General features: G+C 42.6%; 1 protein-coding gene across 2 annotated transcripts; it reads left to right on the top strand.

Annotated features, from left to right (window-relative positions):
* The first annotated feature begins 40,455 nt into the window (after positions 1-40,455).
* On the top strand, positions 40,456-141,927 carry UBE2H (ubiquitin conjugating enzyme E2 H). Of its 2 annotated transcripts, none has more exons than XM_026511057.4 (7): positions 40,456-40,959; positions 98,429-98,505; positions 99,146-99,220; positions 116,732-116,771; positions 118,188-118,240; positions 132,490-132,618; positions 137,596-141,927. In XM_026511057.4, the coding sequence occupies exons 1-7, from the start codon at positions 40,907-40,909 to the stop codon at positions 137,718-137,720; spliced, it is 552 nt and encodes a 183-aa protein (XP_026366842.1). In that variant the 5' UTR covers positions 40,456-40,906; the 3' UTR covers positions 137,721-141,927. The 2 variants fall into 2 exon arrangements, with proteins under 2 accessions (XP_026366842.1, XP_044244188.1); XM_044388253.3 differs by lacking the exon at positions 40,456-40,959 and adding an exon at positions 57,727-65,108.
* Positions 141,928-144,179: the final 2,252 nt, after the last annotated feature.

Below are 144,179 nucleotides of genomic sequence, written 5' to 3'. Positions count from 1 at the left end.
GGGGCCTGGAAGACATGCTTTGTCCCCCCTCCCCTTGATGAGAAGAGGGCAGACCAGGTAGGAGGTGGAGGGGGAAATTAGCCAAGGGCGGGAAAGGGGAAATGTGGGGCCATGTTTAGGCTGAGAAATGAAGAGGGGCCAAGTGCCCCTGCAGGTGTGTGGCCTGACTTTCGGAGCGTTAGGAAGCTTGTAACATAAGACACACCCCTGTAGCTCCTCTCTAGCAATTTCGACGTTCTCAGCATGGGGCAGGGACAGGAGAGAGCTTCTGTACAAGGACTTGGGTTTAGCTTTTGTTGTTGTTTTTTTTTAAGATTTTTTTAACGTAATAACTACACCCAACGTGGGGCTCAGACTCACAACCCTGAGATCAAGAGTCACGTGCTCCACTGCCTGAGCCCGCCGGGTGCCGCGTTTAGTTTTTATTAAACGAAGGGCTGTATCATTCGGAAATCTCTCAGAAGTGCGTCGTCTGGCCTGAGCCTACAACAACTCCACAGAATTAGGTAAACAGACATTAGTCTCAACTTCCTCTTACAGAAGAGGAAAGCGAGAATCGCGGAGTCAGTAAATGGAGTAAGGACCAGGGCCTCTAACTCGGGACCCTGGACTCTTTCTACTATAGTTTACTTTTTATTAATTGCATCACTACTATTAAAACACTGCAACAGGAAATTAAAGAAAAAGGTAGTTTTGAAAGCACCTTATAAAACGTAAAGCTTTATGTCTACATAAAAAAATTTTTTCTAATTGTGATACAGCCTACGGTCAGGGTTACTGTGGGCCCACCCCTATGAAGTTTTTCTAGCAAAGCATGGGCTGCTAGCATGGTGAACAACCTGCCCAACTGTACATGGTGAATCTATGAGGTATGGGGCAAGGTAACAACAGATTTGAGGTCACAAAACCTGGCGTTTAGTTCCAGTTCTGCCCCTATTAGCTTTGCAGCATTAAGCACGTGATTTCACCTCTCTGAACTTCAATCTCTGCGTCTATGAAACTTAAACATTAATTATGCTATTACCTTTATCACAACAATAAGAGGTTTAGGTGAGGTGAGATACTATGTTATTTTACAGATGAGGAAAGCCTTGTATGTGTATATACGTATGTATGTGTGTGTGTGTGTGTGTGTGTGTCGTGATTTATAAACTATAAATGGTTTCTGCCTTTTGTTCTTATTTTCTTTTGTGGGGGATATTAGCAAGGGCACATTTCCCTTAGTTTTTTAGTATAGTCAACCCGTCATCACTCACCCAGCACCCATTTCGCTTCTTCCTTTTCCTTACCGAAGGACCCAGCTTTTCTTGGGCCCAGGGGGTAGGCTTGTGGATCTATCTCCCAGCACTGGAAGGTAAGGGCGCTATAGCCTCATATCGATCGAGGGTGTCTATTTACCCTGTGAACAGAAATGAAGGGGCAGCGCTAACCAGCTTCCGGATTGCGATTTCGCAGGGTAGATAACAGAGGATCTGCGTAGTCTGGGCCGTGCTTGCCCTCCATTCAACAAAGAATGACAATCAGGTTTGGGTGTGAACTCATAGAAAGGAAAAGACCAAGAAAGGAGCATATTTGAGGGGGTGTCAAGAGTTTTAATCTGGCTACAGTTAACTTTGAGATACTCGTTTGAAATCCATGGCAAGACGTCTTGAAAGCAGTTAAGACCATGGAGTTTATCTTCTGCTCTCTTTATTTTCTACAGAGTTGAATTTTTCCATAATAAAAAGAAAAAAGAGAGAAAGAAAGAAAGGAAAAGAAGAGAAAAGAAAAGGAAAGAAAAGAATTACGGTGTATGAGCCTGGAACCCCAGGAAGAGGCTGGGTTAGAGGTGTAAACTTGGAGGTGGTCTGAATACACCTGGTGTTAAACTCATGGGCCTGGAGGAAGTCCTCTGGGAGAATCAAGGAACCAAGCTCTGGGAACCCTGGTATTTAAAAGCCAAGAAGGTAAGAGGCGGAGGGACATAAGAGATGAAAGGATGTGTCCTGAAAGACAGGTGATGAGGCCATTTTAAGGAGGGGATGATGATCGATCGAGGGTGTCCTTTGACTAAGATGAGGGCTGGGGATTGACTGTGACCTTGGTAAGCTGGAGGTCGTGGTTTCAGTGCAGTGGTGGGGGCAAAGAGACCAATGGGTGTGTGTGTGTGTGTGTGTGTGTGTGTGTGTGTGTAATGAAGACAGATACTCATAACACCATTGATGGGCTTTTGCTCTAAGAGGATGGGAGTGGTAGGTAGAAGAGCACTTTGCGTGATTGTGTTGCAAGAGAGAAGATATTACTGAGTGTCTTTATGCTGATGGGAATGATGGGGGGGCAAACATGATGAACAGCGCCAATACGAGAGAGAGAGAGAGAGAGAGAGAGAGAGAGTTAACTGCAGGAGCAACGTGTTTGAGTAGAAAGTAGGGAAGAGTATCCAGGCAGAAAAGAGTCACAGAGGGAGACAGTCTCTCTCCATCGCACAGCTTGTGTCTGTGTATGAGCCTGGGACCGCCAGGGCCCTGCGGCCAGCCTGGCCATGAAGTCTGTGCTCAACATGGTGGAATGGAGAGAGAGAGAAAGAACCTAAGTTCTCTGACATTGTGGGGTCACCTGACCACTAACCTACTGTAACCCGTCTGCTCCTGGACTTGCTCTTACAGGAGATAATAATGCCTCACTGTGTAAGCCTGCTCAGGTCAGGGGCTGGTGGTTGCTTTTAACTTAATCTTTAAATAATTTTACTTTCAGGAAAGTTGCAAGAATAGTAAAGGAAACACTCGTAAACTTTACCTAGCGTCCCCAACTTCTAACACTTTGCCATGTTTGTTTTCTTTTAAGATTTATTTATTTATTTGAGAGAGAGGAAGAGAGAGCACGAGTGGGAAGGCAGGGGGAGAGGGAGAGAGAACCTCAAGCAGACCCGCTGCTGAACATGGAACCCAAGACGGGGCTCAATCTCATGACCGGAGCTGAAACCAAGGGTGGGACGCTTAACCGACTGAGCCACCCAGGCGCCCCTGCCAGGTTTGTATTCTAATCTTCCCTTTATACACACACAATCTTTTTTTTTCCTGATCCGCTGAGAGTGGACTACATAACTTATGTCCCTTTATTATCTACACTCCTTCTTCAGTGTATTTCCTAAGAACAAGGGTAGCCTCTTACACAATCACAGTCCAGTTATCCAATCCAGGAGAGTATACTGATACAATCATTTTATTTACTCCACAGTCCATATTCTAATTTTGTCGACAGTCTCAGTGTTGTCTTGTAAAGTATTTGTTCTCCCCAGCACAGGATCGAATTCAGGATGACGTATTACATTTCATTGTCATCACTGTTCAGTCTCCTTTAATCTGTAACCATTTCTCAGCCTTTTGGTATTTTTTGTTTGTTTGTTTGTTTGTTTGATTTTGGTCTTTCATGATCTCATGACCCTTTTTAACAGGCCGGTTATTCAGTTATTTTACTTTATAAAATCTTCCCCAACTTGGTTTGTTTGATGTTTCCTCATTATTAGTTTCAGGTTATATATTTTTTTTCTCAAACTAGATTTGGGGGGGGGGGTTATTTATTTATTTATTTTTAAGTAATCTCTACACCCAGTATGGGGCTCAAACTTACAACCCCGAGATCAAGAGTCACATACTCTTCTGTCCGAGGCAGGCAGGGCCCCGCAGGTGACACATTTTTGACCTGAATATTGCATAAGTGACATGTTGTCCTTCTCAAGGTGCCACAACCGGAGATACATGGTATCTTTTCACCTCACAGTGAAATGTTAGTTTGATCCCTTGGTGGGGATTTCTGTACCATATGGTTATTATTAATCCTTTTGTAATGAATAAGTAATCTGTGGGGATGTGGTTTGAGACTGCATAAACACCTGTCCCTCACGAAGCCCCCTCCCCTATTTCGCTTCCACCGATCACTCTTGTCTGAACCAATTTTATTGTGATGGAGGGTATTTTAGTTTCTTGTGGCCCAAAACCTTCAACTAACAGATCTTAGAAAATGTTTGGCATGAAAAATGCAACTTTGTCCTTTTGAAGTAAAGAGAAAGGACATGTTTGCACCCTAAGTCGGGCTGAGGGGGCCAGCCCTCCACGTAGGTGGCCGCAGGAGGGTGTCAGTTCCTCGGCAGGCCTGGGACCCTCTGGCGGATAGGGGCCAGAGAGCACCAGGGCTGCAAGAGGGGCTCTGGGCGGGGTGGGGGGGTGCTCCCCTTTACAAGCTCTTCATTTTCTTCATGATTTCTTGCAATTTTTCGTTCTCTGGCCCAGATTTTTTGCCCGGCTCTTTGTCTACGTTTCTAACAACCTCCTGGATGTTTCCATTTAGATACCCTGTTGTCACCTCAAGTTCAATGTGACAAAAAGTCCCTTCCTGCCTTCCATCACTGTCATCATAATTATCCCAGTCGCCTGGGCGGGAGCCTCAGAGTCATCGTTGGTGTTTGATGTGTCCCTAGATACCGTCTCTCTGTCTGTCAGTCTCCTCCCTGTTGCCTGGTCCCTCCTGCATCTCTTGTAGCCTCGTGCATCTCCTTCCCACCTGTACTGCCCTCCCTTGGCCCACACCCTCTTGGTACCCCGTCTAAATTGCTGTCCAGGGGCGCCTGGGTGGCTCAGTCCTTAAGCATCTGCCTTCGGCTCAGGGTGTGATCCCGGAGTCCTGGGATCGAGCCTCACATCAGGCTCCTCCTCTGGGAGCCTGCTGCTTCCTCTCCCACTCCCCCTGCTTATATTCCCTCTCTCGCTGGCTGTCTCTCTCTGTCAAATAAATAAATAAAATCTTTAAAATAAATAAATAAATAAATAAATCGCTGTCCAGATTGGCTCTGCCTCCAGACCTTGCCTGGTCTAACCCATCCCGCACACGCTCCTGCCAGATGAATCACTCCAAAATGAGCTTTCACCCAGCCCCCAACATTCTTGAAATCTTTCAACGACTCCCCATTACCTATGGAGCTGGAGCTCTCCCAGTCTGATTCAACAACCTTTGTAAATTTAAATTCCACAAGAAGAGTCTGCCTCGCCAGGCTAGTCTACGTATCAACTTCCTGAACAAACCACAATGAGGCCGCTGCCATGCCCTTCCTCTCTCCCTACTTAGACTGTATCCAACCTTTCAGATTCAGCTTTAATCCTTAGGGGTGCCTGGCTGGCTCAGTTGGTAGAGTCTGCAACTCTTGATTATGGTTTCAAGCCCCATGGTGTAGAGCCTACTTAAAATTGGAAAGAAAAAAAAAAGAGGCAGCTCTAATCCCAACTTCACCTTAGCTCCCATGATTCTGAACTCCTGTAGTATCCGTTGCTTGTAACACCCACATTTATTTCTTGCTTGCTTGTTAACTTGCCATGTCCTTGCTCGACCATGGTGATTAAAACGTGAGCTCCAGGAACGCCTGGGTGGCTCAGCCGGTTAAGCATCTGCCTTTGGCTCAGGTCGTGATGCCAGGGTCCTGGGATCGAGCCCCACATTGGGCTCCCTGCTCAGTGGAGAGCCTGCTTCTCCCTCTCCCTCTGCTGCTCCCCCTGCTTGTGCTCTCTCTGTCAAATAAATAAATAAAATCTTTAAAAAAAAAAAAAAGGTTTGAGGTGATGATTAAATGACTAATTACACAAAAATAGTTATAAACATAGAATTACCATATGATCCAGCAATTCTACTGCTAAGGAAATACCCCAAAGAATTAAAAGCAGGGATTCAAACAGATACTTGCTCATTGATGTCCATAGCGACACTAGCCACGATGATCAAAAGGTGGGAACAACCCAAAATGTCCATCAACAGATGAATGGATAAGCCAAAGGTGATGTTACACACAGGGGAACGCTATTCAGCCTTTAAAAGGCCCAGAATTCTGACACCTGCTATAGCACGGATGAACCTTGAAAACTACGCTCAATGAACGAAGCCAGGCGTAAAAGCACAGGTATTGTACGATTCCTCTCATACAAGGTACCTAGAATAGGCCAGTTCATAGAGACAGAGAGTAGAATGGAGATTACAGGGGGCTGGGGGAAGGAGAAATAGGCAGTTACTGGGTACGAGTTTCTGTTTGGAATGATTAAAAAAAAAAAACTTTGGGAAATGAATGGTGGTGATAGCTGCAGAATATTGCGAATGTGCTGCATGCCATTAATTGCACACTTAAAAATGGTTAAAATGGTACATTTTACGTTATGTGTATTTTACCACGATTTAAACCCCCCTCCTCCCAGAAAAGTGCTTAGAACAATACTCAGCATACAGTATGTGCTCAATAGTTGCTGCTATTGTTATCTCTCTCAAATTACTGTCTTCGCTAAAGCTTAGCAGATGTTGAAGGCAGAAGGGAGCAGTAATTTGGGGATCACTGTGGCTCTAGGCTGGACCGCAGAGATCCGGAGTATGATTTGTCCGTGCATCTGGAGTTCTCCAGGCTCGAGAATCCACTCATATTGACTCATGTGAGTTAAATTCCCTGGAATTTGAACAACCAGGGCTCCAAACACCCATTCTCAGAAAGCCTCCTGGAAAACAGACTGTTGTCGAAAGATTCCTTAGAGTGTGGAATCAGAGGCCAGGGGTCGGGGGATTTCAGCCACCGGTGGCGCTGGGGACTGGCCATCCAGGTTTCCCTCACCTCTGCGGGGATGGCTTTTGCTGCCTGGCATACTGCTCAGGGCACCCTCTCCCTGGAATCTGTCACTGGAGGTTACACCGTCTAGTGTTTGCTCTTCAACCTGCTGGTTTCCAAACTGCAGGTGGATTTCTCCATGGCCACACTCAAATAGAACATTCTGTCCTTAGCCAGCTTACAAAACCATTAATTCACTGATCCTCCCGTTTAGTTCTAGATCTGACTGTACACCGGTCTTCAATGGCAGCATAGCCACAAACCTACTTCAAGGGGGAATACTTTTTCCTCTGGCTGAATGGGTTGATTTCCGTTTCCCCGGGAAGGTAACCATGTCTAAGGTCCGAGGATCCACCACGGGTTGCCTACCATCTTCCTTTACTGGTCGTGGCTCCTACTATTACTTGGTGTATCATTTCATTCGTTCATTCACTCAACAAGCTTTACTGAGCACTGCTGTGGGTCAGGCATTATGCTAGTGCTAGGGATACGACAGTGGACAAAATGAACATCTGCGCTCCAGAGTGTACAACCTAGTGGACAGAAAATGACCACGAGGCAGTGACATTGTTTTTGTTTTGAGATCGGTATTTGTGACAAACAGGCAGAATTGAGATGTCTAAATGAGAATGAGTCCTGTCCTTTAAAAGTCACTGCAGGAGATGAGCCTGGGTGGCTCACCCCCTGCCTTTCTAACAAGGCTGCCACTGACCAGAAGGTTTTGTTTGGGGCACGTGGATGGCTCAGTCGGTTAAGCAGCTGACTCTTGGTTTGGGCTCAGGTCACGATCTCAGGGTCCTAGAATCAAGCCCCGTGTAGGGCTCGGTGCTCTGCAAAGTGTCTGCTTGAGATTCTCTCTCTCTCCCTCTGCCCCTACCCCTGCTCAATCTCTCTCTCTCTCTCTCTCAAATAAATAAGTCTTTTTTTTTTTTTAAGGAAGTTTTGTTTGGTTCAGCTTGGTTTTTTAGCTTTTTGTAAGGAATAGCTTTAAGAGCCTTCAGAACATTCTTTGAATAACCTCAGTGGTGGCAAGGCCGTGAGTGATGTGCCACAGATCAGACTTTCAGAAATAGTTAGCAGACATTCAGTGTGAAATCTGGCAGATAACTAGTGTGATAGAGCTTCGTAATCACACCGTGGGTAGAAAAATTAAAAAAAAAATAAATGAGACTCTGTGGAGACTGATTCTTGCCATGCTCAAAAGAGGTCTCTGGAAGCAACTCCCAAACGGGAAAGCCAAGAACGTTTGGAACCACAACAGCATCACTGTGTGGCCTTCAAAGGTGAAAAGGGCAACTTTCGCTCAGATGTGAAGTTGCAGAGAACAGCTGGGTTATTAGACTCCACAACCTTTTTATTCCTTGGGAACTGGAGAACCTCTGGTTTTATTTCTGTATAAAGTGCAATCTTATTACTTCGTAGTTATGAACTCCCAGGAGGAGGAAGGGCCCTGAGGCAACATCTTCCCAACCCCCAGTCTGCATGTCATGATCTCGGGGTCATGAGATCGAATCCCGTGTTGGGCTCTGAGCTCAGCACGGAGTCTGCTTGAGATTCTCTCTCTCCCTCTCCCTCTGCCCCTCCCCCTGCTCTCCCCCCCAACCCCCAGTCTGCACCAACCACACCGAGGACAGTTTAGCCCCAGGATGATGGCCCAGCCTCGGGTACACGTGTCTGGATTCGAACCCCAGCTCTGTCCCTCACTAGCTATGACCTAGGTCTCTCTCTGCCTCAGTGTCTTCATCTTTAAAACGGGAATAATAATTGTGACTACCTTGTAACTGCTGCAAAGGATAGTTGTGAAAAGCAAATGAGTTAGGGCATCGGAAGTTCTAGAGATGGTGCCCGGCACACGGTCAAGCCCAGTGAGTGAGTGAGTGACCTTCCCAGGACACTGCTGGTTCTTCCGGAGCAGAGACCAGAGCTGCTCTTTTGTGTTTCATGGTTCCTAGCGTGGATCTATCAACATGGACATCCTCGATAAAACAATTTATTTTATTTAAGAAGTGTGTTAAAAGTTGTTCTTCGGGGCACCTGGGTGGCACAGCGGTTGAGCGTCTGCCTTTGGCTCAGGGCGTGATCCCGGCGTTATGGGATCGAGCCCCACGTCAGGCTCCTCCGCTATGAGTCTGCTTCTTCCTCTCCCACTCCCCCTGCTTGTGTTCCCTCTCTCGCTGGCTGTCTCTATCTCTGTTGAATAAATAAATAAAATCTTTAAAAAAAAAAGTTGTTTTTCGTCTGTATTGTTATATATCTAAGATGTTATTGATGTGAAAATCAAACTCTGCTTAATAAAAATCTCTCTGGATTTAAAAACCATTTTTAAATTCTAGGGTAAAGCATGTACACATACAGCTCTGAGAGCTCCGTGCCCCAACACACAGACCTGCTTCAACGGATCCCAGCCCCTTGCCCACTCCCTTCCTCTTGGGTACTTTCATCGTGGTAATGTCTCCCCTTCCACCTTGGTTCCCACTGGTATGAACCAGTGAAGACTCAGAGATGGTTCTCTGCTCTCTGGGAGGCAGGGTGAGCCAGGGCTAGAGTGGGAGCAGGGAACAGAGGGCCCTCGATTTTAAGTACTTGCTTCGGCCCTTCCACGGGGACCATCCTGCCGCAATTTAAAATAGAGCCCCTCCTTGGGATGCCTGGGTGGCTCAGTCGGTTAAGGGTCCAACTCTTGATTTCAGCTCAGGTCTTGTTCTCAGGGTCATGAGTTCAAGCCCCACATTGGGCTCCATGCTGGGCGTGGAGCCTACTTATAAGTAGGTGAATAAATAAGGATGAAATATTTAATAGAATGACGTAGAGTCCTCCTGGTGGCCGGGGCAGGCTCAAAGGCCCACTGGGACCCAACTGACCCAACACGGCAGTGGAGCTGAACCTGCAGCCTGCCCACTCCAGAAAAGAGTGGCTTTGTTTTGGGGTCCAGGGGTAGCTACCTGACCCAGTGGCTGCTGCTGGGGGCCGTGCTGAAAAGAAGATTACGGCTTCCAGAGGGCTGCAATGCCTCAGAGGCCTCTCCATCACCCAGGAAGGCCTCAGGATCCCTAACCAGCTGCTGCTTGCTGGCTTGCTTCTATTTTTAGACACCTGTGGCAGGATGCATTATCTCCAGTCCTTGAAAACTCCCAAGCCACCAGCAGCATTTTCAGCAACTCAGGCCAGCTCTGTCCCCTCCTTAGAACGGACCAGAAAGCAGAAAATGTGAAGGTCAGAGTAAAGGGTAGAAGGTCAAAGGTCCAGCTGCCTGTTGGAGGGACTAGGTCTGGGCCTGCGGTGATCACCTGCTCTTCACGCTCGATGTGGTCCGAATACCTCCAGGCTCGACTGTACCTAAACAGAAAGGCGGCCACAGTCTCGAAGCTTCTGCCCCTCACAGGCCTGGCTCCAGCTTCCCTCATAGCCTGAGGCCTCGGGGCAGCTGAATCCCCTCCCTTCCCAGCCGAGCTGGGCTCAGACGCCTCCTTCCTGGTCAGGCAGGTCTCAGAACGCAGGTGGCTTGTTAAAATCACCTGGATGGCTTGTTAAAAATACAGATGCCTGGGCCCCCCTTTAAACTCATTAAATCAGAGTCCATGTGGCGGAGCCAGGCGTCTGAATTATTTAAACAAGTTTCCAGGTGATTCTGATTCACGCCAACCTCAGAGTCAAGGCCCTCACCAGTCATGTTCTCTTTGAAGCTCGCTTCCTTGTTGGAGAGAAACTGGAAATCCCCAAAGCTCAGATTGGAGCCAGACGTCATTTCTGGCCCTCTAAAAAGCAAAGCTTCTATTGAAATTATGCAGACATCAGATCTCCAAAGTAAAGAATTTCCTATTTGCCTAGCAAAGCATGACCCAAGCCGACGTCAGACGCATAACCGACTGAGCCGCCCAGGCGTTCCCTGTAAGTCAGCTCTTGAAGTTCCGGGCATCCCACTCAGGACAAAATTCCCTGGAAGGAAAGAGGGACTGTTTCATGCCATGTTTCTACTTTTCAGAAAATAAAAGAGGATTTCCCAGGAGCTCCCCCCGCAATAGATTTCCCTCATATTTCGTCGGTCAGGATGTCATTCCATACCCAACCCCAACCTGAGCACTGGCCAAGAGACTGGGAGCATCATAATTGGCTTAGACTAAGAAGGATTCACTCCTGACATGAGAGGGGGTGGAAACAGTCACCCGAACAAAATCAGAGTTCTGACAGCAAGGCGGAAGGGGAATGGCCTTTGGGGAGGCAGGCAACAGTGTCTGCTATGAAGTGCCTGGCAGAAAATAAAAGCATGTGGTAAAGAGTGATGGAGGGACGGGTGAAGGCACCCATGTTAGACAAGGAGGTTGGGAAGGCCTCTTTGAGAAGGTGACATGTCAGCCAGTCCCTGATTGGCAGAAGGAGACAGGGAGCAAAACCAGGCACAAAGCATTCCAGGTGGTGGCGCTGCAAAGGCCCTGGGGGCGGGAGCAAGTTGTCTGTATTCCAGCGTCGGGAAGGTCTAGAAGCGCACTACCTCTAGCAAAACCTACCCTTAGCCCCTCTTTTTTCTTCTTTCTTCCTCCCCTCCCTCTCTGCCTCTGTCTACCTACCTGAAAAATAAGGCTCAATGACAACTCAGTCACCCCCATGGGCCTGAGTCATCACCAGGAGTGGCCACAAGGAGGTGAAAAGAGCAGGAATCCCCGGAACAATCATACACCTGAGGCATATGCCTTCTTTGTAGCCTCCTCTTCTTCGGGCTGTAAATTCTTCCCCGATAGGAAAGCGCAAAGCTCCATGGTCCTTGTTCATCCAGACATGTGGATGGGCTTCCTTCTGGAATTTTCCCAACCCTCTGGGTACTTTGAGAAACATGTGCCTGGTCCTCCGGGGAAGGTAAGTTCCACCTGCCAGCTGTCCACACCTCTCTCCACCTCCTTCCCATCATCTCTGTCTGGGCAGGGAGGCAGGGAGGCAGGGAGCAGAACCCCGGTCTCCCAGGAGAACTCAGGAGTATGTGTCCCGCATCAAGGAAGAGGCATGGCCTCACTGAATGTCAGGCTGGAAGGTCGTCTGTCCTGCTGCTTCATCGATCATTTTTCTTTTTTCACTTAAAAACACTTCTTTATAACCTCCTTATTAAAACGTGAGCAGAAAGCCGTCATCAGCAGAGCTGAAGAGGGGAAGTCCCATTGGTCACGTGGGTACAGCCACTCTGGAAGGTAACCGTAGGCCTCAAGCTGAACACGTCCATAGCCCACGGCGGGCAGTCCCACTCCAAGGTGTGCATCCAGAGAAAGTTGTACACACTCGCACCAGAAGATACAGGCACGAGTACTCATGGCGGCACCGTTCCAGAAGCATGAAACTGGCCACCACGCGAACACCATGAAACACAGAGTACCTATGTGAATTGTAGCATATTCATACAACGGATTCCTACTCGGCAAAGAAGAAACGAATGATAGCCCCACTCACCAGCACTGATGAGCCTTATGATACGCTACTGAGTAGGCAGGCTGGCCGGAGAATACAGCACGATCCCAATTGTAGAGGGTTTAAGGGCACCTGGGGGGCTCAGTTGGTTAAGCATCTGCGTTCGGCTCAGGTCATGACCCCAGGGTCCTGGAATCGAGTCCCAGGTCATCTGGCTCCCTGCTCAGCAGCAGGGCGGGGGGGGGGGCTGCTTTTCCCTCTCCCCCATCCCTCCCCCTTCTCGTGCGCTCTCTCTCCCTTTCTCTCAAAATATAAATAAATAAATAAAATCTTTTAAAAATTATATAAGGTTTAAAAAATAATCACACGTCATTTAAGCATATATGCATGTGTAGGAAACTAAAAGAAAGTGGAGGGAAGATGCCAGGCTGCTCTTTCTTGCCCCACTCAGCCCTGTGCCCCCCACCTTTGCATGGTCCCATCTTGAACACGAGCCCCATGGCTCCCGCGGTCCAGGGCTGCTCTGCACGATGGCTGCCCTTGAGGCGGTCTCTCAGCTTCTGTCCCTATTGCCAACTGGCTCAGTCTCTCAATTTTCTCATTTCGACTTCCCAACAAGGATATCTGATTGCCTGGGTTTATCTTCTGGTGGTGGCTCCAAGTCACAGGCTGGCGGGCAGCGTGCGGATTGCCGTTCTTGGTCAGGACCCAGCTCTGGCCCAATTCGTTATGGACACAGGTAGCAGAGTCTTGTCTGACATGTGGCTCGTTCAGTGCCTGTGAAAGCAGGCATTGTTCCAAAACGGGACACAGGAGAGTGTGTCCCGAAAATAGACCAACTTCAGACGTAAACAAGCTAATACATAAACTATGGCAGACATGTTTGGTGCCAAACAATGAGTCAAGGTCTAGGTGGGTCCAGCTCTGGGGCTAGGGGAAGCTTCACAGAGGAAAAGGTCATTTGAAGGAGAAGCAGGTGTTTGCCCAGGAAATACTGAAAGGAGGGCATTCCAGGGGGAGGAACATATGGGCAAATGGATGTAGAAAGTCATGGGCTGTTCAGAGCACAGAGAGAAGTTCAGGGAGGCTGGAGGGAGACTGTTTGGGTGGCAGAGAGGGGAAGGAATCAGGGAAGAGAAAGTGAGATCAGATTGCAAAGACTTTGTATACTGAGCAAGAGACTTGGGGTTTTATCCCATAGGCAGTGGGGGCCAGCCTATGTTATTCTAGAATCAGCCTCCACATTGCGCATAGAATCATCACTCCCTGCCACGGCGGGGCTCTGCCACCGTATCAGCGCTACCACACTGAGCTTTCTATCCTATCAGGGACCAGTCTTTCTTTGGGGATGGGGGCCTCCCTCCCCCCAAGCCCATCAGAAATGCCTACCCATGTCTTCCATTGTGATGAGGTTCTGGCAGATACCCAGAAGGAGAGTTTCACAGGACTTTAGACCCAAGGGCTAGGCGCCCACGTTTAGAAAGCCAGCGAGCTTGGCAGCCGTGCAAAGGGAGTGTGGAAGAGGGGTCAGGCAATTACTCTAATGGGTGAGATCTGGGCAGGAGGTAAAGACCTGACTCAGGCCAGCAGGAGAGAGGGCTAGAAGACCTTCTCCAGGTGGAATCCATGGCACTGGATAATGGGTGGGGTGAAGGTGAGGCAGGGGGAAGAAGCATCTAAGCTGAGGGAGTGGGAAGGTAAGAGCGCTGTGAATACACGTTGGGGACACTAGAGAAGGAGCAGGTTGAGAGAAAGACAGTGGCTGGGGTATTGAGCATGTCGTTTGGAGATTTCCAAGAGGCAATTGAAAATGTGCAGGTGGGGCTCGCGAGAGAAGCCTCCTCTTTCACCCCCATTTCACTCTACATGGTCAGCAAACATGTACCATTCATTTGCTGTGTGTAAAACCGGGGCTAGCCACCTCAGTGCCTTCCAGACTTTGACTTTGCTTCAGTTCGTTCACGCAAGCTGATGTCTGGTCCTGCAACTGTGGTCTCTGCCCAGGCTGGTGGTGATTCTGTATTTTTTTTTAAGATTTTTAAATTTGGGGTGCATGGATGGCTCAGATGATTAAGCATCTGCCTTCCACTCGGGTTATGATCTCTGGGTCCTGAGATCCAGCCCTGCGTTGGCCTCCCTGCTCAGTGGGGCATCTGCGGCTCCCTCTCCCGCTGACCCTTCACTCACTCATGCTCTCTCTCTCAAATGAATAAATAAAATCTTAAAAAAAAAAAGATTTTAAAATTTTATTTATTTATTTATTTGAGGTGGGTGGAGGGGCAGAGGGAGAGACAAAGCATCCCGAGCAGGCTCCGCATCGGGCACGGAAGCCAATGTGAGGCTCGATCCCACTAGCCTGAGGTCACACTGAGCCAAAACCAAGAGCCGAATGCTCAACCAAATGAGCCCCCCAGGCGCCCCTGTGGTTCTGTATCTTATCTTTCAAAATCTACCCCCACTTTTGAGTCCTTCCTGTTCAATCAACTCACAGCACTTGCACATGTCCTCCCAAATTGCCCGAGTGACTCTCCTTTCTGTGCCCCTCTTCTTTGGTAATGGTCCTGTAGCCTAAGTGAGGAGCTCTTCCTTTTGCCAAAAAGATGAGTCTTTCTCAGCCTTGGGAAGCAAGGAAAGGAAGGAGCAGGTGTGGAGCATGGGCGCGGGAATGGCTGGGGCTCTCACTTACTCTTCCTCTAGCTGGTCTGGAAACCTGCTGGTGGATCCCTTCACTTTCCCGAAGTCCATGATGGAGGTGTCTCTGACGGGCAGAAGTCTGCCTTGAAAGCCTCTACTCTATGACCTCCCCTGTCCCCAGGAAATTCACACACACACACACACACACACACACACACACACACACACCTGGGACCTAGAAGGAGGTTACAGTAGCTCTTACACCAGGTCCTTTTTTTTTTTTTTTTAAAGATTTTATTTATTTATTCGACAGAGATAGAGACAGCCAGCGAGAGAGGGAACACAAGCAGGGGGAGTGGGAGAGGAAAAAGCAGGCTCATAGCGGAGGAGCCTGATGTGGGGCTCGATCCCACAACGCCGGGATCACGCCCTGAGCCGAAGGCAGACGCTTAACCGCTGTGCCACCCAGGCACCCCTTATACCAGGTTCTTTAGTCGAGATTGGGAGATGGAAATAAGCATTGCTCTAACCCTCCACCACGGGTACCTATGAAGTCTCTGTGCCTCTGTTGTTTCTACCGTCATGCTTCCCCGTGGTAGAGATCTTGCCCCTGACCTCCCTCTCCTACCCCTTCTCCATGCCTTCTCGAAACTTCGTCCAGCCCTAGAGCTTCACCCCACACAAGTGATTCTGACGAGGCTCAGTGTCTTAGCTTGGGCTACTGAAACAAAATACCGTAGACTGGGTGGCTTAAACAACTTTATTTCTCACAACCGGGGAAGCTGGGAGGTCTAAGATCAAGGTGCCGGCGGACTCCGTGTCTGGAAAGGCCCCTCTTCCTGGTTTGCAGATGGCTGCCTTTTTGCTATCTCCTCATATGCTGGAGAGAGAGCACTCTGGTCTTTTCCTTTTACGAGGACACTCATCCCATCAGAGGGGGCCATGCTCATGACTTCATCCAAATCAAATTACCTTCCAGAGGTCCCATATGGATTTGGGGTGAATGCAAACATTTAGTCCATAGCACTCAGGTTCTTGGGTTGAACATGGTTACAAATACTTGTGCTCTAATACTTTTGACCTTGTCACATTCTATTTCAGAATTTCCTTATCTCTGCCTATGTCTAAAACCATATATTGACTAGCTTTTGTTTTTTTCATTACTAGATTGAAGAGTCCTTGAGCACAGGTCATATATCTAAATTAAATACATTTGAAGAGCCTGGCACGCAGTCATCTCTCTAGGGGAATCTCGACATCTAAGTGGATCGAGATCTGGGCCGTGACCTCACTTGCCCTTGCAGAACCAGGGGTGGCCTAGAGTGAGGAGATCAAGGCTCAGGCCCGGAGCAGCATTGCCACTCACAGGATGTGGTGGGCAATCCAATGTCTCTCCTCATCTAAAAAATTAGGATAAATAACACCTGTTCGGCCTTTTTCACAGGATTCCTGTGAAAATTAAATGTGGAAACATTTGTAAAAAACCCTTTGTAAAGTGTGTAAAATTATATACAACGTGAGACATCGCAGTCATTACCTGGGACACCAGCCCTGGAAGGTAAGGGTTCTACAGTCTCTTATCTGTTTAGGATCGTGTGCCCACCCTGTGTGACTTAGCTCCTGAGTATGTCCAGAGTGTCCATTTTCTCAGCTTGCTAATGAGCCAAAGCCCTACCAGCTGGAGCCTGAGAGAGAGAGAGACAGAGAAAATGAGAGACGGAAACAAAGATAAAAGGACAGACTTCACGTCACTTCATGGCTGAGATTTTGCAGGGTGGGTATCAGCACACTCTGGGACTTGCTTACTCCTTGTTCAACAAACACCAACTGTCATGGTTTGGGTCTGAGCTCATAGAGAGAGCACGAAGTTAACTCTAAGATACTCATTAGAAATCCATGGCAAGATATCATAAAAGCACTTAGGACCGTGGGGTTCATCATTCTATTCTATTGATTTTCTATAGATTTGAAAGGAAGGAAAGAAGGAAGGAGGGAGGGAGGGAGAGAGGGAGGGGGAATGAATTACGGTGTATGAGCCTGGAACCCCAGGAAGAGGCTGGGTTAGAGGTGTAAACTTGGAGGTGGTCTGGATACACCTGGTGTTAAACTCATGGGCCTGGAGGAAGTCCCCTGGGAGAATCAAGGAACCAAGCTCTGGGAACCCTGGTATTTAAAAGCCAAGAAGGTAAGAGGCAGAGGGACATAGGAGATGAAAGGATGTGTCCTGAAAGACAGGTGATGAGGCCGTTTTAAGGAGGGGATGATGATCGATCGAGGGTGTCCTTTGACTAAGATGAGGGCTGGGGATTGACTGTGACCTTGGTAAGCTGGAGGTCGTGGTTTCAGTGCAGTGGTGGGGGCAAAGTCTGGATCAGATGGGGGTAAAGAGACCAGTGAGTGAATGAGTGTGTGTGTGTGTGTGTGTGTGTGTGTGTGTGTGTGTGTGTAATGAAGACAGATACTCATAACACCATTGATGGGCTTTTGCTCTAAGAGGATGGGAGTGGTAGGTAGAAGAGCACTTTGCGTGATTGTGTTGCAAGAGAGAAGATATTACTGAGTGTCTTTATGCTGATGGGAATGATGGGGGGGCAAACATGATGAACAGCGCCGATACGAGAGAGGGGGGTTAGCTGCAGGAACAACGTGTTTGAATAGAAGAAGAGGGAATGACATCAAGGGCAAGGATGGTGGAGATGGTCCTAGAAACGAGGGTGATTCATCCTTCGCTCAGGAGAGAAGACAGAGTACGTCTATCAGTCAGGGTTTAGTTTCAGGAAACACAAGTCACTACAGCAGTTCTCAGCAGAAATGATTTAGCGTGGAGACCTGAAGGCTTATAAACTCATTGACACGTTTCTGAACAGCTTGCAGGTAGCTAGCAAAGAACGGGTCTGCCAGGGCAGCTGCGGCCTCTGCTGTGATAGGGGTAAGTAGGAAACATGTGAGTTCGAGAATATGCCATGTAGTTGGGCAAAGATGTCCTACATATTAAGCCAAAAGCACAATCCATAGAAGAACAAATGAATAACCCCATCCAGAAGCCATGTGCAGGCACTCTGGTGGCAGTCCTCATCTCTGAGTCCTTGTCATCCTAGCCCTGGCTCAGACATGCAAGGCAAGGGGCGGATTCCAGCCTCTAGTCAGTTGTCAATTCACTCCTAGCCTGTGGGTCTTTCTAGCTCAGTGTCCAGACATCATGGAGCAGAGACAGGCATCCTCACCTGGCCTGAACTCCTGACCCACTGAGTCCATCCACACAAGAAAATGTTGGAAGGAAAGAAGGAAATTAGTTCAGTATATGAGTCTCTACGTCCAGGAAGGAAGAGGTTGGGTCAGAGATACGAACTTGACGGTGGTCTGAATACATTGGGTGGTTGTAAACCACTAAATGTTAGGGTGATTAGTTATGCGGGAAGAGTGACCACGACAGAGAACGTGATCGATGTTCTTGGACAGAGTGGGAGGGTAAACATGCCGCCTGGGGAATGCTGATGGCACCCTGAAATTGTCCAAAATTTAAAGTGAATCTAATCAGCATGATTTTGTGTTTTGCTTCGATGACACTAGACTGAGCAAACGCAGGGTCACTGGACAGTTGGTGTGCTCATTTCCTGGAACCGCTATAACAAGTTATCGCACACCAAGTGGCTTAAAATAACAGGAATGTCCTCCCTCACAGTGCTAGAAGCTAGAAGTCTGGAAAGGTGTAAGGGGGGCTCTGCTCTCGAAGGCTCCAGGGAAGGATCCTTCCTTGCCTCTCCCTAGCTTCTGGCGGTGGTTGGCCATCCTTGGCATTGCTGGGCCGGGAGCCACAGCACTCCAGTCTCTGTCTCTGTGGTCACGTGCCATTCTCCCCTCCTGTGACTGTGTCCAAATTTCCCTGTTTTTATCAGGATATCGGTCATTGGATTAAGACCCGTACTAATCTAGCATTACTTTTTCTTAACTTGAATACTCCTACAAAGACCCTATTTCCAAATAAGGTCCCATCCATGTATTCACTTCAATATATCTTTTAGTGGGACACAGCTAGCCCGTGGCAGTCGGATTCGAACCAGAGTTGGGTTTGCCAGGTGAACACCATGGTGGAAGAGACGGCAAGGCTGTGCGTCGTGTGGTACACGATAGAGTCCCTATAGTGGTTGCTGTGGGCTGAATTATGTTCCCCAAATCCATATTTTTTTAAAAAAAATATCTATTTAAGTAATCTCTACACCCAATATAGGGCTGGGACTCAGAACCCTGAGATCAAGTCGCACGCTTTTTCGACTGAGCTGGCCGGGCACCGCCCCCCACCAAATCCATAGTTTGAAGTCCCAATCCCCGGTCCCTCAAAATGTAACTGTATTTAGGGCTAACGTCTTTAAAAGAGGTGATTAAGTTAAAATGAGACCATTAGGATAGAGCCCTAATCCAATCCCACTGGTGTTTGTATAAGAGGAAAGACACACAAGGGCCACAGTGAGATGACCGTGTGAAGAAGCAGCAAGAGGGCTGAGGAGAGAGGCCTCAGATGAAACCAACCATGCTGACACCTTGATCTTGGCCTTCTAGCCTCCAGAACCGTGAGAAAATAAACGTGTGTTGTTTAAGCTACCCAGTCTATGATATTTCGTTACGGCCGCCCTAGCAAGCAAATACAGTGATGGACCATGGAATCTAAGTGGATGAGAAGACGGAAGGACCCGAAGAGGGTGTGGACGGTGACACTTGGTAGTATTGTTCTGATGAGGTTGAATAGTCAGTGGAGTGGAAGGTCCCAGAGCGAGTGAGCTAGCAAAGTAGAAGTGATGGTCAGAGTGACCGATTCTTGGGTCCTCAATGTGTCAGGCCACCTCTTGGCTGGCTTCTCAAAGGGCCCCAAAGATGGTTGACCCAGCTCCAGAGTCACATGCAGACCCGCCAACATTTCACAAAAGAGGAGGCACTATTTCTTCCACTGTGTATTAGGAACAAAGAAATCTTTCCTAGAAGGCCTGAACTTGTCTCCCTTTATTTCTCAGAGGCCAGAAATTGTAGCACATTCCATTCTGAGATCTCTAGCACGGGAAGATGATTCTTATTGGTTTAGCAAAGTACGTATCTGTGTGAAGGAAGATGGATTCCCCAAACAAAACTGGAGTTATCCTAGCTAGAAGGAAAGGGAGACTGTGTGCTCAGTACTTTCTGCTACCAAGGGATGGCAGCTGTCATAGGCTAATGGCTTATGCTTTGAGGAGATGGGGGTTCTGAGCAAGGAGAGAGAAGTGGTTTGGGAGCAATCCTGAAGTTACCTGACCTACCTCTAGACCCTGTGGTATAGAGAATATGTAACCTCTTCTCTCTCTCCTCCGTCCCTGTACTCCAGCCACCCTGAACCATAGGATCCCATCTAACATGTTGTGCCGTGTTCTAAGTACACCCTTGTCTGCCTTCATGCCCTTTAATTGTGCTGCTTCTTCTTCCCTAAATACCTCTTTTTCCCCTACCCCAAATCTCTCCTTAGCCTAGCTCATTTAGATGGTCTAGCTTGCAGCTGAAAGATCACCTCCTCCAGGAAGCCCTCCCTGAATTCCTCACTTTAGGCTACATGTCCAGCCTGAGCATCCCACACATGTAGCAGATATGAACTGCTCAACAATAGTGAGGATGTCAGTTACGTTATTTTTTTTTTAAAGATTTTATTTATTTATTTGATAGAGAGAGAGAGAGACAGTGAGAGAGGGAACACAAGCAGCCGGGGTGGGAGAGGGAGAAGCAGGCTTCCCGCTGATCAGGGAGCCCAATGCGGGGCTCGATCCCAGGACCCTGGGATCACGACCTGAGCCGAAGGCAGACGCTTAATGACTGAGCCACCCAGGCACCCCAGTTATGTTATTTTTTAAAAAATGTTTTCGGTATTAATTAGAACTACCCCAAGGCCACCCACTTGGATTGGGGAGAAATCAGATCTATCAATTGTTCCAGAGACAGGTTCCACTGTTTTGGATCATCACCCGACCCTGGAGTACTTAGAAGGGATCCCCCAGACTCCTGGAGAAAGAGGCCCTGGTGTTTCTGCTGAGGTACTCTGCTATTTCTTTTTCTTTTCTTTTTTTTTTTTTAAGATTTTATTTATTTATTTGACAGAGATAGAGACAGCCAGTGAGAGAGGGAACACAAGCAGGGGGAGTGGGAGAGGAAGAAGCAGGCTCCTAACGGAGGAGCCCGATGTGGGGCTCGATCCCAGAACACCGGGATCACGCCCTGAGCCGAAGGCAGACGCTTAACGACTGAGCCACCCAGGCGCCCCTACTCTGCTATTTCTGTTCTCTCTTGTCATTGACCTTCCATGGGATCCTGCTGCCTCCTGGCTCAGCTCTGTGCTCAGAATACAAGCACCTCCGCCCTCCTCCAGGCCGCACAACCTTAAACAACCTAATTCTTCATCCCAGTCCTTGAGACTCTCCTGGAATCTAGCTTCAGCCCGTTTCCAACTCCCTGAAGATCCCACCCCTTTCTTAGACAATGAAATCTAATCTCACTGATAGGAGATTACACCACCTCCCATTATCACTTCCTGAAGGTAAAGATTTCCCAGAAATCGCAGTAGAGGCCTGCTTTACCAGACCGGGAGGGGAAAATGCCTTTCGTTCCCTCCAAGGCTCCCACAGTAGCAAGGGAAACACAAGTTGATTCGTAGTAGGAACTCTCCTACATGTATCATACATTTACCTCTCTTACTAACCAAAAAAAAAGGGGGGGAAAAAAAAGAAAAAGAAGATTTACCTGTACTATAATTATGTCTGTTTCAGTTGCCCTGATGGCCTTAGAAATATCTTGAGGACAGATATCTCTTATTACAAATCTTCGAACTCCCCAAATGAGTGCTTGATAAATGTCGGATGAATGAATACTTTGCCCGTGGAATTCAGAACTCTCAGGACAATATTGTACTTACTGGCCTTGTTGCAAGGTATAAATACCAAGGTCTCCGTCTGGCATTCTCTTCTACCAACAGAGAGCTCCTGATTTTTGCAGTGCGAGAGCAGCTTGTCTTTCTAGACTGGGGACAGGTTTGCATAAGGCTGCAATTTTGTACTGAAATTTTCTATTATATCTGGCCAAATCTTTGCCAGCCTGTAAAGATCAGTTCCGTGTTTTTTAAAATATTTATTTATTTATTAAGATTTTATTTATTTATTCGACAGAGATAGAGACAGCCAGCGAGAGAGGGAACACGAGCAGGGGGAGTGGGAGAGGAAGAAGCTGGCTCCCAGAGGAGGAGCCTGATGTGGGGCTCGATCCTGGCACTCCGGGATCATGCCCTGAGCTGAAGGCAGATGCTTAACGACTGCGCTACCCAGGCGCCCCTGATCAGCTCCATGTTTAGCCAGTGGACTTGAGGTTCCTGATTTCAGACAGTTAATAGTCATTGTGTTAATAATTTAGCAAATACAGTCTCATTTGAGGAAATTTTCACCCAAGGAAAACACTGGAAGACCATTTATGTGATCAGACAGGTTTTTGTTTGCTTGCTTGTTTCCTTGTGTATATGGAGAATAATTGTTTTGGTTTTGTTTGGGGCTTACTCCATCAACACCTTGGCTTCGAGGTATTAATAATACTGACCAGATAATAAACAACTGAATGAGCACTGCCCCAGAAACCAAGATACCATGGGATGAAGTGTTTTCACCCGTGCTGAAATGAACATTATTAGCACAACTGACCACTGCAAGTAGGGTTATTTTATTCTAGAAGGCAGGCAGCCAAAGGAGGGCTCCTTGGCATAATCTTCCGACTCAATATCTCCTTCCTTTCCCCCAGAAACAGAGGAGGGCTTGGAAATGCACTCAGTTATCTCCAGAGCAGACACATTGTTATCCCTCAGTGAGAGAAATTTAATTCCAGAGATCTGTGTGTGGGAGCTCAAGGGACACCAATCAAAACCCAGCAGGGTTTGAGAGAAAGGTATCTAATAACCAACAACCTTTATTTCTCCAAAACAAGTCGTACCAAACACATTTATGGATCCTTTTCTATTCTCTCCCTGACTTAGTTACTGCTCTGGTAGATAGCTGGAACGCGGTGGGAGGCAAACTCCAACACTGTTGCTCTCCTCCCCACGACGGCTCGCTCACGCTCAGGTTAGACGTGAGGTCGTCCTACTTGGGTGACAAGGGAGGGTGAGCACTGCTGGGCCTGGCAGCAGAGGCCCCCTCGTGGAAGGTGTGATGTGACAAATCAGTGCCCGGTGGGGACGCTGTGTGTCTGGCACAGACAGAATGCAGCGGTGAGGGAACGGAGCAGAATAGGGAAAGGAAAAAGGATGGGAACTAATATTGTTGGATCGAACGCCACCGTGCCACGGGAATTCTCAGGGCTCCTTCCTAAGATGGCAAGGAAGGCTGGTAGAGAAATTCTCCACAGAAATGGGCCACGGCCACCTAAGATAGAAATCTAGAAAGGGGCTTTAGTGAAATGAAAAAGGAGGTGAGGAACTCCATCTAAGTGTTTAGGTAATAATCGGTAGTGAGCGCTTGACTATGTATACCAGTTGACTCTGCTGGGCGCTGGGTACCTGTCCTAAGAGAGGCTGGTTTTTACCCTCGAGGAGCTTCTAGTACTGTGAGAGAAATGGATAGGACCAATCGGGTCCACAAAAACAATCATGAATACTGACATTCCACAAATATTCTAGTCTCCTGTACTGGCCAGGGCCCTGCCCCAGGCCACACAGAGTGTGGCCTCCACGTGGCCAAAGACTAATTCAGCTCTGGCACAACATTCTGAAGATCTCAGAGGACACCTCCTTTTCTCCCTCAGCATCCCAGAAAGGCAAACTTGTGAAGGAACCCAGTTAAGTTGGGGGGCACCTGGGTGGCTCAGTCGGCTAAGCTTCTTCCCTCAGCTCTGGTCGTGGTCCTGGAGTCCTGGGATCGAGTCCCACGTTGGGCTCCCTGCTCAATGCGGAGCCTGCTTCTCTCTCACCCTCTCCCTCTGTCACTCCCCCTGCTTGTGCTCTGTGTGTGTGTGTCAAATAAATAAATAAAATCTTAAAAAAAACCAACCACCACCAAGTTAAGTTCATCTGGGGGAAGGGGGTGTCCGTGATTTACTGCTGATGTTGGCTGTACACAGTCTGAAAAATCCAGAGGAACTCCTTTTGCCCAGGAGTTCCACTTTATTTGGAATCTATCCTACGAAATTTTTAAAAATGAGAATGTGATATACAAGCCCGCAGTGTTAATTATAACAACAAAAAAGGGGAGGCAGCAAATATCCATAAATCGATCAACGGTTAAGTACATGATGGTGCGTCTACACGATGGAATAATTTGTAACAGCTAAGCACAATGATAGGAGCAATTGCACATGATTTAGTAAGTGAGAAAAATTGATACAAACTCATATATACAGTATACTTCAATTACGTAAAACCGTGGAAACCTAAAAATGAAAATATGCCAAATATCAAGGCATTTTTTCTGTGGGACGTGGAATTATGGATGACTGTTGTTTTCTTTCCATGTTCTAAGTTTTCCCCCCTGAGAAGATATTACATCTATCTATCTATCTATCTATCTATCTATCATCTATCAACCTTATCTATTTGTAAAGTAATCGCTACATCTAGAGATTGGGGCTAGAATATTTAGTCGGGCTAGAACTCATGACCCCAAGATCAAGAGTCACATGCCCTCCCCACTGAGCCAGCCAGGCACCCCAGAAGATACTACTTTTAAAATCAGAACAGGATTATTACAAATGGATTTTTCAGACTGTGTACAGCCAACAATAATTTCAAGTGTCTGAGTAGCTATGGCTGAGTTTTGAATTCTAAATTTTTCTTCCACTTTCCTGCCCAGTTCCCTTTTCTCTTTGTTCCCATTTGAGGAACTGTGGGCCTGCAAGGTAGGGGTGGGTATTTGGCTAACGAAGCTTTGACGGGCCTCCTGGGCACCCGTTGAAAATAACTGCTCCCCTCGCCTGGGTCTCCCTCGCCCTCCCTCCGAGGGAGTGTGGGAGCCAGCAGGCACCAGGTGAACCCGCACCACGTGGGCCTAGCAGGAGGCCTAGTTTAGGGCCTCAGGAGGAAGCCAATAGCTCTGAGACGAGTTGGGAAGTGGGGGAGGGAGGCTGCGCTGGGGGAGTGAAGAGTCTGGGGCCAGAGCAAGCAAAGAGGCCCCTGGGGCCTTTGTCTGGCAACTTCCCTGTGCTAAAGACGGGCATTCCCAGCAGCTGCTGCACACCTTTCCTCCTTTTCCAGGTGAGGAAGGAATATTTGAGATATTTGAGATAACCTCGATGTCAGGAGTGTAAAAAAGGAATGAGGATGATAGGCTAGTCCTGGCTGGATCTGGACTGGGCAACGGGTTGTACCCCACTGGTCACCCATCTTGTTTGTCGGAAGAGGCCCGGCCCGCGGGTCTGAGCCCCTTCGTGTGCTTCAGAAGCTCGGGGGTAGAGGATGTTAGCAGTTTAGCCCCTCTCTGTGCATTGGTCAAAAATCCTGGGCAAGGAGATTAGTTTAGACAATGTATCACATACTGGGATGCTTGCTGGGCAGCAAGAGTGTTTCCTGTCTTTATTCAGGGACAATGAATACCAAAAAGAGCTTCCTTTTCAGGAGTTCTGAAGTCAAGCAGCCCTGAGGGGAACACAGCAGCAAGGGGGCACAGGCCTGTGAGCTTCCACTGTTTGAGAGGAGGGGGAGGGGAGTGGGGGGGGGAGGCTCCTGGGGAAATCAGGGTAATCTATTTAGAGGTGGGAGGAGAGGGACAATGGCCTCACGGGACCAGAAAGTCTACCACGACCTTCAGAAGAGGCCGAGCCAGAGCCTACGTGTTACTTCTGGGGCTGGAGATACAAATAATGGAGGAAAGGAGGAAAGGTCTTCTAGGGACTGGGGTGGGAAGGTCTGAGGGAAGAACTCAGGACATTCAGTTGTCCTTCCTCTGGCGTGTCCTCTCATTCTCCCTTGTGGCCCTGTTCCAGATGTTCTCTCTACTCAGATAAATCAGATTGATTTCCCACCTCTTTCTCCACTAAGAGAGCACAGGTTGTCTTCAGTTCATTTCACTGCTGCACTATTCCTTCAGCAAATACTCCTCCGACCTGCTTCTTCCATCAGTAATTCCCAAACATTTTCGATTAGTGGGCCACCTCAGGGGGAGCAAAATATCCCTTATTAAAAGCATGATTTAGGGACGCCTGGGTGGCTTAGTCGGTTAAGCGGCTGCCTTTGGCTCAGGTCATGATCACGGGGTCTTGGGATCAAGTCCCACATCCAGCTCCTTGCTCAGCGGGGAGCCTGCTTCTCCCTCTGCCTGCGGCTGCCCCTGCCTGTGCTCTCTCTCCCTCTCTCTCTCTCTGACGAATAAATAAATAAAATTTGAAGAAAGCATGACTTACTTCATGCTTCTCAGACTTTTTCATGTCATGGCACACGTCACAGCTCATGTCATGGTAGATTTACCATAGGTAATATTTATATGACACAAAGGAGAAACTGATTTTGTAAGGCTGGATGCAATCACCAGGAGCCAGCTACCCCGGGGCTGTGGGGGGCCATCTTTCCTCCACACACCTGTAACCCACAGCTTGGCACACCATTGGGAATCTCCAATCTGCCACTTGGAGCCTAGCTACTAAAAAAATTACAATAATAATAATAAAAAAATCCCTAGAACTAATCAATGGAAGGCATGCCTGTCAAGTGACACAATGATGACCTAAACCATGTATCTTAAATACTGGGAACACATTTTAAATTTAAGCCCCAAACAAAATATGGACATTTTATTTTAAAGATTTTACTTACTTATTTGAGAGAGGGAGCACAAGCAGGGGGAGGGGCAGAGGGAGAAGCAGACTTCTCACTGAGCAGGGAGCCCGATGTGGGACTTGATTCCAGGACCCTGGGATCGTGACCTGAGCCGAAGGCAGACACTTAACCAACTGAGCCATCCAGGCGCCCCAAATATGGACATTTTAATATGACACTGTCATTCTGTTACCAGCGTCATTCCTATGAAGTCCCTGCTTGCTACAACTAGACTACCCTGGGAGAGCTAATGGCTAGAGGCAGCTCGCTTGGGGGCCACAGAAGACTTGGTGTTCTTTAGATATCCATTCTAGCCAGTGAGGGGTATGAGGGCTCTTTGTAATACTCATAACAATAGCCTCCCAGCTACTACAGCTTCTGAACCAAATGAGAACAGGGCATGGGAATCAGATACATTGAGATGAAAATATAGCTTTAGGGACACCTGGTTGGCTCCCTCCATTGAGTGATGGACCCTTGATCAGCTCAGGTCTCGATCTCAGGGTCGTGAGTTCAAGCCCTAGGTTGGGCTCCATAATGGGCATGGAGCCTACTTAAAAAAAAAAGAAAAAGAAAAGAAAAAGAACTGGATTGGAAGAAATGTAGCTGGTACCTACATCCAAACGGGCTTCCTATTTTTAATTCCCTGAACTAAGGGGACAGAGTCTTTCGCAAAGCAGCTGGATAACTACAGGGCACAGACCCCTATCCTTCCTGCCAAGGACTGCAGGCTCACCCCATGAAGTGCGGGAGGTCAGGAGAAGGATTAATGTTATTTTCCCAGTACCATTCCCTCCCAGAGAAACAAGCAGAAACCTCCATTTAATGGGGCAAGGTAGGATGCAGAGTGATGAAAATAGCCTTTATAAACCTTTTACTCTCAAGTAAATGCATAGTTTATCGGTCTTGGCTTTCTGGAAAACAGAGCTCGAGGCAAAGCTTAGGGTTAATGTTTCACTGGGGAGGTTGCAAGCCCGGGGCAGCAAGAGTGAGGAAGGGAGATGAAGGAAGGAAAGAAGGGAAGCAAATAATGTGGTCACGTGTTATCAAGCTGGCTAGGACCACACAAGAAAATACACGTGGTTGTCGCTTAGTCACTTGGGATATCTCCAAAGATTGGGAGAGTCCGTTGGGGAGAGAGAAGCAGGGCAAGCAATGGGCCGTGTCTCCCGGTCTCCCCTCCCTTTTTGGTCAAAGTTTACTCCATAGGGGTGAACTTCCTGGATCCGGGTTGTATGGGCCCTTCTGAGCAGCTGCTGGGAAGCCAGAGGCTCCTTGAGCCCAGCTGGGTTAGATTTGGGGGCTGGAGCTGCTGGGCCCTCACTCCCTGGAGGGGGTGGGGATTGACACAGTGCCCGAGCCAAATAGAGCAATGGCAGCAGCTGCGACTCCAGAGACGCAGAAGAAGTCAGTGCTGCAGCGTCTCCAGCTGGAAGCAGGGCAAGATGTGGCAAGATGGCTGGGGAAGGGGTGGGGCTTGGCCAATCCAAGAAGACGTAGAAACTGGGCCCAGAACACGAATTACGAAAAACCTATCTTGGTTCTGAATTTGCTTAGGACCCTGATGCTCAGAGCAGTCCGATGTCTCGTGACTACAACTTTGATAAGCACTGGTTAGAGGAAAAAAAAAAAAAAAAAAAAAAGGATGTGCACGGAGTGATTTCTTGTGCTCTCTCCTCAAGATGAAATAACCCAACTGTCTGCAAGGGCCCGGCAGCCTTGCAAGTCTGAGCGGGGCCTTCAAAGCTACAGAAGGCCTGGATCACTGGCCCCACCGCTAGCCAGGTAGCCAAAAATATAGGAGTGGGAGAGAATCATTTTTGGTTTCTTTTCAAGCTGTATATGATATTATTATTATTTATTGAGATCGAATTCACGTATCCTAAAATTCACTCTTTTCAAACATACAGTTCAGTGGTTTTAGAATACTTACAAGGTTGTGCAATCAGCAGCACAATACATTTTATTTATTTATTTATTATTTATTTATTTTTAAGATTTTATCTATCCCTTTGACGCAGAGAGAGAGAGCGAGCACAAGCAGGGGGGAGCAGCAGGCAGAAGGAGAGGGAGAAGCAGGCTCCCCCCTGAGCAGGGATTCCCCATGCGAGGCTCGATCCAACGATCCTGGGATCATGACCTGAGTCAGAGGCAGACGCTTAACCGACTGAACCACCCGGGTGCCCCAGCACGATAAATTTTAGAACATCATTACCCCCAAAAGAAATCCCACTACCCATTAGTGGTCACTTCCCATTTTCCCTTCCCCAGCCCAGGAAACGACAAATCTACTTTCTGTCCGTATAAATCTGCCTATTCTGGGCATTTCAGATTAGTGGAATCAGACATTACGTGGCACATCGTGGCTGGCTTCTTTCACTTAGCCTGTGTTCCGAGTTCATCCATGCTGTTGTGTGTGTTAGAATTTCATTCCTTTTTATGGCTGATTAATATCCCATTGTAGGGATATAGCACAGTAATTTTTCCATTCATCAGTTAATGGACTTTTGGGTTGTTTCAACTTTTTGGCTATTAGGATAATGTTCCTATGAACATGTAGGTACAAGTTTTATGTTTTCACTGCCCTTGGATTCATATCTAGGAATAGAAATGCTGTGTCATACGTTAACTCTATGCTTAACATTTTGAGGAACTGCCAGACTGTTTTCCAAAGTGACGAACCACTTACTTTCCCACCAGCTATGAATGAGGATTCTAATTTCTACATATCCTCACCAACCCTTATAGTCTGTCTTTCTGATTACAGCTAACTTAGTGAGTGAGAAGCGGTAGGTACCTCAGTGTGACTTCGATGTGCATTTCCCTTACGACAAATGATTTTGAACATCTTCTCATTGGCTTATTGGCCATGGAGAAATTTCTATTCAAATCCTTTGCCCATTTTAAAAATTGGGTTATTTGTCTCTTTATTATTGAATCATGAGAATTCTTTACATATTCTGGGTAGTAGAACCATGTTGGGCATATGTGTGCAAATACTTTCTGCACTCTGCGGCTTGTCTTTTCACTTTCTTGATGTGCCCTTTCAAATACAAAACTTTTCAATTTTTAAAAAAATTGTTTAAACTTTTCAACTTTTTTAAAGATTTATTTATTTCGGAGAGAGGGAGCACACGTGGGAGGGGCAGAGGGAGACGGAGAGAGAGAATCTCAAGCCGACTCTGTGCTGAGCAGAGCCCGACTCAGGGCTCGATCTCACCACCATGCGATCACAACCTGAGCCGAAACCAAGAGTTGGACGCTCAACCGACTGTACCACCCAGGCGCCCCTAAACTTTTCAATTTTTAAAAATACGTATCCGATGCATATCTTTTTATCATTTTTTGCACGCATACACTGGTGTATACTTTTTTGAGATAAAACTGATGTAGAACATTATATTAATTTCAGATGGACAACATAGTGATTTAATATATGTACAAACTGCAAAATGGTCATTCTTAACCAAGTAGAATGTGATTGAATCACAGCAATTGTGGTATAGCTTTTTTTAGATGTATTTATTTATTTTAGAGAGAGAGGGAGAGCAGATATGAGTCGGGGGAGGGGTGGAAGGAAACGGAGAGAATCTTGAGCAGCCGCCCTGCTGAGCGTGGGCGCACCACGGGGCAGACAGGGAGCCAGCATGGGGCTGGATCCCACAACCCTGAGATCTTGAGGCAAAATCAAGAGTTGGATGCTTAACTGACTGAGCCGCCCAGACGCCTTAATCACGGTATAGTTTGGTAACAATCCTCTCTCCTTCCCCTGCCTACCATCACGGGCCAGTCAGCTGAGGGCACATTTCCTGGACTCTCTGCCCTGTGACCACTGGAGGAAGGCCAGGGTAGCCAATATGCCCTGAGGGAAACCTAACTGCCTCTTGAGACATTGGAAGAAGTCAGAGAAGAATTTAGGGAGGAAAAGGGACCAGGAGTCCCGGTTTCTCATGTTAGCTTTCTTTTTCTTTGGTCAACTGAGCAAATTCATACATTTCACTTTCCCCCAGTGCAACTCCACTTCTCCTCCAGCAAAATTAGCAGAAGACACCTGGCCAGCATTGAGAGGACTAAGAAGAATTTGGTTAAGTCCCTTAACCAAAAAATTTTTTAAGTTCCTGGTTCAACGTAAACTACCGTTAAGTGTAACCTTTCTGGTATTAGCCAGTTCCCTCCGCCCCTCCGCCCCTCCCCCCCATAGTCTCTCAGGGGTAAGCAGATGAATTCCCCAGGTGCCTGTGGCTGCTGGGATTGGAATTCAGAACCTCAGATTTTGAGGCCATTTCCTTCAGGGCCCGTACCTCCCCATTCCTTCCCAGAGAGCCGGATTTGAGCAGTGGGTGTGGAAACCCTGACTCTACACGTTCTGCCTTTTAAATGCAAACGTCTGTTTTAGGCACAGAAAATACAAAGATGAACAAGACCATTCCTATGCACAGTGCAGTAGGGAACCTGGACCAGAAACAAATAGTCGCTCCAACCACGTGACACCCACAAAATAGAAGTGCTATGTATACATGGAACTTGGCAAGGGGGACCTGGACTCCAGTAGATGGGCTCAGGTGGGCGGCCATGTTTGCCCTTGACCTGCAATAACCCAACAGGCTGGGGGAAAGGGCTTGTCCCGCATCTGGTGGGACAAAACGGATCTCTCTCTCTCTCTCTCATAGCACCTTTAGTGTAAAGAAAGTTGAAGTTCTTCTCAGTCAGCAGACTAGAAGACAAAGGGCCATTCCACCAAAGCAAGTGAAGCTTCCAATTCTCCAATCCTCCACACTCCTGCTATGTTCAAAAGGGAAGGAGAGTCCAGAGGAGGAGAGATGGGAGAGGAGGAAAGAGAATGTTTGGTCAACATCTGTTCCTGCAGCAATCTGGAGCAACAGGGCACTGATTTGTTTTGTTTTTGTTTTTTAAATAATACTTTTATTTATTTTTTAGATTTTATTTATTCATTTATTTTGAGAGAGAGAGAGAGAGAGAAAGTGTGTGTGCGTGAGCAGGGGGAGGGGCAGAGGAAGAGGGAAAGAATCCCAAGCAGACTCTTTGCCGAGGGCAGAGCCTGACACAGGGCTCAATCCCATGACCCTGAGATCATGACCCGAGCTGAAGTCAAGAGTAGGATGCTTACCTGACCGAGCCACCCAGGCACCCCTAATAATACCTTTATTGAGCTAATTTGCATACCATACAATTCACTCGAAGTGTATAATTTAATGGTTTTTAGTATAGTCATAGAGTTGTACAATCATCACCACAATCAATTTTAGAACATTTTCATCCCCTCAAAAAGAAATGCCTGCATCCCTTAGTGGTCACCCTCTATGTTTCCTAGTCTCCCCAGCCCTAGGCAATTATCAATGCATTTCTTTTCTCTACAGGTAGGCCTATTCTAGACACTTGATATGAAAGGAATCGTACAATATGGGGTCCTTTGTGACTGGCTTCTCTTTGCAAAATATCCTCAAGCCTCATCCATGTAGAGCGTGTAGCTGTGTTTCATTTCGCTTTATGGCCGAAAAATATTCCATATTCCATTGTATGGACAGGCCACATTTTGTTTATCCGTTTATCAGCTGATGGACATTTGGGTTGTTTCCACTTGGTATTATGAATAATGCTGCTTATAAACACACAGATACAAATGTTTGTATGGAGGAGTAGGACTTTTCAATTAGTCATCATCAATCATTTATTAACTGCCTATCGTGTATACAGCACAGAGACGGGAGTAGGGCTGGGGGGGGGGAGGAGGGTTGAGACCCAAAGAGCTATAAATGTGAAATATAATTCCCCAACTATCTTCTGACTACAGAGATATAAAATCAAAATATATTCTAGGAATCTTCAAGGATTCCAACTCAAAAAGAACTGGCATAGAGGGGGCAGTGAAGAACATCTGATTATTTGAAGGTTATTACCTTTGTCATGGTGAGCATGTCGTAAGGTATGTAATTGTTGAATCACTGTGTTGCCTACTTGAAACTAATACGATACTGTATGTCAACCATACTTCAATAAAAAAGAGATTTATTTAAAAAAATCCGATAATGGACTGGAAACTAGATGATATTAGGGAATCACTGCTCATTTTCTTATGCGTGATAATGATATGGTTATCAAGGAAAATGTCCTTATTTGTAGGGTATGTGTGTTGAAGTATATAGGGCTGAAGAGTCATAGTGTCTGAAGGCTATTTTGAGAAGGGTTAGCAAAAAAACAAAAAAAGTAGACACATTTCACATACACACGCCTGTAGGCAGATAAAGCAAATATAGCGAAATGTGAACAGTTGTTAAACCTGGATGGTGGGTATTGGGGTGATCGTTGTATTATTCCCTCAAATTTTCAGCATCTTTGAACATTTCCAAAATGCCAATCTAAAAAGAGTACCAAAAAACTAAAGCAAGGTAAGGAGATAAAAGTAAGGGGTGTACCTTTTCACACAGGGTGGTCAGGGAAGGGCTTCTTTGAAGACGGGACATTTGAATAAAGAACTCCGTGCCGAAAGGAGGGAGTTGGCCCTGAGGATGTAGGGGAAGAGCATTCCAGGAAATGGGAATAGCAGGTAGAGGTCCTGAAGCGGAAATGAGCTTGGTGTGCCCATGAATTCAAGCAACTAGAATGTCTGAGGGGATGTGGGGGAGGTCGGAAATGAGGTTGAGAATGTAGCCTAAGGCCAGGTTACATAGCATCACAGAGGCCACAGGATTGAGATTTTATTCTGAGTTTAAGGATGACCCACTGAAGGACTGTGAGTGGGGAGTGACTTGGGCTGAATTATATTTTAAAACACCTGTCTAGCTCCTGGGTGGAGAATAGACTGTGACGTAAGGGTGGTGGTCACGGGGGGTAAGAGTGGCCGATAAATGGATTTATTGCAGAGAAACTGGTACCTCAGATGAGGTGATGGACACAGGGAGAAGGGGTTGGGTTTGGCAGACATGTTGAAGTAAGCTCTCATGGAAGTTGCTCATGGACTGGGTGTGAAAGTGAGGAACAGAACAGCCAAGAGAGACTCCAAGGACAGTCAGCAAGGGCTGAATGGTAGTGCCATCTGCTGAAATGGGGGAACACCGGAGACTTCTTCTTTTCAGAGGGACATTCATTTGGTTTAGAATGACCTGGAAGTCTTCCTGGTCACAAAAGAGGTGGCATTTGGGTTGGGCCTTCAAAGGAATGAGTTCATCAACGTCAACAAATTACATTTTTCACTGAATTAAGGAACAGGGTGGCACAGCATCGCAGATGGCATGGGCTTTGAAGTTGAGGACCAGGATTTGAATCCTGATGCTGCCCTTTACTGGCTCTGTGACCTTAGGCAAATTATCTCACTTCCTTGAGCCCGAGGCTCTTCATCGGTAAAACAGGCAAATAACATCAGTCCTGCCAGGTTGTTAGGTTGGAAGGAGCATGCCTTGGCACAATGCCTGGCATAGAGTAGGTGCTCAATATATAAGATTTCCACCACTCTTCGGAGACCATTAGGAAGAACTAACTTTGTGGGTGCCTGGGTGGCTCAGTTGGTCAAGTGTCTGCCTCAGGGTCCTGGGATCAAGCCCCGCACTGGGCTCCCTACTGAGAGGGGAGTCTGCCTCTCCCTCTGCCCCTCCCCCATCTGTTCTCTCTCTCTCTCTCTCTCTCTGTCTCTCAAATAAATAAATAAAATCTTAAGAAAAAAAAAAGGGAGAACTAACTCTGTGAATTTCCAAGGGACTGCTTTAAGCTGTTAATGTTTTGTTGCCTTTTCAGCTAGAGCCTTCCTTTATTCCTTTCATTCATTCCATATTTGAGCCTTTACCGTGTATCACGTGCCCTTGTAGGCATTGGTTGCAGAGCAATAAGTGCAACAGACAAAATCCTTGTCTTCACAGAGCTTACATCCCGTGAGGGGAGAAGATACACAGAGAGCTAAGTAGATACAGTATGTAGTATGTGAGATGTTGGTAAGGCCTAGGGAGAAAAGCTAAACAGAGAAGGAGAAGAGGTGCTGGGATGGAGGTGGGACTGCCGTTTGTAATAGGGTGCTCAGGGGAGTCTCTCCAGAGAAGGGGACATTTCTGTAGAGACCTAAAAGCAATGAGGGAGTAAGCCATGTGTTTATCTAAGTGGAGACTGTTTTAGAGTGGAAGAGTGGCAAGTGCAAAGGCCCTGGGGCAGGAGCATACTTGGTGTATTTGAGGAACAGCAAGAAAGCCCTTGTGGCTAGACAGAAGTGAGGGAAAAGAGTAAGGGCAGCTCCTGTAAGGCCTGGGAAGCCTGTGATGGCTTTGTCTTTGACACAGAGTGAAATGGGAGTCTCTGAACAGTGAGGAGACAAGATCTGATTCATGATTTAAAAGATCACTGGCTTCTATATGAATGAATATGGGGTTTGAAGAGAGGAGGTCAGTTGAGAAATGATTGTAGTAATGATGATGGCTCGGTAGAGGTGGTGGGAAAAAGATTCTGGATGTATTTCATAGTAGAGCCAACAGGATTTCCTGACAGATTGGACGTAGGGTGTTAGAGAAAGAGAGCGGTCCAGAATGGTAGCTCCAACTCCGACCTGAACAACTGGCAGGATGTATTAGGTTGAACCAAATGAAGTGGCCGATATTTGACTGTTCTTAACTTTGGAAAGGCAGTTCTTTATATTTCAACTTAATAGCTGCCATTCACTGACTGGGGAAAACTATGTGAGAAAGAGGTGGGGATGGCGTCAGAAGTTTAGTCTGGGACTTGAGGAAATGTCGAAGAGTACCCATATGCATGTGTCTGGAGTCCACGGGCAAGGCTCCATCGGAAATGTGCACTGGGGTGTCAGGGCATGCGTGGCAATGTAAGCTGAGACTGGATGGGGTCGCCCAGGGATTAAATGTCGATAAAGAACAGGAACTGAGGGCTGAGTGTGGGGCCTCCCGCATTTCCAGATCAGGGACATAAGGAAGCAGTAAAGGAATCACAGGAGGTACAGCTGACAGAACAAAGTCTCCGCACGGGGCAGCTGGCCCGGGTGAGTGCTCCCTGCATGGAGGTGTCAGTAATTTCCAGTCTTGCTCCCTCCTTGGGCCTTGGCATTAGGGTGCATGTGTTTGTGTGTATGGGGGGGGGCATGATCATATTTTACATATGATTAGCACTTTATTTTTAAAATTTTTTTAATAATAATTTTTTTTTATGTTATGTTAGTCACCATACAGTATATCCTTAGTTTTTGATGTAAAGTTCCATGATTCATTACTTGCATATAACACCCAGTGCGCCATGCAATATGTGCCCTCCTTAATACCCATCACCGGTCTATCCGAATCCCCCACCCCCCTCCCCTCTAAAGCCCTCAGTTTGTTTCCCAGAGTCCATAGTCTCTCATGGTTCATTCCCCCTTCTTTGTACACCCCCTTCTTCCCTTTCTCCTCCTACCGATCTTCCTACTTCTTATGTTCCATAAATGAGTGAAACCATATGATAATTGTCTTATTCTGCTTGACTTATTTCGCTTAGCATTATCTCCTCCAGTCCCGCCCATGTTGCTGCAGATGTTGTGAAATCGTTCTTTTTGATGGCTGAGTAATATTCCATTGTATATATGGACCACATCTTCTTAATCCAGTAAGACTAGCACTTTAGAGGAGGCAACATCTCTTCTATTTGATCGAGAAAAGGGCAGTGCCAGTACTATCATCGCATTCTACAGGTGAGTAAACTGAAGCACAAAGGTTAGGTTACTTGCCCAAATGATATCAGTGACAGGCAGCAGACCTGGGACTGGAAGGGGTTGTCTGTCTCTTAAGTTCCATGCTCTCTCTGAGTCATGCCACTTTTGGGCGATTGCTGTTTGTCCAGCGAGCCTGTTGCCACAGGTAGCAAGCCAAACAACATATGCAGGAGATGAAATCTTCTGTCCTTGCTGCCGTCTGTCCTGCATGTGCCTGAGCTCCCCCTGACTGCTTCTGTGGGGACAAATTGTAACAGGGTTACATGGAAATGGCTTGAGATGATTTTCTCTTTCTCTTTCTTTCTTTCTTTCTTTCTTTCTTTCTTTCTTTCTTTCTTTCTTTCTTTCTTTCTTTCCTTGTAATCTCCATGCCCAGTGTGGGGCTCAGACTCACCATCCTGAGGTCAAGAGACTTAGCCAGCCCGGAACACCTTAAGGTGATTCTTAAGCTTTTATTTCCATAGCAGCAAGGAAACTGCTGTTATTTGGCTTCTAGAGGGGTCTGGGCCTGTGATCCAGATGCCGAGAGTACCTGCTCAAAACGAACCCATTTCCCAGTAGAAATGGTCAAATGGAATCAAGAGGCTTCATTTGAGGGATCTTCAAATTTGGTGGGAACAGTGATAAATTCACTTTGGCTTCAGAGCTCTTGTGTTAACAGGTGTCTTCAGAGAAAGAGAGAGAGCTAGCTCAGTTTTTAGGCTGTTTGGGCAGTGGTCTTCCACTCACTCCATCAAATGATGGCTTTCCTCTTGCTCCCTCTCAGTGTCTTGCTCAAAGCATTATATTCTCTCCAAACTTGTTTGCTTGCCTTTGGGAAGCAGCTCCTGAGATCGGAGGCTCCATTGGTCCAGCTTGGCCCTGCCCTGGGAAGAGATAAACAGGCCCAAATACATTTCCCAGATTGCAACATGGGTGACTCAGGCAGGGTGGACAGCTGTTCCCTCAACAGCACCCTGGTTGTACCTGATAAGGAAAAACATGGTTCATTCCAGCGCATTGCCATGTGTGGGCACACATATAAACAGACACTCCCAGGCCCCAGTGTTGTCTTAGAGTAAATTATTGACATTCTGAATGGCTAAAACATTGGGTAAAAAAAGTGAGTGAAAAAAAAAAAAGGTGAGCCCAAACTTACATTGTTCGAGAGGAACTCCTGGTTTTGTAAGCCAACAAAATTAGTCAAACAAAGGCTGCCATTTGCCACCACTTTGGAGCCCCTTTTGAACCTACCTGGTCAAGGGCAGATTCAGGAGTCTCCCGAGGCTCTGGAAAGATGAGGAGAGGGGTTGCAGTGGAGGAAAGGGGACGAAGTCAGAATAGAGGAAACGGATTTATGAAGGAGCAAATGGCAAAGCGCCCAGAGAAAAAAGGCGTGTCATAAAAACGTGAACATACTTTTACCACAAAGAGAAAGAATTGACACTATGACATCTTAAAAAAAAAAAACAAACAAACCCACCTGAAGGTCTTTCTCCTTAAATGATAGAGAGTGCATACGGAGTGGGGCAAATGGGGGTTTGAGATTAATAATAATACTACCCCCAGTAATATATTGCATCTTATAATCAACACTTCATGTTACCTTTATGAAAAGCAATTTATAGTTTACAACGGGCTTTCGCATTCATCCTTTCCATTTATTCCATCAACCCACTCAAGTGGCAGGGCATTAGGGGCCCCATTTCACAGATGAGAACACTGAGGCTCTTGGAGGCTATCTGCAATTAGCTGAGGCAAAATTCAGGGCTGGTGAAGGGCAGGTTTGTCCTGAGTAACCCAGAGCTAAGATGCTTACTAGACAATAACACTTCTCTAAGTGATTGTTTTTCAGTGACTTCTCAGAGGGCTAAATCTGCATTGCATTTCTAGGTAGGGCAGCCCCACCTTCTCCAGTGTTGTCTGGAACACATTTCTCTAAACACCTCTCTAATTATTTTTGCTTAGTGCTTAGATCACAGCAGTGTCACATCTGTAAAAATTAAAACCCACCAGGGATAATTTCTAGATCCACCCCATGCCCTTTTTTCTCAAGAGTCCCATCCTTGACCTGTTCTTTCTGTTCTGGAAACAACACCTTTGGGTCCTCTGAGCCAGCCACCTTGCTCTCAGGTGGGGAGGAAATATCCTTATTTGCACTGGATATTATGGAAGAACAGGATTCACCTGGAGGGGTCAGGCAGGTGTTTGGAAAGTGCTGATGCCTATTGGAATCTTCACATGGTGGTTCTCAAACTTTGGCCTGCATCAGAATCATCTGGGGAACTTGTTAAAGACATGGACGTCCAAGCCTCACCCCAGACCTTCTGAATCAAAATCTCCAGTGGCGGGGCCTGGACACCTGTAAGCTTAACAAGCTCCCCAGATGATTCTGAAGTACACAGAAGGTTGAGAATCACTATCTTAGCACGAGAATGGGGGTTACTCAGGTGAAGGAGAGTGAGCAGCAGTGTTGGGAGAGGAGGTCGTAGCAACAGGAGTCTGGAAAGCCTAGAAGAGACAGGAACAATTTTCTGCTCCATCCTTATCTCCCTCTAACAAAGTGATCACATAAAAGGGGTTAGAAATCTCCTCAGGTCCTCCTTCTGACAGAATTGCTAAGTGCAGTGGGAAAGACCAATGTACCCCTTTTAGAAGCAGTTAAAATAGTCTTTTTTAGAAAGTGAGTAGAGGGTCGCCTGGGTGGCGCAGTCGTTAAACGTCTGCGTTTGGCTCAGGGTGTGATCCCACAGTCCTGGGATTGAGCCCCACATCAGGCTCCTCCACTGGGAGCCTGCTTCTTCCTCTCCCACTCCCCCTGCCTGTGTTCCCTCTCTTGCTGGCTGCCTCTCTCTCTGTCAAATAAATAATAAACAAAATCTTAAAAAAAAAAAAAGAAAGTGGAGTAGAGGTTATCAGCGCCTTGGGGTGGGAAGAGTGGAGAATGAATGAGGAATTATTGTCTAACGGGTATGGGGTTTCTGCCTGGGATGATGAAAAAGTTCTGGAAATGGAGAGTAGTGATGGCTGTACAACATTATGAATGTATTTAATACACTGAATTGTGCACTTAAAATGGTTGCAATAGCAAATTTTATTTTATGTGTATTAATCACTCACACAAATAACGAGACCTTTGGAGGGATGGAATGATAGGAGTAAAGAAGGTTCAATTTTAGTTGATTGCTGCCGCCCCAGGTATATGTGTGTGTGTGTCTGTGTGTCTATGGGAGGTTATATAGGGGACCTGTCTCACAGCACATGGTCTGACAAAGTACAAGTGTATTCATAGGAACAAGGGAATAGATAAAAATTTTGGCAGCAAAAATGTGGTATAAACATCAGGAGTTGCCTAGATTACTCTTTCCTGCCCCCTTTTCCTGGTTGACTCCTGGGTCCCATACCACTTCTTATGGAGCGCTCTGCAGAGCAGGGACTCTCAAACTTCACTGCGCGGAAGAACCACCTGGGGACCTTGTTAAACTGCAAATTCTAATGCAGTAGTTCTGGGGTGAAGTTCTAGCCTGCATTTCTATCAAGGTCCCAGGTGATGCTGACAGTCTAGAGCCACAGACCATATGTGGCAGGCTGTGTAAATTTGAGGTCTTCGTTCACCATGATAGCCTCATGCCCGGCAGAGTGATTCACACACAGTAGGTGCTCGATAGATATTTATGGAATTAATGTCGGAGTATATAGCTTTGGGACAGGGGTGTGGAGGGCAGAACAATCTTTGTCCTTCGAACTACAGCATACTTGGGGTGTTTCTGCTTCTATCAGTCATTCACTTTGTGAAATTACCTCATACTCTGTGGGGTAAGGACGCTAGTACCAAATTATTTCTGGTCTTGCCAATTTGCTGCCTCAAGTCTAATCCTTGAACTAGTGGCCCTCTCTACATGGAGGGTAATGAACCCTGGTTTGCAAGCTCTGAGGAAGCCTTGCTGTAGTCTACAATCGCTGCAAACAGATTCTCTCCATTCAAGGAGGAGGCAAGGTGCAGGGAACCTGCTGGTGTGGGAATTTCCAGATTTTCATGCCTATCCTAGTAATTGCCACCTCAAATCAAATAAACAGCATTTTTAACAGTGTATGTGAGAAGGAGGTTCATTACCCTAAAGCACACAAATGTAATAATATTGCCATTATTTACTATTATCGTTTATGATGATGATAACGACACTGGCAGTTGAGCGATTAAGTGTGTGGAGGAGTTGGGGGAGGGGGCACAGGGCTGTGAGGGCAAGAGAAAGAGGAACTACATCTCCCAGAACCACCCGGGAAAGTCCACGCCGCGGCGGCGGCGCCCCACCCCTTTCGCCAGCTGGGCCCGCCCCGCCGATGACGTCACAGAGGTGACGTCACGGCGCCCAGAGCGAGGCTGGGGTAGAGAGGCCGACTGAGCAGGAGTCGTCCGCTTGTCGTGGAGGCTGCTAGGGAGCCGGCGAGAGGGTGAGCGGGCGAGCAGACGAGCGAGCTAGAGCAGGCAGGAGGGAGCGACGCGCGGCGCAGAGTAGCGCCGGGACCAGGCCGCGGAGGAACCCACAGCCGGAGAGGGGCAGCCCGAGCCCGGCGCCGCGGGGTCCCCACCCCCACTCGGCCGGACAGTGCCCGGTGTTCCCCCGTGCGGGGGGCGGCGGCGGCGGCGGCTGACGGGACCGGACAGGACCGCGGGGGTGTTGCCACCTCCACCGAGGAGCCGGCGCGGCCGCGGGCTCCTCAGAGCCGGGGCCTGGGGCCCGTGATAGCCGGGCCGAGGAAAGGAGAGAGGCGGCGGCGCAGGCGACGGGGAGGCAGCGGCGACACCATGTCATCCCCCAGTCCGGGCAAGAGGCGGATGGACACGGACGTGGTCAAGCTGTATCCTTCGTGGAGGGGGGATTCGGGCTGTCGAGTGGGGGCGGTGTGGGGATGCCCAGGGCACCCCTGAAACCCAAGCAGGGGCCCTGGGGCACTCCAGGCCACTGTCCGAGGCTCCCTTCCTCTCCTCCCTCCCCCCAGTGCCTACGGCGGCTCCTTGGCACCTCCCAGGAGCCAAGAGCCTTTTCAGCTCCCCCTTTATCTGCAGCACCCCGAAATGTGCGTTGTTCCTCGCTCTTCTGCACCCCCATTGCCCGTGACTTCCCTTCACGACGTTTGGGTTCCCAAGACGGCCTTTTTTTTTTTTTTTTTTTTTGCAGGACCATCCACCTCTCTTGACCGTCGTGCCCACCTCAGGGTCTCTCCTGTTTGCTCGTTCTGGATTTAGGGACTCATGATAGAAATTCCCGAGAGTGAAGCCTTTCTTCCTTTCTTGAGATGCCTCCATTCCTTCCACTCACTATGCTTCTTGAACTGGGGTAACTCAAGTGACCTCCTTTATCCCTAATTCCTTTCTATATTAGGAAGAGTAGTCTGCTCAGTGCCCCCTGTTGTAATAAAGAGCTCTGAGTGTTTTAAATCAGAGACCCTTGTTAAGCTTTCTGGTCCCTAAAAGAACCCCACCGTTTTTGTTTTCACTGACAAAGCCTGTCCCACCCATAGTTGGATGTGGTGAGGACCCCCAGCCCTCCAGCAAGCCACCCTCCATATTGTGGATGTGACAGCTGGGGGAGGGAGAGAAAGAGGATCTCTCCTTGACAAAATAGCCTCTCTACTAGCCACTTAAGCAAACTCCCTGTATGAGGATAAGGTTCTTGGGGAATAACTGCCCTGATTTTACCAAGTGACACCCTTTATTTCCACCCCCCTCCCCCAACTTTATGTACTCTGGAGGTAGCAGTGGGAAAGCTGTAACTGATAAGGGCCCTTCAGGCAGTGGTTTTGGTTGGAGTCCAGACTGATTATTTCATGACCAGCTAGAGAAATTCGCGAAGGTTCCTGTGACAAATCTAGAAAAATTTTTAGGGGTAATTTAGATGGGGGGGGGAGAGGAAATGAGCCCAGTGTTCTGAACAACTAATCCCTGGGGAGAAGGGGAACCGGGGATGGGGAGTGGTGGTGTGTGAAACGCAGTTAAAAAGTCCTGTCTCCTGCTTCTCTTTCTCCCTCACCCCCATCCCCCCACCATTTCCCCCTGTTGCAGGGTTTTGTTTATATAACTCAAGTTGTTTGGCTAGATTCTTCAGGTGAATTCCTTCTTTCTTCCTTTTATTTGTTACTGTTTTTGACTGGATGTTTTTCTTCTTTTTAGAGCTTGATGATTATTGTTAAATACTCAGTTATGGAATTCTCCGAAGTTTTAAAAAAAGTAGTTTTTGTATTTGGTTTGGAAGTGGGGGATGGGAGGGAAGTTGCCTGGGCAAGAGATTTTTTTTTTCATAATCTTTTCAGGAATAAGGTGTTTTTCTCGTCACTCAGGAAAACTTAGCTAGAAATTAGGAACAGTAGGTAGACTTCTAAGTTTTAGGGTTTTGAAGTTTACAGTTTTTGGGTGGGAGGGAGGATTACAGAGAGGAGCAAATAATAAAATATATGCTCCAAATATATGTCTAGGCACAAGTGAAATTGACTCTTTATGAGCTGTTTGTGGCTGTGATTGAGTTTTGTAAATGTGTGAATGATACCAGTAATGTTGGCTTTTCATAAGGTTTCAGGAAAACTTGTAACTATGGCTGTGTGTACATTTTACACAAAGCAGTTTCGGGTTTTATTTTTGTTTAGAAACTAGGAAATGACATGGTGGCAGAATCTGAGTTATTTTTATCCTGAATTGAGAGTTACTGTCACACCTAATGCAAATTTCTACCTAATGTTTAATTGGGATGGAGGTGGAGAGAGAATTCCAGCTGTTTTTGATCAATGTTAGAGTCTCAAATTTTATACATATATATTTTTAGAAGATTGGGGATAAAGGGTGAGGCCTAACTTGACCTGATGCCTTTTCCATATAGTGCCTTTTGTTCATTTAGTAGTTGTGGCATCTAGAATGATTACCGCATTTAGGAGTCGGGGTGTGGGGGGTGGAGAGGGAGAGGAAAACAGACAAAGAACAGCAGGGTGTCTTTCTCTTTTTTCTTCCCCTAAGTGGCTTATTTCATAGCTTATTTTTAGTAGAAGATGAAGAAAGGCAAAGATGCATTGGCCTTCTGTTCTTTCCCCACCTTCCTCCTTTCTGACAAAAGAAAGCAGAGGCGCTTTAAAATCATAGATCTCTGAGATAGGAGGACAACAGTCTCGGAACTTAAAAGCCAGAGGTTATCTTTGTTTCGTATTTATTTTCTGGTCTCACGTAGTTTGGAAGTTAAAATTTTTGTATTTCCTTTTGTGTGTGCATGTGTGTTGTGGGGATGAGAGATTTTGTGGCCCCTTTTCTCTGTTGAATTCATATTAGTAGGCCCAAATGGAGCCAATAATTTTCGAGCAAGGTATATTTAGCAAAAAATTGAAGGTAAAATTTTCCAACCCACTATTAAAATTAGTACAATTGTGTGAAAGGGCCGGGGGTTGAAAATGAAAGATGGTGGAGAGGAAGTAAAGAAGGTCTGAAGGAATGTACTTGCTTTTTGCCCCTCGGTGCCCCTTGATGATTTCTTTGGTTTGGAGGCCGATAGCTGGTTTCATTGCAATCTCCTGTTTCAGCCCATTTTGGGATGTCTCCTGAGTGTAATTATGCCACCACGATTTACAGCTTGGCAGGGAACCTATATAGTAGGAAAGTAGTCGTGTGGGGGTAGGGAGAGAAGGGGATGTGTAACTAATTGGCCACTGCTTTCCACCAGCTCGCTGTGTTCTTTCGGAGACAGTCCCTGGTTGTTGTTTGGAGTCGGTGATATTTCTTTTGTGACGGGTTGGTAGGAGGAGAGCTGACTCTCAAGTTATGCAGGGAGTGAGTGTTTTGCACCGATGCACTTAATAATCTGCTGGGCGATTATGTTCTGAAACTCTGACTCATTCATTGTTTCTGTTCTGATCCTTTGCTGAGGGTTGTGCAAACCTCTCCAGGAGCCTAGAGACTGATGTACTGACTTTTGGGCCCTGTAGGAATGTGTCCCAGTCAGAAAACTTACAGTCAGCCCAAATCCTGTGGAACGGTCTTGAATAGTGTGGCCATTTGTTTGCAAAGTCAGGTAGATTGGTTATACTGTGCTGTTCCCAGCCTGGCAAGCTTTGAGGTTTCCATCTCTGATTATTTAGATTGTCTGAGAACTGGGACTCTGGTGACCTTAAAGCGTGATTTGCCCTAAAGGAATATCGGTTTAAATTCTCCCTGGTGGAGGAACAAACAGCTCAGATTACACGGGTTTCCTTGTTGGTGGGGGTTGCTCGTCTCACCCTGTTGCACAGCCTGGTGATCCTTTTATCTGTGAACCAGTGGCCCCTGCTGAAGGCTGGAGCTGCTTGTTTTGGAAAAGCATATGCAGGCAAAAGGCCTCAGGCATAGCTCCTCACAGCTCATTGGCTGCTCTGTTACTACCCGGAAAAGGAGGAGGGGCGGAGCTACAAAACAGCTGATGGAGTGTGTGACCAGAGTGTGTTTATATACAAAAGAAGTAGGGGCTGGGGAGGCCTTGTGAGAAGTGTTAACAGGTTCAATTGTATTTTCAGGGGGTAAAAAGAGGAAAACCTGACTTTTTAGAGTACAAGAAATAACTGTTCAAGGTTAAATCAGAGAAGTGAACCTGATAATGGGACTTGGCATATACTATATTTGTTATTGGTGAGATTTTGGAACTTACTTTATAATACTAAGTTTTCAGAGATTCCCATTTTCAGAGGGAGTTGCAGTAACTTAAAATAGGGTATGCTGCCACTTTAAATGTACTTATATGACTCACGCAGGGATTCAGAAGTATGGTAGAAATGTAAATTTTCCCGTCAAAAGCTTGAAGAATGCTAGAAAGGGTCAGTGACTTTAAATTCATTAACAGCATTAGTGAAGTCTTACAGAATCCTGGGTGTCTGCTTTAGGGTTTCAGAAGCTTTCAATAACAAGTTCATCCCCCTAAAACATTTGAGCACCCTCTTTATGCCAGGCTTGGTGCTAGGTGCTAGGTGCTGGGGGTTTAGTAGTGAAAAATTTAAGTGTGGGTGGTCATGGTGCTTATGTAACCAGTTAAACAATTAAAAAAAAAATCAAAGTAGAAGCTGTTTATAGTAGGTCAACACTCTATGTAGCAGCTTTTTGAATAACTTGTATTTACTTTCAGAATTGACTTTTCAAGGAGTAGAAAGGTTAAAAAGTGAATTTTATGCGATGGGATGTATGGGGATCTGTATTCCTAGTATTTTAAAGATAGATGTTAAAAAATGGAAACAAAAACATTAAAATGCTTAGCTGTTTGTCTTTCACCTCAACTTTGGTATTTTGTTGTTAATCAGTAGTTATTCTATCCCTAAATCAGTAGTCTTTGTTACTCTTTAATTTGTGCTCAAAGTGTAGACAATTCTGTAATCTTTTAACTGGCTCCAGTGTCAGTTGAGAGAACCTGTGTTTTGCTTTTATTTCCTGTGGCCTCTGTTTTTGTGAGGTGATGAGGTGGAAGGTGGGACAGTTTTATGGTCTTCAAGCTAGAAGTTAAAGCTTTGGCAACTCCCAGTGTTCTGAATTTGTCTTCTCTGCCTAGATTTTGGTGACAAATATAACACACTGGTACTTATTTTTGTTAAGCAGGAACCTACATGAGTAAGCATTCACAGCTTCAGAACATCAGAGTCCTGCAGTGCAGTTCTAGTAAATTACACACAAGCCTAAAAATTCAGCTTATAGGGGAAAAAATCTTTTGCAAATGTGACCCATAAAAGTCACTTAACCCTATTGGTGTGCATGTGTTAGAAAAACCTGGATTGGTTGGTTTCCCAGTGTTGTGCAATTTCCCTAGCACCTTGACCTGTTTTATATGTGTGTATACACGTGGATTTGTGTGTGTGTATGTGTATACACACAAGTATATATGAAACTTAGTATCTTGTTCACCCCCCCCCCTTTTTTAAGATTTTATTTATTTGATAGAGAACCAGAGAGCACAAGCAGGGGGAGCAGGAGCAGATGAAGCAGGCTCCCCGCTGAGCAGGGAGCCAAGAGGGGGCTGATCCCAGGGCCCTAGGATCATGATCTGAGAGGAGGGCAGATGCCTAACCGACTGAGCCACCCAGGCACCCCTATCTTGTTCTCTCTTAGTAAATTTGATGATTCCAAGAATCATTGAATTTTTATCCATTGCAGTTCAGATGCGTAAAAGTACTTATGGTATGATAGCTTCTTGACTGTAGACCCACAGTATATGTTTTAATAAAATACTTTAATGAAAATCCTTGATTGGATTATGCAGGTAGTAAGGTAATTGAGGAAAGTATCGGTTACAAAAGGTAAAGAAAACAGCCCCCCATAATCCTATCCTTTAAACAGTGGTTCTCAAACTTTAGTGTGATCTTAATTACTTGCAGGGTTTGGGTTGCTGGGGTACCAACTCTGGAGTTGTCTGATTCAGTGAGTTTAGGGAACTTGTATTTCTGACAGGTTCCCAGATGATATTGATAGTGTTGGTCCAGGGACTACAGTTTAAGAAGCACTGTCCTCAAATATTAACGTTATAATGTTTTTTCTTGTAAGTCTCCTACCCCCGTACATTATTTTCAACCTGTTGATCATACTATATGTGCACTGTTTTTGCTTACTGCTTCTTGCAGCTTATTTTCCTGATTAAAAGTATGAAACATAATGAAGAGGTCACGTAATATGTGATTCCATGCCCATGCCATTGATTTAATTCTTTGCCATTTTTCTGTGATAAGATTGAAATTAACATCTTGTGCATAAGGCTTTTCTTGTGTTTTTGGATTATTTCTGTTTTCTACTAGATCAAAGAGTAACCATTTGAATTAAAATATTTAATTAAAGATCGTGGGGCCCCACACTCCGTGTGCTCTCATTTTGTTCTGTTGTGTTTTAGTGTGATTTCAGCAGTGAAGCAATCAACCTGTCGTAGTGATGACAAATGGGTTCTGATCTCTTTGTTTCAAACTTTGTGTGTGTGAGATAATGGCGCTCTTCAAATTAAGGACACTTTTGTACTTCTCTAAGTGCCTACTGTGAGTTGATGGGTTAAATATATTACATTCGTGATTAGGTGTGACTGGCAAGAGCTATAGAATTAGTTTTGGTATCTGAAATTTTTTTTCCTTTTGTTTTTTACTGAGGTATAATTGACATAACTATATATATTGAAGGTGATAAATTAGATAAGTTTTGAGATAAATATCACCCATGAAGCCTATCAGCACAACCATTGATCTAATTTCTGTCTCTATATTTTGCATTTTTTAGAATTTTATATAAATGTAATTATACAGTATGTACTTTTATGTGAATTCTTTCATATTTTGAGGTTCATCGTGTTTTTCGTTTTTGCTTTTGTTGTTTTTTTTTTTTTTTACTACTGAGTAGTATGTCATTGTATAGCTATACCACAATTTGTTTATGCATTTACTTCTTTATGGGCGTTGGGTTATTTCCAGTTTGGAGCTATTACAAATGAAGCTGCTTGGATGGGTGTCGTCTTTTCTCTTGAGTAAATATATAGGAATGGAATAGCTGAATCATGGGGTAGATATAAGCTTAACTTTTTAACAGGTAGCCTGAATTTAATTTTGACTGATGATTGTATTTCACATAGACTTAAGTTGTGACATTAAACTATTGTTTCTGTTTTGTATTTTAAAGGAATCCCATTAAATAACATTCTAAAGTACTGATTTCTAATCTAAGTCTGTCCAAGCTAGTTTGGTAACTGTTTTTCCCTCTCCTCCATTCAAAATTAGTTAAATTTTCATTGTAAAATATTTTTGTTTTGCGGCCCTTTGACATGGTACTTCAGGAATTATGATCACAAATAACTTTTATTTTTGCATTTGTTAGTAACACTATCCTTTTCTGAAAAGATAAACACACTTGTTGGTGATTCCCTTTTTTTTTTTTCGTAAAATACTGATAATTTTTTTTTACATTAGTTTTACTTAGCACCTCCAAGTGCATTTACGGCAGTTGACAAATACTGATGGAGGACTCTGTTGAGGTCTGAATATATCTTCAGTTTTCATATGGACTAAATTCAGGAACAATGGCGACTCTGCAGAACCGGAAACAGATTATATGTTTCCTTAATATGTTTTCCCAGAATTTTTTTAAAGTTAATTTTTAACAAAATAGGATTTTTTTGGTGTTTTTTTGTTTATTTGTTTTTTTACTTTCTGGCATTCTATGTAAGTTACTTGATAGATTGATAGACATTTGCCATATAAAAAAAAAGACATTGCTTTGTAGTCGCTGGTATTGTTACGTTCTTACAAATGACAAGCATTTGAATTTATAGGTAGGTGTTTGCGTGCATGTTGCTTTAACAATTAACATATTAATGGCAGCTGGAACTTCTAACTTGGCTAACAAGAAAGAAGACAACCTCCTGGTTTATGCCTGTTTCAGTTTGCAGTCAGTGACAATTTATTTGGTGGGGAGACTTCGGGTTAAGTCGTCAGACACAAGGGTGGTGCTCTGAGCATGTTTATTAAGAGTTTGTTATTTTCAGGGGCGCCTGGGTGGCACAGCGGTTAAAACGTCTGCCTTCAGCTCAGGGCGTGATCCTGGCGTTATGGGATCGAGCCCCACATCAGGCTCCTCCGCTATGAGCCTGTTTCTTCCTCTCCCACTCCCCCTGCTTGTGTTCCCTCTCTCGCTGGCTGTCTCTGTCTCTGTCAAATAAATAAATAAAATCTTAAAAAAAAAAAAGAAATCCACATAGGTGACCTTCCTTTTTTTTAAAAAAAAAAAAAAAAAAAGTTTGTTATTTTCAGATTGCCAAAATGTAATTAAAGTGCAATATAGAAACCTTCTGAAAATGCAGAAAAGTCAGTTTGTACTTTTGAGAGACTGTTGTTACATTAGCGATTCTCAGGGGTGGGGCTATGGTGGTTTAGAAGAACTGCTGTATTTTTATGTGCAGGTACCATCGTAGTTTCTTCTCTGTACCTCACCAGATGCTTGCAGAGGGTGTCTGGTTGTTTGCAGGCCGGTGCTTGTGCAGGCTACTATGCCTGGCAGAACCCAAATCCTCAAGAGCCGCGTGGTGGAAAGCCCCACAGGACAGCTATATGCGGACGAAGGATCCTTTTTGCCTTCCCCTGCTTTTTAGGCATCTAGGGTGTAAGGTAGGTTTGTAAGGGTGCTGCTGATCTTTTGACCTGGCCCCTGCAGAGAAGTCAGGGAGGAGTAGGAAACCCATGTGCAGGGGAGAGGCTTGGCTGGACTTTGCCATCCTCTGCAAGACAGACGTGGTTGGTGGGTCTGTCTCCGGGCCCACAACAGGTACCACTTGTAGGGACCATATTTTGGGATTTAGAATATTGCTTAGTTGATTGGGAATGGAATCTTACATCTTTTGTTCAACTTCTTGGTCTGTTTTAGACACTTTCAGGGAGGCATTATGTATAAAAGAGAGATTCCCTACCTGTGAAATTGTTATTAATGTTGTAAGTTATGAGTTTTCTTCTTTTTCCATGTATCATGTTTTTATCATGTACACTTTTCAAGGTTTCTTGGATTATAAAATCTTAGTTGAGGTAATATAAATAGAAGAGTAAATATAGCGTGTGCCTGGTTCGTGTTACCTCAGAAGCAATTGGGTTACTACTCAGCTTAGTGAAAATAAATTTAGTTGTTTTGTCCAAGTGGTGCCAGTATAACTTTGGTTATCTGGATATTGCTCTTTAATCAGTGGACTTGATGTTGTATAATTTCAGAAGGGGTGATTAATTTAAAAATTCATAAATTTGGTAAGCCTTTCCATGTGGTGACCTATAGAAAGTTGATTCAGTTAGAACTGTGTTCGTAAGAGATCACTGGATGTAATATAGTTGGTTATATTGTCTTATGATCTTAAAGACTACTGAATGTTTAGTACCCCTTTGCTAATCTATTTATGTAAATCTGTATATAAATTAGTTAAGTCTCCTTGGCAGCACAGCCTGAAACTACATAACCCTTTTTGTTTCACTCCAAAGGAAATGATTTACTTTTTTTTCCCATTAATAGTCACTTTTATATGGCTTTTATATATGGTCCCACAGCTGTGAATTAGTAAGTACTTGGTCAGACCGCTAATTTAAACTAAGGCTTTTATAATGAAATCATCCCATGATGTAGATCTTGGAGATTTGGGGGTTTTATTACACATTATATTCACATTCATATAGTCAAAGTACGTTAAAATGTAGAACATGATACATGTTTGATAACAGAAATGATTGATCTTGGCAACAGAATTTGACATTATTAACATCTCTTAATTTTACCAACTAATTCATTCAATTCGCTACAGCCACCGTCTTCATAATGAATGAAATGAAAAAAAAAAAACTGTTTCTTGCCCCTTTATTCATTTGTATCCTTAGAGATTAGAAACAAAAACAAAAAACAAAATACTTTTAAGTCAGATTTGTTTTATGGGTAGAAGAAAGAGAGAAAGTAGACCTTTGAGTGTGTTCTTTAGTCTCATTGTCTGGATTGCTGCCCATTTCTCCTGGCAGTTAAGAAAGGCAGGTCTTGAATGCGGTCTTTGATGATCAAGTGACATATATTTGAGTATACCTGTATTGAATCATTTGTATACTGAGAACACTTACTTGCTTTTGTCTTGTCTTTCTATAAGCTCTTGGGTTAGAATAGTTAGGTACCAGATTCTATCTTTGAGTAATTAATGTGGCGTTTCCTTTGAAATTTAGCTGAGTTTTATAACCTATAAACCATGATACATCAGGAAAACTATTGGTGGCTCATCAGGACTGTCATTTCATTTCATGTATTTCCATTTGTATATCTGTTTTCTTTTTCTGTTGGTGTTCCTAACTTACACTTTGATTAATTTCTAGAAATCAAGCAAAAGTTAAATACACTGGCAGCAAAGTACACAAATAAACCTTTGAGGAGAAGTTCTTTCCAGATCCTTTACGGTATCTTATGTTCAGTCTTAACCAGAAGTAGTAGTGAAGCCAGGTCCTTTTTTCTAGGAGATTGGAAATCAGATACACTAGACTTAGTTCACTTTGTGTGGTTCGGCAATTATTTATCAAACTAGAACTTATGCTAAAAATACATAGTAGTTTACAACTTTGCTATGTGTCCTCTGAATATAAAAATAGGCTATGCCTTAGATTTGCCTTAACTCCGTTCAGTGAAGTCAGACACAATGGAACTTGACACCTGAATTTTGTGTTCTTATACTTTAAAGGTCCTGGTGTCTCCTTGCCTCTGAAGAATTTGGTGTTTCTCAGCTGGTTTTATGTAATCTGGTCAGTGTTTCCGAGATTCAGAAACTGCTGACTCTGCCTTCTTTTAATAAGTCCTCAAGGTAGTAAGTCTGGAGGTCTTTATCATCCAGCATCCTCCTGTGTTCTTAAAGCAGGGTAAATGGGAACAGTCCCTTACTCCTGTGGGAACGTATTCCCAGGAGTAAGTTCTAGCCCCTTTGCCTCTTGTACTTCAAAGAGTGACTAATGAAATAACCGTGTTTACTTGGGCTTATTGCTTGTTTTGGGGGGTGACCTGGTACGTATGCACAAGCCTTTGAACTGGATTATCTTAATTGACAGAGATACATGTCTTATCTTTCCATTTGCTTAGTGGGTAATAGAATTAGAAATTCTGTTTTTTTATAGAATCGGAAATTAGCGTATGATTTGTATGCTTTTAAATTGGGGCTTATTACTCATTTGAATGAATTGGTAAAACATAAGGATTTTAGTCTGTTAATTCTGGCTGTTTTATTTCTTAAATGTCATTCCTACGGTGTTCTGTCAGCTTTGATGAAGTTCTGATGACATTTTATTATTTAAAGTTAAATTTTAGTAGATATTACACTTACATAGATCTTAGCATGTTTTTCCTACTTGGAGAAAACCTGGAATGCAAATAATAGTATTACAAAGCAATAGTTGCTTTCTAAATTTAAGAGCTCTTTGAGTTGAGATTAATAATTGTATTATTTCTAGGCAAGATCCTTGGTGGTTTTGTTTTGTTTTAAGATTTTATTTATTTATTTGAGAGCCCACACAAGCAGGGAGAGGGGGAGAGGGAGAGGGAGAAGCAGACTCCCTGCTGAGCAGGAAGCCCAATGCCGGCACTCCATCCCAGGACCCTGGGATCATGACCTGAGCCAAAGGCAGATGCTTAACCGACTGAGCCATCCAGGCACCCTCCACTTTGTGGCTTTAAGTAGTAGCTTGAGAAATACTAATTCGTGGCTGTACTGCTTCAGATTAGGAGAGTAAACTCTGGTAACTTTGTTTTTATTATTGATACCAAAAATAGAAGCCAGAGTTGAAATTAGGAGTCTGTTTTTCATTCCTGACTTATAAAATCAGTTTTACTATTTAGTAGTCACAGTTGCTATATGAAAAATAGAATTAAAACAGTATAACCTAATGCCTTAGGTAATGCTATTTATAAGAGTGTAAGAGTCCTAGAGAATGAAAGATGACACTAAGTAGGTTTTAATATAAATGTTCTGGTGTCTCTTTATAATAATAGATGGCACTGCTTTTATATTTTTGAGGTTTCTGAATTGTATGTGACCTGTCAATAATTAAAAAAAAATAATATAAGCCCTGTAATGGTGCCTGACTTACAGAGTTTTTATCAGCATAGAATGACAGCATGCTGTTCCTTTCAAAACTTTGTATTTAATTACCTAAATCATACTTTGGTTTTTAAAAGGTAAATTTAGGGAATGGGAATACAGGTGAGTAAAAGGATACATCCAGAGCCAGAATAGAATCCCATCAGAGTTTAAAACAGTTCAGTAGTTAATATTTTACTTTTAATACTCTTTAGGTATTTTGAAGATATCTTTTGTAAAAAATTTATTTGCTAACATTTTTTTTTTTTAAGTAATCTCTACATCCAACATGGGGGTCAAACTCATGACCCCAAGACTCATGCTGTATGGACTGAGCCAGCCAGGCACCCCAGTTGCCAACATTTTTTTTTTTAATTGTTTTTAAAGATTTTATTTATTCATTTGACAGAGATAGAGACAGCCAGCGAGAGAGGGAACACAAGCAGGGGGAGTGGGAGAGGAAGAAGCAGGCTCCAAGCGGAGTAGCCCAATGTGGGGCTGGATCCCGAGACCGGGATCACGCCCTGAGCCGAAGGCAGACGCTTAACGACTGAGCCTCCCAGGCGCCCCCAACATTTTCATGGATATTTAAACTCTGGGTGTCTATAATGGATCAGTTTTGCTCCATGTTATAGTAATTTCAGTTATTAGTCTCAAGACAGCTAAGCATGTATAAAAACTTTGGATGCTTACTTTTTTATTTATCTTTAAATTTTTTTATTTTTTAAGCAGGCTTCACACCCAATGTGGGGCTTGAAGTCACGACCCTGAGATCAAGAGTTGCATGCTCTACCAGCTGAGCCAGCCAGGTACCCCTGGATGCTTAATTTTTTTTAAGTTGGGATGAAAGAAAGCTTGGGAAGTAAGCAGCCTCATTTTCTGCTGTTTTGCTTTAATGTTTGATAGCTTTTTACTCTTCTTAGATAAGCTTTTAATCTTGGATTTACAGAAAAGTTGCAAAGATCCTACAGAGAGTTCCTGTACCTCACCCAGTTCTGATTACCCCTATGTTATTTTATGTTACAGAGACACACTGGTCAAAACTAAGAACCAACAGTGTGGTTGGTATGTTACCATAAACTAAACTTCAGGCTTTATTCAGATTTCACCAGTTTTTCCATGACTATTCTTTTCAGTTCCAGGATTGAATCCAGGATACCACATTACATGTAGTGGTCATGTCTCCTTGGTATTCTCTAGTCTGTGACAGTTGTTCAGTTCTTTCTTGTTTCATAGAACGTTGACAGTTCTGGAGTACTGGTCAGGTGTTCTTTGGAGTATTCCTCAATTTCAGTTTATCTGATTTTTTTCCACTCATGATTAGACTTTGTAATAGTAAAGGTATTAAGATTGGCCAAACTCATTATGAGGTTTTGGAAAGAATACCACAGGGGTGAAGTGCCCTTCTCATCGCAAACGGGCTGTGTGAGGGGCATACCTATGTGCTTAGGACATCACAGGCCTTAGTGGTGCTCGCCAGGTTTTTCCTGTAAAGTTACTATTCTTCCTTCAGTATTCTGTTCTTTGGAAGGTAGTCACTAAGTGTAGCTGACATTCAAGAAGCCCCGGGGGAATTAGGTTCTGCTCCTGGAAGGAGTTACTGTTTGACTTGTGTGTGTGTGTGCGAATGTTTTGGTTTTTTTGTTGTTGTGTTGTTCTTGACTCAAAAAAATTTTTTTCTATTTAAATTTCTTCTTGTGGCCTCTTCTCTCCCTTTCATTGTAGAGTTAGTTCTGTCAGTCTTCAGGTCCATTTCTAGGGGTTTTGAGGATGATTTGATAGTTACTAATTGTTTTGGTGGGCGGAGATGAACTTGTGGTCCTTCTACTCTGCCACCATCTTCCTGCTCCTTGTTTTTGACCCTTGATTGTAATATATTAGTGCACTAATCTAAGTTATTAGCTTTTGTTCAGAAGTTATATTTGACTTTGAATGAAGTATAAATTGGTACGGCCTTAGGGAAATGAAATGGGAAGTAAATATATGAGGATGTGGTCTGGGAGCTCACAGATTTGTAGGATTTGTTTATTTAGCAATTTGCAAGTGGCAAATTGAACTTTCTACATTTGGCTGTTTTTAGGTCTATAATAACATTTATATGTGAAAATGAAGGTAAACTTAGAATGAGCTGCGAAGGTATTAGTTAAAAGCTTCATAACTCAAGGAATTCTAAGATCTTAGCGTTTTAGGGTGGGGTACTGATAAAATGCTATTACATTCTGTGTGGCGTCTTGTTATTAACCAGTTCTATAATCAACTCGTGAGAGAGAAGAATATATTCTCATCAGCTGCTAGTTTGAGCAGAGGATCATTATTTTGGCCCACAAAAGCATTTTATTCTATCTTAAAGGAATGCATTTTTTACCATTTTGATACCTTTTTCTTTTTAGCAGGTCTATTTGTAGTTTCACTGAAAATCTTGACATAAGTGTAGTTGTCAGTTTTAACCAGAAATTCAATTTTTTTTTTTAAAAGAGTTTTATTTATTTGACAGAGCACGGGAGCATGTGTGCACACGCAAGTGAGCACAAGCAGGGGGAATGGCAGGGAGAGGGAGCCCAGTGCGGGCTTGATCCCAGGACCCTGGGATTATGACCTGAGCTGAAGGCAGACGCTTAACCGACTGAGCCACCCAGGTGCCCCCCAGAAATTCAGTTACTATGGGAAGATTAACTGTGTGGAACTTCACTTTTTCTTCAGAATTTTGTAAGCATTTGAAGCTTATTTTTTTAAAGGAGAAAACTCATTTTACTTTGACAACCCCAGTGTATTTTTATTTTGGCTGATGTTTTTGCCATTTTCTCCTTTCTCCCTAGGAATAACACTGATGATGAAAGTCCTAAAAGTATATACGATACATTGTTTTCTTTTTAAGATTTTATTTGTTTGTTTTTAAGATTTTATTTATTTGTCAGAGAGCACAAGCATGAGGAGCGGCAGGCAGAGGGAGAAGCAGGCTCCCCGCTGAGTAGGGAGCCCCATGCAGTACTTGATCCCGGGACCCTGGGGTCATGGCCTGAGCCAAAGACAGACACTTAACTGACTGAGTCACCCAGGTGTCCCAGATTTTATTTATTTTAGAGAGAAAGAGCGAGTGTAAGTGGCCGGGGTGGGGGGGAGGGGAGCAGGTGGCAGTGATAGGGGGAGAGGGAGAGAGACTCTGAAGCAGACTGCACTGAATGCAGAGCTGGACACCGGGCTTATCTCACAACTGTGAGATCATGACCTGAGCCAAAACCAAGAGTCGGATGCTTAACTGACTGAGCTACCCAGGTGCCCCAGTACATTGTTTTCTTGAACAGAGTGTATTTATAGTTGAGGATATTAGGTAAGTGACCTCTGGAAAAATGTTGGCCAAACCCATTTGGTTTCTAGGCTAAGGTGTTAAGCTAAACTGTCTCTCTTAGGAACTTCCTTGAAAATAGTGAGGAAGAAAGGTAGAAGTTGAATATTAATGGTAAATATCTTGCTAGTTATAAACATAGTAGTAATAAATAGTAATACAGTCTTTGAAATTGTAGAGGACAGTTTGGAATTTGTATACTAGTTCATGGGGACACCTGAGCTTTTGTGTGGTATATAGGTCAGAAGTGTTCATAACCAGCTGTTTATTGGCTTAGTAACCCCAGTGGTGCACTTTTAGAGCTTTGGCCTTAATACTAACACCTGGAGGTCATGTAGACGCTGAGAGTCAGTAGTGTGGCACTTAGGGCCATCTTACTGGCTTGGTGACTCTGTGCCAGTTTTGAACTGGTTCTTTGCTCACTTTAAGTCCTTTGAAAGAAAAGAAACAAGGCTTAAGTTTTAAAGAGCAGTTTTAGGCTCATAGCAAAATTGAGGAGAATGTACAGAAAATGTCTCCTATCCTTCTGGCCCCACTCATGCACAGCCTCCTCCATTATTAGCATCCCCCACCAGAGTGGTGCATTTGTTACAACTGATGAATCTGCATTGACACATCATTATCACCCAAAGGCTGTAGTTTGCATTAGAGTTCATTCTTAGTGTTGTGTATCTGTGTGTCTGGACATATATATAATGACATACATCCATCATTATGGTATCCTACACAGTATTTTCACAGCTCTAAAAATTCTCTGTACTCCTCCTGTTCATTCCCCACTTCCCCAACCCCTGGCAACCAGTTATCTTTTTATTGCCTTCATAATTTTGCCTTTTCTAGAATGTCCTATAGTTGGAGTCATATAGGCTATAGCCTTTTCAGATTGGCTTCTTTCAGTTAGTAATATGGACTTAAGTTCTATTATGACATTGCGTGGCTTGATAGCTCATTTCTTTTTAGTGCCAAATAATGCTGGATTGTCTGGATGTACCACAGTTAGTTTGTCCATTCACCTTGGTGAGCTGTTTTTAGTGAACAGAGCTAATATTTTTCTAATGGTTCTTCATTTTTCCAGATTCACCTTTGTACTTAAAAAAAAAAAAAATCTCTTAGTAACAAGTGGTTCCATTTTATACTGCTGGCCCATTCTATTCTTAGTTCTGCCTTTCTTGACCCCTAATACTTGCTCTATAATGTGCTGCTTCTCATTCTGGTATATTTCAGTTTATTCTTGTAGCATCTTTGCTTTGAAGTGTTATGGCCCACTTTTTATGGATTAAAAACCTGGCTGCACAGATTGGCTGAAAGTGCTGAGATCGTAGAGGAAGTCCTTTATGGGAGGAAGCTGAAGCCAATGAGAGTTTGTCATGCTTTTGTCCCTTTGGCACACATTAACTTTGCATATGAAGTAGGTGCTCAGAAAACACCTGTTAAGTGAATTTTGATACATAATATACTATAGGTTTTTGCCAAGTCCTTAGGTCAGTTTTAGACCAAACTTGGCACCTGTATGGAAAATCAGAAACCTGTGACAGGTTTCTGTATACAGAAATTATGCTGGGGAGAGGCACATCCTCCTCAAATGAAGAGGACTGCAGTTCTTTTTCGTTCGTTCGTTCGTTCTTTTTTTTTTTTTTTTTTTTTTTTAACAATTTAATTTATTTATTTGACAGAGACAGAAAGAGAACACAAGAAGGGGGAGCGGGAGAAGCAGGCTCCCAGGGAGCCCAGTGCAGGGCTGACCCCAGGACCCTGGGATCATGACCTGAGCTGAAGGCAGACGCTTAACCAGCAGAGCCACCCAGGCGACCCAGGACCTCAGTTCTTTATGTGCAGATTCCATTTGCCATTTCACATACACTGCTCATTTTCCCACGTGTGATGTGAGCATTTGTGTTCTGAAATTGTCCTAAATGCTAATACTTTATCTTAATGTTTTATTTATTTGACAGAGAACACAAGGAGGGGGAGCAGTAGGCCGAGGGAGAGGGAGGAGCAGACTCCTCCCTGAGCAGGGGCTCAGTCCCAGGACCCTGAGATCATAACCTGAGCCCAAGGCAGACGCTTAACTGACTGAGCCACCCAGGCGCCCCACTTTAGTTTATTAATAGTCATTTTCAGATGAGTTCCCTTTTAAGATTCTTTGATTGCTGGTTTTATTTAAGATCAAAAAAGCTATTAGGATTGTGGATTGGGGAAAGAAACAGTTGGCACTTCTGGTACTTTGTGAAGTAGGATACCTTAGACTCACCAAGTCATATAGCTTATTAATATCTCTGTACTTCGTAAAGTGTCTCAAGTTATTCTTTACAAATTAATGGTTCTCAAGGTATATTTTACTAACTTAAGTTTTGATACAATCAATTTTTTTGTCTGCTCAAGACCTGACTGAGGAGTTTATTCTTTGTTTTTTGTTGTTGTTACCTTTCACCCATACTCTGAGGAAAGAGAAGATTTTAAGAAATGCTGTAATAGCTCACACCTTTTATAAAAATTATATGTGGCCTGTTTTTAGTTACTCAAAATAATGGGGAAAATATAATAGCAAGGTGTTTAAAATCTCATAGGGACAAAACTTGAAGTTCAGTGATATAGTTAAACTACGTACACATAAATACAGCTTTTTTCTTTGTGTCTGCATGGGCTGTTAGGAAAAGACTTTTACTCAGATTATTGGTAAATTCTTTAATAACTTGAATTCTCAACACTGATTCCGAAGTATTGCCTACAGACTCCTTGGGATCCTGGAGACACTTTCTGGGGGATTGTAAGATCAAAACTTGTTTTCAGGGCACCTGGGTGGCTCAGTCATTAAGTATCTGCCTTCGGCTCAGGTCATGATCCCTGGGTCCTGGGATTGAGCCCCGCATCGGGCTCCCTGCTCAGCAGGGAGTCTGCTCCTCCCTCTGCCTCTGCCTGCTGCTTTCCCTACTTGGGCTCTCTCTCTGTCAAATAAAATCTTAAAAAAAAAAAAAAAAAAAAAGATTTAAAAAAACTTGTTTCATAGCTACCTTTTTTTTTTTTTTTTATCTTGCCTTTTTTGCTGACATTCGCTCTGATGGTGCAAAACCAGTGGTGGATAAAACTGTTGATGCCATAGCCCACCAAAACAGTGGTCATAGTAGAAATACTCTCCCCCCCCCCCCACATACCTACAGTTAAAAAAGGGCAGCTTCATTTGAGCATGGCTTTGATGAGATGTAAAGATACTTATTAAATTTTGGCCTTCAATTATGTGTGATTCCAATATTCTAATATTCTGTGTGATGAAAGAGGAAACACCTTTCCTGCAAGTCGCAAGTATGGTGGAGTTTTCTAGAAGAAACAACACAGGTGATTTTGAGTTGCCAACTGAACTAGCTGTTTTTCTGTGGAATGCCGTTTGTACTTGAAAGGATGTAGTTGAAGCAATTGTAGTTGTTTAGAGTTGGATGTTTGGCAGACATTTTCTCCAAATAAAGCGAGGCCACCATTTCAAGGAAAACTGCTAGTATATAAAATGATACAGTAAAAATATAAAATACAAGCTTTAAAGTAAAAATTGGAATTTTGGGTAACTTGTTTTCTGCCACCACATGGTTGACAGTCGTCTAATACATTTTGATGGGATTAGTGGTGATATTAACTAACATGATCTTTCAATATTGTGTAATGAAATGTATCAGCATTAGGAAGATCCATATGAGTCTGTGAACCGGTATTTTCCAAATAGCCAGCACATGATAGAAAATCATGCTTGGATGGTGCCTGGGAGGCTCAGTCGGTTAAGCGTCTGCCTTTGGCTCAGGTCATGATCTCAGGGTCCTGGGATCCCTGAGATTGAGGCCCTTATTGGGCTCCCTGCTCGGTGGGGAGTCTACTTCTCCCTCTGCCCTTCCCCCTGCTTATGCTTTCTCCCTCCCCCACCTCTCAAATAAAATCTTAAAAAAAAAAAAAAATCGTGCTTGGGTAAAAGACCCATTAAAAAAATGCAAGGTAGACTAGTGGACTTTAACAATATGAAAAATTCATTGGTACCATTCCAGATTCAACATTGCAGCTGGCCTTTAGGAAACTACCACTTGTCAAGTGTTGGTGTAATATCAATGGAGAATGTCCAGAATGATCTGAAAAGTCTATTAAACTACTCTTCTTTTTCTAACTGCATTCAAAACATAATGTACCAGATTTAATACAGAAGCGTATATGAGAATCCAGCCCATTTCTGTTAAGCCAGACATTAAAGAAATTTGCTAAATTTTTTTTTTTGTTTTGGGAATTATTTTTCTTAAAAATGATATATGTTAACATGCATAAGATTTATTACTTTAAAATGAGCTGATGTTTTAAATTTCACAATGGTAAATGTCAGTAAAAGCTCTTTGGAGTCATCAGTTTTTAAGTGTAAAGGGTGCTAAGACCAGAAAGTTTGAGAACCACCACTTCAACAAATGTATGTTGGAAGAGAAGTTGTGTTGTACAAAGTCTAGGACGTGCTTTATTTGTACCTAATGCATAGTGTTGGCAAAATAGTAGATTTTTTTTTTCAAATTTTTATTTAAATTCTATTTAGTTGACATAGTGTGATACTGGTTTCAGGAGTAGAATTCGGTGATTCATCACTTACATATAACACTCGGTGCTCATTACATCAAGTGCCCTCCTTAATACGCTTCCACCAGCTAGCCCATCCCCATCCCCTTCCTCCATCAACCCTCAGTTCCCTATGGTTAGGAGTAGATTTTTTTTTTTTTTAAAGATTTATTTATTTTAGAAAGTGTGTATGAGCAGGGGAAGGGGGGGAGAGAGAGAATCTCAAGCAGACTCCTTGCGGAGCGTGGAGCCCAACTTAGGGCTCAATCCTACTACTGTGAGATCATGACCTGAGCTAAAATCAAGATTTGAATACTTAACTGACTGAGCCACCCAGGTGCCCCAAGAGTAGATTCTTTAATATAAAGTATTTGAATCAGGTTGAATTGAATTATACAGTAAACAAGGTAAATACACATTTAGCCATGAAGGGAAATTGGTGTAATGTGAAGATGGGAAGTATTTTCATGTCAGTAAAGAGTGTTAGAGTTTATACTGTGTTTTATAGATTCTAACACCTTTTTTTCCATATCTCAACATCTTTCAAATTGAGATGTCTTAGAGTTGGTGGTGAATCAGGTTGTCAGCCTCTTTGTTTCTTGACGTTCTGAAATAATGTAGATATGATGAAATAAGGTGGCACTTTTTTGTGTGTGTGTGCATGTTTTTGTTTGAAGCTGAGGAGGAAACGTTGAATAGCAGTTTACTTTTTGGGCTACAGGATATGTTACATTAAATTTTATTTAATCAGGCCCTGAGTTGACTCTGGGCAGTTGACAATGGGTCCATTGTTAGATTATCCCATTCATAAAACATACATCTTCATTCTAAGAAAGAAGACTAGATTCTACTGCCAGAATTCAGGCTCTTAAAATAAAATGTAAAATGTGATGTAAAAATTTTATATACATAGGAAAAACTTTGTTTTCCTATGTAATCATATTGTTGGGAACATAATGGTGAGTATTGAGTTATTCTCATTTCTGTTGTAAAGCAGGCCATGGGAGGTTTTACCATGTAGCTCTTAGGAAATGAATAACAGTGGGATGCCTGGGTGGCTCAGTTGGTTAAGCATCTGCCTTTGGCTCAGGTCATGATGTTAGGGTTCTGGGATCGAGTCCCTTGTCCCGCTCCCTGCTCAGTGGGGAGTCTGCTTCTCCCTGTCCCCCTGCCTATCCCCTTGCTTGTGCACACGCTTTCTCTCAAATAAATAAAATCTTTAAAAAAAATTGAAGAGTAGCAGAATTGAAAGACTTAAAAAATTTTCTTTTAACGATTTATTTTTGACAGCATATGCACACAAGCGGGGGAGGGGCAGAAGGAGAGGAAGAGAATCCTCAAGCAGACTCCCAACTGAGCATGGAGCCCAATGCAGGGCTCCATCCCATGACTCTGAGATAATGATCTGAGCTACTCAGGTGCCCCTAAAATTTTCTTTAATTGAAGAAATCAATATTTATTAATACTGCACTGAAGCTTGAAGAAGTTGTAAGTTTACTTTTGGTTATTGTTATTCTGAACTTGAGTACTGTTAATATTTATTCTGTGTGGTCTTATGAGGACCTGGGAGATACAGATGCTCATTTGTGTAACTTCAGAGCAATTTCTGTTCTCTTGAAGAGGTCTATTAAAAGATGAGTTATTGGGGGCGCCTGGGTGGCTCAGTCATTAAGCGTCTGCCTTCAGCTCAGGGTGTGATCGTAGAGTCCTGGGATCGAGCCCCACATCAGGCTCTTCTGCTGGGAGTCTGCTTCTTCCTCTCCTACTCCCCCTGCCTGTGTTCCCTCTCTCGCTGGCTGTCTTTCTCTCTCTGTCAAATAAATAAAGTCTTAAAAAAAAAAAAAGATACTGTATTCTGTTATTAACCTCCTGCCTCTATTTAATTCTGTATAAAAACAAAAAGGACCATAACATGGAGATATAAAGATGTTATACAAGTAAATAGCATAGGCACCCTTAATAATAAATTTAAAAAGAGGATAGGACCTTGGAAAAGTACGGAGTCAAGTCTGTGAGAGGAGGCTTCCTGGAGGAAGCTGACTGTCCTAGAGACAGGAGGTAAATAAGCAAGAGGGCACATGTGGGGATGTGAGGTGGCTGGTGGCTTAACTCGAGTAAAAGATCAGAGGTTGTAAATAAGTCACTGTAAGTATGTATGTGCTGAGCACATTATGTGACCAAGATTATGTGGGTTGCTGTAAAAGCGATAGGCTGAGCTTTTTTTGCCTTTTATGATCTAATAGACACTCTGGAACTAGTAGAACCACACCTGATACTTTGCTGGAGGTACTTTGCTGGAGGTGTGGTTTCTCATCTGTCAACTGAAGGAGGGTTCTTGATAAAGAATTTACCCATAGAAATTGAAATCTGATCATGGGTTGGCAGGGTTTTACTAATGGTGTTAATAGAAGAGAATGCAGGGGCTTGTGGCGCATTATATGAGAATGATTCACATTCTGAAACGCGTATACCTTTGTAGGCGTATACTGCATTGGAAAAGTGAGATATTTGGAATGACCATAGGCTTTAGTCATATAATGGATTTGCAGCTGCATTTGGTTTCTTCATCCAAAAAAATGAAGAAAATACCATATCATAGGATTGCTGGAAGGATGACACAAAGTCATATATGTGACTGCGTTTAGTACGTAGTTGCTTAGTGAATACCTGAGGAATTGTAGCTGGCTGTTATTAAAAGATCTGTAATAATGTAGCTGTAACGTGGAGTTCACAGATCAGCAGGTAAGGGCAAGATTGAGGTGGTCAAGGACCCAGGTTCCTTCTGTTTTCTCATACCCAGCCATCTTTACTGTCCTGTAGGAGTTGCTCCTGCTATCACATTAATGTTACATGCAGGAGGAGGAAGAAAGGGGTGATTAAGACAAACTAGCTAAGACTCCTCCCCCAACCCCCAACTTTTAAGGAATTTTTTGAGTGTCCCTCCCTACAAATGGCACTTACATTCTGGGCCAGAAATACCAGCTGACCAACCCTAACTGCAAGAGAGGCCAGGAAACGTCACTTTTTGACTGCCCTTAATAAAATTAGTTATATTAGTAAGGGGAGGGGCGGCTGGCTGACTCAATTGGAAGAGCATGCGCCTCTTGATCTCAGGGTCATGAGTTTGAGCCCCACGTTGGGTGCAGAAATTACTAAAAAAAATGAAAAGAGAATAGATACTGGGTTGGGTAACCAGCAGTGTTTGTCACAATTTTTTTTTTCTTTCATTTACATATTGGGGGGTATTATCATTCAGGCTTGGCTTCCCATGCTTTGAATTTTGGTTTATAAATTTTGTTTCTTGCTTTTATCCCATCTCTTCCAGATTCTGCTTTGCTGGAAGACTGGGTTTTCGTGATGACATATTTACTCTGAGGCATTGAGGGAGAAGACAAAGCATTAACTTGTCTCTTTTCACTTCTAGTTTATCTTCAGACTTTAACTCGGGACCTAATTTGGGAGGTTGGTAGAGGAGGGGCAGCATGTCAGTATGAGAGAAGACTGCCTGACAGACCATCCAGCGTTCTTGTCCTTGACTCTGCCACTCAGTGCTGCGAGACCTTGTGCCTTTCACTTCCTTCTTGGGTATCCCTTTCTTTATATATCGAATAAGGAATTGGCTTAAATGATCCTAAATCTTTGCAACTTGAATGCTGTGATTTTTATCTGCAGATACTTTGCATATACCTCTTATTGTGGGTGTATATATATGTAAATTGTGAAAGATCTTCAAAGCCATGCATATACCTGGAATTGCCTTCTAGGGAATAGAAAATTGAAAATAGCTTTATGACAAATTTTAAATCTTACTTTGGATCTTATTATCTTTGCAGATATGTATTGTAAAAATTAAGTTCTTCAACTTAGAACTTTCTTGGTTTGAATTTTTCCTAAGGCTTTTTAGAGGCCCTTGACATCTTTATTTCTGACTTCCTGAGATAAAATTTTGCTTCATGTTTAGAAATCTGTGTTAATGTCAAGTTTGAGTAGGAAAAGCCTCTGTCTTGGGCCAGTAACAGTTGTTGCACTTTCATTTCTAGAAATGGATCCCTGGAGGGGCACCTGGGTGGCTCAGTCGGTTAAGTGTCAGGTTTTGGGTCAGGTCATGATCTCAGGGTCCTGAGATCGAGCCCCGCGTTGGGCTCCGTGCTCAGCCCTTTCCTTCTTCCTCTGCCCCTCCCCCTACTCTCTCTGTCTCTGTCTCTTTCAAATAAAATCTTTTAAAAAAATTAAAAAAGTAAAAAAATGTAATTAAAAAGAATGAATCTCTGGAATTAGTTGAAGTATTATGAAAGTACAGTTATTAAAATACTGTTCAGTGTTAACTGATCACCAGCTCACCTCAGAATTCAAATGCTTTGTTTACCATGTTTAAGTCAGACTTTGACTATGAATAAATCGGTTGTTACCATTATTACAGATGGTGGAATTAAAGCAAGATGTTACAGTCCTTGTCTGGTAACGGGGAGCTGCCAAGTTAAGAATGCCTTCTGATTTTGTCCGGTGGGGTGAGTGTATCTGTTCCCTGTATGTTTTAGGAGAGGGGGACTTGCTGTTCACCCATGTTGTGTTTCAGTTTTGTTTTGCATGTAGAGTATGTCCTGAGAGGCAGTATGGTTTAATAAGTGGGACAAGGCCCTTGTTAGAATTCTCTGAAACAGCCCCCCCCCGCCGGCTTAGTCGGTTGAGCATCTGACTCTTAATTTCAGCTCAGGTCATGATCTCAGGGTCCTGAGATTGAGCCCTGCGTGGGGCTCCCCACTCAGTGGGGAAGTCTGCTTCTTTCCTTCTCCCTCTTCCTCAGCCCCTGCCCCTGCTTTCCCTCTCTCTCAAAAAATAAATCCTTTAAAAAAAAAAAAAAAAGGAATTCTCTGAAACAATGTAATTTCACACTAGTACATTTCTCTTTCATCTTTGTTCCCTGATCCCTGGTGTTATGAATGAACAGTAGATTTCAGATTGCTTCCATGTTTTGTTTAATTAATTTATTTTTAAGATTTTAAAAACTTTATTAGAGCAGAATGGGCAAGAGAGAGCAGGAGGGCAGGGAGGGGAGAAGTAGGCTCCCCGCTGAGCAGGGAGACTGATGTGGATGCGATCCCAGGACCTCCATATGTATTTGTATTTATATTTATATTTATTTTATTTTATTTTTAAAGTTTTAATTTGAAAGCACGAGTGAGAAAGAGAGAGCATGGTGGGGGAGGGGCAGAGGGAGAAACAGACTCCCTGCTGAGCAGGGAGCCCAACGGAGGGCTGGATCCCAGGACTCCAGGACCATGACCTGCACAGAAGGCACACCCTTAACCGATTGAGCCACCCAGGCACCCCAGTTACAGATCCTTTTACTGAAGTTCGGGTTATTAGTTGGAAATGCTATGATTGAGGACATTCGTATCAGTTTTATGATTTTCCTAAATTACTACATAACTTCTAATCACATAAAAAGAGTCTAAGCTTGTCCAAGCGACTTTAAGTTATGATTAATAATGCAGAACCAATTTTAGGTTGGTAGTAATATTTACTGGTTAAAATGTAGTGGTAGGCCTTTAACTTGGCCTTATTATAGATCTTTTTCTTTCAGCTGCCACATTTTTATGAGTAAAACTACAAAAGCAGAGAAAACTTCATTTTCTGGAAGTTGGTTGATGAGGGTAATTTGGATAGAATTGCATAATGTTGGCATTATTAAGTTTTTGTTCAACAGATATTGACTGGAAATTTTTCTTTATTAAGTTTACTATGAAAAATCTCAGATACATAAAAGTGGAAAGAGTAAAATAAATGAATACCTATCTTTCCACCATGTAGACTCAATAAATATTTTGCTATATTTGCTTTATCATACATATTTTTAGTTGAGCCTTTTCCAAGTAAGTTGCAAATATAATATTTCTGCCTAAATCCTTCAGCATACATCTTTGAAGAGTCCGGACTTCTTCTGTGTAAGCACAGTACCATTATCATACTTGAGGATATTAACAATAATTCTATTGGTTATTATGTAATTTTTCTGTAGAGGAAGTATTCAAGTGATGAGATTGTTAATTTATCCGTTTTCAGAGTAAGTAAAGCATATACTCTTCCTCTAAACAGTATTAGAAAGGCAAAGTTAGGCCGAAAAGATTGCTTTAACTCATGTTATCCTAGTGGGGAAAGTATTTTTTACACATTCTGGTAAATTATAAACTAAGCTTTTAGACCTTAAAAATAACTGTTACAGCTGCCCATTTTATTTGAAGATTTATTTATTAGAGCACGTGGCATCTGCTTGAGCAGGCATGCCTGAGGTGTGGTGAGGAGGGGCAGAGGGAGAGAGAGAATCTCAAGCAGATTCCCTGCTGAGCATTGAGCCTGGTAGTGGTGGGGGCTTGATCTCACAACCCTCAGATCATGACCTGAGCTGAAATCAAGAGTCAGATGCTTAACCACCTGGGCCACCCCAGTGCCCTAATAGCTTCCCCTTTAAAAACAAGAAAAAGGAAATTAGTAATTTATGTAGAATGTATTTGAAGTGGACCCATATTCATTGAGTTTTTTTTTTTTTTTTAAAGCAAAGTGGAGGCTTGATTAGCTTTTGTTGTATATGTATAAATTTTACACAAACTGAAGGGTAGGGTACATTTAATAAAATTTCATTTGTGTGAAACTTTGGAGTAGATTCTTCGGTTTCACAGAGTTCAGCAGAAGAAACTCTTTTGATTTGAATCCACGTTAAAATCTTTTAGAAATAGATTACTCCATTTTTCTGCCATCAGAAAATGTGGACCCTCAGGATTAAAGACCAGACACAGAGGTGCAGTCAGCCTAATAGAAAAATAATAGTACACATTGTACCAGTGACGTGAGATTGTGTACCTAGGGCTTAGCACAAGGTCTGACACTGAAATGTTAGCTCAAAAAAAAAAAAAAAAAAAAAAAAAGACATGGAATACGTATTGATTTAGAACTATGGACACCAGGACATTTTCAAGATTGCGTTTTATTTTATTTATTTATTTTTGTTGTGTTCTAGTTCTTTGCTCATTTAAAAATATTTTTTAAATAATGAAATATTTTGAGCACCACAACAAATACGATGAGGAAATAAGGTGAGGATAATAGAAGAGACTCCATTATTCACTTTTGTCAGATCTTAACATTTTGCCATATCTGCTTCAGAAATTATATTTTTTAGAGAGAGAGAAGACCTGTAGTTACATTGAAGCCCCGTGTGTAGTCCTTTCTGATTCTACTCTCCTCCCTCTCTTCATGAAATGCAAGTAGCCACTTTCTGGAATTCTCTTTCTGGTTTTGTGGTTTTTTTTTTTTTTTTTTTTTTTTTACTTTCTTTATATATGTGTGCGTATCCATAAGTAACCGGTATCGTTGTTTTTCATGTTTAAATAAATGGTATCCTATGTTTTAGGTCAGTACTACTGAGATTTATCGATACTGATAGAAGTAGCTCTACTTCATTTATGCTCATTTATAAAAGTTACACACAATACCATATTTTACTTATTCATCTTGCTAATGTACATTTAGGTTACTTCCAGTTTTTTACCATTATATATAGTACTGTAAAGAACATTTATGAATGTCATTTTGAGCACAAATGTATTTCTGTAGAGCAGTGTTTTTCAGGCTTTTTGGTTCATTAGACACCATAAGAAATGTATTTTACATTGAGACCCAGCATGTACACACACACACACACACACACACACACACACACGTGTGTGTGTATATATATGCATAATGGAAACTATAGCTTTATAAAAATAACTTAATTAAAACAATATTTAGCTGAAAAAATTAGCCATAAAATGTGAGAGGTGCATCCTCGAGGTATGTATCTAGCCACTCATTTTTTAAAAAGTGCTAATTGGGACCCACTTTTAACAAATAAAGACCTAATGGGATGCCCTGATGCAGAATTGCTGGTCTTAATGGTGCACATCTTTGCTTTGCTTGAGATAAAAAAAAATTACTCTTCAAAGTGGTTATACCAAAAAGCTACGTTTCTTTGAGACCTCCTGTTTATTCGCATCCACACCAACGCTTACTTGTCTAGCTTTTTAATATTTGCTAATCTGATGGATGTGAAATGGTGTCCCAATGTTTCAGTCTGTTTTCTGATCAAATATTTTGAGTGCCTTTTCTCTGTTGGACCCTTGCAAAGCATTAAAGATGCCACCAAGAAGAGCAAGACATGGCTCTTGTTCTCTAGGACAGAGAGGTGAACTTTGTCAGCTGGTGAGTGGCAGAGGGACACACAAGAGGGAGTGATGTGCAGCCCACTTGGAAACGTGGCTCTTGTGAGAGATGAAAGTTGACCTTGGTCCTGAAAGATGAGTAGGCATTTTCAACAGCACACAAAGTTGCAGGACATTCCAGGTGAAGAGGAAGGAACTAGGCAAAAGCATGGAGCTGTAAAACCACATCATTCAAAGAACTGAGTGTTACTGACTGTGCGTAGAGTCCCTGGATTGGCAAGGCCAGGGGAGAGGCAGAGGAGAGTCTGCGGACGTGTGGGCAGGCTGAGGGAATTTGGTTCTGCAGGCACTGAGTCACTGGTGAGGGTTTTAAGCAGGGTATTAACAGGAAAAAAATTTTTAAGTCTAGAAATGGATTTTGGTATTTTAAAGATTATGTTCAGTCAGGCTTTTGTTTTAATTTCAGTTTCAAATTCCTTAGTTTGGCTCTTATTTATTATTGCCCTTTTGAAACAAGTAGATAATAGAAATCGATATGTTTCTTTTGAGCTGGAGTTGATCATTTGCTTCCAAAGTAGAAATAACTGTAGCCTAGCACATGATGCGTTTGCTGGCATCTACACTCCTTGGTTTGAGGTGGGACAGTCTTCTTGGTTATTTTGTGTCTATCGTCAAATTGGCATAGTTGTGTGTAGGTTTGGTAATTTTAAGAATTTGTTTTTTTGGACATCATCTTTCATGAGGGTATTTTTGATCTTTGCGTCTCTTGCTGTACATCATAGCAAGTATGAATATAATTGTAAGAAATTCCCGTAGAAAGGTTGATTGCCTCTTGTTTGTCAGCTGTGTGTGTGTATAAATGATGATATGAGCTGTCTCTTTGGGGTCCTTGCTGCTTTGGGCATTCCCGAGCTGCCAGTCCTTTTTTTCTTTTTTCAAGTAATCGCTGTGCCCAGTGTGGGGCTTGAACTCACGACCCTGAGATCAAGAGTTGCATGGTCTGTGGACTGAGCCAGCCAGGCATCCGTCTGCCAGTCCTTTTTAATAGGAGCATTTGTCTTGCTTTAAGGCATGAAAGTTGAGGCCTACCAGCACCTAATTTAAATAGAAGCAGTTTTTGATTCCAAGTTGGAGGTAATTGTAGGATTTTGAAACTCTCAGTGCCTTAAGAGAGTAAATGTTAATAAGTACAGCGCAGAACAGTAAATAGCTTTAGCTCTTGGTAATGAATCTCACACTTGGGTTTGTTCTAAGGAGAGATTCAAATGGCGTGTTTATTGAGATGCTGAGGCAACATTGAGTACTGTATAGATTTGTTATTTATATTTTATTTTTTAAAAGATTTACTTAGCTCGAGAGAGAGAACGAGCGAGCATGAGTGGGGTGAGGGGCAGCGGCAGAGGGAGAGGAAGAAGCAGACTCCCTGCTCAGCAGGGCTCGGATGCAGGGCTCGATCCCAGGACTCCGAGATGAAGACCTGAGCTGAAGGCAGATGCCTAAGTTACCTGAGCCACCCAGGCGCCCGATGTTATTTTTAATTTAGGAAAATCATATGCAAGTAGATTTTTAAAAAGAACTCTTCTAAACCTTACTGTTCAGAGTTGTAGTGTCTTTCCTAGTTACTTGATGCTTTAAAAATACCCACATCCCTCCCTGATAATCTCTAAAAGGCATTTTATTAGTTTAGGACTTAATCCAGGGAGAACACTTTTTGAGAGTCCATGACTGGGATTAAAAGAATTGGATTAAAAGTTTGTATTGCCCAATATTCCTGCCTGTGCCCTTTCCTCTCAGAACCCCCCTTCCCCCTGCCCCCACCATCGTGTTGGTTCTCTCAGCCTTGTCATCTCTTGTCACGCACCCAGCCCCCGACACACACAGTTCAGCAGGTGAGGAAGGAATTAGGGATATGAAGGATCTGTCCTCAGGGTAGGGGCTGAAACTGTTGTATTTACTTCCTGCCTTTAGCAAATGGAATACGTGTTAACACCTTGGCAGCCGAAGTGGGCTGGATCAGTTGGATACAAGGTGACTGTTCTAAAATAAACAAAATGAAACAGCATAAGCTTGAATTTGTGGGCACCGTGTGGGACTGAGCAAATGAGACTTCTGCAGGTGTTTGGCCATTAGCTGTGAGCACGCTAGCAGTGTGCTAGGCAAGTGGACAGGATGTTCTCGGCGTGCACGGTATAACCTTGAAGACTTGCATCTATTTCCATTTCCCCAGGAATGAAAGCTAAAACAGAAAAGCTACGTTCCTTCCTCTTAGCTTTCAAAACAAAAGTAAGGCTTGAAAATCTGAACCTGGACTGTTGGATAGTGCTGGAGAGGATGGTTCTTGTCCTGAATTTGATTTTTGGTGGGGCTTGCTTGCTTTTTTTTTAGGAAAAAGTTCTGTTAGAACTTGAGCATAAATGTATTTTAAAAAGTGAGAAGCACAGGGGCGCCTGGGTGGCACAGCGGTTAAGCATCTGCCTTCGGCTCAGGGCGTGATCCCGGCGTTACGGGATCGAGCCCCACATCAGGCTCTTCCGCTATGAGCCTGCTTCTTTCTCTCCCACTCCCCCTGCTTGTGTTCCCTCTCTCGCTGGCTGTCTCTCTCTCTGTCGAATAAATAAATAAAATCTTTAAAAAAAAAAAAAAAGTGAGAAGCACAGAACATTAATCACTTGTGATTCTGTAGCAAATGACTGAGAAATTTAAAATTGCTAACCTAAAGCTAAGCACGTTGATTTCTGTTAGGTAAAGCCAGTGCTGTATCAGAAGACTTCTCCTATTTTTTTATATCCCCCTTTAACTGGATATGTTTAATGGCAGAGAACTTCTATGTTAAGCCCGCTATAGTGCCTGTTAAAAGTTTGTTTAGAGTCTTAGAGTCCTGGACTAAATAAATGTGATTATCTGCCTGTAAAAAAAAAGAAAGAAAGAAAGAAAGAAAAAGATGAAGTCATTTGAAGGAAAAAACAGGTGCAGGAATAGAGACTGAAAACATGCATCTGAGAAAACCTTCTGTGAGTCAGAGGCTTTTATGAATTTCTTCTGTCATGACATTAATAATTGAATTTGATGTGAAAGGGACATTTTAGCTGGATGGACTTAGGAGGCTGGCAAAGGACGAGGAATTTTTTATTACAGATTGTCTTTGCATTGCCTTTGATCTGTTTCTAAATCCAGAACTAATGATTGAAAGAAAACTCTGGAACTCAATATTTTTATGGCTTTGGAAGTGGGGGGGGGTGAGGCTCAAAGGTGACTGTATGTTGGGGATTGGGGAGTTCTTTTGAAAGACAGGCAGACTGGGGTTTGGGCCTCTTAGCCTGTTGGCTTGGGTTGTGGCCACAGGTGCAGCCAGGCTGTTTTACAAAGAGTAAAGTTCTACTTCCCAGCAGATGCCTTTCCAGTGTTTCTTCCTGGTGCTCTGAAAACCATATGTGGGGAAAAATAGTGTTGTTCTGTTTGGAGGCTTATTAAGGGCGTTGCCTGCCTGAAAGCACCAGTAGCATCATTTAATATTTAAAGTTAGAGATGAAGAAAACTTCCCACCATTGAACAAAATAGAGCCAAGCCACCGTTTTTTGTTTTTGTTTTTTTGAAATGTGTTTCTGCCACTTTAAAGCTTAAAGCTATAAAAGTTAATTTCATAGCCTCAGGGAAACATGCTGCTTCCCCTAAAGATCAGTTCTAGGAGGGTTGGAGGTTGAGTTGTCATTCGGTCTAAAACTTAAACTGATAATAAGCCTCTTTGAGTGCTTCCTGTGTGTGCCAGGCACTGTGCTTTTTAGCACTTCAGGGATCTTCTCAGTCCTCAAAATAACCCTGAGAAGGAGATTCTGTGGTCAGTGTTCCTGTTCTACAGATGAGAAACCCGAGGCTTAGGCCTCAGTCTCATGCCAAGTAAGTTGCAGGGCTGGGTGGTAAACCTGGGGTGTCTGACTCTCACCCACTGAAGTACACCATGGTACTGATAGCTCCCCAGACCGTGTGGAAAGGAGGGTGGTCTTGTTTCCCCAAGGGAGAGGGCTCCCAGAAGATAAGTTACTGTCATAGGCTGGTGTTGAAACCAGAATGCAAACCTGGGTCAGTTCGAAGTGAAAGCCTGTGTTCTTTCCACTGAGTGGGTGTATTGTATTACCTCTTAGAGTACATTACTGTAATATCTGATTTACTAAGATCCTTTTATTTCTGGTGCTGGCTGCTCTCAGTTTATAGCCAGGGTTGTCAGAAAGTTCATTTGTGAGGTCGTTTGGAAGCCAGAACACATTGTCTGCTGGCAGCAGGTGCTCGTACCTGGTCATGGTTCTGAGGCCAGAGCCCGCTGGGACACTTGATGTGCTTCCCCTTCTCACGCCGGTGATACCAAAACCAGTTCTGAGCCCTCCTCTGAGTTCTGAGTAACAAGTAACAGCCAATAAAGTATGGGGTTGAGGGTGAGCACAGAGCCTCTGAGGTCAGATTTGGTTCGACTGTGGCTGGACCAGCTGTCGGTTCGGCCATTCACTCTCTACTGGGTGATGGGAGATGAGGCTTTTAACTTTTCGAAGGCTCAGTTTCCTCATCTGTTAAATGTGTGGGTGCCCTCATTGTAGGGCTTAAATGAGACAAATGGGCATTAGGGGCTCAGCATAGTTATCTGGACATGGTAGGTGTTCAAGAAATGATGGCAGTGGTAGTGGAGATGGCAGTGATTTAATCTGCTTTATGGTCCAGCTCTTCTATTATCAAGTCTTTGTAGAGGTGAATGCTTACTGGGAGTAGACTGTGGTATATAACATTCTGAATCGGATTTAAGGGATTTCCTTTATTTTGTAATCACATGTGAATCAGTAAATTGCCTTGTAATTTAAATACCGTAATTTAAATACTCCTCAAAGTATATGTTGTAAATTTTTATATACTTCAAAACCTTGACTTTAATTGGAACTACAGTTGGTTGTATCACACAACATTTTTTAAGGGTTGAACATAAATTTCCATGAATGACTTTGATGTTAACAGTCTTCATGAGCCTTCTAATTTCTTGCTGCATTTATTCACTTGTTTGTTTTTAAAAGATTTTATTTATTTATTTGAGAGAGCGCATGAGTGGAGGGAAGAGGCAGAGAGAGAGGGAGAAGCAGGCTCCCTGCTGAGCAGGGAGCCCAATGGGGGGCTCAATCCCAGGACCCTGGGATCATGACCTGAGCTGAAGGCAGATGCTCAACTGACTGAGCCACCCAGGCGCCCCTTGCTGCATTTAAATATTGTGTACTTTTTGTTTCTCAAGTGAAGAAACTGAGGTAGGAATTGGGGATGGGCTTTGCCCGAGGGTTATTGATTAAAGGAGGAGTGGGCCAAAAATATTATATAAAGGGCCAAATAGGCAATATTTTAGGCTTTGTGGGCCATTATGGTCTTTTTTGCAACTACTCAACTCAGCTGTTGGCAGCATAGAAGCAGCTATCAATAATACGTAAATGGATGGGCTTGGCATGGTATGATAAAACTTTATTTACAAAAACCCACAGTGCCATAGTTGATGGACCCATAGGTTAGAGAAACATTCTCCATTCTGTTTCACTGGAAAGCCTTGCCTTGCTCCCACATCTCTCTCTGTTCTTCATGTGGTTCACCCAGGACTGACCTCTGGGATCCTTATCTGAGACTCACATCCCTCCTGAGCGTTCTTCCTTTTCAGAGCCTCTGTGGAGGGACTACCACTCTTTGGTTTTTCTCCAAAGCCCATTTCCCTAAAGCCCTGGCTGTACCTTGTATCCCTGTCACAGTCTTGAATCAGTGTGCAAAACATCTGACTGCCCCATCTGTATGTCGATGTATAGATTTATTAAAGGTTGGTTTTCCCAGGGTCTTCATCCTCAGTCTTCTTTTCAGGTAACATGCTTTACCATAAAATGATCAGATGTTTACACCTTCATTTGAGTTGTTTCCCAAACTCTAGATTGGTATAGCTTCCTGTCTTTCAAACTTCTCTCCAGAAATATCCCAACTGGCCCCTAAAACTTTAACATGTCTGTTATTGATTTCTGTATTCTGTCCTCCAAAGTCAGACTGTGTGTGTGTGTGTGTGTGTGTGTGTGTGTGTTCACCCAAGTGGGAAATCTGAATGACCCTTTAACTCCTCCTTCATCCTGTTTATTCTGCCTCCTTGAGATCTCTGCCCTCCCCCCTTCTCTCCACCCCAGCCCCACTGCTTTATTCAGGCCCTTGTGATCTCCCTGGACTGTTGCAGGACATCTCACAGCTTCAGGGCTCCCTGTGGCTCGTTTCTGTCTCCTTCTAGGCTACCTTTCACTTTGCTGCTAGATTGATCCTGTGTTTAGTACACCCGGTCTGGCCACTTCCTCCTTAAAACCCCTTAGTTGCTGCTCTTCAGTGCCTGTGGTTTAAAGCCCCACATGGGTATCGAAGGTCCTTTTCATAGAGAGGGAGGGGCAGTGCCTTCCTATGGTGAAGGTCCAAGATGCGGAGCTGCACCCACCCTGCGGGGGACCAGCCTTCTCAGAGGACAGTGGCTGACTGTTCTGCATGGCCCCCTTTCTTCTTCTGGTTAACTTGCCTTTATTCTTTAGTATTCACCTCAAGCTTTGCATTTTCCTCAGCGCCTTCCTGGAACTCCCACGCCCATCTCCATATCTGCCATAGGTGCTTTTCCTGTCTTGTGTGTGCTCCGATAGCATTCTTGGTTTCCCCCATGAGCAGTTACACTTTATAATCAGCTGTGTGTTTGTGGCTTTATCTCCCTCCCACCCCCGTTGTCAGGCTGCTCCTTGGAGGGTAGATCCTGTGTCTTATATACCTTTGTCCCCCCAGCTCTTAGAACTGTACATTGTACATCCGAGCTTGGACATTTTGAAGAATGGTAAATATTAGTAAAGAGTTAGGGCCACAGGTATATTTTTCTTCCCTTTTGGGGGGTTCTAATTTCTAGTCTTCCAGGGGAATTAAAAGCCTAAGGAAAGCGGCAAAAGGAAAAGATCCTTGGGCCAGGGTCTGTGGTGCAAAAAATGCTCAGTGGACAGGCCTGGGGCTTGGAGCTGACCCTTGTATGCTCTTCATGGCCTGGCAGCGCCCTCCTTAAAGCTGCAGCTCTTCATTTGGAATGTTGGTTGGAACTCGTGGGGTGCTTCATCAAAGTGTACGTGTCTGATGAATACCTCCCACCCTCCCCACACCCCCAGTTGTCTGTGGGGCAGGGGATGTTAATACCTTGGTGATTCTTAAATATTTCTTCCCACATTTCCAGTCACTTCTCCACGTGCCACCCCCCCCACCCGACATTTTCTTCCTGCTCCTTATATTTCATAGTTCTTCATGATCATTCTTATGTCATCTTATTTCCCTTCTTCTGAGAAGGGGCTTTTTAGATGAAATGAAATCCACATGATGAAAATGTTAGCATCTCTGAACCCTGAACGCAGCAGCGCCTGGGTGGCTCAGCCGGTTAGGCATCTGCCTTCGGTTCAGGTCATGATCTCAGGGTCCTGGGATTGAGCCTCACGTCAGGCTCCCTGCTCAGCGGGGAGCCTGCTTCTCTCTCTCTCTCTGCTGTTCTCTCTTGCTTGCTCGCTTTCAAATAAATAAATAAATAAATAAAATCTTTTAAAAAATGCATACCTATGCATTTTCTAGTAGAAACTTGGTATAGATGGGGATTAGTGTTCCAAAGTAAAATAGTGTACTTCAGATACAAGTGAGTTAAATTGGCTTTTATTCAGGAGGAATTAAGTAATGGACTTAGCTTTTGAAACAAAACTTAAGTCTGTTAAGGACGGACTCAGGAAATCAGACATGCTGCAGCGATCAGCGTACTGTACCTCTTGATGTACCCACCTCCTAGACCCTGATTTCTTACCTTTGCAGATAGACGCCAAGAGCTCTAAAAGGCAGCCTTTCTTGGGAGGAACCCCAGGTTGGCCCCTGGAAAGTGGGATGGAAAATAGGAAGGAGGTACATGTTTGTATTTCTCTGCAGTTAAATCACAAAGGTTCAAACAGTTATTTGTTGTCATATTTAGAAGCATACTTGGCTGATTTTGAGATGGAGCCTGTGCAGATAGTTAGCTGGAGCCTCTAAAGAAGAAACCTCTTTATTCTTAAGTGATTGCTTAGTAATCTACATAACAAATGAGCCATTTTGCTTCAGAGATGTGAAATAGGCATCTATAAGTGAATAGTTTTTGAAACTAAAGTTGTTAAGACAAAAGTTCATCTTTTCACAGTAGGGTTTCTCTAGAAAATGCTCCATACTCTATTGAAATGCAACTGGTTTAAACTAGGAAAGCATATTCCGATAATAGGCCCATGCAATTAGCCTTTCCTATAATGGTGTGAATGCTGGAATTTTTTGTGCATTATCATCATCAATTGGTGTTAGTCCCAGGGGAACCACATAATAGCTAGAAAACCTTGATTGAGAGATGCAAACAAAGGTTTCTGTCTTAATTCATAGGCGTGCTTTAGTTCCACAAACTAATAAAATGTTAGGCTCTTAAACCTAATACTTTTTTGGTAAGCATCTGAGGATAAAAGTAAGAAATGGTGCTTCAGAATTATGTCATTATTTCGAATTAGAAGAAAATGTTGAGATACTCTGAGTTTAGTGCCATATTCATACTAGACCTTGTGTAGAAATGACACAGTGGTGTGCTGGTGAATGTTGAACAACTGCCCTGGGGGAATAAAGCCTTGATTTGTAGCATTTGCTGATTTCTGAAGTGTAAATACTCTGCCGTGGCAGGTTTCAGAGTACAGATGTGATGTCCCTGAACTTGAAGTTGGGAAGAAATACAGAGAGTCAGCTGGCTTCAGCACGTTGCTGAATTAACCTCAACTATCAGCTGTTCAGAATTTTATAGCCTATATATTTTTTACAGCCTGTATTTTTAAATACTTAATCTTATCCCTGTCTTTACCTTTGTTCTTTGTTTTTTTTTTTAAATTGGCCTTACTGATGTATGATTTATGTGCTGTAAAATTCAGCAATGTCAAGTGTACAGTTTGATGAGTTTTGACATGTGTGTACCCCTACCACAATCATATTACCTCTTCTACACAGTTGTCAGATTAATCTTTCCAGTATCTTGCTTTTCCAAAATCTTCCACCACCCACCTGTGTGTAAAACCCCACTGGCTGTATGCTGTCCATAGGATAAAGTACAAAACTTTGTGGCCTGGCTCTCTGCAGTCTTCTTCTGCAGCCTGCTTCTCTGGCCTTACTGACTGTTGCCTGGCTGCATGAATCTCTGATTCCAGAAAGACTGATCAGCTGGTTCCTGCATCTGTGCCTTCGCTCATATCTCTATCCTGCTTGCAATACTCCTGTTACCTCACATTGCTTATCTTGACTGTCCTGCCTTTCTTTAAAAGTCTGGTTCCCACCCCATTTTCTTCTTACGCAATCCAGTCTTTAGTAATGACTCCCTCATTTGACCTATCTTACCACTATTTTTATTTACTTATTAAGACAGAGTGAGTGAACACATGAGCAGGGGGAGTGGGCAGAAGCAGGCTTCCTGCTGAGCAAGACCCTGAGATCATGACCTGAGCCAAAGGCAGCTGCTTAACCAACTGAGCCACCCAGGCACCTGCATTTCCAACCACTATTTGGCACTTAACTTTGCAACTTGTATTGAAATCCCAGGTGTTTTCTGAAGTAGTTTGGTCTTCTCCAGCAAAACTGTCAACTATGATAGGTTAGGAAGTGTGGTACAGTTCACTTTTTAGCACTTGGCATTGCCATAAATAAATAAAATAGTTCTTGATGACAAAGTTTTCAATTCAGTGAGTCAACAAACCCAGTGACACTGTTCGGGAGAATAATACTGTGCCATATCCTGGACCTCGTAGAGCCTGAAGGTTTGGCTTGTTCTAGAGTGTAAGTGGGTAGTTACGTCTCTCAAAACCAATGTTAGTCATTAAAATACACATTGGAACTTTTATCTCCACCTTGGAAATTCATCCAAAGGTGGTTAGCATCATGGACTTTGAACTCTTGGCAAGGTTTTAACATTTTAAAGTAGGTCCCAAAAGAACAACGTTCTTTGTTCCTTTCAACAAGCTTTATTTAACTTTTTGAAGTACTGGTAAGTCAGGAGGGTGTATCTCATTGATTTCCTTCCTGTCCCAGGAAGCCATATTATGGTGTTCTGAAAGAACTTCTGTGTCTTTTTCAGTAACTTTAAGCAAATTGTTTTTGTTTTAAAACTTGTACTTTCTCTGTAAAGAAAAAAGTTGTAGATGTAATTGTTGAAACCTGATATTGAATTTCCACCTAACAAGTGTTTGAAAACAATTTTAGGTGCGTGTCTCTGTTTCACGGGCTACCCTGCAGATTCCTCTTCTCTGTCCTTTAATTCCTGGGTTTGCGCAGGTTCCCCAGTTGGTCTTCATCTCTTGTTAGTTGATGCACTGGGTGAATTTATCTATTGCCCTAATACAAGTGTCTCCAAAATTTAAAAATTCCTTATCTTTTGAGTTCCAGTCTTGGGTGGCCAAATGCCTACTGGACATCTCCACTGAGCTGTCCTTAGGAGACTGCAGATTTAACATATCCTAAATAGGGCATCTCTGTAAGTCTTTGTGTCCCTCTGATTGTTCTTGCTCTCTTGCTGAATGGTATTGCCATCCCCAGATAATTCCGTTCTAAAATATTAGAATTATCCTTGGCTTGGCCGTCTTCGTTCACCTTCTGTATCTGTCAGATACACCTCAGCTGTTTTTCTTAAATCCTAAACATTTTTCTTCTCTGTTTGAAATCAGGCTAACCTCTTCCTTTGTTGGGAGAGAGACTCCCCACCTCCAGGTATGTAATTGGTAAAATAAGGGCAGATCCACTTCCCTGGCCTCAGATTAACCAAGCTCATGAGTCTGAAAGGTAAAATTGGAAAGCCTGTGTTATTATTTACAGCGTGCACCAGTGGGCTGTCTCCTTACAGGCGGACATCGCTAGCAGCCCATACCATAACTAGAAGGTTATCTGAGAAGAAATCAGAACAAAACCAATGAGATGAATCAGATGTTTAATGGCTTGTCATAATCTGATGATGCCATCATCTTGTAATGGAGAGATCCCTTGTGACCAGAAAACTCCTGTTCGTGAGCAAAAGCTCCTACCCAGCTCAGTTTCTTGAGTGGCCCCTGCCAACCTTTTTCTCTGATTTTTCCCTCAGTGCTTGCAGGGCTGCACTTCCTGTTGGTACCTTTTTCTTTACATATATAAATATGTTCAGTTTGGCTCCTTTAGGTGGCTTGCACACTTTTCTTCTTGGTTATTATGTGCTGATATTGAGTTGAGCTTTGGGGGTCATCTTATTTCATGTGTTTGGAGCAAACTTCCTATAGCTGCCATGTAAACAAAGGGTTAATCTCCCCTTAGGTTTAGCTGGCATCACTGCCTCCTGAAAATACCCTTTCCCTTCCCACTCTCCAAGATTAGGAGCACCTTTGTTAAGCCTCCTTCGCTCCCTCGGGGTAACTTTTTTTTTTTTTTTTTTTTTTTAAGATCCTGTCCATTTATTAGAGCATGAGCAGGGGGAGAGGGACAAGCAGGCTCCCCGCTGAGGAGGACGCAGGGCTCATGACCTGAGTGGCAGGTAGACACCCAACGCGACTGCTTGTCATTTTCCCACTAGAACCTGAGCTGTCTGAGGGCAGGTACTCTCTTTTTTCCAGATCTCACTGTCTAGCATAGTGATCGGCACCCGTTCACATTACTAATTTATTTTTATTTTTCACATTATTCATGTAGCAGTCTTTGTTGAGCACTCATTATAATCCAGGCAAAGAACAAGTCAGATAAAGTTCCTGCCCTCTTGGGACTTGAATTTTGTTGGAGGTGAAGGAGGACGTAAACAGAATAGTACTTCTGGTAAGACCTACACAGAAACGGATGTAGGTAGAGAATAACTGGGGGTCGGTTGGGGCGTGTACTTCAGGTGATCAGAAAGGTATCTGAGGAAGTGGCATTTGAGACACACCATAAAGGATAAGAGGAAGCCAGCTATCTGTAGAAACAGGGAAGTCAGGGCTAGCCAGAAGAAGTAGCCATTGCAAAGGCCCTGAGGAGGGTGAGAGCTTGTTGTGTTTCAGGAAATGAAAGAAGACCAGTGTGGCTGGAAAGGCAGAGAGGAAGAATGTGGTAGAAATGTGTCTTTGTAATAGTAATTTGTCTCCCTGGCTGATGTGAGGGTTTAGAGTACAAAAGGCCTAGTACAAAAGGCTTGGAACAGTACTCAGCCGATTTGAGTGCTAAAAGGGATAGCTGTTAATATTTGTGACTAAACAGGGTAAATAGCAATTTAAAGAATTGGAAAGGGACTTCACCAGCATAGAAGTTGGGCAGAATGCCATTTTGGGAACAAGTTATAGGTTAATAGTCCCCTCGTTAGTAATTGCTAACATCACTATAATAAGGATCGGAGCAGGGGTGCCTGGGTGGCTCAGTCGGTGAAACATCCAACTCCTGATTTCGGTTTGGGTCATGATCTCAGGATTATGGGATTGAGCCCCACGTTGGGCTCCATGCTGGGTGTGGAACCTGCTTGAGGTTCTCTCTGTCCCTCTTCTTCTGCAACCCCCCCCTTAGAAAAATCTACGCATATTAAAAGTAAAAAGTCATCCATGTATATAACTCTTAAGATTTAATATATGTAATTTCAGTTCTATATGTTAGTAACCAAGACAGACTAGAATGATAGATATACCCTGTTAAAGCTGCAGATACGGTTTTTGGAGTATTAATAATAGCAAATACTGAGTCTTTCCTTAATCTTGTATTTACTGTACTCCTTTTTTACATTGAAAAAAACAAAGGCACACACAGGTTTAAGTGACTGCCCACGACCGTATGGCAAGTAAATGATCAAGCTGAGATTCACATTAATGAGTCCACCCCTCTAACCACTAGAATTCTGAACTCATTTTCTTATAAAGTCTGTGTTCTTGGAAAAAAAGCCCTCTTTTGAAGTAGGGAAACTCTGAAAGCGGGTGAGTTTGTGAAACTGAGTGGCACAGAGGTGACTAGGCATTTGGACTTCTTGGTGTCCTGTCAGTCTCTAACATGTGACTCTGCAGTCCTGGGTTTTATCATCTAGGTAGTACGGATGTTGAATATTTTCTATTTAAAGTGATGTTAGTGGTTCCTTTTCAAGAGAGAAATTCTTAATTACTCCTGGGCATATTGCAGTCAGGGATCAGCCCCTTTCTGGCTTCCTTCTGCTGGCATATTCGTGAGTCCCCTTCCTTTGCCATCCAGCCAGTATATGCTTAGGGAGTGGAGTGCATGCTACCTGATCAAGCCAAAGATGAGAAAGGTAAATTTGTGAGGGAAAACACTCAAATACAAATACTCGCCTTGATGTGTTTAAACATGTTGAGACAGTTCTATCAGAGTTGAGGGACAGATTAATGACAGATGCATTGGTTTCTTGTTTGCTTAGTTTAAGGCAGTGATTATTTCCTTGGGGAAAAAATACTGAAAAGAAAAAACTTGGTCATATCTGTATGTCTCAGCAGTGACTAGTATTTACATAGTCATTAGGATTGTAATCTCTGAATATCAGTTTGACCAGCAGTGGTGTGTACCTGTGTTGCATGGATAGAGGGAATGGGGGGGTAAGGTGAGAATCCTGATATTCCATAATGAGAAAGTCACTTGATGATATTTGTAACTAGAAAATCAAATAGTATATAAATATATAGATACATGGAAGGTAAGTACCATTTTATATGTTTGAATTATTTCCTACGAGATCTCTTGTTTTTAGTACTCAAGAATAAACTACGGCTTTTAGTAAATTGGAGACTAACATTATTTCTTAAAAGGTTAAATATCTGTTAGGTGTTCTGTGTAAATCTGAATAAATCTTGTGTGAGTATTCATTATTTTGTATGCTGTAATAGCAGAAGTAGTTTGGTATAAGGAACTATTTAAAATATCAGGTCTACCCAAGAAATAAGAAATTAACCTCACGTCCTCTTTGGGGCATAGATACAGAAGTTGCAAATACTTTACGTATTTAGAGAGGTAGGTAAAATACAGTTCCTGTCATTTAATTAAATGATGCCATGTCAGACTAAAGTCTTTCCTTTTTTTCACCGTTTTCTGCCCAGGTGCTGGAGTGAACCTATCTTCGAGGTTAAATGAGATTTAGAGATTTCGTTGGGTAGTCTTGTGTTTGAAGTAGCTGATAAAAGGTGCTTCATATCTTAGTGCGTTTTTGTCCATGAATCCTGAAGGGCCGCCTTCACATGCAGGTGCTGTGTTAGGGAGGCAAGAAGGAAGGTCAGTAGGGTGGATCCTGTTTCCTTGGGGGACCCAGCCAGGGCTGCAGTTGAATCGGTGAACAGCAATTTGAGGTACAGATGGCAGTTGCAGGAGTCTTTAAAGATGAACTTTGTTTCTCTGTAAAAGCTTTAATACCGGTATTGGTGAGGGTGTGAGGAACACAGATGTGGTGGTGGTTAGAAAGTAACTGGATGCAATCTTTTTGAAGGATGTTTATCAGAATTAGGTATATATCCCTTTGACCCAGAAGTTCCACTTCTGGAAATTGCAAACAGAAACTTGAAAAAGTATAGCAGTTGGCCTGTACTGGAGTGTTCGTTGTGACATTGCATAGCGAAGAAACTGACGATGAACTACCGTGTCACTAATGGCTGCTTAAGCTACAGTTCTTTGATACTGTGCAAGCTTTAAAAGGGGGAGGCGCTTAGATCTGTATGTCCAGATCAAGATGTCCTCCATGGGTTCCTTGGAGAAAGGTGTCTGCAGAACGCTTTACACTTGTGTGTCTGTGATGATGGGACTGTGTGCATGTATAAACATTTCTTTATAAAATTAACTGGTAATATCTGGGCAGTGAGACGAGAGGGTTAGGGGATGGGAAGGCCGCTTTAGGCCCCACTCACATTCTAAAAGATGGCTTAGGAAAAAGCCTAAAACTCTGTGCTTCACTGGCCGAGGTTATTTAGTCGTATTGAAAGGTGTTCTCAGAACAGCCCTTGGCCCTGTGGTAGTGACAGCAGCCCGCCGTTCTTTCACTTAGTGGCATCTGAACCTGTCAGTCCTGTTTGACCCCGTGGTACAAACAGGAGAGAAGGAAACCTAATAGTTTTGTCACCTTTTCGATGCCACATTTTCTTACTATATATACACCCGCTGTTGTGTGTGTCTAGGTTTGTTTTCTCTTGTTTTGCCAAAAAAAATTTTTTTTCCACATTAATTATTCAGGAAGCACTCCTTGTGAGAAACCTGATTTTTAATTTCCTTCCCATACCTCATAACAATACAGCCTTTATTTCTTACTGTTTTTTAAATCTCAGACTTTAAATTACTCAGCTAGCTTCCCTATCATTATTTATCACTTGCCTACTTCTTAGTTGTACCTGACAACCTGTTTCTTACTGCATGTTAATCATTTCTACGGGTCTTAAGTGACTGCTCGCATGGCGAGAAAGTGTCCCCTCGGCGCTGTCACCTGTTACTTGTATGATGCTTAAAACAGCTCCAGCCACGCTCGCTGTATCACATTGCATACCTAGTGTGCAGTCCCCCTTTTCACCTCCCATCTCTTGGCTTTCCAGGGTTTTCTGCTTATCTAATCATTTTGGGGTTATTTTCTTATGGTAGGGTGTTTTCTTTAAAAGCACCTCCCCCCCCATTTTAACATTTCACTTCTTTTGCTTATTTTCACTGTGGACTTTTTTGAAAAAAAGCAACATTCCAGTTTCTGTTGAAAGTTGTCATCCAAGTTCCTTCATCCTAATTACTCATGAAGATGTTAAAAATAGCTTTTAATAGCTACTTGAACATACCAAAAAGCGTGTTTGCCTACTAACTACCCTTTCATAAAGTTTTTAGCAGAATTTCAATCAAGAAGACACTGCTATTTTCCATATGACATTAGATTACATTTTAATCCCCCCTCTTTTTTTTTTTTTTTAACATTGTGTAGGCCTTTATTAAACTTCCAACACAGGACACCTGGGTGCCTCAGTCGGTTAAGCATCTGACTTTGGCTCAGGTCATAATCCCAGGGTCCTGGGATCAAGTCCCTCACTGGACTCCTTGCTCAGCAGAGAGCCTGCTTCTCCCTCTCCCTCTGCTGCTCTCCCTGCTCGCTCTCTCTCTGTCAAATAAATAAGATCTTTAAAAAATAAAAAATAAACTTCCAACACATAATTGCTGCTACCTCTTCCAGATGAGTAATAGAAACGAGGCTCAGTTGAATACAGACATATTCATGAGTTTTGGAATGCAGCGTTCTCTGCATTGGTGGACCGTGCTTTAACTCTGCATTCGATCCCCTGTATTCGTCTGTAGTTCTGCTTTATTCAGTATAAATCATGACAGTGATCTCGAACCTGTTACTTAGTCCTTTGCACATGTATTGCTTTAAAAAGCCTGAGTCTGTGCTACTCTCTTCCCTTGTTTAATTTTTATGAAATCGAGGTTAAGGTGTTAATATTTGGCATCTGCTATGCCTAATGAACGTGGAGTAGTAAAGGGAACAGCAGGTGTTGGTCCTTCGTGTTCTGGAAAAAACTAGGGAATGAAGAGGTACTTGTGACCAGAACTTTAGAGCAGTGATTTGTAAGGGCACACTGATGGTTTATATGTGCATGTGTGTTCTCTTTCCCCTTTCCTCTGGGTTTACAGGCATTTATATTGAATTTTAAAGAACTTGCTTTAAGAGATTCTTGAGATTATTGAAGTTATAAAATTACTCTGGGTAATTCTTAGTGTCTAGAGACACAAACTCATAATTAGACAGTATGGAGAAGGAAAGGAAAAAGAGTCATGGCCTGGGTTGTAGACCTGGATCTCTCCATAAGTAGCTCCATGACTTTGAGATTGTTGACTATTTTATAAAAAGAAACAGATAACCACATATCTAAGATCTCCTCTTGCTCACATTTTCTGTGATCCATTGTTTTTCACTTTACTGTAACCTCTATCTGTAGAATGGGTACCACTGCTTGTATTTATTAATTTTTACACAACACTTCGCAGTTGTAATACAATTTATGTCACTTGGAGAGTGGCAAAGAAAATATTTCCTTTAAAAATGTTACTGCTGGGCTGCCTGGCGGGCTCAGTCAGCAGAGCCTGGGACTCCCGATCTCAGGGTAATGAGTTCAAGCCCCATGTTGGGCATAGAGCTTACTTTAAAAAAAAAAAAAAAGTCACTGCTTACTGTAAATGATTCACATATGCCTTGATTAGAATGTCTGTGGGTAGGGATTATTGAACACGTCACTTAACTGTTTTCATTGAGTGACATTGCAATCTACATGTCAGGTGTTACGGTGAAAACTGGTCTGTATTTAAAACAAAGGAAGTAAAGTCTTCAAAGATTATTAGAGAAGAGAAGAACATTGAAAGCATGGATACCAAATACATGATATAGATATTCCATAAGGCCATATTAAATTTTGCTTACTGAGAAGCTGTTTCATGATGCACTTTGTCCTGGAACTGTGGATGGCACAGTGAAGAAGCAGACAGCCCAGAAGGGGAGATAGGATGTATTTTAAATAGATGTTTCCATTAGGATTTTGCAGAGGGCCACTGGACTATTTGCATGTTTCTGTATCATTTATGGGGAAATCATATGTTGCCTTTGACTTCAAAGTTCTCAAGTTCAGGTGCTGTTGTCATCCTTAAGGTTGTGATTCATTTGTTTTTCTTCTCTAGCCTACTGTGATTAGGTAGTCTGCCTCTGGAATGACAGGGTTCTTTCTGTTTACTTCTCTGACATGTGGCCAGTGGTGTCATCTACCTCCATACTGAGAACAGGAAAACTGGAAGTTGTAATTAGGTAGCAGTATCTTTTAATGTGTCCTACGTCTAAAAATTGCCCCCCGCCAAAAAAAATTTTTTTTTAGAGAGTGGGAGAGGGGCAGAGGGCAAGGAACAGACAAAATTTTAGGAGCGCTCCACATTCAGCACAGAGCCCAGCGTGGGACTTGATCTTACGACCCTGAGATCGTGACTTGAGCTGAAGTCAAGAGTCAGACTCTTAACCTACTGAACCACCCACGTGGGGCCCGCCGGCAAATTTTTTTGAACAATTTTTCTAGATCATTCGTTTAGATTTTCGTTGTGAGCTTGGTGTCTCTGGGGTGTCTTATGTCTTGAGAATCTTTTAAGTATTTTCTTCTCTGCAGTTCAAAGCTGTATTCTAAATCTGTAGGTTTTAAACTGGATGTTTGACTAGTTCTTGACAGTGAGTGTCACCTTCCATAGAAGCAGAGTGGAGTTGGATATATACAATCTTCTGATGAAAAAAAAGAAGACATGATAGATATTGGAAATAAAATAAAAGTAAATAATTGATTTTTATTATGAAATTTTTCAGCTGTACACAAAATTAAAGATAAGTTTAATAAAACTCTGTCAGTTAAAATTTTTCAATTATCAGGACTTTGCCACACATCTCTTTTTTTCCTCTCTGAACTATGGTAAGGCAAATCTCAGATGTTGTTGTTTAACAACTACATAAATCAGTTGGCCCCTCTTAAAAATAAGGACATTTATATACATAGCCGTAATGTCATTATGCTTAAGATTATAAGCAGGTCTTTTGGTAGATGATTTGTTTTTAACATAGTGTTTTTTAACCTTTGAATCAAGCTATAACAAATGAAATCATGAAAAGCTTTTTATTTTTTGTTTTTATTTTTTAAAAGATTTTATTTGTTTGACAGAGTGACAGCAAGAGAGGGAACACAGGCAGGGGGAATGGGAGAGGGAGAAGCAGGCTCCCTGCTGAGCAGGCAGCCTGATGTAGGGCTTGATTCCGGGACCCCAGGATCATGACCTGAGCCAAAGGCAGACGCTTAACTAACTGAGCCACCCAGGCACCCCTTAAGATTTTATTTTTAAGTAAAATACACCCAATTAGGGGCTCAAACTTAACCCTGAGATCAAGAGTCACATGCTCTACTGACTAAGCCAGCAGCCACCCCTAAAATTAAGCTTTTGATTAACCTTTCATGAGTTAAGGAAGACTAATATCCTGTATAATTAATATACTGTTAACATATGTACATGGATTTGTACATTTTTAATGAAAAGTAAACAAAACACCCAGTTGCCATAAAATAGCAAAGCAGTGAAGCTTATTGAAGAGCTATTTATATTTAATTGATAACCTTCTAAATATTTAGAGGTGCTTAACTGGAATATTTAGAAAATATTACATTTTCTGGTTTGACTATATTTTTGGTCTCAAAATGGCATCATTTTTCAGTATTTCCCTTCACTTTTCTCTCACTAGTGTTTCTGCAACTGGGTCATCTCTGACTACTGGACTTTCTAAGTGCTTTATAAAACATTTTGTTGGTTGTGGAGTGGGGCTTAGATTTCCTATATATCTTTCTGATATACTTCCTTTTTCTAAAATCTATTGGAAAAATTATTTGCTGTGACTTACGACTCTTAATTTTTCTTTTGAATTTTTTACTTTATTATTTGGGAATCTGGTAACAGAATACATCTGAGAAGAGCTAAGTTATGAAGATTTTTGCCTTTAAAAAAAAATAAAATTTACTTAGATATTGCCAGTACTTACTTTTATTTCTGACATGGAAGGTTTAAATGAAACGTAACACTTGAGGGGGAAAAAAAAATGTCTTCTAGGGCTAGTGTGATTTATAGCCTGTTGGGTGGTAATGAACATGGTTGCTGATTAACATTATTCTTCCCTGTTTAACTAAATTTTTTGACTATGTAAAACTTTAAAAATACATGCTACCTAAGAAAATGATAATACATGCTACCTTTTATCCCTTAGATAATGAGTCTAGGTGTTCAGTATATCATAGGAAGTTGTCAAGTTTTTTGCTTTACAGACTTCTGGACAAAATTATTTTGAAAAGACCTTTTTAAATAAGTGATACTTCCATCACTCAGGTTTTTGGCAGCTACAGCCAACTAATTTAGTTGTAAACCTGCAAACAGCTTAAAAAAAAAAGTATTTTATTTATTGGAGAATGTCTTTTTTAGAATGTATTTATTCTTTTTCTTAAATTTCATGAGCTTTGGTTATGTGATTTTTATAACCCATCACAGATACCATTTTATAGTTAAAGATTTATTTATTTATATGAGAAAGAGCAGGGGGAGGGGCAGAGGGAGAGAATCCCTATGCAGACTCCCCACTGAGTGTGGAGTCCCATGTGGGGCTCGTCCCCATGACCCATGAGATATGACCTGAGCTGAAACCAAGAGTTGGATGCTTAACCAGCTGAGCCACCCAGGTGCCCCCACAAATAATATTTTAAAGGATGGTAGCCCAGTGACAGCTCTCAAATCTGGCTAAAAAAAACAAAAAACAAACAAAAAAACCCCAACAACTTGGGGGAGGGGGAGCGCCAGGCTGGCTCAGTCGAAGGAGCATGGGACTCTTGATCTTGGGGTCATGAGTTTGAGCCCCATGTTATGTAGAGATTATTTTTAAAAAGTAATAGTAAACTTAAAAATCACCACCAACAACTAGGAAAAGAACCTTCCAATGCCTTCAGCATACAGTATGGGAAGTTTCTATTTCAGAAAATTAGTGTATGCCTTGTTAGTTCCTCATGGCGTCATTGTATTTTGTGGTTCCATATAGTAACTCATGATTCATAATAATATCAAGAAAGGTTTTTTGGGGGGGCTGGGTCTCAAGAATGTAGAAGAAAACTTAATTTTTTAGATATTAAAAAAATTGTTGCTTAAGTAAATTTTAGTCCTGTGGAAGCTAATTTAGTCAGCTTTGTATATTTTTTACATTAAAAAACAAATTTAATTCCTGTTGTGTCAGATGCTAGGCCAGATACCTTTCTTTGTAGGTGTTTCATCTTCAGTGTCCATGTGAACGAGGTGGTAATCCCTCCTCGGTCCCCTCCCCCCTCCTTTTTAGAGATTGGGAAACAAGCTGAGAGTTAAGTGATTTACAAGGTGACTCCTTTTAAATCACCAGTTTTCCAGCTGCTTATAGTATATCACCACTTGGTTTATTCATGTATACTTTAAATGTTTTTGTGTTCAAAACCTAACTTGGCATCTTCCATAAAAAAACTTGTTCCATCACAGTGTCCCACTTCGCTGTCAATAGTATCACCTTCCCTGTCTGACGAGGCTGAAACTGTCCTTAGATCTCAGACTGGCAGTTTCAGGCCGTGTCTGTCTCACAACTTCATTCATGTGCTCATTTAACGTGGTATTAATTGAGTGCCTACTATGTTCCAGGTACTCTTCTAGGCTCCAGGAATGCAGCAGTGAACAAACCCAATAAGCCTTGCCCTTATAAAGCTTGTATTGTAGTAGTACGAGACAGTGATAAAGTGGAAAGCATAGTATATTAGTTGGAGACAATGTAGCAGTGTGTGATTGTAAGTGGGATGGCCCCAGAAGGCTTCGCTGAGAGACATTGGAGCACATGTGCTCTGTTTGCGTTTAGGAATTAGGATATTGGCTTAGAAATCTAGTTTTTTAGTTTCTTGTGAAAATGAGGTATTCTAGCAACACTGGAGCTTTCTACTAGCTGTGCTATATCTAGTCAGTTGCAAAGCCTGTGAAGTCTCTCTAATCTCTCCCATCATTCCCATGGCTGTTACCGTAGTTGAGGCCTTGAACGTTTTGTTTTCGTTTCATTTTGTTTCTTTCGTTTCATTTCTTTTTCCTTTTTCTTTCTTTTCTTTTTTCTCTTCTTTTTTTTCTCTTTTCCCTTTTCAAGATTTTATTCGTTTATTTGTCAGCAAGAGAACGCAGAGCAGCAGGTTAGAGGGAGAAGCAGGCTCCCTGCTGAGCAGGGAGGCTCACACCGGTCTCCATCCCAGGACCCAGGGATCATGACCTGAGCCAAAGGCGTACCTTTCACTGACTGAGCCACCCAGGCGTCCTTTGGCCTTGAACGTTTCATTCTGCCATTTTGCTTTAAGTGTGTAATCACACCTTCACCTGGTCCTATACACCATGGCTCAGTTATCTTGTGTAAAGCACAGTTGTGTATCCTGTGCCTAGAAATAATCAACTGGCTCTCTGTTCACCAGATAAAATCCATGCTTTGGGGCGGTTTGTAATCTGGTCTTGACCTCCTTTCTAACACTCGTGTGGTCTGCTCATCAATGTAAAATTGTAGTCCTCATTTTGTAGACATACCTTGTGCTTTTCTGGTTTTGTTTTAAATGTCTCTCCCACCTCTACACATCCAAATCCCATGCTGTTCCTTTTTTTTTTTTTTTTTAAGATTTTATTTATTTACTTGACAGAGAGACAGCCAGTGAGAGAGGGAACACAAGCAGGGGGAGTGGGAGAGGAAGAAGCAGGCTCCCAGCAGAGGAGCCTGATGTGGGGCTCGATCCCAGAACCCTGGGATCACGCCCTGAGCCAAAGGCAGATGCTTAACGACTGAGCCACCCAGGGCCCCCCCCCCCTTTTTAAAGATTTTATTTATGTATTTGAGAGAGAGGGAGAAGCAGACTCCCCGCTGAGCAGGGAGCCCGATATGGGGCTTGATCCCAGGACCCTGGGATCATGACCTGAGTCGAAGGCGGATGTTTAACTGACTGAGCCACCCCACGCCGTTCCCATGCTGTTCTTAAGGCCTGTGTAAATCCATCTCTCTCTATACACAAACTGAAAGAGCTATTCCTACTCCAAACCCTAGTAGCAAACTGTTTTTGCATTTGCTCTTTAATGTACAATCTCATGTTCCCTTGCTAAACTAGAAGCTTCTTGGAGCAGGCTCATTTAAAAGTTGTTTGCCTTACGGCTCTTGTGTGGGGGAGTTTTGTAGAATAGTTAGTAAACCAGCTTTTAATAGAAATAAATACTGTGATCTTTTGTGGATTTAATAGATGCTACCACTGTATTCTCCGTAGCTCAGCTTAATAGATTTCTATCACTTCATGTGGAAAGCTTTAAAATATTTTGTGGCGTGATATAGGGAATAAAATTGCTTGAGTTTAGGGGATATGACACCTGTATATTGTTCTGTTGATTGCTCTTGACATTGTATTATTTCCTCCCAGATTGAGATAAATGATAAAAATATGCTTTTATATTTTATTTCATCACTGGTGGAAGGCTTTTTTCTTCCCTCTTACTGCCTTGCATCCTTTTCCCCATGCTTATTTTTCTTGATAGCTTTTATTTCTGCTGTTTTCATTATTTGTCTTTTGTGTAAAAATCTTCCCCTCTCCTAATAATAAAGAATACAAACCTTTCAAAACTTTTTAAATTTAAACTGTCATCTCACCCAGGAGCCTCTGTTATTGTACATGACCATTTTTCTGTACAGATGTACTTTTGTTTAAATTATAATTATTGGGGCACCTGGCTGGCTCAGTTGGTAGAGTGTGCAACTCTTGATCTTGGGGTGGTGAGTTCGAGTCCCGTGTTGGGTGGTTGAAAATAAAATCTTAAAAATATATATATATATATATATATATATATATATATATGTATATATATATGTAATTATTATTTTGCCCAGAGGGTATTTGTCATAGATATGCAAAAGCCATGCTTATCTTCCTTCCCGGTGGTTGGATTTTTCTTAGATATCCTTTTGAATGCACTTAAATTTGATTCATTTAGAATGTCACTTGTTGATTTGCTATCTTGGCAGAGTATTCTTCTCTTTCAGTAAAGTCTTTGTTCTCTTACATATTGAATCACTTGCTATAGTTTTTCTTCCTCAGACTTAAGTATTGGACCTCAGGGAAAAAAATAAATGTTGGGTCGTTTCATAAGCTTTTATTTATTTTTTTAAAGATTTTATTCATTTATTAGAGAGAGAGTGTGAGTTGGGGGATAGAGGCAGAGGGAGAAGCAGAGGGGTGCCTGGGTGGCTCAGTCAGTTAAGTGTCTGCCTTGGCTCAGGTTGTGGAGTCCGCGGCAGGCTCCCTGCTCAGCAGGAAGTCTGCTTCTCCCTCTACCCTCTGCCCCTACCCCTGCTCATTCTCTCTCTCTCTCTCTCAAATAAATAAAGTCTTAAAAAACAAACAAACAAACAGAGCTGTGGGGTTCCTGGGTGTCTCAGTCGGTTGGGTGTCCAACTCTTGGTTTCGGCCCAGGTCATGATTTCGTGGGTTGTGGGGTCGAGCCTTGCGTGGGACTCCGCACTCAGTGGAGAGTCTGTTTGGATTCTCTCCCTCTGCCCCTCCCCACGTGCGCACGCTCTCTTTCTCTCTAAAACTATAAAAAAGAGCTATAGCAGCTTAATTCTTCTACACTGTAATGCTTGTTAAATGCTAAAAGTTCCAGTAACTGACTACATTCTTTTTTTTTTTTTTTTTAGAACTTTTCTTATGGAAAATTTCAAGCATAAAAGAACAATGTGTTGACCCCCCCCCAGGCACCCATCATTCAGATTTAGTAATTCCCACCTCAAGGCTTATACCATTTCTTCTGTACCTCTCTCCTAACTCCGCCCACACTGGTTTATTTTGAGGCAAATCCTAGACATCATATAGTTTAATAAGTAAATATTTCAATGTATGTCTCTAAAGGAGAAGGATTCCTTATAAACGTAACCCCAAAAGTATTGTTTTTGTGATATTTTGCACATTAATGCTTTTATAGACATGCCACGTTTTTATCCAGAATACTAGGTAGTAAGTAAAGGTTGGCAAGTTTCTTCAACTTCTGTAGTATGATTCATCTCAAGGCGAGTTGAAAACAGGCTGGTCTGAACATACATAGAGAAAGCCGCACGAATTGCCTCTACCTTCTGCACAGAAGCGCATTTTTCACCCCCAGTCCCTTACTTCCATGGACACAGCTCAGGGAGGCCACCTCATTTATTTTATAAGCTCATTATCAGTAAACTTAGGAAACAATGCTGATTCCTAGGTCTTTGACCTGTTAACGTCAATCCTGTGGCACAGGCTTTTAGCTCTTGGCTCCCTTTCTGGAAAATTCCAGAACTATATAAAAATCATTTCTAAAATCCCGATAGACACGTTTTGCCAAGAATGTCAGTTATCTCTTGATAGTTTGGCATTAACCTTTAAATATTAGATTGTGTAATCATAATGCCATTCAGGGAAAAAAAGGTGGTGGGTGGCTAGCATTTTACAAGTGAAACGAACTTGGGTTCCCGGGAATGTTAATCATTATTCTGCTGAAAATGCCGATAGTCCTTAATAGTGAAATGCTAAGTAAGTAAAAAGCAGTATTTTGCAAATAACTTAGATCATAGGTGAGTAAAATTTGTTTTAATAGGTTTATTTAACATCTGTTTACCAGAACAGTATCTGAAGGATATTTTCTGTGTTCAAGCTTTGAAACTGAGAAAGTAATGGAGAAACCTTCTAGTGAGTTCCCGCCAGTCTGCTAGCCTGACCAGCACGTCTCAGAAATAGATCATTATTTTTGTCATTGTAACCTGCCTTCTCATTTGCCTTCCTTGCCCTTGACTTGCAGCAGAGGGGAGAAAGAAACTCGTGGCCTCTACCATAAATACACATGGTAACAGCAGTCAAGTAATTTTATATTTTTTGTGGGCAAGTCATTCATTGGTGGTGATGAAATGACTTATTTTTGGGGCGCCTGGGTGGCACAGCGGTTAAGCGTCTGCCTTCGGCTCAGGGCGTCATCCCAGCGTTATGGGATCGAGTCCCACATCAGTCTCCTCCACTATGAGCCTGCTTCTTCCTCTCCCACTCCCCCTGCCTGTGTTCCCCCTCTCGCTGGCTGTCTCTATCCTGTCGAATAAATAAATAAAATTTAAAAAAAAAAAAAGAAATGGCTTATTTTTAATGCAGTGTTTTTCTTTCAACTAAACGTACATCCTTTTTTTCCATCTGATTTAGTCGTCTGTACCATTCTGAGGCAGCATAAATTTAGTGTGGCTTCTTCGTCTTACCAACTTGGTAGGAGTTTTAAAGGTTTCATTCAGTTTACTTTTTAGCTTTTCATATGAAATGGACTATAGGAACTCTCTAATGTACAGGATAATGTGTAATTAAAGACAACCCAGGATATCTGACAGGAGAGTTGTACCAAGGATGGTGGGAAAGGGGAGGTTTGGAGCATTGACTTCTAATCTCATTTTAGCATGACTGCTGGGAAAGGAGAATTTTCTCTGGAAAGTGGGTGAAAGCATGGACTAACTCTCAGATCACAAAATGGAAGAAACCCAGGTTTACTGCGTCCATATAAAGAATAGAAATATCTTCAGTTTTCTGGAGGAGACATCCATGTGGATAACTCATAATTTTAAATGATTAACGAAGAGTAATTGCTGTCCGTCCATGCTGTTCATAGCAGATTAGTTCTGACTGATGGGGAGGGCTGCTTCTACAGAATTGTTAGATTATAAAGTTAGTTTATGACTTCTTTTGTTAAACTCTTTGAATCCTCTACCTTACTCTATCCTTTCATTATCCTTGTGAGTTTATTTGGTTTTGTTTAATGACTGGGATGTTTTTACCTGTATTACCTTATTCAGTTGCCTACTTCTGGGTATCTCAAGGTGAGCAGAAACTACATTGGAGCTCTGGGTGTGGAGAGGGCACCAGTAAACATAGTGGACACAGTGGTGGCCTATTGTATAAGATAGCTTATAACCTATTTAATCCGTTCCTTTTGATAAATAAGTACTTAATTTCCGTTTTTAAATTTCACATATTCCAGTAAACATACTTGGCACGTTTCAGATACACTTTATCTTTTTAGTAAACTTTTGCATATATATGAAATATATATGCATATATATATTTATAGCATATATATGAAAAGTCCACAAATCTTTGTAGCTCAGTGATAAATGGAACAATAAATGTTTAAACAGCACCCTAGAGGTCCCCCTCAAACCACTTCTCAGTGATCACAGGCCCCACTAGGGTAACTACTATCCTAATTTCTAACACCATGGATTCATTTAGCCTGTTTGAAATGTGTATAGATGGAATCATACCATGTGTGCTCTTTGGTATCTGGTTTCTTTCACTATAGTATCTGGGCGACTCATACACTTAAATGTCACAATTCATTTTTTATTGCTCTGCAATATTCTGTTGGGTGTGACAACCATAATTTATCCTTTTTATTGTTGATGAGCCTCTGGTTTGTAACCTGAATTTGGGATATTATAAATAGTGCTATGAGCATTCTTACACCTGTGTTTCGGTGATGATAGCTATGCCTGTGTAGTGGGAGGAGTGCTCTTGGGCATAGCGTGTGCATATGTGTAGCTTTCCACACCAGCAGTTTTCCAAAGTGGTGAAACTGTATCACACTCCCACCAGCAGTGTCTGGTTATTTTTAAAAAAATAACTTCATAAGAGTGAAATTTGAATAAAAGAATACATTTATTTTGAGTTTTGGAACACAGTGCTAAATTTATCCCCAGGAATACGAATTTATACTCCACTGAACACTAGGTTTTCATCAGCTCTTTCATCTTTATCAATTTATAGTGAAAAATGTCTTATTTTTAAACTAATGAGTTGAACTTTTTTTTAGCTTAATTTTGCTCATTCAGTTTTCTTGGTTGTTCTGGTCTTTCCTTTGTCAAGGTGTTTCTAATTTTTCTTTTTCTTTTTCTTTTTTTTTTTCCAAGGGGGGGAGGAGCAGAGCAGGGAGAGAAGGGGGAGAGAGAGATTCAATTTTATCTTTTACAGTATAAAAGTTTTAAATGTGTGTGTGTGCTTGTATCTGCTAATCTTTTCCTCTCTGGTTTCTGGCTTTGGTGTCACTCTTAGGAAAGACTTTTCACCCCAAGATTATTTTTTAAATTCTGTTTTATTCAAGGGCTTTACTGTTTATGTTTAATTTTGTTTATTGTAACTAGATTTAACTTCTAACTCAAGGTGCTTTGTTTTCTGTTTTAAAACAGATTTTTAACCTGTTGTACTTTATTACATTAGAGTTAGCTTTGCAATATTTTGCTGGGTGTCAGGGTGACCAGTCAAGAAGAATTCAGTACACCAGAGCATGCACGTTGTGTGTCATTTGACCGAGTGAGAAATGAAGCCCATTTTCCAGTGTGGATACTATTTGAGTCATTTCAGTGTGTGTGCTGTTAAAACAGTTTTCATTTAGAAGAGAATGAGATCAAATTAGCATAGACTAAATTGTCTTACTAAATATCTCTAGTGAAAATTGTTCAAGGCTTTTGAGCAAGAACTTTGCCAAAAATACACCTAGCCCCTCTGTTCTGTGGCCTGTAGGACAGAGTATAAGAGAGCCAAATACGGGGGCGCCTGGGTGGCTCAGTCGTTAAGCATCTGCCTTTGGCTCAGGGCATGATCCTGGCGTTCTGGGATCGAGCCCCGCATCAGGCTCCTCCGCTGGGAGCCTGCCTCTTCCTCTCCCACTCCCCCTGCTTGTGTTCCCTCTCTCGCTGGCTGTCGCTCTGTCAAATAAATAAATAAAATCTTTAAAAAAAAAAAAAAAGAGCCAAATACGTAATTTCGTATCTTTAAAAATACTGTTTTTCTCTATGTAAGAGAACATTTTAAAATTTCTTTGGCTTCTTTGTCTTTGGTATAATAGTCTTGTAATTAAAATGTGATTCGCACTGCTGATGGAGAAAGGTGAGACCAGTTTATTGTTTGGGGTTTTCTTGTTGTTTTAATTTCATTGTGATATTCGAGGGCCCCTTTATCATATCTGGTTGTTTGGGGATTTCTTGTTTAATTTCATTGTGAAGATTTGAGGGCCCCCCAAAGCCCAACACCTAAAATTCCCGAGTTATTATTTGTTTAGACCACAAAGAAGAAATATAAAACAGGTACATATTAGACCAGTAGCCCTCTTCTCTACTGATATGGGTTGATTTGGTTTTTACAGTTGAATCTTAGTACTTAAACATAAAATAGTCTCAGGGACAGATAAGTTTCTGAGGAAGAGAACACATAAGTGTTACTCCTGGGATTAGAGCCCCAGAACACGCCAGAAACTAGAGGCCAATCTAAAGCAGGGGAGAGAGGTTTGGAAAGGAGGGAAAGAGTAGGTGAAAATAAATACTACATTTTGCTTCTCTTTTGCATTTAACAGTACCTGTAGCAAAGTGGTATTACTAATTATTTGATTATTCTCTAAGCCAGGGGGAAAACAAGTGGGGACTTTGCTTAAGTAAATCCATAATTTTGGATGTGTAGTATTTTTAGTTTAGGAGAATCAGTATTTTGCTAAGTTTTTGAGTTTGAATAAAGGGAATAATGGAGTTTATGTTAAAGGTTCACTAGGGCTAGTAGATTGGGGAGGAGAGACTACAGAGGGGAAAAAACTTAAAACTAAGTGCCTATTTTTGATTTATATTGATTTACAAAATGCGGTTTACGTGTTTTACATACTTAACCCATTTACTCCTCACAGAAATCCTATGAAGTGATGTTTCCTGATTGACAAAGATAACAAAGGCTTGGGGAGTGAGCTTACATTGTGTTGTGTAGGCTCACAAACCCAATACGTGGCCGTCCCGGGCTCAGTCTCTGAATCTAAAGCTCATTCACATTCTTTTCGTAGGAGTGTATATTGCCTTCTAAATGACCAGAATGACTATGTATACTCTATATTTTATCAGTTTCATATCAAATGTTGGTAACACTTTACATAGCATACCTTGGGGATGTCATCTTTAGTTCTTCCAGGTAATACAAAGCCTGTGTACTTTCCTTTACCTTCCACCTTAGCATTGAGAGTAAGCATGAGGTTACGATCCTGGGAGGACTCAATGAATTTGTAGTGAAGTTTTATGGACCACAAGGAAGTAAGTACACGTATTCATATGTGTTCTTCTTTTTCAGTTTCTTTTTTTTCTCTACTCCTTAATAGGTAATGAGAATATCAATGGAGGTATGTGTAGTATTTGAAAGGTCAATTTAACAGAACTCTAGAATCAGTAAGGCAATCTTGCTCTTACCATAATTATATGCTTTTCTCTTTTATCTCTGTGTGACAGTATTAAACACAAATTGTGAGTACTGTTTTTTTGGTTTTTGTTTTATTAATGAGTGGCCACATAGATGGTTTTGGGGAAATGTTTCTTGTTTTTCCCTGTTTTTTTGTTTTTGATGGGGGTCAACAGGGCAGATTGAAATAGGCTGTTACTTATCAAGTAATTGAGTAGTGTTTAATACTTAAAAAATCAGGTAAACATAGGGGGGAAATGAATCTTTGCTTATTTTCTAACTCTACATCTTTTAAAGGAAAATATTTTAATCTGAATATAGAATACCTACTGATTATGAGGTGCCTGACTCCTGAAGGAATTAATTTGCAAGGTTTTCAAAAGATAGTAGGATTTAATTGTTTCACTTACACAGTAGGATTTGTTTCACTTACACTCGGGTTTATTTTGTAATTTGGAGACACGATTCTGATGTTTAACATTTTTACTTTTATTTCAGCACCATATGAAGGCGGAGTATGGAAAGTTAGAGTGGATCTTCCTGATAAATACCCTTTCAAATCTCCATCTATAGGTATGTAACTACTCAGTTTCTCTCATTAGAGAGTTTTGAAAGCAAAGAGAAAAGAAAAAAAAAAAAGTCCTACATTTTGTGGGAGATAATTCCAGAAATGGTTACTTAACCAAAGCCTAAAAAAGGAAAAATTCATTTAATTAATCAGTGAGTTTTTGTGGGACTTCACTGTGTGATAGATGATTAAATATACCCTTTGCATGATTGTAATGCTTATAACTAGATTTTTCTGTCAGGGTCAGATTAAACAATCTTAAGGCCCACCGTCTATTCAGGTTAAGCAGTAAAATAATAAACAAATCTTAAATCTCATTTTAATTGCTAGATTGTTGGAATTAATGTTACATAGTGTTTATTCTAATCCTGTCATTTAGAAATCCTGTCTAGATTTCCTCTGCTTTTGTTCACTTCAACTATGGTTGCCTAGCAGTGAAATCACCCTTCTCTGCTCTCTCTACTCTTCATCTTTTTAACCACCTGAACAGCTGAAGAAAGTAGAATAGGAGCCTTGTATAAAGAGGGATTTTTTTTTTCTCCTTCATCTTCTCTCTGCCCTAACTGGTGATGTTGTTAACGCATCACCCCCATTAAGGCACTCAGTGAAAGTTCAGGTGTTTTAGCATGGGATCCTGTAGAGGTGTATCTCATTGAAGGTTGACACCTTTTTAAAGGTTTTGAGATTGTGGAGTGGTAGTAACGCAGCTAACTTAAGCCAGCTTTTACAATTTTCACTCCAAAGATGAGTTTGAAATATTATAAAACATTGACCAATTTTAAGAAAGAAGAAAAAAATAAAATTGGAATATATTATGCATTCTCAGACATCCCACTGACCCTCATGTTCAGAATTGCCCGGGTTCATATATCTTGCTCCTGCTCTGAGCTTGTCTTTGGAACAAATGCCAGGTCTCTTGGAGTTTAGACACCACACACTCCTACTCACCCTCCAACAAGAAGGTTTTTTGTTTTTTTGTTTTGTTTTTTAAAGAGGAGGACCGAAGACATCCTTCGCTTTGTATTTTGATTCTAGGCCTCCACTTCTGTCTAAGATAAGTAATGTGGAAAAGGTAGGATCATTGTAGACTAATTTTCAATCAAATGCAGCAGATTCTCCTACACTACCTAGCTACCCTACTGCTTTCAAGCTTTGCACTATAAAAATAATACAGAGCACCTATAATTCCTTCTTACACCAGGACCTCTTAGAGTTCATTTTAAGAATAAATTGGTGATTTCCTTTTGAAGTCCCTCGGATGCTTTTTCTAAAGCTCAGGAATGGAGAAGATACTTTATGAGTGATTGAATAGGAAATTTCCCCCTTGCTGCAAGGGTCTCTGAGTTGTAGGGTTATCAGATGGTAAAATAGGATGGGAGCTGTGAGATAATCCCCAAGTATATCTGACTTAATACCTAGAGAGTTAGGACAGCAGTCCTTCTCAGTTCATTCCAGGGTGATAATATATGGTGCTGCTCAGCTGGGGGGGGGGGGGCTTTTCTGTCATATTGTGGTCACCTGTCCCCCCCATTGATCCATTCTTTCTATACAGGCATTTGAACTTTTGTGTAGTTGAGCGGTGTGATCTTTAAATCTTTACAAATGGAATGTATAAACCATACAAATTCGTTGAAATATATTTTGTATATGTCCATTTTCTTAAAGACTAAAAATTGGCATGCTGAATCTAGTTTTGAGCCCTAAATTCCTAGTCAGAAAACAATATAGCTGTTTAACAGTGAATTGTATAGAAAAGCAGTTGACATGTCCTGTAAAAATGCAGTTATTTCTCAAGCCTTATCTTAACATATTTTTCCAGATAATGTAATTACTTCATCATAACTTTAAAAGTAAACATGTCTAAACTTCAGGCATTGTTTACTTACTCACTAATGACACAACAGGTGCCTATGGACTTTCTTAAATTAATGATGTAATATGAAATTGCTTGGGACAAATGACTAGGCTGGTTTAACTTCTTCATAATTTTTCTTTTGCCTTTCTGTGTGCTTTCAGAACTTAGTAATACCTACAGATGTGTACCATCTTCTCTTAGGGAAGTAGACCTAGTTGAAATATTTGTACAAGCTGTGCTTGTTTCCTCCAAAGGAACATTGCATAAGAGAGTTATAATCAGTTGTGGGGGGTGACCCATTTTCAGATCATCAACAATGTAATTACTGTTGAATTTACTTTAAACATTTTGAGGCATAGTGGCTCATTTAGAATAGGCAAGGTTTCCTTTTTGAGTTGTATAGGTAGTTGTAGAATTATATAGAAGGGCAAGGAGATGAGTGAGATAAACCCAACCTTAAGATTCTTTTTAAATTCTGACTCTGTAGTATCTAGGCATACCCTTCTTCTTGAGCCAAATTTTGAGCTCTTAAATATTAAGATGTTCAAATTTAGAGTAAGCTTCCTTACTGCTTAGATCTTGGAATGTTAATATGTTTGTGTGTGTGTGTGTGTATATATGTTTGAGCTTTACTTATTTATTGTATAAATGCTCCACATTCTTAGTAGGAATATAAAAAGGTCCAGGTGACCAAAAAAAAAAAAAAATTAAAAAATTAAAAATGTCTGATAATCCTGTCCCTCAGTGGATATCATCATTCACATTCTGGTGTATATACTTTAAAACAATTTTCTATGCCTATTTCAGTATATATTCAGTGTTATTTGACATGCTCATCTCTTGGGGTATCCTCTAAATTTTAGAGAGTTTTCAGTAGTTACATGATTGCCTGAGTTATAACTAAAAATATCCTTAAAACAATTTATATCATTATACAAGTTCCCCCCCCCCAAATAGCAATAAAGCTATCTCAAATTATCTTTGGGAAGGGAAGGAATATAAACAAGTGATTTACAGAAGGAATATAAAGAGGTTATGAACTTCCTAAACGCCATCATTATTTCGAACATCTTAAGCTGATCTTCTGGAATGTTATATTCTCTTTGAGTATCATTAGTGATAATGTTTATGAAATCATTTTGGTGCTTTGAAGCTAGATGCAAGTTTTTGAAATGGCTAAAGGTCATTTAATTTCACAGAAAAAGATGAATGGAGGGGCGCCTGGGTGGCACAGTGGTTAGGCACCTGCCTTCCGCTCAGGGCGTGGTCCCGGCGTTATGGGATCAAGCCCCACATCAGGCTCCTCCGCTATGAGCCTGCTTCTTCCTCTCCCACTCCCCCTGCTTGTGTTCCCTCTCTCGCTGGCTGTCTCTATCTCTGTCGAATAAATAAATAAAATCTTTAAAAAAAAAAAAAAAGATGAATGGAAAAATTGAGTGACATCAGTTGGAGTATAAAATGATATAGGATTATGAAATTGGCTTAGGGGCACCTGGGTGGCTCAGTCGTTAAGTGTCTGCCTTCAGCTCAGGGCGGGATCCCGGGATCCTGGGATCGAGCCCCGCATCGGGCTCCTCCGCCGGGAGCCTGCTTCTTCCTTTCCCACTCCCCCTGCTTGTGTTCCCTCTTTCACTGGCTGTCTCTATCACTGTCAAATAAATAAATAAAAGCTTTAAAAAAAATTGGCTTAAGTTTAAGGATTATGATTTTGTGAACTGGCCCTAACAGCACTTTCGAAGAGAAATTATAAAACTCCTCTAATCAATTGTAACATCATTGAAATATTTTCATCGCTTTCCAGAGAGACTGCTTTGAAATAAATCATATTTGAATCTTTAAGTTCTGTTTTATTAGAAAGTTCAGACTTGTATATTTTTCATTCAGAAACATTCCTAGAATGCTGGTAGTGCTGGTGTCACCACTGTGTTGTTAGGAGAGAGTGCTTGATCAGTGGACTGGTTATCAGGAAAGAGTGCTTCTGGCCCTGGTTTTCCTTGACCAAGAGAATGATACTCATGTGAACCGTTGTTTCCTTTTCTAGAAAATGTGATATTAGAATTAAGCAAACTCTGCATGTTTGATATTGACCAAGGATAGACGGCATTCTTCCTAGTAATTAGGGAGGTCACATAAGGCTGTCTCACTAGTTAGGAGAGAAGACCAATATAAATAAAATACTGCATGGGCTTTAGTGACAACATTTCATGGCTTTTTAGGAGAGGCGTGAGTTAGTGCCTCAGCTGGGGAAGAGAGTGTTTGGAAGGAGGTAGGCTTTTACAAGAAAGATTTTGTTTCACGTGTTGAGAGTATAGTTTTTAGAAAGCTTCAGAGATGTGAAGATTCTCATAAGAACTTTAGAAATAATACTCTTTCAAAACCCCAAGTAATCCCCAGTCCATGAAGATTTTGTTTTATGCAGAGAAGTTGCTGTAGGGACTGCCGTATGCCCTACTTCTCCAGATTGTTGCCAGCATGTGCTCATCTATTAAGAGAACGCTTTTACCAGAAAACACAGACTTGCAGTTGCTGTGGGGCTGAAATAAAGATGAGTGATTCCATGTGCGAAGAGGGTAAAATAGAGCAGTTTTGAATAAAAATTTAAAAGCAACCAATAAGCATAGGATACAGAATGGGTTTATGTCTGTTCCGAAGAATGCATATTTTAAAGAGTGGGAGGTAATAGGACTTGTCAAATTGGCAGGTATGATGTAGCCGACTTAGCAGTATATGTTGATTGATGAAGATTTTGTATCCTTTTAGTGATTTTACTTAAATTATCTTAAGATTCAGAGATGGGCACTAAAATTAATGAGTATGCAAATTGCAGTGTTATTCTTAAAACTTCTGTTTTTAAAACTTTGAAACAACCTAAGTGACCCAGTAGATAATAGAGTAGTTAAATGATGGTATATCTTAATGGGCAAAATGCCTTACAGTCATGACTCATGTTTTAACCCCATCTTTAAAGGAACACACAGGGACTCCTGGGTGGCTCAGTCAGTTGAGCCTCTGCCTTCAGCTCAGGTCATGATCCTGGGGTCTGGGGGTCCAGCCCCGCATTGGGCTCCTTGCTCAGTGGGAAGCCTGCTTCTCCCTCTGCCTGCTGCTCCCCCTGCTTGTGCGCGTGCTCTTGCTCTCTCTCTCTCTCTGACAGATGAATAAATAAAAATCTTTAAAAAAATAAATAAGGGAACACACAGGAAAATGGTAACCTTCTATAGTGTAACTTGTAATTTTTTCCACGAAATTCCAAGTATGAATGCCAAAATACTGATACAGGTATCCATGGCTGTTAGGGGGATTAAAAACATTTTTCTGTAGTTTCTAAATACTCTACAATAATTTCCTTTATATTATGGAAGGATATATTTTTAAACATGGCAAATGCATAACTTTTGAATGTCCTATCTCTTTGTCTGGGTCTACACTTTTCCTGTCCTTTGTTCTAGAAAGCCATTAAGCTTATCCTTGGCCAGAATTCTCACCTGGTAGTTTGCTAAAGGCCTGCTGGCCCTCGTGTTTCCCACCAGTCTCCTTTCGTTTTTCCTTCAGTTTTAATGATGTGTGTGTGTAAGGGTACAGGCTGTTCTCTTTCCGTTGTTTTTCTGCTTGCGATTCAGTTTATTCCATCTTGGGCACTACCTTTACATCCTTACACATAACTGTTCTTCACTCCTTTTCTTTCTTCCCCTCCTGTCCCTTCTCTTGGGTTGCTGCCTCAAGCAGTTCTTACCTACTTCTCTTTTCAGTCTGACTCTTCCACTTGTGTTCCCCCTTGCTCCATTTTTTCTCTTCATATGAACCGGAAAAGGTCCTTGTTCATAGCTAATAAATAATACTAATACTTTTGATAAACCTAAGCCTACGGGGAAGAACTATGTCTTCTAATAAAATATAGAAATAAAATACTAGATTTAAGGCTCTCAGCCTCTGAAGGTCTTGAAAATACCTTGAAGTCCTCCTTCAGGATCGATGGTAGTCCTCATCATACCATAGTGCTTTTACTTAAACACTGGCATTCAAGAGAAAATTAAGAAGTTGTCATTTTACCTTATTTTTTAAATGATTGCTGGGTAGTATATTAATAGAACTGCGTTTGACTAATTTCAGAACTAGAGAGTATTTTAGAATCTTTTGTAAATAACCTTAACCTTCCCTCAGTGTGGGAACTCTGTCACCATTTATACTTATTTTTTTCGTTTATACTTCTTTAAAAAACTATGTTGTAAGATCCAGCTAACAAGTCTAGAAACTAGAAACTAACTTTTGAAATATTGCCTTTGTACACCCCCACATCAACAGTGAGGAGGACTCTGTTCCAGGAGCAGACTGCACGCATCGTTGTGTGTCTGGATTGAAATTTGATGATACCAGAGCAGAGTAAGAGCAATGGTTGGTTGAGAACAAGATTCTGGAGGGACTGCTTAATAGTTTGCTTAATGTTGATAAAATGGCCAGGGAAAAAACCATGCTCATTCTGCAGTGGAATTTGATGGCAAGGGCATATAGCAAGAGCTAGCCAAACCATATGAGTAAATGGAGACAAAATGGAAAGGTCGTAAGCAATAACAATAGCTGGATACTATACTGAGTTCTACCAATGGCTTTTATGGTTAGGTCAGCTATCCTCTAAATAAAATGGTCTAGATCTTCTTGTTTCAAGGAAACTAGATTAGATAACCTGTCAGAGTACCTTCTAAGTCTCCCAGTCTGCCATAGGTTCTTAATTAGAAGATACTCTGATAATCAGTGCACCTTATTATTTTTATTTGTGCCAGCAATTAAAGAAAGTGATTTAACCTTTTTCATTGTCAGAATAGCAGACACTTCTAGCATTATAAATTTTTAATTCACTATGGCCAGAAATTACCTCACAGTATTTTTGGAATGGAATTTTATGGTATGACTGAACTATGGAGTTGAGAATGTTTACCATTTTACTTTGTCTTCCTAGACGGAAACATTGTACAATTCCCTCCTCAGGTGTGTTGTCAGGGGTGGACCAGGATTTGGAGTAGAGTATGTCATTTGAAAGGTTTGGCGTTAGTCATTTAACAGAGGCCTGTTTGGATCATTATATTTCCACAAATAGAATGAGTTCTTAGACTGAGGAAGCAAAATTCCATTCGGATCACCTCTATACTTCTCTACTTTCATGACCTTGGTTTTGAATTTAGTTTCTGTCTCAGTTATATAATTGCTACTTTGTAGTGATCTGTGTCTTTTGAATTCCAGTAGAGAGAAACAAGGTTCTAGGAGGAAAGTTTTGTAAAAGTTTTGTTTTGTTTTGTTTTAGATAATGCTATGAGAATGTAAGCACTGTTAAGCTCTCTCTTTTTACTGCTGTTCTGAAAATGACATTTTTCAGGATAGGTTTTTTTTTTTTTTTTTTTTAAGAGTATGTCTGGCAGCTGCAGCAGAACCTACTTTCTCAGAATAGGGATACATTTTACACCACTTCTTCTAATCAGCTCCACAAATGTATTAGAAACCAGCTGTGTGCAGGGCATTATTCTAGGTGCTAGAGATACAGAGGCGAACAGCGTGCTCTCTTGACCCTTATATTCTTTGAGGAAAAAGATAAAGCAAAAATTGTAAATGTCTGATAACTTTGTAGAGAATTGATGTGATGAAATTGACATTATAGCTACCTTAGATTAGGTGTTCTGGAAGGCTTCTCTGACAAAGTAAATTTAAGCTTGAGGTTTAAATGAAAAGGGGAAAATAAGCCAGCCCTGATCCTCCAAGATCAGGGAGGAGAGCATTCCAAGCAGAAATTGTGAAGACAGAGGCCCTGAGGCAGATAGGAGCTTAGCGTGCGCAAGGAAGGAGGAAGGATGACTGAACAGTGAAATAGGAGAGAGGGTCCAAGTGGCAGGCAGGGTGAGGTCTTGTACGGCTTTGTAGGCCAGGTTAAAGGCTTGAGTTTTATTTTTCATGCAATGGAAAAATCATTGAAAGGTGTTAAGCAGGTTTTAATGATGACTCTCTTATTGTGGGAGAAAAGTAGAAATACTGGTGGTTTGGATCAGGGTGCCAACATTGAGAAACTCTGGTGTCTATAATACATTGCCTTGAAGAAGTTTGGCTGTATGAAGGAAAGCACACAAATGGGGGAAGATAAGAGGAAGGTTTTGTTTTTTACTTCGGAAAGGGGAGATTCTGAAGGATGTTGATGTGCTTGTCGTAGGGAGTTGTCTAGAAAAGAGGGAAATGATGGGGATGAGGAGGAGGATTGAAGGCACAGTGCGTTTGAGATGTTAGAAGGGACGAGATCAGAACACAAATGGAGGACTTGTGTTTGAGGAGACTTTAAACATTTGGGTGAACTGTTGAGGCAGGAAAAATGAGCATGTGTCCTGGGAGGATTTTGATGGGAAAAATGAGGAATCCTGCCCATTGGCTCCCTTTTTCTCAAAGAAAATGGGCAGGGCTTTTAAGTCAAATGAGAAGTGGAGGAGCAAAGGGAATGGGAGATTTGCAGAATTACGGTAAAATGCCCAAGTCATTGGAGAATGGGGAACAGGTCACTAATGACAGGAGAAAGGAAAATTACCAGTGATGTTGAATCCACAGAAGGTTATCGAGCATACTTTTTTGAAGTTGGATACGTGCACTTATGTCTCTCCTCCCTGCCAGCCCAGGAGATATAAGCTCCATAAGGGCAGTCCCTGGGTCTGTTCTACCGACATTCTTTATCCCCACCTCAGGGTCTGATACACTGCCTGCTCTGTATTGAGGTGAGGGCGTGAACAAGTGAATGAATGTTTGGTGGCACCTTCAAGTCCAAGTACAGCGAATGTGAATGATGGGTTTCCTGCAGTTGCAGATGGGTGTTTCGGAGGGGAGAGGGCACGGGATTTGCAGAGGGTTGTTACAAGTGATGATGGCGATGGCTCTTAAATCTTAAACTAAGCCAGGAGAGGGGTGAAGATAGGAGGCCTGGTGGGTGGGAAGAAAAGGGAGGGTCAGTGGATTCGCATTCATAGGAGACTGTGGTGGGTGGGAGGTGTCTGTGATTTTGGAGCTGAAGCTGTTTGTAAGATGACAAAGTTCAAGGTAGTCCTTGCAGTGTGAATGAGGTGCGAAGGAGGAAAGGTCACTGAGGAGAAGCTTCAGGGACTGAGAGGACAGGGTGTCAGGAGTGTGGTCTGTATGGGTGATAGATAATGTCTCTAAAAATGACAGCAGACAGTCTTGGGGGTCAGGTGCTGACTTTCTCAGTGTTGGAAGAAGCTAGTGGTCAGATTGGCCCCATTAATGAAAAACCCCTGTTAGCAGTCTGTAATATCTAAATTCATTCACCCTCATCTTGCTATTAGCCAGAGTAAAAATAGTAGTGTGCTTTCCCTCCCCCAGGGCACCTCTGGAAGGAGAGCCTTGCCTCCATACAGGCTTGCTTCTGTCAGAAGATTTGTCCATTTCCTTCTCGAAGCTGGCTTATGTCAGTTTTAATTCTGCCTTTGGCGATTCATTATTATATAATCTTTCCATTTGCTATATAAAAATTCCACCTAACTTGCTCTTTAGATTAGTTCCTACTTTAATTATAGTAGGTGACCTCTGGCTTTTGAGCTGGTTATTAATTTTGACATCTTTTTGGCATTAACTCCATTCCTCCTTTTTTGGATTGTTATCATAATGAAAACATGTATTCTTGGCTTCCTCTTTCTTTAGTTAAACTGTGATTCTTCTAAAAACAAATAAGAGTGATGTCTTAGTTCCCTTTGAAAAGCTTGTTCACCACAATTTAAGATGTGTTTCATATTTCTGGTGTTGTGAAAACCATATTGCTAGAGGGAATGTCAGCGATTATATCACCCAGTTGCCTCATTTTAAGGATAGTAAAAATGAGGCTCAGGAAGGTGGAGATAAATCACTACTAACTAGTTGCAGAGTCTACCTTACGGTTTCCAGTCTAGTGTCCCCCCCCCCCCGCCAATCCCAAATGCAATTAGAATGGTCTTTTTAGTATTAAGTGATAGAGTAACTGTATTTGCTATTTCCAGTTTGACGGGGTTGTAGGAAGCCTAATATCCAGTAATCAACACAGCCTCTTGTGCTCTGGACAGTTGCTAACGGATTCAGAGAGGAGTAGGTAGGGGCAGATATTTCATTCTTAGGGCGAGGAAAGCGAAATGAAGTCACTTGCCTGAGCTTGTGAAGCTCATAGTAACGTTGAGGGCTAACTGCGGGCCGGCTGCCGGTCCAGTGCTGTGCATAGATTCATTTACTCTTCATAACAGCCCTGTGATGTGTAGATACCAATATTTAACCTAGCTTATGAAGAAAGAAGCAAAGGCAGAGAGATTCAGTAACTCTTAACTTGCCTGAGGCTCACAGAGTAGAACTTAGGCAGTCTGACCGGAGCCTGATTTTTTTTTTTTTTTAAGATTTTATTTTATTTATTTGACAGAGACAGGCAGTGAGAGAGGGGACATAAGCAGGGGGAGTGGGAGAGGAAGAAGCAGGCTCCCAGCGGAGGAGCCCGATGTGGGGCTCGATCCCAGAACGCTGGGATCACGCCCTGAGCCGAAGGCAGACGCTTAACGACTGAGCCACCCAGGCGCCCCTGGAGCCTGATCTTTTAACCACAATTTTGTTTACCAGGAGTGGCCACATGTGTTCTAGACTTTACTGCCTCTGACCATGAGAATAAATACTGCCTGATAGAGACTGTGGTTATAAGAATGACCAGGAGAGTGAAAGATAAATTGTGGAGAAAGGAAAGAGATTATCATCTTCCAGAAATGAAACTACAGGAGAATAGATTGAAGGCTGCAGGTTTTGGTAATCTGCTAGGTTGGTAGCAGGGTTAGGCTGTTGAAGGATAACACTTCACCTTTTCTTAGTTATAAATGAACTTTTCTTATCCATCCAGCCCATTCCTCAGATTGCATATTATCAGAGAGAAAGGAAGAAACAGAAAAGAGGACCCCTTGTTGAGTTTAGATCTCCTGAGCACACACAGGATCAGTTCAGAAGTTCCCATGACACAGGGCATTGAGAGTGAGCTCCTTGCTTGGTTCCTCACCCAAGAAGAGACCGGCCCAGGTCCATCTCTCCTGAGTAGGAAAGGCTCAGCTCTCTGAAGAGACTTCTGCCTGGGTACGGGCTGCCACGGGCTGGGCCTGGCTGTCTGAGGTAAGACGAACATCTCTCTGAGTGTGAAAATCTGCTCATGCGCAGAGCTGCCAGGATGGCTGTCGCTGGTGAAGCTAGCGGCAGCCCCTCCGCCTTTCTAGACGAAACATCCCAACCCTGGTCCCCTCCTGCATGCTAGGAATGGATAGTCAAGTTATTACCCTTAAAAGAAACGTGTAGTCTGAGATACTACTGTTAGGGGTGATAAGATTCAATCTTCAATAAATATATTTTGAACAATTATATCTACTTTAAAAAGAATGAATCCGTTTGCTTCTGAATAGTCTACTTCATGTGGGCCTCTGTCGTGAAGACGGAATATCAGAGTAATTGAATGTATTCACTTACTGTGTTCTCACAGGAATTCGTAACTTAGATTCATAACTTATAATTAAGTTGCATCAACCACAGCTGCCTCAGCCATCTGCAGTCCAGGCTCATTTTATCCCTGGGACAGAGCTACCATTTTTGCCTTTGGTGCTTTTCACCTACTTAACCTTAGGGTGGATTTACCTTACGTTTCATGAGTCACTTTTTTGGCTTCTCATTTCTCAAGATTATTCTGAAGGAAATTTCTGTATTGATAACTGGCCCTAGGTATTTCATTCTGTCCACAAGTTTGATAACTAAAAGTACCCTCACAAGTAAAACAGAGGTGATGAATTTTTGCCACTTTTATTTGCATATTGGCCGCAATTTCAGAAGTTATTCGAAAGTGTGTACAATTTGGTACAGATCCCCTCCTGGGATTAGACACAGAAACAGGCTGAAATAAAACAGTTTTCGGCATGCCTCGGCATGATGTTATTTACTTTCTCTGCCTATTAGCCTATGGGTCAAAAGATGTGTTATTCTAGAACAGTTGAATATTGGAGTGTAACAAGCAAAAAGCATGGCATAATTTTCTATTTTAATCTGTTCTTTTATTTTTAAGATATGTAGGGGTTTTTTTTTTGTTTGTTTTGTTTTTTTACCTCAACTAAGCATGATTTGGATTCCTCCTCCAGAGTTATAAATCACCTGATACCCTTCTGCCGAAAGATAGAGGACAGAGGTAGTGAGCTTTTCAGCTAAACCTTTGTTCCTAATGTCCACCCTTTTACAAGTGCTTGAGTCATGCCAGAGAATCACTGTCTAAAAGATTTGAAGGAGTTCTGAATTTTATCTGGTCAAATCACTGAAATATCTATATGATTAGAAAATGTCTGGTAGTGAATAAAATCTTAAATCGTGTAGATTAAAAATGACTTGCTGCTTCTACTTATCGTGTTTTCATAAAAGCAGTTTTCAAAATATGTTTTCTTAAAATATCTTCAAAATAGTTCCTGGTTGAATGGAAACAAGTGTTGGGAAAATTCTCTTGTTGCAGACGTATTCATTAGTGTGGTGATAGCATTGCCAAAAGGAAGGAAAACATGCCAGGGCAAACACGCTCAGTCCTGAGAATGTTCCTTCCCTGAATTCCTAGCCTGTTCTTTCTCCGTCTCCTCCCCTCCTCGTCCAGAAGTGCCATTGTTGACATCATTATCCAGAATGTAAGTGGCTTTGCCAGAAACACTCCCCACAGTTTGTCCAAGAGCAAATGTAAAGGAGATATACTCCTTTCTGTTGATCTGCTTTTGGTATTTTTCTAACAGTTGAAAAAGCCTGATACAGGAAAAGATCATTGTAGTCTGGAGATTGTTTTTTGGATAGAATGGGTCTGGCTGAATTTGTTCCTCAAAGGCAAGGTCATAAACTCTGTTTCTGCCTACTTTGGAATAGTCCGTGGATTTTGTGTCTCTTTGTGGTATTTTAGCATGTTTTTAGCTTTGTATTATATGCTCCAGAGTATTTCTGTACCTAAAAATGTGCCTTGCAGAATTTCCTTTATGGACTTAACTATTAGACGTTTCCCCTCAAGTCCTCTGTTGTCAGAGCTCTGGCCATCGTTACTAAATCCTAGGTTGTTAGAGCTGATAGTCCCTTTATTAACAGAATAAGAGTGGAGATTTTGGAGATCATACAGTCTGGCTATTTCATGTAAAGACACAGGCCCACAGAAGTGAAGCTGTCTAGCCAAGGCCTGCAGTTAATAGCAGGGCTGGGACCAGAACTCGAGTCCCTGTTAATACTTTTCTCTTCCAGTCTGATTTTGCCCTCTGTCTCAGAGCTCAGATGATGTTTTATACTTACTTAGCAGGGGCACTGGGGACTGGGCTCCAACCCATTTATTACTAAGAGAGTGTTTACTAAGTCCTTTTCGGCACTCCCTATTATGGACTCTTGGATTCAACCAAGCCAAAATCTTGACTTAATTGAAAACAGTGTGGAAACTATATTGATTCCAAATGTAATCTGCAGGCCTTGTACCAGGAGGGAGGCACCTTAATCTTTCAGAGACCGTTTTGGTAAACATTTAAAGCTCTTCTGACCCTGGCTGTTTTCTTGAGTTACACCTTGCAGGTTCCCTGTGACTTCAGATTGTTAAAGCTTCGTTCTTACTGTAGGAGAGACAGACCACTCCATTTTGCTCAAGACCTTCGTTCTGTCCCCAGCACTGAGGTGCTGTGACCTGATTGAGCTTTTCCCTTATTCACCTTTTTTTTTTTTTTTAAAGATTTTATTTATTTATTTGACAGAGAGACAGCCAGTGAGAGAGGGAACACAGCAGGGGAGTGGGAGAGGAAGAAGCAGGCTCCCAGTGGAGCAGCCTGATGCAGGGCTCGATCCCAGAACACCGGGATCACGCCCTGAGCCAAAGGCAGACACTTAATGACTGAGCCACCCAGGCGCCCCTCACCTTTTTTTTTTTTTTAAAGGGATTTAAGGCTTTTATTAAAAACAGAAATCTTAAAGAAGGATTGTGTATATCACTGCTCTAGCTAAATCTCTGGCTTCCCACCCCAGAATGATTTAAAGTCATATCCTTGAAAGGGCCCACAAATGCTCATCACCTCTGTGACCTCACTTCTAGGCTTCTCCCTGTTTGCTGTGCTTCAGCCTCACCAGTCTCTCTGCTGATCTTCAAACACATCAGGCAAACAAACTCCTGATGCATTCTGCATTGGCTGTTCATGTTGTATAGACACTCTTCCCCTAGATACTGAATGATTCCTCCCTTACCTCCTTCGAATTGACACCTTCTCCATAAAGCCCTCCCTGACCATCCCATTTAAAACTGCAGCCCCCACCCCAGCATTCCTATCCCACGTCCCTTTTGCTGTGTTTTTCTCCATAACACCTGGCACCTTCGAGCATAGCACTTCTGTTTTTAAAGAGCGCTCCAGGTGCTGCTTAACCTGTAGCATTGGGGACCTCTGCCATAGATGTTGCTTCACTTGATGTTACTCATGAGACATCTAGCTAGCAGAAGCAGGATTTTAAGCATCAAGAACAAATTTTAAGTTCTTAATTGTGTCCTCAAGCCAAAATACTTTTCACATAATAGAATGAGTCTCTTGAATTAAACCATCTAGTGGCGAAACATTAATGTTTCCCACTCATCAGGAAGTTTCTTGGCAGTTGTGATAGCAGTGTATTTCTATATGTAACTGACCTTGAAGATGACATGCCTTATAACCTGAAGATCTTTTGTTTTTGTTTTTGGGATTTTTTTTAGTATTGAATTTGTAATACTTAAACAAGAGTATGTAAGATTTGAGATCAAATCAAAAAGTTGATTTTCCTTAAAATGGTTCAGCATTAGATAACCTATGTATAATTAGGTCTGCTTTAGAATGTTTGCCACAGTTTATAATTTTTTAACTTGAAAGGGTTTTTTTTTTTTTTCAACTGTTAAAATTACACAATGTAGAAATTTTGGAAAGTCAGGAGAGTAATATTAATGCGGAGTCTCTCAAAGTTGACTAGTGTTGACACTTGGTTGTCTCCTTCTAGCTTTTTTACATTGCTGTGATCCCACTTCTTTTATGGGATTAGGGAGCGGGGTGGTGATACGATTTGAAAAGTATAATGGAGAAAATATTCCCACCGTGAAGAATTAAGTACTGTTCACAGTTGTATATGTTTGCTTCTAGTGTCCTATCTATGAGCACACTTAAAGAAGAAAAAAAAAAAAACAGAGCAAAGAATATACAAGCACGTTACCTCTTTTTCAAAGGAATATAGTGTTATAGATAGATTCATCTGTAATCACCATTTCCATTCTGTTCCCCATTCCCACCTTGACCCTGTACCCTCACTGAAATAATTACTTGGGTGAGTTTGGTATATGTTGGTCCAGTACAGTTTTCTATAGTTACTACCATAGAGAGAGGTAGTGTTGCTTTGTTCAGTTTATCTAAATGGTATCATGCTATAAATATCATTCTGCAAGTGTTTTTTTTCTCCCCTCAGCTATGGGTCTATCCAAGTTGATACTGACCTAGTTCATTACCTTGGCTGTATAGGACTCCCAATATATGGATGTAGTACAGTTTCTCCAGTCCCTTTGATAGGATTGCATTTGGTTCTTGGCTTTTGTAAATAATGCTGGAACATATATCCTCCTGGTTCTTCCTGGATACATTTAGTAGTGTTTTTCTAAGGTCATATAGAATTGTTATCCTCCTAACATTGAGACGTGAACATTAGTATTGGCTTAGTTGAATCTCTTCAATAAACACATATTTCTTAAATCTAGACTTGGAAGCATCTATTTTCCTTAATGAAAAATTAATATGAAGTAGTAATTGGACACAAGGCAATTCTTTTTTGCATCAGAGTAATTTAAACATCGCATGGGCTCTCTTGATAGCAACCGAGAAAGCATGAAGCTATTTCTTTTTTTTTTTTTTTTTTTAAGATTTTATTCATTTATTTGACAGAGATAGAGACAGCCAGCGAGAGAGGGAACACAAGCAGGGGGAGTGGGAGAGGAAGAAGCAGGCTCATAGCAGAAGAGCCTGATGTGGGGCTCGATCCCGTAACGCCGGGATCACACCCTGAGCCGAAGGCAGACGCTTAACCGCTGTGCCACCCAGGCGCCCCTACATGAAGCTATTTCAACACTAAAGATTAAGAAAGAAAAATTAGAAGCGTAGTTAGTATTGGAGTGACTAGACAAACGAAGACCGGAATACCTAGGGTTTTGTATTCTTACATCTGTTTCCTAAGTCGAGAGAAGTTTCTTAGATTTTCCAAGGTGACCGATGTTGAAACTCGTCCTTGAGGTTCAGATGCCACTTCTCTGCATCTTTCCTGGCAGCGTCCTCTTCCCCTTATCATGCCTCACCTGTGTCAGTTCTTTGTACGCGCTGCACTTCCTGCCTTGTATCCTGTCCCGCTGCCACACCGACCTCCTGGAGGACAGTGTACAGGGCCTGACAAAAAGCTGTTGACCAAACATATTTTGAATGAAGGAAAGAGAAATGTGAGGTGGGGGTGGGGGGTGAGAGAGGGTAGGATCGGGAGGGACATAGTGATGGTCACTTTAGTAGGGAGCTTCAATTTATTGAAATGTGAAATGGAATAAGGAAGTCTTGAAATGAGAGAAGGATGATAAAATGACAGCTTCGACAGTGGACCTCTGCTTTAGCGTATTGTCATTTGCATATATACAAACTGATTAAATCACTGATTCTAATTAGAGAAAAATTAGTTTCTCCTTTGAATTTAAATGTCAATATATTTGTTAAAGTCTAGGGATGCCTGGCTGGCATAGTCAGTATAGCATGTGATTCTTGATCTCAGGGTTGTGAGTTTGAGCCCCGCGTTAGGTGTGGAGATTACTTAAAAATAAAATCTTAAAAAAAAATTAATTATATGTGTGTGTGTGTGTGTGTGTGTGTGTGTGTGTATAATTTGTTAAAGTCTCTACTTGTTTTTCTAGGAATAAATCAAGAAATTTGAATCCCTGACAAATATAGCCATCTGACAGATTTTTTTTAAACTCCTTGCCTCATTTCTTGGTTGCCCCAATTTTAATCAAAACTGGGTTTCCTGGAATGAGTAGACTAAAGTTAAAGGAAATATTTTGGTCACTGTTCTTATGAAATCCTTTGTGGTTTGGAAGCGGTGCTCCTTTAGTGTTTGAACAGCTTCATTCATGTTCCGCACACAGTGTAGCAGTATGATACCAGTAACCGAGCTTCAGAAGGAGAAGTTCAAATGCAGAACCTCTAAATTTAGAGATTGAACAATAAAACCTTTGGGAGGGAAGTCAGAGTAGCCTTCTTAACTTTCTGGTTAAAGTAATTGGCACTAGTTATAACCTATTTAGTACTACAAATTTCCTTGGCAAGTTACCTTCATAGCTCAGAAAACAGTTTCCCTTAGTGATTATTTTGTATGTAAGAAGCTGCACTGCTGTCAAAGTCTGCTCATTTTTTAATAGAACTCTGATGTGTTTTAAGTAATTGACACTGTCAGGAGAGTATATAGTCTTATCAGTAACCAAACATTGAAGATTAAAAGCAATGAGTTATGGGTATCATCACCTTTTTCCAATACTGAAATTGTTTCCAGTACTAAAATACTTAAAAACGAATTGTTCTCTGGACACTTTTTTGCTGCTAATTAACATCTCTTTTTACAGGATTCATGAATAAAATTTTCCATCCCAACATTGATGAAGCGTAAGTAACTATTTAAAAATGTTTAAATCTTAGCAGCAGCTGCTCTTGTTAGCGTTCCTCTCTCTCTCTCTATTATTAAAAAAGCACCTCAGTTATCTTTTTGGATTTTATCAACAGGGAGGACTGTATGGTCACTTAAACTGTGGAGTCCCAGGGTTATGATATTCTAAACCACTTCGTGGAAATCCTGCTGTTGGGCTGCTTAGGTTTTCCATTGTCATGCGTGGGCCCTTCATTCCCTCTGATACCTGGCTAGCATTCGTAATATTCCACAGCTCCGTTCTCTTTGTGTGGACACAACTCAGAGATCAGTTGTTTGTATACAGATTTACTATTTTCAGCCCTTGAAGTATTTCTTAGTTTTGGGGAGTAAAGCAAACACAAATGGCTGTAGTTTCATCAGTTAATGAATCTTACCCTTTCTTTCCTTCTAATATTTTATTAGTGATACTTTAAAATGTGCCTCCTGTTGTATACTTTGGATGCTGTTTGCAATATATGAATTTTTGTTCTGCAGTTTTTCCTTGTCACGGCACTAAATTCTGTTACACACACATACACATGAGCTTTTCTGAACTCTGTGTGAGTGGGTTGTACACACACATCATCCCCATTGTCCTTTTATACTTTGTGTGTCAGTCATCCTAACAACAAGGATGTTTGTTACGTAACCACGGCATCGTCGTCAGGTTCAGGAATTGAATATCAGAATGGTACTTTTTAATCTACTGCACATTCCAGCAATGTACCTTTTTGGCACTTTTTTTCCTCCCCTCAGTGAGGGATCCAGCCCAGGACCATGTGTTGCATTTACTTGTCATGTTTCTTTAGTCTGGTATAGTTCCTCAGCTTTTTTTAAGTTGACATTTTTAAAAGAATATAGATAAGTTATTTTAAAGACCGTCCCTCAGTTTGGGGTTGTCTGGTGTTTCCTCCTCATTAGATCCAGAGGATGCACTTCGGGCCAGAAAACCACAAAGTGTGACTGTGTCCTCGGGGTCCAGGGGAGGCACACAGGTTTGTCTGCCTCCCCCCTCCCCCCCGCCAAGTCGTCAGTGTGAATTCTCAGCACCTGGTGAAGGTGTTGTCTGGTTTCTCCATGGTATAGTTGTGGGTTTTTCCTTTCAGTCTCTGAGGAAACATTAAGACTTTATATATATTCTGCTCCTCATCATACTTTCCCTAATTGGGATTCATTTTCTTTTTTTCTCCCTAACTTCCTAACTTCCTTCCTTCCTTCCTTCCTTCCTTCCTTCCTTCCTTCCTTCCTTCCCTCTTTCCTTTTCTTTCTTTCTTTCTTTCTCTTTTTTTTTGATCTATTAAAGGTACTTTTCTTGATAAATAAAAGTAGTTGCGAGATACATGCGACTAGCTTTCTAATTTTTTAAAAAATGCCATTCTTTCCATCTGTTTCAGGTCAGGAACTGTGTGTCTAGATGTAATTAATCAAACTTGGACAGCTCTCTATGGTGAGTTTGGCCATGGAATATTTTTTAGAGATGTTGAGACACTGCCTAAAAAATGTTGTTTGGCTTTTCTTCCCTGGATGTTTTGTTGGGAATGGGAAGGGATTATGAGGGCCTGGATGGGAAAGTTCGATCAGTGAAAAAAATGTTTTCTCTCAAGTACAGACTTTGATTTAGCAGTGGAAGTTTAAAATAATCTTGTGAGATTCTGGACTTAAGGTATAGTGGTGTACATATGACCTGCAAATACACATGTAAGCATTGTATGTGTGTATGTAGCTTGCTGTGTACCTGTTTACTTCTAATACCTTCGAATTTTGGAAAAGGGAATGTCCCTCTGAAGTGAGTTGGTATATTAAGAGGTTTGGAGAGTCCTGTTTTGAAGCCCAAAACCTCGTTATGAAGCAAAGAATAATTTAGCCTGGCCTCGGTGCTGAAATCAACATCTCTTCTCTTACAGTGAATCACAGTACATCACAATACAATGCTCAGTATCTCAGAGAGATGTGAGGAGTATCAGGCCTTCGCTCCCTGAGCTTGTAACTTGGTTGGGGAGCTAAAAATATTTTGAAACATACTTAATTAGGGATACATCAGACCGATCTGTATTGCCCCACATGTCCAAGTTCAGGTGTCCCAGCCTCTCTGCTCTCATGCCCCCACCCCATGAGGCTTCCCCGGGTGCTCCAGAGGCAAGCAATCCCCACATGCTCCTACATTTTATATCCTTTTTTGTGCCGCACTTTTACTTGGTACCTATATGTGTTGTTCATGCCTACCTTTTTAATTTTTTTTTTAAAGATTTTATTTATTTATTTGACAGAGATAGAGACAGCCAGTGAGAGAGGGAACACAAGCAGGGGGAGTGGGAGAGGAAGAAGCAGGCTCCTAGGGGAGGAGCCTGATGTGGGGCTCGATCCCAGAACGCCAGGATCACGCCCTGAGCCAAAGGCAGACGCTTAACCGCTGTGCCACCCAGGCGCCCCGATGCCTACCTTTTTGTGCCACTGGATGATTTCCTGCCATAGGGGTCACTGGGGTGCTTGTCTGATTGGTCTCCATGTCCCAGCACTTCATTACACAGCGCCTGGTACCCATGTGTGGTGAGAGAATGGGCGGTGCACATGGTAAACAGCTGCGGAGAGGTCCAAGAAGATCCCTTTAGGCAGGGCTTAACCAGGGCTGACCTTTCTTATTGAACAACTCTGACACATCTTACTCCAGCACAGTCTGCAAGCTGCCTTGCCGGGCGTGCCTGTACTAGGTGCCTGAGACCATTCGCCGGCGGAATGCCGGTCACCGGCAGTGCACGGGTAATCCTTTTGTTTTGTTTTGTTTTCTCCTGATTCTCCCATTCAAAAATTATTTCCTCTGCCTGGAGTTATCTTCCCTGGTCTTTGTATGGCTGGGCACCTTCTTTCCTCACTTCAGACATCCTCAGAGAAGCCTCCTTTCCTAGATACTCCATGTAAAACAACATTCCTCCATAGCATAGCACCCTGTTTTAAAAACCTATCTTTAAAACCAGCATTTATTGTTTATCTTGTCTTATTAGATTGTAAGCTCCACAAGAGCAGGGACTGTGTGTGTGTGTGTGTGTACACGTACACAGGTATACAAGTGCCTAAAACAGTGCATGATGTACAATAAGGGTTCAGATATTTGTTGAGTGAATGACTGACTTAATCATGCCTAATAGTGTTAAGCATGAGAATTTTAGGGATATGATGGCTTATAAGGAGGTGAGGCAACAAGAAAGAACATATACTCTGAGGTTGGTTAAATGGATTCCTTTTAAGATTTTTTTTTTGGTAAAAATGTCTCATGGCAGGCTGCCTGGAATAGCTGATGTAATGATGTATTTTCTTAAACTGCATTCGCATTTTAGAAATGTACATAACAAAATGCTGCGAGCTGGTTCCAATTACAGTAAAGTAAATTGGACTTCAACTAATTCTTTTACTGCTGACCAGAAAAGCTTTGTGGAAGAGATTTGCTGATTCTCAAGTACTTCACATCTCAGAACAGATTTTTAAAAATAACAGCTTATTGAATTATAATTCATATACATGAAATTCACCCATTTAAAGCATGTAATTTGATAGTTTTTAAGCAAATTCAGTTAAGTACAACCATTACCACATTTTCATCATAGAAGATTTTCTTCACCTAAAAAAAAAAAAAAAATCCCTTAGCTATCACCTCCTCACCCCCAACCCTGGGCAATGACTGATCTACTTTTTGTCTCTCTAGATTTGCCTATCCTGGAATTTTTAATAATGGAATATATAATATGTGGTCTGTTGTGACTTTTTTTTTCTTCAGTTCACGTCATGTTTCCAAGATTCATCATGTTGCAGCGTGAATCAGTACTTCATACCTCGTATGGCCAGATAATATTGCGTTTTACAGCTGTCACATTTTTATCCATTTGTCAGATGATGGACAATTGGGTTGTTTCTACCTTTTGGCTGTTTTGAATAGTTTCTATGTGGACATACATTTTCATTTCTCTTGGGTGTCTACCTAGGGGTAGAATTGCTGGGTGACGTGGTAACCCCGTGGTCAACCATTTGAGGAACTGACAGACTTTTCCAGAGTGGTTGTACCATTTTACTTTCCTACCAGGGGGTTTATGAGGTTCAGGACAGACTTGAAAGCAGAAGCCCAACATGACTTAAGATTTCATCGCATCTATAGAATGTTAGTAAAGCATTGCTTTGTAAGGCACTTAGTAACAAGGATTAAATCACATTGGTCAAAGTGAACTTTTATTTCCCTATTACATGTGTATGAGTCATGTTCAGGTGTTCCATAATACATAAACAAGGACAACACTAACATTGTAGGTAAGTGCAAGAACCCAAGAAGGAGTATTATTAGAGTGTAGTCAAAAATACACTCATGGGGCACCTGGGTGGCTTAGTCAGTTAAGTGGCTGACTCTTGATCTCAGGGTCCGTGAGTTCAAGCCACATATTGGGCTCCACGCTGAGCATGGAGCCTACTTAAAATATACTCAGTGTGGGGAACTGTTCTGACATTTTGCTCAAACCCAGACTACTACTCAAGAAAATTCATTTTTTTCATGGAAAGTTTTAGAGCAGGTAATTATAATTGATATAAAAGTGCTAGAGGTGGTTGGTGCAGATGACCTTGAAGTTTCTTTTAGACTTCCCTGATCCTGAGATCAAAACTGAATTTTTATTGCAAACTGCTAAAGCCTTTGGCATTGAAGGCTAATCTATAATTGGTGAATTTGGAGGCATACAGTTTCCTGCTGTGATTCTTGAGAGAATATTAGTTCAGGGGACAAAAAACCCAATTTAATATAAAACAACAAATAGGAAAAAGTTGGCATTTTAACACAAATACTCAAAACCAAAAGGCTTAACCTGGCAACCAGAACTTGTTTCAACACCTCTACTATATAATATAGCAAGGAGCAGGGAGTTACTTGTGAAATTTCCTGCAATTAACTTTGCCCCAAGGCATGTACTGTGCAGTGGATACATGGAGTTTCAGTATAGCAGCAATTCCCAGTTGAAACTTCAGATTTATACTTAAACCATAACCTGCTGTTAATCAGTGTTCCTGTTTGTAGCAGCTTTAGTCCTCTAGTCCCCCTGACTCATTGCTTCTATTCACATTTTGTTTTCTTTTGCCAAGTGTCCATGTAGTTTGTTCATTCAGAAACTTAGAATTGGTATGATTGTAGTGTAATCACTCAGTAATTTTCAATTTTATATTATTTAACCTTGCGAGAGAGCTAATTATAGTGGGTAATACGGTTAATTTTGTAAAGATGCTTGTCGTCATACGAAATTGAGTATGAAGTTACTATTGTTACCCTTGTGACATTTAAGGGAAAGTAGCAGATGCCATCACAAAATTGATTTATTTTCATTTCCTGTATGGTAGCATCTTTTTCTTTCTTTTCTTTACTTTCTCTTTTCTTTCTTTCTTTTCTTTGCTTTCTTTTTTTCTTTTCTTTCCTCCCTTCCTCCTCTTCCAGACAGCAATGATAAAAGCTCTGGAAAACACAAAATGCAGCCAAAGGGATCTGGATTTTAGTGTCAGAAACAACTGTAATTTTAAAGATTGATGGGAGGAAAGTTCATGAAGCCACAGGTAGCTTTTTAAGCATCCTTACTATTTTCCAGTTTTCCTTTTTACTTCCAAATACATTTTACCCATAGTTGGCTTTTTTACCTACACTCCTGGAAGCTGGTACTTCCCCTGCCGTATGGCTTTAATTTCTCTCCCACCCTTCTGGGCTGTGCATCCTTGACTCCTGTAAATTGTGTTTCTCTCCAATTTAATTTTACTCATTTTTCAACTGACTTGGTGGATTACTTATTTTGTGGATTAAGTCGTGCACAAGTAAGGTCAAAAACAATTTTCTTATAAAATGGGCAGTTTACAGTTTTATTCTTTCTCACCTTTAGGGTTGCTAGCCAATGGACTGGATACTCCTCTTATTTTGCTGGTGAGAAAAATCAACATTTGGGAAATTACTTCCCCTAGAGTCATCTGGGGAGTCAATCACAGACAAATGAAGTTGACTACAACAAAAGGAATGCCGCAGGGACTTTGAGATTAAAATTAGACAAGAGAAACAAAGCTTCTTTTACTAGGCATTTAGAAAATTTAAACCATGGATTTATTTAATAGTACTATACTGTGCGCCTAATGAATTTAAGTGTTCTCATGGTGGAAATATTTACACCATCCCTCGCTTCAGTCAGGTAGCATGTGAATCTTTCCACACAATTAAAATTCTGGCTGAAGGTAACTGTGTCTTAAAATAATGCTTTATGTTCCACTAGTGTTTGCTAACTATGTTTCTAGCCACTTCAGTGTAGTTACACAGACAAGAGATACATGAATCTGTCTGCATGGATGATTGATTGGCCAGCAACCACCGTCTGAGAACGGGCTGGAGAACTCAGTATTGATCCGGGCATGTTGGAATCATAAACATCATCCTGCCTTTGGAGCAGCTGGATGTCATTATGAGTCTCCCAGACAGAGTCCAGGTGGAGCCGTTTCTCTTCAGCACTGTGGGGGGGAAATGTCAGCTGTAGGAAATAAAGATAACATGCTGAGTTTGGGATTTGATGGCTTCCGCAGTACTTAGCTAGCTCCATGGCCCACCTCCTCTGTCAGTCTGCTCGGAGATACTCAGATGTGGTGTTGGTATGTGGCCCAAGAGTTTAATTAGCTCTACGCAGAAAAACAGGGTCGTCTTAGGTTAAACAACTTAACGGAAACTCATTAAAAACACCACATTCACGTTCACTGGTGGTCAGCATTAGGATCGTGGAGCGCTCCGGGCTGTGTGGATGGTGGGACGTGAGCCAGGCTGTGGCCTTGAAAGACAGCCACAGCTGTGTTCTGCCTTCTTTGGGGCTGTAGTTTCAGGGCTCAGTCGTGAGGGTGTGGGTTTGTTTTCATTTGCTTGTGATCACTGTGTAGAGGTAGTCTTGGCCATGTGTGGCCACTTATCTTGTAATTGCATGACTATCTTTTTTTCTGATGTTAAAGACAAACTAAATTATTGTCTAGTAATTAAAAACTTTAATAATGAGTTTTAGTATGACTGTAAGAGTACCAGCTAGCTCATTGTACATTAACTGCCCTTATTTCTGGAAAGTTAATAACAAATCCTATCACTGTGTTTCAGCTGGCAGTCTTTTGAGGTAAGCAGGGTCAAACCAGGTCTGAATGAGGATGAACGGCCTCTCAAGAGCACCTGAGTGAGGCAGGGGGCGTGAGATCGACAAGGCAACAAGGGAAATGGCTTTGGGGAACAGGAGCGTGTTTTCTTCATTCTCATCTCTGTGCAGCATTGATTTTGCTCTGCAGACCTCTACAGGTTAAGGACTTCAGGGGAGGGAGCTGCAGTGCATGGGAGAGGATTTTCTAAGTCTGGCAGAGTGCTTTAAAATGTTCCATGTTCTGTAACTACACACCTCTGGTTGGTGGCCTGGTGATCTGGCACTTAGCGGAATGGATCTGGTATTCCTCCAGTTTTAGTGCCCTATGTCTTTGACCGTGCCCTTTCCAACATATAACAAAAATGCCTGTGTTTAGCTTGGAATACTTAAAAATCGTAATGCTACCCCTAGTGAGATTAAGTCTATCAGTCATATTGCAAAAATGCTTTGAGTGTTTACTAATTCTTATTAATTCCTACTAATTGCACTCTTTTTTTTTTTTTGAAAGGTATGAGGAGGGAGGTGTGTTTTGTTTTTTGCTTGCATGACCCTCTTCATAAAATCTTATTCTGTCTTTAAAAGATCCCCATGGGGGGTGCTTGGGTGTCTCAGTTGATGAAGCATTTGACTCAGGTCTTGGTCTCAGGGTTGTGAATTCAAGCCCCATGTTGGGCTCCATGCTGGGCATGGAGCCTACTTAAAAAAATAAAAGATCCCCATGGACCAAGCTGAGAACTTTTATAAATCTGATGAATTCAGACCTCATACATTTTATCCACACAGAAACACAGAAGACCCTCTCAGTTAAGTAATTGGATACATTCTTGAGTTTATCCTCCAGCAGATTGGAGGCTTGATACATTATTCTCTTAGCAGCATGTCAGCCTTCGGTAGACTAAATATGGTGTGGCAAACCTTGTGGCCACTGCTTCTGTGCCACAGTACCGCAGGAAGTCTTTGTGGTGGTCTGCTTCTGCTCACCACGTATGTGCCCTCAAAGCAGCTATAGGATTAGGCTTTCTCGTTGAAGTTGGGTTCAAGTTAGTTATTTTAGAGAATGTTATTTTTAATTTCAAAGCCATTTCTTCTTGCAAGTCCGCCTACGTGTCTGAGGGCATTCCTCTTGACCAGCTTTTTTGAAGTTTTCCTCAAGATGCCTGCCACCTTTCAGGGCCCCTGCTTACCAGGTCCTTCACCCAGAACAACTGCTTGGTCATACGAAATGCTATTCTTCAGGTTGAAGAAATACAGGTTTCTGACGACTCCTCGTTTATGAGGGTAGAATTTCACTTTTTTTTAGTGTTCACAGACTGAAAACAGGAGAAATTTAAAAATCCATTGTTCATATTCCAACTTATTAGGAGCTAGTAAAAGAGCAGAAAAGTAAACATCTGTTAGTTAACCGAAATTATTAAATAACTGAAAGAAATCTGAAAATTTTATTTGCTATTTCAGTCTTGTAAGAATTTGATTACACGTATATTCATATGTATTTTTTATACATCTAACAGATACCTCCTCCCCCTCCCAAAAAGAAAAAAAAAGTTGAATGAATGAAATGAAATTTTATGATTGGTTTTGTCTTGAATACATATTGTAAATTTATGACTTTCTTGGCATTTTGTGGTGGACTAATTACAATTGCTTATAAGATGAGCAAAAGTCAATTAGTGGGGTTTTGAAAGGTCAGCTGCTGATTTTTCTCTAATCAAGGATATGAATAACATGGTTGAAATTCTTAAGTGATCTCAACTAAGTTTTTAGCCAGTAGCTTCAACCATAATGGCCGAAAGTCCACAGACAGAGATCTGTGTAAGTTCTAGAGAATCATTAGTTCTAGACCACTAGAATCAACAATTCATGATTTTTATCCATCTTTTTTTACCTCTTTAATTATGAGTAGGACTTTTATTTTCTTCCTCTCGGCCCTGCTCCCTGTTGATTATGGAACAGATCAATAACCTTGAATTGTGGCTGGTGTAGTGAATCTCAGCTTGAGAAGCCCAGGGGGTCTTCCATTAGAGGGGAAGGGACCCGTGAACTCTTAAGTTTGTTTGGATAGCATGCTTCTGGAATATGAAGAGTTTTGAAGGAAAACAAGAGGAACTTGCTCTTGATGGGAAATGACCTGACTGATTGTTTTAAGGAAGCTTTCTCTTACTACAGAGGCAAGAGTATGGAACCTGGAAGGCCAGGCCCTGAGCTGAGGTGGAATGGTACATTAGCCTTGGTGTAGTTACATGCCAGGGAAAACAGAAGAGGAGCGAGAGGCATTTTGTTAGTTAGGACAAGCAGTGAGTCTGGAAAACCAACTGAGTACATAGAATAAAGGAGAAAGCCTAAGCAAAGTCCTTCTAGAGGGTTTGGAGCCTAGGGACAGGGGCGTTGGAGTCTACCTTAGGTATTAGGAGAAAAGATTCGGTTTTCAGGGAAATAATTTTAGGTGTGTCGAATTCAGTAAGACTAGAAATAAAAAGGACCAATTAGAAAGATTTGGGAATTATCAGCGTAGATTTGCTTCTTTAAAATTGTAAGATGATGAGCTTCCCAGAGGAAGAGTATATGAAGCTCTTCCATTACGAACACCACAGAATTCACACTGCTGTGCAAGTGAATGAGGTCTTGCTGAGCACGTTTTTCTGTATGTTATTTGTTTGGCTTTAAAAGGAAGGGACCCAGGGCATTGGGCATCTGGGGGAGTGGGAGAGGTGGCCTTTGAGGAGAGGGGGAGTGGCTTTGATGACTCGGCCCCTCGCCATGACTATACCATGTGATGGTGGTGGCCTCTGAGTTACAGCATCTGGGGTGTTAAATCTGAAAAAACAGATGAATATTATTCAAGTTAAAGTCTCTGGGGTGACTGCCTGCCTGGTAATTACAGCTCCTGGTGGGGCAGGCCCCGTCAAGCTCTGGGCATCCATAGGGCTGTAACCTGAAGGTAGCAGCATGCTTTACCAAAATTCCCACTTTAACGTTCACAGGAAATAGAGGAAGAAGAAATAACTTAATGGTCAGTGGTTTATGAACAGCCAAGAATAAAACATGATCTGTGATTCATCCCCTCCTGTGTTTTTTCCTTTAAGCCACGTCCCATCTTTTTGTGAGTCACCTGGAGTAGGGTGGCTTTACTTTAAGAATTGGTGCATTTTTTTTTCAGTGTGACTCATTTTAATTAACATGTATTCTTTGAGGAATACAGGTAGCTGAAATTTCTACTCTAAGAAGGTGGCATATTTTTTTTTTTAATATGTGACTCTAGTCCTTTGATGCCTTATGAAACCTATTTTATAGTCCTTTTTAGTAATGTGTTAATTCTTCTTTGTAAGGAACTGCAGTATTAGACTTCTCTTTTTTGCAGATGAAGAAATTGAGGTGCAGAGAGGAAGAGACCTGCCCAAGGTCAAAGAGCAAGTCAGTGGAAGGCCTGAGATTAGACTTGTGGTCTTCTACACTTCAGTCTAATGGAATTTGCTCTGCCCGATGTCTACACTGTATTAGGTGATCTCTTTCGCTGCCTCTTATGCTCTGAAGCAGCCCGTTAATGGCCCTTGAAAATGGATCCACTTTCTCCCCCCTTGAGTTTAGAATACCTCCCCCTGGAGGAAGTGCGGGAAGGGGCGCTGCAGGCTCGGGTGGCTCCACACTGTCCAGAACAGCTTAGTTGAGAGGCCTGAACATTTTCAGAGAACCCGCAGGCAAATAGCCCTCTTTGTGTTTGTTCTGGGAGTGGAGGGGCGTAGGGCAGGTAGCATGTTCTGACTGTGCAGTTCTGCACACACATGGATGCCGGTCTGTCCTAAGCCAGAGTCTGGGGGGTAGGTCATGAGGCCTCGGCATGCAGGTGTTGAAAAAACTCAACAGGTAATTCTGATGGGCAGAGAGGATCCAGACTCACTAGGAACCATTTCCCTGAACTGAAGGGGGTAAATGGTGCTGCTTTTGATGAGAGATGAGTATGATTTGAGTGTTTTTAAAAATTAAATATGAATATAAATTATTTAAGTGCCTAAACTGAGGAATGAATGTTGTAATATTGTTAATACTGTAAGATCAGGCTGAAGAATCAGTCTTAATGGACTACATTTTTGTAAGTGCTGATTTAGTCCAAAGCAAAAGTAAGAGCTCATCATAAACCATACTTCTCAGGGATCTTTGGACTTCCTTTAAAAATTAAGGCAGCCAGTAATGGAATGAGCTGACGGTGATCGCAGGATTGGGTTGTTCTGCATGTCTGGGTCTCTCCCTTTCAAAAAGTGGAGGAGTGCTAAAAAGACTTTTGAACTGAAGAGATGTTGATGTTTTATTACTATTGTTAACAATTCTAGGGGAAAAAAATACTCATTTTATAATGGATTTTTCCAAAGGGGAGTATCTTTATTTCACTTTTGGTTTACAGTTTAGGTTTCTTCTTCTTTCTTTCTTCTTTCTTTTTCTTCCTCTTCCTCCTCCTCCTCCTTCTCCTCCTTTTTTTTTAAGATTTTTATTTATTTATTTGAGAGAGAGAGTGTGTGAGCATGAGCAGAGGAAGGGGCAGAGGAAGAGGGAGAAGCAGACTCCCTGTTGAACAGGGATCCCAGCATGGGGCTCAGTCCCACGACCCTGAGATCATGACCTGAGCCAAAGGCAGATGTTTAACTGAATGAGACACCCAGGCGCCCCAGTTTAGGTTTCTTCTCTCAACATTTATCTTGAAAGAAGATTTTTATCTGCAACTTTTGAGAGATGTTTCCTTGGAGAGGACCCTCTCAGTGGCATTCTGTTAGCCACTTTCAGGGCTGCGTTAAGTGGCTATAGCAGGGCACCTGGCTGGCTTAGTCAAACGTTTGACTTCGGCTCAGGTCGTGATCTCACGGTCCTGGGATCGAGCCCCACATTGGGCTCCCTGTTCAGCGTGGAGTCTGCCTCTGTGTCTGCCCCTAGCCCCACTCATGCTGTCTCTCTCTCTTTCAAATAAATAGATAAAATCTAAAAATATAAAATAAAATGGCCATAGCCATGACATCCTGGTCTTCAGATGCTGCCCTCTTCACCCAGAACTGGGCTGTGTACTTTTCCTTTTCTGCTCTTCTGTTTTACAGGTGTGACTCAGCACATCCATAAAATGGATTGGAAGTGTGTTAATGCAGGAAGACGGACGTAGGAAGGTAGAACAAATAATCGAGGGTTCTTTCACTTGTTGGGAACAAGTACCTAGGCAGAGCCACTTACTGGTAGCTTGAAAAACTTAAAAGTAGTGGGGAAAGGATATAAAAATCCCTTCTTGGAACACAGGAAACACCTAGTTACAAAACATGTCATCTGCCATATTTCTCAAGTCCTAAAGCACTTCTGAACACTACTTAAAGAAAATAAAACTTACACTTTGTCGTGTGTGTGTTTTAAAGGTTTTTGTTGCTGTTCGATAGGAATATTCAGCTGCTAATGTTTTTGAGTAGCACCTGGAATGCTGATGCGACAGGAGAACACCCAGGTTACCATGTGTGGGTATCTGTGAACAGCCATGGGCTACTTTTCTGTGGTTTGGCGACTTGAAAGCAAGCACAAGGCCTCTGTGAAGTGTCAGACAGTTCAGCCACAGAAATCCCTTAACATTCTCTGCTTACAGATCATTCTACTGGCCTTGAACTTGTGAGAAAGGAAGACTTGGCGGGGGAGCGGGGGGGGGGGGGTGGCCATCTCTGAGGATATGCAATTTTAATGCCAAGATGTGGGTAGCTTGTGCCTTCATGAAAGTTTAGACAGTGCTCATTTCATCTGTTGACAGAGGCAGCATGGTGGATAACCCCAAGATTGAAACCCAGCTCCGTGGGCAAGTCCCCTAACCTCTCTGTGCCTCAGTTTCCCCCATATGCAGAATAGAGCTAGTAATGGTACCTAGCTCATTGGCTGTAGTGAAACTGAGTGTGCATGCAAAGTGCTTACAGGGGACCGGCTTGTAGTGAGGGCTTTGTAAGTGCACACTGTGGCTGCTACCATGCCTGTTACTATTATTAGTATTAATGTAACTCTCGTTAACTCTTCTTTGCTCACGGATCATGTTGAGTTTGTAAAACTTCCACACCCGTGTTTTTCTTCTTCTGAATTTATTTACCTTGATTTTTTTAGACTTATGTTTTATTTAAATATTTCAAACGTATGCAAAAGTAGAAAGGACATATTCATAGGAAAATGCTATTTTTAAAGGTAAAAAAAAGCCAAGTGTCACTTGATGTGTGAAAAGTAGAAGTCACAAGCATATTGCCTTGAGATAGCTTTTTAGATGTTCTTATTATGCACATGTACTGTACATAGTTATAATTCTAGAGAACATGCCATTTTATGGGCTTTATCCCCCAGCATTAGAGCATAAGTGTTTTCCTCTATTCTTCAGACTTTGAGTGGTTTTCGGTGGTTTTGTACCATGAATGATTACTGGTTTGTTGCATATGTTGCTTCCTTTTTTAAAAAAATTGTAAGTAAAACGGCAGTGAAAACTTACTACAGGTGATTGGGGTTATCTTGGAAGATTATTTTTGTTTTGCTTTTTTGATTAGGAATCTCTGCATTTATTTCCTGGTACATGGGAATCTTACTATAACATGGTTCTTTGGGAAGTTAGCCTTATGAAGGTGGAAATAGCTCCGGTCCATGTTATTATACCAAGTCTCCGTTACTTGGGGCTCAAGGTAAACTTGTTCTGCTTCAGTACCTGGTGCGTGGGAATAGGACTATGCCAGCTGTCCTGTGACTGTCCGTGACATTACCGTCTAGACCTGAGCTCTCCAATACGGGATCTACTAGCCATGTGTCCTTATTTAAATTAATTAATTAGAATTAAATAAATCAGAATTAAATTTTTAAAAATTTCAGTTCCTCAGTCACACCAGCCATAGTGCGTCTACAGCCACGTGTGGCCAGCAGCTACCATATTGGACAGTGCAGATACACAACATTGTCGTCATGCAGAAAGTTCTGTTAAATGTGCAGCTCGTTCTCCAGCTGCTCACCCCAACCATTAAGGAAGCCTTACACTGACAAGGAAGAGCTGATTGTTACTCGTGGTGTTTTCTAAAGCGGAGGATAACAAACGTTGGCTGCCTGCTTTTGTACATGAAGTTTTATGGGAACGCAGCCAAACCCGTTTGTTTACCTATTATCTGTGAGTGCTTCTGTGCCACAGTGGCACAGCTAAGTGTCCAAACGTAGCCCACAAGGTCTAAAGTATTTATTCTGGCCCTTTATGAAAAAGTTTGTCAACCCCTTTTATCTAGACCAGGATTTCTCAACCTCAGCACTGTGGAATTTTGGCCCGGAGAATGACTTGCGGTGAAGGGCGGTCTGGTACTGTAGGGTGTTCAGCAGCACCCCTGCCTCAGTCCACAAGGGCTAGTAGCACCACCTGTCCCCCTCCCCCATCCAGGTGTGACAACCACAAGTTTCTCCAGACACCACAAGATGTCTGCTGGGGAGCAAAATCACCCTGGCTGAGAAGCACTGATTTGAAGTGATGTGGCTTGACCAAACATTCCTTTCTAATACTGCATAAGAGTGCTCACTCCAGAGGGAAAAAATACATTAAAAGAGCAGAATAAATGAAAGAGTAGTTTTTATGCTGATATGCTTCAGCATTCCCTCCAGAACCAGAAATCTTTCTATAAAACTTGATAGAGTAACCGAAGTAGGGTAGAGAGCTGGAGGCACTGATTCCACAGTTGACTGCGGAGAAGCAAATAGCATGGAAGTTACCGCATCTCTGAACTGATGGGAGCGTGTCATTTATTTTACAGGTCTGCGAGGCCTGTTTCCTTTATAAAACACTACGTGACTGCAAAGTTCGTGTTGACTTTGCTGTGTGTGTAAATGTTATCTCTGTATACCCGGCACCTTGTGCTGCGTCTGGCAAGAAGGGAGTTAATAAATGTTTATCAGAATGATTGTTAATAAAATTCAGTAAATTTGTACTTCTCTGTCTTATGATTACCTGTTATTTTAAGTGGCCTGTGTAGGTTCCTACCTTCATTAGCCAGAAGAATTAGAAAACTGATTATATTTACCTTCAATAAAGGTGATGAGAATTGAGTAAAATATCAAGGCCTATAAAATTGTGTTCTTTTGACATCTGGTGCTTGAATACTTTTCAGAGTGGGGATTTTCAAAGCTGTAGAAAAGGGTGATATTAAGAGAAATCTCATTTTATAAGAATGTAGAGTGCTACAGAGTTTTGCGGCATGCATTTTAATTAAACAATGTATGTACTATTTCTGAATTCTTGGTTTAGAACATGGAGTGAATTAGAATTGGGACACTTGCCTTTGAAAGCACATATCAGGTATACCCTTATCTGGTTCTTCGAAGAAAATTAAATTTTAAATTTTAAAGTTGTGCTGAAAAGAATATGCAATAGAGATCGCATGTAATGGAGCACGCTTTGATGGAAAACTTCCGTGTGGTTGATTATTTTGGAAGATAAGCAGTTTTGACTACTGAATTCAAGTGAATTTTAGGTGAACTTGTTTTTTTTCCATGCATGACATATTTCTGTTTGTTTTTTCAGATCTTACCAATATATTTGAGTCCTTCCTGCCCCAGTTGTTGGCCTATCCCAACCCCATAGATCCTCTCAATGGTGACGCTGCGGCCATGTACCTCCACCGACCGGAAGAATACAAGCAGAAGATTAAAGGTAAGAAGGCAAATAGTTTAGGGGCACCTGGGTGGTTGAGTCATTAAGCGTCTGCCTTGGGCCCAGGGCGTGATCCCAGAGTCCTGGGATCGAGTCCCACATCAGGCTCCTCCGCTGGGAGCCTGCTTCTTCCTCTCCAACTCCCCCTGCTTGTGTTCCCTCTCTCGCTGGCTGCCTCTCTCTCTGTCAAATAAATAAAATCTTTAAAAAAAAACAACAACAGTTTAACCTGGAGACAGAAGAACTTACGTGTATTGGGCTTTGATCATTAAAAGCCCTTCTGAGTTAATAATAATTTTTCTCAGGCCTTAAAAGAGACCGTGGTCTGTGGGCTGGAGCAGAACTCACCAGCCCCTGTAGTTCCAAGGACTCATCCACACCTTGGGAAGACTGAAGGTCCCAGCAAGGAAGACGAGAAGGAGTGAGAAAGAGCACAGGAGAGATGGAAAGTGGGGGGCACCTGCTGGGTGGTGGTGGATGTGACTGTGCCGGAAATCCCCGGGAACCCCTGTCCAAAAGAACCTTAGCCTACATTTGCTTCCTCTTGTCTTGTAAAATCAGAAAATTGGGACTCGAGAATGAAGCATTAAGTGAAAGGCATAATCTCCTGTTAGTTTATATACAGTATCGTCCTGGCCCGTCAGGGAAGCAGTTAACTTTGGAAGTTGGGAAATGCCAAATTTATCCATATACTTTTTTTATACTTTTTTTACACTTTACCTGTTGGATTAAGAATATCCAACTGGCTTCTTTTCTTGGTCCCATACTGATTTTCATTTACTTTGGGAAGTTTACATCTGGGCACATTTCTTGTCTGCTGCAGATAACTGGCCCCAGGGCCGTTTTCTAGTAAAACTTGAAATGTGCTGTGCTAGGTAGAAATGTGCTCGTGGTGGTAGGGCTGGTTTGCTCATCCTTTACAATTGAGAACCCTCCTTTTTCATTCTGAAACAGTTTACCTGCTAGTGGGACATAAAGTTCATTAAATGAACTTGTGGTTTCGAAAGAACTTCTGTAACTTATCGGTTTACTGGTGTTCATTTTACCTCTCTGTGTGCTTGAGAACCTTCATAGTGAAAAGTCTAAAGTTCCACCAGAAGGGAAAGGAATTCAAAGTCCATGAAAGTAGACCTGCTCTCCTTAGCAAATGGCAGGCATTGGTATTTACCTAATTGTTAGCATGACTTGTCCATCTGTATAGCAGTTCAGAGTGTCAACTTCTGCCAGTCGTACGACCCTTCTGAGGTCCGTTTGCAAGAGATGGCAGTAAAAATAATTTACAAGAGCCTGGAATATACAGGTCTTCACTCTTAACGGGGAAGGTATGAGACAAGCGCACCTGAGGCTTTCCTTTGGTTTTCTCATTCTTCTCTGATCTCTGTAGGGTACTTGTTGGTACTTTTGTTGAGATAAAATAGAAATAAATCTACTCCAATTAATTTACTTAGGTCTCAGTGTTTTTGCAAATTAATATCTAATTTATGTAGCAGAATATCTGTATAGCCAAACAAACATGCATTTCAAGGGGGAAAAAAGCAGTCCGTTTCAACCAGATAAAACTCTGTTATGAGACGGTATTAAAATTGTGACACAGGAATCACTTAACAGTGTCTGCAACCCACAGATATCTTGGTGCGGAGCGTATTTCTATAGTTCTTACATTCATTATGCCTCAGCAATTTAGCAGTATTCCTGTTTTAGTACATATCTGCTATAATACCAGTTACAAAGGAATCCAATCTACATTTTTATTTTAGAATGGCAAGCTCTAGCTTAGGGAATTTGAGCTTTCTGAAATGTCAGTGTTGGCTATCATTTTGTCTTCCTGAGTAATGTGGAAATCAGGGCTGTAAGAACTATCCTGATGGCTTATACGCACTACCTCCCCCACCCCCACCCCCCACCCCAGCCCCTAGCCTGGAGGCTTGTTCTCCCAGTTCTCCCCTGCCTCCCAGCGCCCAGCCTGTCAGAGGCAACCCCATTTCAGAAAACTTTGTCTGCTCCTGTGGGCTTCTTTAGGAGTCCGCTCTCTATCTCCTGTCATTTTCAAACTTCCCACTTCTTGCCCTCAACCCCTGCTAGTTTGTTTCCCCCCCTCTACTGATAATGTGTGACCCCGTTTCTTCCTAATCATGTGCACCCTGCTCCAGACCCATTTGCCTCACTGCTTTGCAGCTTTTGTATTTTGCCCCTTCCCTTCCTGAAAACCTTTCTCATTCCATCCCCAGTCCTGGTCATTCTCTTCAGAGTGTCCTTCATTCAGCCCTCCCTCCCCCCGCGACTTGGGAGCTGATTCACCCCCCACCATTGTAGATAGTTCCCTCCAGGTAGGTGATTTCCAAAAACGTGTGTAGGTGGGCCCTCTCTGCCCGGCTGTTACCAGACATTTCTATGCCTAGCCTCACAGGTCAGTGCGTATAACCTTTCCTACCGTGCATTTTAGTCAGCATTCCTATTTAGTTGGTGTTCTTTGTCATGTAAATGTGAGCTGCCTACAGGCTGCACCAGTGGAGCTGTCTAAAGATAGGTCACTTTCCGTCGCTTTCCTGCTTAAGGAGCGGGATCTTAGCCTGCTGTTGACGGCTCGCTCTCACTGTGCGTGATCTCAATCTGTGCCTTCACTCCTGAGCGTCGCAGTATGTGACCATCACCTTGGACGAGTTTCGGATACCCAGCTATATTCCCTTCCTTAGGGAAAGCTTCAGCCCTACGAAAAAACCCAGAGAATAACTTAACCATATAGTCACCATCCAACTACAGCAGGACCTATACATTTTGCCTTCTTTGCTTCAGATACAAATGTTGTTCTCGGCCTTGGTTTTGACATCTTGGCCACGTCCTTCTCCCCTGTATTGTTGGTTTTGTTTTTTTAATTAGATTTTTTATTTATTTGAGGGAAAGAGCACAAGCAGGGGGAGCAGCAGGCAGAGGGAGGGGGAGCAGCAGGCAGAGGGAGAGGGAGAAGCAGTCTCCGCGCTGAGCAAGGACCTGGATGTGGGACTCCATCCCAGGACCCTGGGATCGTGACCTGAGTCGAAGGCAGACGCTTAACCGACTGAGCCACCCAGGCACCCCCTCCCCTGTGTTTTTGGCGAGGCTGAGCCTTTCGCCTGGAATGGTGTGTCCTATGCTGCAGCTGAGAGTTCCTTCAAGGGTCAGCGCAGATGTGCCTGCCTTCCTGGCTCTAAGAGGCCAGAGGCCCTTCCTCCATGCTTCCCTCCAATGTCACTCGTCAGCCAACTGCTTTTATCTGCATCTGTGTCTCCTGCTCATCAGCGACCTTGCTCTTCATTTTTCTGTCTTCTGAAAGGCCTTGTCCTGTAAGCTAAGCACTAAAAACGTATTTATTTCCTCAAATATACTAAAGAGGACTAATAGTATCACCTTACAGTGTCGGAGAGAAATGTCAAAGTGCAGCCACTTCTTTCTACAAATCCAGCAAAGTAACTGACCCATTAGAGGGTAAAAATAACATTTCTGAGACTAATAAACATTTCTGTCTCTCTACAAGGTAAATTTAGGTAAGTTCTTACCTAATCAGGAGCTTTTGGAATCTCATCTCCGCATAAAACTTCATTACGAATTTGTAGGGTTCTAAGTCAGAAGTCTGCAAACTTCTGTGAAGGGCTGGATTTGGCCACATGTAGTCTCTGTCACATATTCATTCTCTTCCCCCCCTCCCTTTTTTTTTAAACAACCCTTTAGGGGTGCCTGGGTGGTTCAGGTCGTGATCCCAGGGTCCTGAGATTGGGTCCCTCAGCGGGCTCCCTGCTCAGCGGGGAGTCTGCTTCTTCTCCCTCTGCCCCTCCCCCATTCGTACTCCTCTCTCTCAAGTAAAATAAATAAAATCTTTTTAAATAAATAAATAAACAACTCTTTAAATATATCAAAAATACTCTTCGCTAGGCCCCTGTGTTACATGATTCAAAGTCAGCAGGCTCATTTGGCCGTTTTCCTTCTCTTACTCTCATACTCAGTCCCTATGAGTCCGAAGGAGGAAAAACGAAGCCTAAGGCCGTGAGGACATGTTTCTGTCCTGCTGGCACGCTGAATAGGGTTCTGTCTTGCCTCTTCATATTGTGTGTGGGCTGTTTACTGAAACACAGTACGCACTTAGAGTTTTTAGAACAAGTTTGTTTGTTCAGCAGTTCTTACAGTTTTCTTTCAGCCAACAGATTCAGCCTAGGCTGTAGCTGCATAAATCTTCAGGTAAATAATAGATGATAAAGTCGCTCACGCTCCCTGTGTCTCCACATAGCAGCTCATTCCCGAGTAGACTGAGAGACTGTTTTCACCAGCTGCTTCAAAAACCTGACAGGCAGGATCTGTTTGGACTAAAATCTATTCCTAAAATAATAGATTTGGGCTGACTGTAATTATATAACTGCAAGTCTAAAAATGATGGGGGATTTCCTTATAAATTACTATGGAATCATAACTAGTCTTGCTCTACCTGGGAGGTGACTAGTTTTATTATCATAGTGATGATAAGAAAGTAGGGGGTTCACACATCCCCAGTCCTGCAAGTTTGGAGGAGCGCAGCCATATGGATAAGCCAACGAGGCAAGAGTGAGGGCAGCCTGGCAGCTGAACTGGAGGCCGGTTCACACCACACGCCGTCCTGGACGTCTGCCGGCTTTCCCGTGCCTCGCAGCCAAGGTGCAGGGCGGTCGGCTGCCTCGTACACGTGTGTCTGGGAGGTGTTCATCCACCTGGGAGGCGACGGCTGCAGGGAGTTCGGGGCTGCAGGTGCAGTGTGTGGTCTGTTCCCTGCAAATCAGATGTGCTGCTTCGCCTCTCTTAGTCCAAAGACGTCTCCCGTGGGATTTCCCCCTAGCTTTAGTGACCATACCCAGGCAGGTAAGGAAGGCTCGAACTTCCCTGGGACTTGGCCAGCTTTGGGGTCCCTGAAGCACATGCCTGCCTGCTCACCGGCCCTGTGTTTTCTTCATCTCCCCCCCCCCCCCCCCCATGCAGAGTACATCCAGAAATACGCAACGGAGGAGGCACTGAAAGAGCAGGAAGAGGGCACCGGTGACAGCTCGTCGGAGAGTTCTATGTCTGACTTTTCGGAAGACGAGGCCCAGGATATGGAGTTGTAGTAGAAAAAGCACCTGCTTTTCAGAAAGACTATTATTTCCTAACCATGAGAAGCAGACTATAATATTCATATTTAAACAAAGCAATTTTTTTTATTACTAAACAAGGTTTTTATGGATAATAGCATTGATATATATATATTATATATCACCCTTTAGATCTTGATTTCTTGGTCATTTCTCAACCTGAGGTGCATAGCATATTCGCACATTCCATTTTGGTAGCAATATGCGGTCCGAGTGCATGCGTTCATAAGTCCATGTGGCCAAGTCAGCCTGCGCGCTGCTGAACTGTCAAAAGAAATAGCCGCTCTGATAGTTAGACGTGAGTAAAAATAACAGGAAAAAGTTGCTTCTTTTATTGGTGGTTCCAAAGAAACAAACCAAACCAAGCAGCTCTTGGACGTGAAGGTAGAATAGTGCTTTTTCAGGTTGGGCGGGAGGGACGGGGGAGGCCCAGGCCTGCTGTGGGCGCGTAGAGCCGGCCCGTCAGCGCCTGACCGCTCCTTCCTGAGTCCCAGGTGGCCCCGTTTCTGCGGAGTTAGAGGATAAGACAGGGAGCTAATTGGAGTATTGAAACGTGAAACAATTTTCGACTCTGGATTTTAAGTACATTTTCACATGTAGATCTTGGCCGTCTCACTACCAGGCCCTGCAGCCACAAGTGTTTTGCTTTGGAGAACCTTTTGGCAGTGTGTTCTGAACCTGATTCTTTTTCTTGGGGTAGAGCTTGTGATCCATACCTTTTTGGGGGGACGGGACAGGAGGAGGAAAGTGACTGGGAAGGTGTTTCATGTCATCTAGCATGTGCAGTGTCACATCCTCATCCTGTCGGCCGCTTTGAGACCGCTGCCCCGGACTAGGAGCTTTACATTTAAGGGTGGTTGCGGGTGTTTTTGTTTGGGTTGGAGCTTTTTTTTTTCCCCCTTCCTTCCTTTCTTTTTTTTTTTTTTTTAAATGGTGTGTGTGTGTGAATTGTGCTTAGACAGGTTGCAGATTTAATCTTCGCCTACCCAAGAGACGGCCTTCTCCTGGGATAGCCGCTCCGTGGACCATTAGACTCGGCAAGAAGACCCTTTCTGGTGGCTGTGACTCCCGGGTGCTCTCATTCATGTTTTTGGTTTTGTTTTCCCTTCTGCTGCTCTTGGCAGCAGCCTTGGTCATCATCTGCTTGTGGGGGTGGGAAATGGGTATTTTAGACCCAACACATATTCTAAATTTAAAATGAGTAATAATTGGAACAAATAAAGGTCCTTGTACCCAAAGTGACTCTACACGGGAAAAACAAACCACTTTTTTCAGAGTGTGACTGAATAGGAGGAAAGAGTTCGGAAACAGGCTGCAGGAGAACAGGTTTTGAAGGAAGAACATATTCCCTCCTGTATGTGTTAAGAGGAAATCAGACAGTTTGAAATGCCTGCTAATCAGATGTGTGCTCAGCTCGCTGTGTGTCCAGGTTGCCAGCAGGCTTGCTTCCAAATAGGAGTGCTGCCTGCTGAATCCGGAGAACTTGAGACAGCAAGTCTGTATCCCTTTTTTGCCACAACCAATAGGACAATAGCAGAATTAGCCAATTCTAAAACCTTCTAAAGACAATTTTTGAATGTCCCACCGGGATAATTGCATTTTTCTTTCTGACGTGTGTTTTTTAGTTGAGACGTGCTATCTATTCCACAAGATTGGAGTCCATGAGGTTGGAAGATATCCTATCTTTTTTTATTCCAAAAGCACAATCAATCTTTTCTTTGAAAATCTATATAAAGTACAACTTGCTTTTAGCATGATTATTTTCCTAAATAAAAGACAAAGAATTTACTTATTTTATGTTAATTACGGGCATGAAGCAAAAGGTTTTCTTTAAAAAAAAAAATTTAAAGTGCAGTTATGTAGGGCTGTGGTTAGTTAACCGTACTGAGTTATCTATCTAGCATTTGTGGCTTGTTGGAGGGGTAGTGTTAACTATTTAACATGGAATGGTGTGCTTTAACTTTTCTAGCGCGTTGTCTTCTCAGTACTTTGGGGGAGGGAGGGTCTCTGCTGGCACTGTCTAACCTGCTTACCTGCCGAATTAGCAGTTTGCTTGTGCTATAACCGTTTAAATTGTAGGTGCGACTTAGGGTAGGCTTTAAAGTGCTGGGTGGTGATTTGAGTTCAAACAATAAAAAATTGTATTTTTTCAATATTGTATAAACAATAGTGTTCTAATTACCTTTCAAAAAAAATAATGTCCAAATAATAATTGCTTTTAATCTTGTCAAAAACAAGACAGAACAAAACTAGGAGAGCCAGCTTTAGGGGAATGTATGTGAGCCCCAGCTCTGCTCCCCGACTAAATACCTTTTTCTCAAAAAAGACATAGCTCGCCGCAGATTGAACGCTCTGGCACTGGGAGTCTCGTGGTGCGGAATTTCCAGATGAAGACGTGTCGGGGGAGGTTGCAGGGGTTAAGAAGCACATCTGAGTCTGGCTGCGGCGTGCGTGCGTGTGTGTCCGTCCATCCAAGTCTGTCTGATGAAGGTGTAATGGGGCTTCCCTATTAGCACAGGAAGCTCCTGGAATTGCTACCCAAAACACACTGTACCCTCTCAGTCTGTGCAAATCTATCCTTTCTCGGCACTAACCTCGGTCCCATGCATGCTTTTGGCTCTGTGGGGGGCTTTTCCTCTCCTCTGAGAAATTGGTTTTTGATGAGTTGAACAGAATCCTTTTTATCCTAACTTTTTGTCCCTCCCTGTACCCGGGAGAGGTAGGTAGGAGAAGGAGACCATGCTTCTAGGTACAGAGGGAACTGGAAGAAAGCCCGGCTGTGAATCAGAGGTCTCTGGCCCCCCGTGATAGATGATACAGGAAGGCTAGAAGAGGGGGTGTGACGGCACCAAACGCTTTTTCAGGTTTCCCGTCGTAACACTCAGAAAAGCATCCAGAGCCCCTCAGAAGGGCTGAACATTATTGTTTTAAAAGGTGGTGGTAGTAGGTCAGAGTGGCTTCTGGCAGTTTCCCTCCCTTTCTTAGTGTACCCATCTTTTTGAAGTCTTACCTAATGGTTGACCAGCGCAGGCCATCCTTTGCCCCTGTTCAAATGACCGAGCTCAAGCTCTCCCCAAAACCGACAAGTGAGGTGGCCGCAGCCGCAGCACAGAGCCCGCTGCTCTCCGGCAGCCCCAGCACCGGGGCCTGGCGGGTTGCATTTCATGGTTGCCAAGCTAGACGCTGGCATTTTGCTCTTTCGTCCTCGATCTTCTCGCCCTCCTTGAGGTTACTGTGCGGTTCGAACCAGCATTTTATACTAGTAAGGTAGTTCTCAGAAGTTGCCATGTCTCTCCCGCCCCTGACGTTCTTCCATTCAGAAGCTGTTCCCATTGCCAATGGCTGATCGAAGCTCCTGAGGAGTGTCTCCCTTCGAAGGACTTTTTTTTCTCCTCAGAATGCTCCCTGAAGCCGTGGTTGGCCTTGGCCTGACACTTGCTTTTCTTTAGGCCTCCTGTTATGGCTGAGAATCATGAAAGACAGATCCTCTGCTGGCCGTCACGGGTGAAGTTTCTAGACACCAAGTGTCTGGGAACGGGTGTTTGATTTTACATGGCGCATGGCCCTCCTGCGTTCTAGGGACACAATCAGAAAGTGAAAGCCATTAACAAGAGTTAGCAAGAGTTCCATTTACTTCTACCAACTTCCTAACTGGGTTCACGGCCTTCTTGACTAAAATCATTTCTGATGGGCGCAAAGACCTGCGTTTTCTTTGGACTTCTGAATCCCTGTTCGTATTTTCTCTGGCCACTGATCACCTTGGCAGTTGCATCAAGGATTGGGGCGGAGGGCCCTGGGGGAGGGGGAGCTAACCATCGTGGTCGGGCGGGCAGGGTCTCCACCCACCAGAGGAAGGGCCAGGACTCTCACTTCAGCAAATACTCGTCTTGGCTGTGGGCTTGGGAAGAAATGGCCATTATTTACTGATTGTATTTGGTACATATTGTGTGATACTTGAAGAGAGAAAAGGGACTTACCAGCCCTTAATTGAAACCTAAGCTTTTTATCGCTTCTTTTTTCCTTGCCCTAGCTCCTCCCTCCCGCCTTTTTCCTTGCATTGTGCTGGTCTAGCGGGCACTTCTGTCAACAGGACAAATGCCTCCTCTGACTATAACCTCTTAATAGTTGTGTATAATGAAAACTGTAAACTTTTTTAAATAAAATGTGTATATACCTTGGCAAATGGCTGGACCTTGATCAATAAGATGATAGCCTCGATAATCACTTAGCCCTTTCTTAAAAAACAAAAAATAACCAGACACCCTCCTTGTTCACCCAACTCCTCTCAGCAGCAGGTGTTAGCTTGTTTCTGTTTTTGACCGAGAAGCTCTTACAGAGGGAGTGTCCCCTTTAGTCAGTAGTAACTAAGAGGCCCCACCTCTGGAGTCCTGTCTCTGTACCTGGAATGGGAGGTGACGGCTTTATAGATAAGGCTGGCTGTGAGGCTTCTTTACAACCTTCAAGGCCTTCATATGGGTCAGCAGGTATGGCTTCCATGGTGCAGGTCAGCCCAAATCTTCTAGACCCTGTCGGCTAATACTGAGCGAAGGATACCCACGTGGCCCGGAGTCCACAGGCGGTGCAGTTTGCCCCAAAGCAGGTGCCCTGCTGCGCCAACCTCAAACCCCAAGGGGGAACGGCAGGTTTTGCATCAGAAGGGTACCACTGGGTTGATTGGCTCAGCATTTCGATTCCTTTCTAAAGCATGTGCCCCAATGGCCACCAGATGGCGATGTTGCCTCATCTTCTGGAAAATCCTACTTGGGTTCGATTTTGTTAGAAGGCCCTTAAGACAAAGGGCAGACTCGGTCACATGCTTTCATTCCCCCAAACTCTCTTCCACTGTTTTCTTCTTCCCTTTCTCAAACTTCTTTTATTCCTCACTGCATCCTAATGTGTTCTCCGGTGGGCCCAGCTTTGTATCTATGAAGGAGGGGGGAGAGGCCCCCTAGGAGTTGCGCTCTGCCACGAGTGAGCACCGGAAGCTCTCCTGGGGCAGGTGAGCCCTCGGCTTCCCTGGCTGCCTCCCGTGCTCAGAAGCAAACATTCGCAGATTCTTTGCAGGTGGAGCTCCCTGAGTGCTCAGCCTGGGCTAGGGCCTCAGCCAGCGCGCTCAGTTCCCCTCCCATCTCTTCGTTAGCTGTGTGGCCTCGGGTTCATTTTTTAAATGAGGTCCCTTAACTGGTAGGTTCTGACTCTGACACCCTGTGACTCGGAACAATACCTACCCTATCACGGGATATAGTATCGTGAGCAGATATCCCAGCAACCTATGAAACCAAAGTTTCAAGATCAGACATTAGAGTTTGGGGACCCAAACAGCTTCGGGACTTAAAGCATCCATTTTCCAGGTGAAAGAACTCAGAGACGCATGGGTCATAGGAGTCTCTCCTCCCGATCTCACGCGAGGGAGCTGCTTTTAAAACTCCCATGAGGAATCTCGGGGCACTCGTTGGGGCTTGGGTCCCCCCTTCCTCCCCAGTAATTTCACCCAGTGGTGAGATTGCCTCCGCCTCGGTCCAGCTGCTTCCGAGGTGTCAGGGGCTTTCCACAGCCTGCCTAAGACAGGAGGTACCCCTTTCCTGGGAAGGGGGACCCAGGATTTCTGAGGCATATTGTCCTGGAAAAGACTTGACCCCAGAACTTTCATCACCTTCAATCTCTTGCCATCCCTGAAGCCTGCTGTCCATCCCAGGGGATGAGCACCTGTGACACTAGACCCTGGTGTTCCCTGCTCCCCGCCTGGAACCAGGGCAGGAGGGGACTTACAGCTCCCACAAACCCTGGCTCTGCAGAGGCCCTGGAGCTGCCTGGTAGACTGAGCAGCCTTGTTTACGAGGAGCCCAGAGGCTTCTCAGAGACCCAGATCCCCCAGTGAACCCAGGACGGTCCACCTTGGGTCAACCCCGCTCCCGTGCCTCATGCTGTAGGGTTTGTGCACCCAGAGCTGCTTGGAACTGAAGAGTCACCCTGACAAGGGATTTAACACTAGGTTCAAAATACAGGGATAGTTCCCTTCTTGCCCTGTGTGTAGGGTGTGAGTGAACGTGTGGATGTCTGTAATGTTTTTTTTCAAGCCTGGACACTTCTGTGGAACTGGGTTCCTCAGAACCCTTTGGGCCTCCGACTTGGCTCCTAGGACCTGGTGTCAAGCAGTCAGGGGTGGCGGGGACAGACTTGGGCTCCCTCCTGGCTGCCCCGTCATTGATGATTAACCAGGAGAGGTGCTGCTGCAGAGCCGAGGGGTGTGATCTTCAAGTCTCTCTCAGCTTCACTTCCCGTGACCCCTACCAGCTAAGAGCAGAACAAGCAGCTCCCCTGAAGAAGCTTCGGCCTAGACTCTGTTCTCTTCAGTTGTATAAACAGGGAATCAGGGAGACGTCTGCTCCAGTCCACTAATACGCACTTAAAATGTGTGCAACAAAGCTTTTAAAG

The sequence above is a fragment of the Ursus arctos genome, unplaced genomic scaffold, assembly GCF_023065955.2.
Source record: "Ursus arctos isolate Adak ecotype North America unplaced genomic scaffold, UrsArc2.0 scaffold_3, whole genome shotgun sequence".
In the NCBI taxonomy this organism is placed as follows: domain Eukaryota; kingdom Metazoa; phylum Chordata; class Mammalia; order Carnivora; family Ursidae; genus Ursus; species Ursus arctos.
Note: the sequence above shows the minus strand (reverse complement) of the source record. Positions and strands in the feature narration are given on the sequence as shown.

Bases quoted from the DNA above. Each gene is read 5' to 3' on its own strand.
- UBE2H (XM_026511057.4), top strand. From the start codon at position 40,907: ATGTCATCCCCCAGTCCGGGCAAGAGGCGGATGGACACGGACGTGGTC. The intron at 98,506-99,145 runs GTAAGTACACGT...CTTTTATTTCAG, and splicing joins GTTTTATGGACCACAAGGAA to CACCATATGAAGGCGGAGTA. The intron at 118,241-132,489 runs GTGAGTTTGGCC...TTGTTTTTTCAG, and splicing joins AACTTGGACAGCTCTCTATG to ATCTTACCAATATATTTGAG.